We start from the raw sequence: 121,896 nt of genomic DNA on the forward strand, positions 1-121,896 counted from the left end.
GACCTCTCATGGCCTAATCATGAGACTATTAATACTATCTTATTGCAATGCTCAGTTTTGAGGGGAACACATTCAAACCACAGCAACCTGTACATTTCTCCTCCTCCAGCTAGCACCATGTTAACCTCTGCGGGTAGAGGGGGTTGGAAGGATGTTGCAAGGAGAGGGTTTCATTTCTCCTCTTTTATGGCACAGCTGCCAAGGGTGCTCTTAGGTACTATGGTGGTTAATTTTATGTGTCAATGAGACTGGCCATAGGTACCCACATATTCTGTCACACATTATTATGAATGTTTCTATGAGGACATTATTGGGATGAAGTTGACATTTGAACCATAGAATTGTATAAAGCAGATTGTCCTTCATAATGTCAGTGGATTATAGCCAATCAGTTGAACATCTGAATAGAATAAAGATCAGCTTTCTTCAGGCAAGAGAAAATTCTCCAGCAGACTGCCTTAGGTCTAAGATTGCACCCTCAGCTTTCCCGAGTCTCCAGCCTATTGGCCTCAGTAATCCTGTGAGCCAGTCCTTACAATAAATCTGTACACAGCATATTGTTTCTGCTTCTCTAAAGAGCCCTAAGAGAGAAACCCTCTAAGGCTTACCATCCAACAAGTTTCATTCATACATCAACAGGAGGCTTCTTGCTTACCAGTTCCTGTGTGCCAAGGCCTGATCCACCAGCTGCATGCAGCCCTGGTCCAGAGCAAACCTCCAATGTTTTCATCATTGTCTGGGCTGCAGCCTTACCATCTGATAGAACTGACTTCATCATAAGGAAGGAGAACCTTTTACAAGGAAGTTCTTTCTTTGAGTACTCATTCTCAGTCCTAGGGTACTGTCTTTCAGTGTAATAGAGTTCTCTGTTAACCTCTCTTGTTTAATTCCATTATCTCTCAAATTAATGATATGCTTGTGTCTCCTGACTAATATGAGACTTACTGTCATATTTCTATTTGAAGGTTTTTAAAAGAGTTATACCAAATTTTTGATCACCCAGTATATATTTTACATAAAAACAAATGTCTATTTTTCTTTGTCTACTTCTTGTACCGAGGAGTCCAAATTTATGACATCAGTCATGATTATATTGTATGTTTTACTAATACACTGAGGTATTTACAGTAATAATCTACAATCTTAAGAATATGCGTATTATTTCCAAATATGTTGACTAATTTTTCAAGAGAATACTAGTGAATACTTGCATAATGTGATTTGCTGTAGAATTTTCATAAGCTAATAAAATGCTTTAATAACAAATCAACCTAAACTGTTTTGGAAATAACTTCTACTAAAGAATCATCATCAGATAGTCCTTTGATGACTGTATAAATTCACACAGTATATAATCTCTTTGCATAAAATCTTCCAAGACTGCAGTGATTTGTTTATTCTGTGATTCTGTGGAAAATTACATTATTTTCTCTGACCTGCCTTAAGTTTCAACTTGAATCTTCCTAGGGTTCTTCCTTTTACCTATTTCTTCCTCCAGAAGCATGATGTACTGTTTTGCGTGTAACTTTCATAGCCATCTCTATTTTTTCTGTTACGATTCCTTGTTGACATCAAAAACAACACCTTTTAGAAAAGGAACTGTCCAGACAGCATTGTCCATGATATTTCCTTGCTGATCCCAGCTCCATTGACTCACTTAGTATCAGTTCTCATATTTTTAGGATTAATCACCAGATTAATTTCAGTAGGTCAGGGCAATATTGCTACTGTCATGGTGCTGTCTTTGGCACCCTGTACTCTGTGCAGCACTCTTTGAAATTTCATGTATTTATAGACTTCTGAACCTCCAGTGCTGGCGGTTGTAAGGGTTTCTGTTTCACTTGGAAAGTATTCTAGGATTTCAGAATGACATCTTTTCCATGCAGCATATTGATGATACATAACAAACATCTCTGAGGTAAAGAACATTTCCTCCTGACCCCCCAACTCCTCAGTTCCTCCAGGATCAAATCATTTTCATCTATTTCTTCTGAGGGAACCCAAAGTAAGATAATCTCATGTTTTATTCTTTTTGACATGTTATTTTCATTCTCTGCAAGTTTCTTTGAAATCTTCGTTCTCATCCTGCAGCAAGTGCTGGATCTCCCTCAGGTCCTGCTCCTTTTTGCTCAGGAGTTTGGTCACTGTCACAAACTCAGGCTCCCCAAATTGTAACTGGTCTTCTGACCCCGCCTGGTGCTACAGGGGCCCACTGGGTGGGGCCAACCACCTGGACAGCCCACAGAGGACAGGCAGTGCCCCAGAAGCAGGCATTGGTTGCTAGTTGTATAATTTTTATTAACCACCACCATCATTGGCTCTGAACTCTGTTTACCATTGAAGAATAAGATGGAGAAACTGGGGAAAGGACAGGTGTTGCTTGAGTTCAGCAATTTTAAATAATTTCTATTGAATTGTGTTTTATAGTGGTTTTAATTTTTCATTTAATTAGTCCAACAGTGTGTGTGTGTGTGTGTGTAGCAGGATACTGAAATTAAGCCCCAGGGCCCAGCATATGCTTGCCAAGGGCTCTACCACTGAGCTACACACCCAGCTCTTTTAATTTCATTTTAAATGAGTTTATTTCATTTTGAGAAGGGTTCCTCAGGCTGGCCTTGAATTTTCAATCTCATGCCTGAGTGGCTGCGAGGTTATCTTTTAATAGCGGAATTCAGTTTAGTTTAGCACTGATAAACATGATTTTCCCTTTTATCTTTTCTGTTTTTCCATTGTTTCATTTTCTCATTTTTACTGGTTTATCAAGATACTATTTGTGACAGACACTGCTGATGACCCACTTATTCATTCCCTCCTTTGTTCTCAGTATCAGCACCTAAGTTTTGTTGGGAGTAGTAAAGCACTCAATAGAAAAGTTGTAGTCCTGGGCTGAGAAGAATGCCCATGTGGCTGAGTTCTGTGTACTTGAGTGGAAGTTGCTAGAAGAGGCCTCTGAAAAACCTTAAAAAGAGGATAACTCTTTTTTAAAAAAAAAAAACAAAAAAAAAACATTTATTTTTTAGTTTTAGGTGGACACAATATCTTTATTTTATTTTATGAGAATCAAACCCAGTGCCTCACGCATGCTAGGTGAGCACACTACCACTTGAGCCACATCCCCAGCCCAAAAGAGGATAACTCTTGATGAGAGAAACTTCATAGTTCTCTCTCCTTTTCTCTGCTTGGCAGAAATAATGGCCAGATAGCACTCATAGGACAACATTAAAGATGGAAGTAGAATATTAATAGTAGAAGAAGAAGACAAAAAGAGACTGAATCCCTGTGGAATCACAGGCTGGGGTGGTCGACCTTGAGGCATATTTTATATGAGGGGAGAAGTTGTAGCATCTTCTAATCCTGTGGCATTATGGTTGGAGACTGTATATGCTCTTCAATTTTACTGTATCTCTGATTGTTGGATTCACATGACTATACAGTTCAGTACCAGGTCTTAACTGACAGTTTTTGTAGATCTTGCAGAGGACACTGGGCCTGGACCTTGTATGGAGGTGGCTGTAGTCTTGTCTCCCTCCTGTAAGCAGCAGTTTGACACAAACCACCTTCCAACAGAGACTAGAATTTGCTTTAAACACTACTTCAGAGGTGCAGCCCTATCTAAGTGGTCCCCTTGGAGTTCTAGTTTCTCACCAGATGAGAGCTGTGATAGATCATAGTCCCTGCCCATTCACCTGCCCCATCCCAGTTCAGGGAGGTCTTTTTCTAACAGAAAGGCACAATCCCTTCTCACTCATCACCGTAAAATGAGTTCATTCACTTTAGTGGATTAATTTATCACCAATTAAAAGATGACTCTCAAAGTTTATGTCTCCTACTTCAACCTCTTTTGTAAGTTCCAGACCATACATTGAATGACAACTTTTTGTAGTTTCTTTGTTATTATTTCCGTGATGCTGAGGATTGAATCCAGGACCTTGCACATTCTAGGCAAGTGTTCTGCCACTGAACTACACCCCCAGCCCTTTTAGCTCTTTTCTGTTTGTTTTTGTTGTTTATCCTTGTTCCTGGTGTTTATTTTTATTTTTATTGTTTATACTTGTTTGGAGTCTTGGAGATTGGTAGTGGAAATACATGAATGAACTCAAAGCACACTTGCATTAGAAATTCTCCATTTACTCTTAGTGTTTCTTTTTGTAATTTAATTTTAATTTTTTTATCAAAATAAGAGTTATTTCATCATAAAAATTCAATTGTTCTACAAAGTGTATAATGAAAACCAGAAATTCTTTGCTGCATTTCTCCATACCTCAGCTTATTCTCCCTAGAAAGCAATGAGTCTTGACTCCTATATCTTTATATTTCTAAATAGCAATGTTAGGCTAGCTATCTCTAACCCTTTTAGTTTTAGATATTATCTGTTAACTTCCTACCATAGAGGAAGATAATATACCTCTCTTACGAAGCACTCACTTCTACATGCTCATAAACTTTTCCAGCCTCATCCATCAGCACAATTATTTTGAATATTTTAGTTAAATCTGTACTCAAGTATTTATCTCATTATAATTATTCATAACTGTGCTACTGTATGGTTAAAATTCTTGTACCAATTTTTACTTTCCCTGAAGTTTAAAGTTACTTATTGTTATTGGTCTCTAAATTCCCCCAAAGAAGTAAAAATCTGTCCTGATATATTTAAACACCATATATTATTATTATTATTATTATTATTATTATTTTATTATTATTATTATTATTATTATTATTATTTCCCTGAAGCTCACAAGGCTCCTGATTCAATATGGATAGGTTGATCTGTATATCTTTAAGAATTTGCATATTTGAAAAGGTTGGTTTTGTTTTGTTTTTTTCCTCTCCTCATTGTTGACTGACAATTTTACTGAATATAGAAAAATTATTTTCTCTTAGAATTGGAAAGCATTTTTCTATTGTTTGTTAGATTCTATTTCTATTGAGAAATTCAAAGACATTCTTATTTCTAATCCTTTCCATATGATTTTATTTGCCTGAAAACTTAGGGATTGTATTTTTCTAGCTATGCTTTGAAATTTCTTAATGATTTTGGTGTGAGTCTTTATTGTGTGGAGTATTTGGTAGGCCTATTATTTCATATTATGTATTTGATAATTTTCTCTTTCCTGTTAATGGAAATCTATTATTATTATATTTTTATCTTTTTCTCTTTTTCCTATACTAATGTAAATTTATTAAATTTTATCTCTCTTCCAATTTTAAGAGTTATTGTTTTGGTCTTTTAGTATTTTTAAATAAAAACATTTTTTTCTTGCTTTGGGGTTGCAATATTATATCTTTAAGCCTCTAGAATTTTTAAGTGTTTTATTTTACTCTCTACATTTTTGTTTTTTTCTCAGTCCTTTTTCTGTTTCAGTCAGTATTTTTCATAATGGAGGCTTCCCTCCCATGCCAGGTAATAATTAAGTTTCCTGCTCATAAGGCACTTTCATGAAAACTTATTGTGAGCTTGGTTCCCAAGTGCTATTTATTAACCAATGAGTCTCTTTGTAGGGTGAGAAGCGGGACCTGTTTTCTCAGGGAATAATCTCTAGATTTGCTTTGTTTTCAATATATCTGTCTCCTTTGAAGAGACTACTCCAATTTTCTGTCTGTAGAATAATACGGTACATGTAAACAAACCCAGATTGAGCTGTGGAATTGAGCTTGAGCTCTGGATTTCAACATGTAGACTTTTGATCCCTACCCCTACCTTTTGAGTCTGGAGCCCTTTAATTCAACCTCTCTGCAAAGCAAATCTGCAGAATCTGGTTGAAGTGAGGGGTGGGAGGGGCATTGCAGCCTCTGCTGCTTCTCAAACCAACTTTAAAGGAAACCCCTTTTTCTCAGCCCTCCTATCCCTCTACCTTCAGAGAGACCTTGTACTTCCAATTCCTGACACTTTTGGAGTTCTTCAATATAAATTGGAATTGTGTGTGTGTGTGTGTGTGTGTGTGTGTGTGTGTGTGTGTGTGTGTGTGTGTTTGGCTTGTCTCTGATCTTTCAGTGTGCATACCTTTCATCTTTATCCAACATTCTAAGTGAATTTTCTAGGTCCATGTTTTTTTTCCAGTTCTCCTCAATTTTGTTGATTTCTCTGGTCTGTTGTTATCTCCTTTCTGCTTCAATTTCATGCTTATGATTTGTTTTGTTTGCTTGCTTATGTTTTGCTTTTTACTCCATGCACTATTGGTTAAGAGAAATACAAAGAAGGAACGGAGGTAAACTTATGCATTTAACCCCACTGCATCTAACTAGTATTTTATACTAGTATTTTATACTTAGTTATTTTATTTTCCACCCTTTGACATCCCTGTGATCTTAATTTAACATCTTCTGGCAAAGCTGAATGTTTTTATCATTCCCTTCCATTGCACTGAGCTCAATGCCTTGATTGCTGCCATGATTACATACTGATGTAGTACACATGCTTGGGCAGGCAACTTTCTCTTGTTTACCTGCACCCAGAATCCAGGGCTGTGCCAGTTACTGATTGATGTTCCTTAAACTTTGTTAAATAAGAAAGTGCCTTGAGAACTATAACGGGGGAAGCAATGCAAAGACCCGAGTATCCCTGTGCCAAACTGTGTTCAGAATCAGAATTTACAAGTTTCCAAGCTCTTCTCTTCAAACTGCTTTGATTTCCAAATGAGAAAACTGAAGCCTAAATAAGGAAACCAAAGCCTACTACATAATATATGACAGGGACTTTATGTTTTCAAAGCTCCTTGCCTTTAGATTTTCTATACTGTACTTCTTTATATTAGGTAATAAGATTCTAATAACCAGGTATTATCAAATTAATGGCTATATTGTATCAAAACATTTAGGTTTGATTAATCTACTTATATTTGTGAAAAGATAGCTATATACAAAACAAAATGAGGTTGGGGTTTTTTGTTTTGTTTTGTTTTGTTTTTGGCCAACCAGATAAAAGACTATTATTTAAAACTACATAGTGATGAAGATCTAAACCAAAGTAGCATATAGAAAAAAAGATACATTGATAGCATATATCAAAAAGCAGAAGAGCAACATGCATTAAAGAATAGACAGGATACGAAGGATGTTTGTATCGTATTAAAAAATGGGGAAGGAATTTTACATAATATTTTTGCAAAATAACAGGTTTTTTTTCCAATGCAGTACATAAATTGTGTGTTAATTTATTATCTGACATTAAATAATGGATAACTTACGTATTTCACTTGACTAAAATGTGTCTGTAAAAGAAATGACCATTTTAAAAGCTATAAATCCTGATGCTTCACTGTGGACTCTGATACCTTGCTTTATCCTCTTAACTGATAACTTGGTTTCTGTATGCTTTTCCATGTCAACAATAAAAGGGAGATATGCAGCCATCACATCTCCTGGGCATAATGCATTTTAGTATTGTGAGAGTCAGACTTTAGTAAAATGTTACCAGGTAACTCACTTTTAGAAGCTCCTGATCCCTCTGCCTTTGCATCTGGGTAGGAAATCCAGTGCATATATCCTTTATTTTTTCATTTCTTCCACAAATTTAAGAGCTTGCTAAAGAATTCTTCCTTTCTTGGTTTTCTTTGTATCTCATTTCTATCTTGCTTCTGAGGCTATTCCTATTCCGTCTTGCTCCAAATTCTCTTTTTCCCTGTAGATGTCAGGGTACCCAGATTTCTTTCCTCGCCTGTCTTTTTCTTTTGTTCTGTTGCTGCCTCAATGCTTCCCCACACACCTCTTAATGGTTCTCCTTTCCAGCTCTCACCTGTGGATTCCAAGTCTTTATTGACAATTCAGACTGATCTTAGCTCCAAACCTGTATTTTTTCCCCCTAGTATCATCTCTTCAATTCCCACAGTCACCCAGTGCTCAGCATATTTAAAATTGAATTCATAATTTCTCCCACAGATTTAATCTTACTGCTTTCCTCCTGAAAGGTAGGAATGTGAGTATGGCATCCTTATTCCTTCCTGTTGACTACCTGACACTTTCAACCTGCTAACAATTCATCCCTTCCCTTTTTTCCTCTAATCACTTCTTGCTTTCTCTCCTCATTGACTTGTAATTGTAATCATTAACTACAAATTTAGGGACAACTCTGTACCCAGTACTGTGCTAAGTACATTATCTTCTTTACTTTGGTTTATCCTCACAATGGCCTTACAAAATAAAATTATTATCCCCATTTACCCCAAAGATGTCAATAAATTGACAAAAGACATAAAGCTAGTAAGTTACAGGAGCCTCTATTTAAACTCATTAGTTTTATTTCTTAACTAAATTAGCTCCTCTGTATAACAGAAGAAAATGGTGTTTGCAAAGCAACTAATTATTAAATTAACCAACTGTTTTGTGTGACCCCAACCATAAAATAATCTAGAACAGGGCTGCTTGATAGAAATAAAATGCTATTATATAAGCCAACATGTAACTTAAAACTTACTAGTATGATGTTTAAAAAGTGAAAAGATAGGGTTGGGGTTGTGGCTCAGTGGTAGACGCTTGCCTAGCATTCGTGAGGCCCTGGGTTCGATCCCTGGTACCATATAAAAATAGAAACAAATAAAGCTATTAAAAGATAAGCAAAAAATGAGTGATACTTACTTTAATAATGTTTTATTTAATCTTATATGCCCCAAATATTAACATTTCAACAACTCATCGATATAAAAATTATTAAGGTGCTGTATTTTACATTCCTCTTTTGCACTAAATTTTTGAAATCTGGTGTGTATTTTACACTTATAGCACATCTCAATCAGTACTCTTAACTTTTCAGTTTATTTGATATATTTAGGTTTCACAAAATGTATAATTTAAAAATAGTTTTGCACGTCCAAGTTGTTCCAAACTTAAAAGTGTGCAATAGCTGAATAAATGATCAGAAATTATTTTCTTTGATTATATGCATCTAAGTTGATAAAACTTGTTTATCTTTAAATAATTTATTTAGCTTGAAGTAAAAGCATATCAGAAATGAAACTATGTCCATCCAAGTTAAGAAAATTCACTAACTTGTGTTAACTCATCAATGTGAAATTTTTGAGGGGATAATGCATAAAAATCAATAAATTTACCAATATCAACAAAGCAGTCTTCATATTTTTCTTGTAATTTTATAGCCAATTTCAGTAATGTTGTGAATCATAATTAAAAGCTTCTTTATATTAAATAACATAAGAAATTATCTTTATTGACTTGCATTATGCAAAGATTAATTTCAACATGAGTTCTTGTATCTATGTAACTAGGTCACAAACAAGCTTATTCTTGGTAGCTTCAAATTTAGCTCATTCATATATAGTATAACAGTAAGAAAACATGAATAAGATAGCCAATTTTCATTTCTGAATTGTGAATATCTTTTGCCAAGCATTCCTTTTCTTTGAAGGAAACATTGATTTCAAATGAACTGTATGGTAAATTTTTGTATAGGTCTTCCACAACTCAACTAACAAATATCAGCAAAAACATGCAGTTAAGTAGATTAGTTGTCTTCTAATTCTTTCAGCAATTTCAGAACAATTTCCATGATGCATAGCATTTGTGCATGATCCCTAAAGGATTTTAACTTCACTTGTGACAGTTTTTATAGTTGTTTTTTGTTTGTTTATTTATTTTTTTTTTAAGAAAACTGGGCATTCATGGTTTCGATATATATGAGAGAGAAACAAAGGAGAACCATAGGAGAACCATGTTTCATGCTTTAAAAATCAATAAATATGTCCTTTTAACAACCTCTGCTATTGAAACTAATATTTTTCAGGCATACAAAACTATCTATACCACAAGTCCCATTTTTTAGTCTATTTATTAGCTAAAGTTCTTTGTACATGTGGATTTCCTTTGAGAAAATATATACTCAAATGACAATTTGACTTATCTAAAGAAGCTCAAGAAAAGTACTAACAAGCCCTCAAAGTTTGAATTAATTGATCTGTGATCTAATAAAAAGGTCTTGCATATTATGGGTAATTGTTTGATGACTTGGTTAAAGATAGTTTACCAAAAGTGAAAGTCTCATAAGTTTCTAATAAAATTTCCACAATTGAGATAACGCATAATTTATTTTCCCATCTTTCCATCTAAAAATTATCTTTTTTTGGAAGACAAGACAGGCTATTTTATACTTGGCTAACCTTAAAAACTCAGATTGCTGGTAATTATTTAAAATATTTTTGTAGACATGATTTCAGCAGACAGATTTATTCATTTTCTTTTTACTTTTGAGAGAATCTTTTCACATTCTCTACATATTTGCTGAAAATGCCTTTAAATATTGTCTACTATAATTATCTTTAATTTTTTAACATAACAAACATTTTTGATTATGCTCTGCCACAGCAAAATGTAATTGCCATTCTTCACGAAATGTGTGCTATATTTTTTCCAGTATCCTTTATTCTTCACTTCTCCAGTTATTTTAGCTTTTGCATCTCCACTCTGCCCTATTATCAATATTGTTCCTTTATTATAAATGTAAGAGTTTGTACATTTTTTTTTTTTTGGTACCACAGATTGAACCCAGGGGTGCTTAACCATTGAGCAACAACCCAGTGCTTAAAAATTTTTTTAAATTTTGAGACATGGTCTCACTTAGTTGTTTAGGGCCTTGCTAAGTTCCTAAGGCTGGCCTTGAACTTCCGATTTTCCTGCCTTAGCCTTCTGAGCTGCTTGGATTTTAGGTGTGTGCCACCACACCAGACTGTACCTATTCTCTAAAAAACAAATTTTTTTCTAAAGATCTAAAAAAATGCAAAATAAAATAAATGAAAGTGGTTGTATCATTCTGTATTCCCACCAGTATGAATGAGAATTCCTATTTCTCCGTGTCTGATGTTTTTAGTGTTGTGGACCTTGACTAGTAGAAGTGTAGTAGGATTTCATTGTTGATTTTAATTTCCATTTCTTTTATGACATGACATTAAGCATCTTTTCATGTACTTGTTTTCCATCTCTGTATCTCCTTTGGTGAGGTGTCTGTTCATACGCATTTTTAAATTGGTAATAATTCTTTTTATACATCATTATTCATTTTTATACATTTTTGTATATATACATGTATACGTTGCCATACATTTTTGTTGAGGATTTTTATATCTATGTTCATGAAAAACACTGATCTGTAGTTTTCTTTACTTGTACTGTCTTTATCCTTTTTTTTAAACTATAGTGATTTTATTCACTTTATTTATTTATTTTTTTTCACATTTTCATGCATGTATTTTGTATAATGATGAGGTTCTGCTTTCACCATCCATGCTATTCCCCTTCTCCCTCTGTTTCCCTCCTACCCCTATTTCCTATCTAGAGGTAATCTTCCTCCCTTGTTCTCCCTCCCAACCCCATTTTGAGTCACCCCCTTATATAAGAGAAGACATTCTGCATTTGTTTTTTGGGGATTGGCTAACTTCACTTAGCATAATCTTCTCTAATGCCATCCATTTCCCTGCAAATGCCATGATCTTATTCTTTTTTATTGCTGAGTAATATTCCATTGTGTAAAAATGCCACTTTTTTTTTTATCCATTCATCCACTGAATGACATCTAGGTTGGCTCCATAGTTTAGCTATTGTGAATTGTGCTGCTATAAACATTGATGTGGCTGTGTCCCTGTAAAATGCTGTTTTTAAGTCCTTTGGGTATAGTCCAAGAAGAGGAATAGTTGGGTCAAATGGTGGTTCCATTCCCAGCTTTCCAAGGAATCTCCATACTGCTTTCCATATTGGCTGCACCAATTTGCAGTCCCACCAGCAGTGTGTGAGTGTACCTTTTCCCCCACATCTTTGCCAGCACTTGTTGTTGTTTGTCTTCATCATGGCTGCCATTCTTACTGGAGTGAGATGATGGTATCTTAGAGTAGTTTTAATTTGCATTTCTCTGATTGCTAGAGATGATGAGCATTTTTTCATATATTTGTTGATTGATTGTATATCCTCTTCTGAGAAGTGTCTGTTCAGGTCCTTGGTCCATTTGTTGATTGAATTATTTGTTTTTTTGGTGCTTATCTTGTTTAGCTCTTTATATACCCTAGAGATTAGAGCTCTATCTGATATGTGAGGGGTAAAAATTTGTTCCCAGAATGTAGGCTCTCTATTCACCTCACAGATTATTTATTTTACTGAGAAAAAAAAAATTAGTTTGAATCCGTTCCATGTGTTGATTCTTGGTTTTAATTCTTGTGCTATAGGCATCTTATTAAGGAAGTTTGACCTAGCTCCACGTGATAGAGATTAGGGCCTACTTTTTCTTCTATTAGCCGCAGAGTCTCTAGTTTAATCCCTAGATTCTTGATCCATTTTGAGTTAACTTTTGTGCATGGTGAGTGATAGGGATTCCATTTCATTTTGTTGCATAAGCATTTCCAGTTTTCCCAGCACCATTTGTTGAAGATGCTATCCTTTCTCCAGTGCATGGTTTTGGCACCTTTGTCTAATATAAGGTAGCTGTAATTTTCTGGGTTAGTCTCTGTGTCCTCTATTCTGTACCATTGGTCTACTAGCCTGTTTTGGTGCCAGTACTATGCTGTTTTTGTGACTATTGCTCTGTAGTATAGTTTAAGGTCTGGTATAGCGATACCACCTGTTTCACTCTTCCTGCTTAGAATTGCTTTAGCTATTCTGGCTCTCTTATTTTTCCAGATAAATTTCATGATTGCTTTTGCTATTTTTATGAGGAATGACATTGGGATTTTGATCGGAATTGCATTGAACCTTTATAGTGCTTTTGGTAGTATGGTCATTTTGATAATATTAATTCTGCCTATCCATGAGTAAGGTAGATCTTTCCATCTTCTAAGGTCTTCTTCTATTTCTCTCTTTAGGGTTCTATAGTTTTCATTGAAAAGATCTTTTACCTCTTTTGTTAGGTTGATTCCCAAGTAATTTTTTTTTTTTTGAGGATGTTGTGAATTGGGTAGTTTTCCTCATTTCCTTTTCAGAGGATTTCTCACTGATATACAGAAATGCCTTTGATTTATGGGTGTTGATTTTATATCCTGCCACTTTGCTGAATTCATTTACTAGTTCTAGAAGTTTCTTGGTAGAGTTTTTGGGGTCTTCTAGGTATAGAATCATATAATTAGCAAATAGTGCTAGTTTAAATTCTTCTTTTCCTATAGTTATTCCTTTAATTTATTTTGTCTCTCTAATTGCTCTGGCCAGTGTTTCAAGTACTATGTTGAATAGAGAGGGCATTCCTGTCTTGTTCCAGATTTTAGAGGGACTGTCTTTATCTTGATTTGATAGTAGAGTAATTTTGGCCTTAAAAAAATGAGAAGTATTCCCTCTATTTCTATTCTCTGAAAGAGATTATAGAGAGTTACTACAATTTCTTTCTTAAACATTTGATAGAATTCACCAATGAAGGGGCTGGGATATAGCTCAGTTGATAGAGTGCTTGACCTGCATGCACAAGGCCCTGGGTTCAATCCCCAGTGCCCCCACACACAAAAAAAAAGAGAATTCACCAATGAACCTCTTTTGGCCTAGTGCTTTCTGTTTGGAAGGTTGTGAATTATTGATTCAATTTTGTCAAGAGATACAGGCCTTTCAGATTATCTCTTTCTTGTGTGAGTTTTGGAAATTGTCTTTCAAAGCATTGGTCTATTTTATCTAAGTTATCAAACTGTGAGTATAGAGTTACTTATACTATTTCTTTATTATCACTTTGATGCCTATGAGATGTATACAATGTTTTCTCATTCATTTCTGCTATTATTAATTTGTTTCCTCTCTTTTTTTTCTTACAGTGTAACCTAAATTTTAAAGTCTTCTGGTCACTTGTAGTTCTCTTAGCTCAAAAGACTTTCCAATATACTTATATTTTCTATCCTATTTATAAGAAATTTGAATACTCTCAAGGGAGGTTAATTTGCAAAGTTTTGAAGCATCATGCATCAGTATGCAATAGTTTTCATTATTTATTTATTTTTCTTTTTGGAACCCTACATTTTAAAATCTTCATAATGAACACATTTTTTCTAATTCTGCCACACTGACTTCCTATACTTCTACTGAAAAAAAAAACTTATTTGAACAGAGATATGAGCTCAAGCTTCCATTTTTTTCCCCATACAAATTAAGCATCTTAAATACCTCTTACTATTCAACAGTTTCCAGAGTATCAGAATATGTTGTTCCTACACTATGACTATAGTGACCATGGTTATTCATTAATTGTATTGCTCTGTATAGGCCTTAATCGAACATTTTAAATTATAACTTATTTTTGTCATCTTTTATATACTCGGGTCCAGTTCTGTCAAAATCAAAGCCAGTTACCTAGGATAAAACTGAGAGTCCCTTAGAATTTCCTAAGAAGGCAGTAGATGGGTCTCCAGAAACTAACTTTGACAGTTCAAACATTAAGAAAGATTGCATCCTTGGTGGATGATAGATAAGAACCAAAGAGACTATGGAAATGGTGTTCATTATTAGCCATGGTCATGAAAAGCTCAGGGGAGCTGATTCTAGCTAGAGAACGCCTTGTACCCCAGAGGAAAGGAAAATCTCAAGAGAGAGATCTAGATTTTCTTCTTGAAATTAATGAAAACAAATAACTTAAACTTTCATGAGTCTTTACCAAAACATGAATTATAGAGTATAAATAGAAACATTTATTCAAGTTGTATTTTATATCAGTTTTTATATTTTCTTTCATTAATGTAGATAATAATTTTCTCTAAAATATTATTAAACCCTTTTATGTAAGAGACTATGCTAGTAGCCAAAGCCATAAAACTGAATAAAACATTGTGGGTTTTTTTTCTGAATTTTAGTCAATGACTGAAGTATAAAAAAATAAAGAAAATTAAAATGTAAGAACTGTCATAGTAGCATAGAGTAGAAAGATTTGGCAACAATTGCATTTGCTGATATCAGTTATTTTATTTTTTTAGGGGAGCTTGAAATGTGTGCTTGGCTTTAAAAATTAAACTTTTAAGGAATAAAAGAGAAATTAGTATGTATTTGGAATTCATAATCAAGAGTAAAAGTACAAAAAGTTCTTAATTACTTGACCATTTATTGGGTATTTCACAGCAAAGCTTTATAGATTTGCAAGTAAAGAAGAACTAATGATGAATAGAATTTTCTTTGTCAAAATATGTGACAGTTTAAGGACTTCAATAACTATTTTAGAAGAATGTTCTGAATTAAACAGTATTATTGATGGGTGGTCTAGAATATTATCAATGTGCCTGTTGAGTAAATTGAAAATAAACAGAATAATGCTTGAATTAGCAGAGGGGAAGCAATTATTAACATCAACAGCCAGCAAAGGTTCATAACTCCGGTGAAACTAATCCCCTGGGGCTTAACTCTGGCAAGAATGTAGTTTCTCTCAGATGTAAGACCATTTTTTTCTGTGGATCCTGGGGAAACAGAACCTTTCAACTGTGAAAGAAAGGAAGAGAAGTTATGTGGCTCTGACCACTAAGGAAGATGAAGAAACCTGATTATTCTCTGCGTGCATGTCAATGATTGCAGGCCAGCAAAGGTGCTGAAAGCCCTTCAGAACCAATTGTGAGGAGGCTACTTTTTCTCAGAGAGATGCTGGGGAAGGAAGTCTCTTTGGTCAGTGTGCTTTCTTTCTTTGTTTCTTTCTTTCTTTTTTTTTGTAGAAATATTTTCAGCTTATTTCTGTCTTCAAAGTTATTGATGTTTACCACAATGTTATCCAAGTGGTATAATTTGTATGTATTTTGTTCAGCTTTATATTTCAAGAGTTCTAGTCTGAGTTGCACTCAATTAGTGCTCAAATTTATACAAGAACATGGTACTTGAGTGTCCAAAATGTTCATTTTCACCCTTTCTTTCTTGAATCTCACATTGTTTGGACATCTTATAAAACAGTATGTTTGACTTTACCTTCAAAAATTTAAAAAAATTGTTCCATGTATATTAATGAAGTTCCCAAAAGAAATGAACTTCAGTTGAGAGTTTTGTCTCCTTGACCACTTCTCTACTGAAAGGTAAAATTAGAGAGCTAGAAGTGTCCCATACCCAGGGAGCTCAATGAGAATTTGCTGAGTCCAGTTAACTGCTTCACCTGTCATGCATGATATATATCAGAGCATGTTGGAGTTAAAATTGGGATTCAATATATGTACTCAAAGCAAATGAATATAAGAAAAAGGATGTACTGAACATCTAGAATAAATATATTGACCATGGTGTGAACTTCTTCCTTCCTATGCATTTACTGGCAGAGCATTTGGTTGAGTTATTATGGGAATCTAGAAAATTGAGATAAAATATATGAATAAAACTTGGTTCCACCAAATACTGCATGTTTAATAAATGCTCTTTGATGTGATTTGCAATGTCCTTCTTCAATTCAGTTCAAGAATAAAGAACATTCTTTGTGCCTGTATGTAAGTCACACTGCTCATCTCCTAAAAGTGCTTGATGGTCTTCTCCTTATTGCTTCACATGGCACATTTTGTCTTTCAACCCTGGTCCAGGTGATGTCAGTAAAAACTCCTGCATCCAGAGTTGGGAGATGATCTCAGTGGATGGTAGATTTGTTCTCCACAATATTTCAATCAACAAGAGAGCAGACTGTGGCCATGAAAATCTAAATGGAGCTGTAACTCTTATCAGAGACTTTCTAAGGGCACACTAAATCCCAAGTAAAAATTTCATATTTTAATAAAACATTTTTTTCCTTGTAAGATTTTGAAGACATTTCTATCCAAAATAATTAAAATGGACAATTTGTAGTAATTGCCGTCCTAATGTCCATCTCTTACCTTAGTTGTCTCAATATTTAATGCAAAATTATTTGTTACAAAATTCAAACTATTATGTGCCTTGCTTCCCCCTTCTTTGAGGACATGCATTGTGCTTTCAGTCAAGAAACAAAGGATGTCCTTAAAATCGATAGCTATTTCGGGTGCAACCAAGAAACACATAAGCTAATACTGTTCTAACATCAATAAAAATAACACTTATAAAAATAACACTTATCCCCCATAAGTAATAGGGGATCTAAAAGGGAAGTTTATTAGTGCTATAGATGAAATTTAAATAAATTTGACCAAAATACATGAAAAAAAAAGCAACTACAGTGTGGGTGATGATAGTAACTAGTGTCTGCGATTGTTAGGGCAATTATAATTTCATGCAATAGGGTCCAAGTTGTGCTCAGTGGAGTAACAGGGCTTTTAGATGACTATATTTCAGATGTACTAATTGTCATGAAATGACAGGGCATAGAAAAGAAGAGTCAGCAAATGCTAAATGACCCCAAACCAGGAATTGTCATTACATTTCCAGTTGGATCTGCCCTTGACTTCTGGGAGGAGCGAGGTTGAAATAGAAGTAGAGAGAGAGAGAAAGAGAGAAAGCATTAGTATGGGCTTAAGGAAATAAGAAAACTAATATCACATATATAATAGAAAAAGAAAAAATGTATCCAGGTAGAAAACCAAAAGTATTAGAGTTAAATAAGTGTTTACTATGTATGACAAGTAAATACAGAGAGGCTGGGATGTACCAAGAGAACAACATTGTTTCTGCAATCCTAGAATCAACATTTTATTCTCCATTTTATTGAAGAAATTGATAAAAGGGCAATGTGACTGGTAATAGAGAGCAAAGAAGGAAAACGGCACAAATGAAGTCAGAAGAACAAATAGGATCTGAATTTATATAATGGGAAAAAATTGGAAGCAACCTAAGTTTCTGATGATAGGGATTGATTAAAGGAACATTATTCAGTCACCAAGAATTATAAAACTGATACATGTATGTATATACAAATATACACATACATATATAGAAAACATAATTGCAAACAATATAATTTAATACTGCATTAATTTATAAAATTTAAATGAATATATGTATGTATATATATACGTATATATATATACGTATATATATATATACACATATATATACATTTTAATGTTTGTAATTTACTAAGTGAAAAAAAAAAACAGGTTTTGAAATACTCAGGATTCCAGGATTCCAGCACTGAGAATTGAATCCAGGGTTGCTCTATCACTGAGCCACATCCCCATCTCCTTTTATTTCTTATTTTAAGACAGGGTCTAAGTTTTGGAAGCTGATCTCAAACTTGCAATCCTCCTGCTTCAACCTCCCCATTTACTGGGATTATAAGTATGTGCCAGTGTGCCCAGCAAAGATTAATTTTTAAGATGGAAAATATATCCTTTCTGATATGAAGAAAAATATGGAGAAGTCATTTTTTAAGATGACATGTATGTGTCCATCATCAGTTTTTCCTGCCCTTGGAAAATAAGAGCTTGAATATTCTACAAATTCAGATGTGGAAATGACCACCAAGATCTTTCTGAGTGCTAACATTGCATTGAGTGAATGTATAGTGAGTGATTTCATGAGTGAAGAGGGAATTCTAGAAAACCAAAAACTTAGGTCGAAAAGGAAGAAAAGCAAAATTGTATCCTCCACCAAGAAGTTTCCCAGTGAATGCTGTTGAGCAATAACAAACTGCCTGCTTCTGAACTTACCAGTCTCTCTGATACAAAACCAGCAGCTTCCTGTATTTAAACAGTGGATTGGGGACTGAATCAGTCAGTAAGTAAAGAAAACCCAATTCAAAGTATCTTGAACAATAAGGAAATATCCACCTTTACATAATATAACAAGTAAGAGTATGGTGGGATCTTTACATTACAGAACAGTGAAATTAAAACCTTATCTCACACCAAATGCAAAAATCAAAATGGATTAAGGACACAAATGTAAAACCTAAAACTATAAAACCACTGGAAGAAAACACAGGAGGAAAGCACCCTTGTTTTGGGCAATGGCTTTTTGGATATGACCCCAAAACACAGGCAACAAAATCAGACAATTGGGATTACATCCAACTAAAAAAACTCTGCACAGCAAAGGAAACGATCAACAAGAGAAAACATAACCTCCAGAGTGAGAAAAAAATATTTGCAAACCACAAATCTGATAAGGGGTTAATAGCCAAAATAAATTGTATAAGTAACTGAAACAACTCAATAACAAGAAAACAAATAATCCTATTTTTTAAGTGGGCAAAGGACTTTAATAAACACGTCTCATAAGAAGACATATAATTGACCAACAGCTTCATAAAAGTGCTGGACATCGACGATAATCATCATGGAAATGCAAATTAAAGCCACAATGAAATTTCACATCACACCTGTTAGGATGGCTGTTAGGGAAGAGATGGAAAGTGTTTCCAAAAACGCAGAGAAAAGGGAACTCTTGCACACTCTCAGGAATATAGATGAGTAAAGCCGCTATGGAAAGCAGTATGAAGATTCCTCAAAAAGTTAAAAACAGAATAGCAGTCCCACTACTGGTCATATATCCAAAGGAAGCAAATCAGTATGTCAAAGATATCTGTATTCTTATATATACTGTAACATTGTCCACACTAGCCAAGATATGGGATTGACCTAAAAGTCCATCAGCAGACAAATGGATAAAGAAAATGCAGTCTACATGGAAATGTCACAGTGAACGTGTTAATTGGTACAGCTAAAACATATTAATAAAAAGAAAATAATGTAATCCACCATATCAGAAAAGGAAAGAAAGTGCAGTGTAAGTATACAACAGAATATTATTTGCTCCCCCCCCCACAAGAAGGAAACCCTATCATTTACAATAACATGGGTGAACGTGGAGGACATGATCCCAGTTACATGTAGAATCTAAAAAACTGAACTCAAAAGGATTAGCAGAGCGAGGGTGTTGTTGAGATGAGAAGTTGGTCAAAGATTTCAGTTCAGAGGAATGAGTTCAAGGGACCAATTGTTCATCACTGTGACTTGACTCAATCACAATGTATTACTTTCTTGAAAATCACTGAGAGTAGAGCTTAGGTGTTTTCATCACAAAAATAAATAAATAAATAAAACAAAATAATATGTATGTGAGATAATGCATGTTTGTCAGTTCTGTTTAGCCAATCCACAATAAATACATATTTCAAAGCATGTTTAAAAGAGTAACGTGATGCTTTGCTTGGATCAATAAACTGGGTGGCTCAGAGATTTCTCCCGCGCTGGCTTCATCTCAGGTTGGTGGCAAGCTGACATGCTGCAGTCAGACATTCCATCTAGAGAAAGTTACATCCAGAGGCAGAAAGAGATCGTCTCTTTCCTTAGAACTATTTTAACAGCAAAGAAACCTTTTCCAGAAGTCTCTAAAAGATCTCCCTTTATATCTCATGGAGCATAACTGTCACATGATCATGCCTACACTGACAATGACAAAGGGGATGGGGCCACCACAGCAGGTTCAGTCCATCAGGAGCCACCTTGGAGAGCTGGGGAGAGGCCAGGCCTTACTGAGCAGCTCCCCTTCAGGACTGGAAGATCCTTGAACAAACTGTGGGGCTGCCAGGAAAAAGGAGTGGTGGGCCTTACGGTTAGTATAGATATCTTTGGCAATAAAGAAATCAAATTTGAATGGCTGCTTTTAAAATTCTGGCAAACTTCCTCTTTCTTGTACATCCTCTGAGGTTTTTCCTGTTACTGCCTCCCCTGTAGCTTTCTCCTGCTGCCAACAGAAATCGAAAGAGTAGCTCAGGGAGGGCCTGCCCCCCCACACCTCATTCACTGATGGGCAAAAGCTGCTCAGAACACTCAGCTGTGGCAGTGGAAAGGGGAGCAGCTGTCTTCCTTGTTCCCCATCAAAGCTTGCCCAGCTGTGTCCCTTCCTCAGGGATCCTTAATTAATTAAACAATCTATTGGAATGAAAATTTTCTGCCTACTAATGGCTTACTCCTCCTAATTAAGAATTGCACAATGATATATATATCTAGGATCCCAGAAAATGTAATTTAACTCAAAGAAATACTTAAGGCCATGTTTTGGAAGAGTGGGCTTCCCATGTCCATCAAGTCACACCCCAGAGAAAGATGCCCATCTCAACCTGCGGTGTTTACATGGTCTGCTATTATTCTCAATATATATTATTATTACTGTCATTATTGTTAAGTATCACAACACATCAGTCAAGGCAAGGATAAGCCTCATTTAGTTTATGTTGGCACTGATCAAATTATAGTTAATGAAGCTTACAATACTGCAAGGAGATTTCTATTAGAGGTTAGCCAGTGAAAAATATCTAATATAGAATAAACTGCTACACAAGTAGGAAGTATCTTATTTTTCATTGTAACATGTCACATTTAATCAAAATAAGGTAAGAGAGGAGCTTCCATTGTAATAGTATCTCTTATATCATAATAAAAAATTATTGAATTTCCCACAGAATAATTTGCCATGACATCAAGACTTTTATTATTTATCTTAATTTGATACAAAATTCATCTTGTATGTCAAAATAATGTTCTGAGCCATATATAAACTAGAAAACAAAAATTCTAGAAAAATAAGAAGTTTGTTCCATTATTTATAGTTCATATTTTATAATTACTCCTCGACTATTGCAGAGAAGGCAGACAGATGAATATTTACACGTTTTCCTTATTACAGCCTCCCCACCTCTTTAACCCTCACACTTGAGGAATAGCTTTGCACTGAGCCATTAACATGTAAGGTTAAAAATTGCCCACCAGATCCTGCCACCTGGGGTCAAAAGTAGTTTATTTCTCCATTATTTGAATGCCATATGAAAATTGTCTGATTGCCATATGAAAATTGTCTGATTGCCCCATCTAATCAAGCTATGGGCAAAAGATCATGAAGGAAGACGAAGACAGAATTCAATGGTTGACTTCCACTTCTAAGAAACCAGAATAGAATGCTTTTGCCTATTCCTCCTTCAAAACTCCTGGACATTTTATAGAAAATGAACATAAGAAGAGTCTGAAAGGTGGAGAGAAAAAGGACAGATCTGAGGGGACTCAGAATCCAGAGAACAACAAGGTGGTGAGGTCCTTCTGTTTTCTTTTGCTTCCTACATCCCAGATTTGTAACTGAAAAGCGGACAATCTGGAAACACTCACCAGTGCAGACAAAACAAGCCCCCAACACAAACCTGCTCTCTTTAATAAAGAGGATCAGGAAGGACGGCTTAACAAGACAAACCTTGTAGACAATAACAGCTCTACTGCAGTTAAACATTGCAGAAAAACCAACCAAACAAACAAAAACTGTCAACCCTCCCACCCCCAGCACCAGCAAAGGCTGAGTGAGGAGCTATAAGGAGACACCCAAACCCACCATCCCATCCCAGGGTGGTATTAGAGAAGGCCACATAGGGAGCCAGAAATGTTATCTTCACTGATGTTATCGCCACCTCCTGCCAGGGTGTCAGTGGAGACCAGATGGGAACCTAAATTGCACCACTATGTGACAGTCATCAGGCTCCCCTACCGTTACCCCCTGGGGTGGGGACAAAGGAGCCCTTCTGGAGAATCAGGACTTTTGCAAAGCACCAATAGTGATGAAACTACAAGAACAGGTTCTCCCTTGGGATCAGAGATATAGTAACAGATACTCCAACTCCTCCCACCCCAGGAATTACTAGTGTCCTACTGGAATTTTACCCTTGCACAGAGGAAATGAGGAACTCCCATACTGGATTCAACAGAGACCAGGTGTCCAGACTAGACTTCAACCTCCAACTGGTCACAATGAGGCAGAGCCCCCGTCCTGTGCCTGCCAGAGTGGTGTCCTATGTTTATGTCTCCTATGTTTAAGGAGCCAAGTAAGCCTAAAACTGACAGAGGGAAAAAACCAATCAGAACAGAAATCAATAAAGTTGAAAACAAAAAGACAAAAATCAGTGTAAAAATTGTTTTCTGAAAAGATCAACAGAATTGACAAGCCTCCAGCAAAACTGATAAACAGAGAAGACACACAAGTTACCAATATCAAGAATAAAATAGGGGATAGCATTCCCTGTACACATTCAAAAATAATAAGGGACCAACTCTGTGCACACAAATTTGACAATTTAGATGAAAAGTAAGACTGCTTTCACCTGGAAGTTCTAGTCAGTGCAATAAGAAAAAAACATGCATAGATCAGAAAGATATTAAATTGTGCCTATTTACAAACAACAGGATTATATATACAGAAAATTTGAAAGAATCTATTTTTTTATCCTAAAACTAGTAACTGAGTTTAATAAGGTTACATAATTCACAATCAACACCTGAGAATCTATTGTATTTCTATATACCAGCAATATGTATGTATACACCAAAATTAAAATACAGTACCATTTATAGTTACTAAAAAAAGAGATGTTTAACAAAATATGTAGATTCTTTGTATGCTGAAAACCATAAGACTATGATTAAAAAATCAAATAAGATCTAAATAAATGGAGAGACATTCTATGTTCATGGGTTGAAAGATACAATATAGTAAAGAGATCAAATTTTTACCAAACTAATGTACAAGTTGGATGTAATTTCTAACAAATGTCAGTAAGATTTTTTTTGAAGGCACAGACAATATTATTCTAAAATTTATGTAGAACAACAAAGAAATTAGGATAGCTAAAGCAGCTTTGGAAAAGAAGTAGAAAAAAATAAACCTTCCTGATTTCAAGATTGATTTTTATAGATACAGTAATAAAACATTTGTTAAAGTCAGAAAGATAGATCTATCCGTTCCTACAACAGAACAAAGGACTCATAAATAAGCAGATTTTCAATGAAGATATAAAGAGAATGCAAGAGAGAAACGAAGTTTTCAATAGACGGTATTTGAGCCTTCAGAACCAAAATTAAATTAAATTTGTAAATTGTGAACCTTAATCCACGTCACTTCTTTTACAAGAATTAAATGTATCAATATCAATTGATGGTTATAATATTGTACTATGATTTTGCAAAATTTTACCGTTAGATAAACTGGGTAAAGATTTATTCGATTTCTCTGTTTTACTAATAACAGAAAAGTAGGAGCAATCAGTCTACTTATTTCAAGACTTATTATATAACTACAGTAATAAAAATCACTTGTTAAAGTCAGAATAGATGTTAATTTTCAGTAATCTATATTAATTCTCAATTATCTCCATGTTAGTTTTCAATTATCTTAAAATAAAAAGTCTAAGTAAGAACAAATTTTAACATGTTCCAACTGGTAGTTCCTTTAGGCACTGGCAGAAACCAATGCAAAATCTTCTCTGATTAATACACTTAAAATATAAGCCTCAAAAAAGTCACAGAGAGCCAGGCGTGGTGGCACACACCTGTAATCCCAGTTATTTGGGAGCCTGAGGCAGGAGAAAGTCAGGTGGAGGCCAGGCTGAGCAACTTAGTGAGACATGGTATCAAAATGAAATGGGGGAAAAAAGAGAAGACTTAAAAGGTAAAGAGAAAAGACAGAATGAATGTTCAACCCTTGGCAAATCTGGTATGTTCATGATGTCATATTAAATAAGCTGTCAAGCTGTTGGAAGGCATGGGACATAATCAATTGGCAGCTGGGTGTGGTGGCCATGCTTGTAATCCCAGCTGCTAAGGAGGCTGAGGCAGGAAGATTGAAAGTTCAAACTAGCTTCAGCAATGGAGAGGTGCTAAGCCATTCAAAGAGACCCTGTCTCTAAATAAAATACAAAATAGGGCTGGGAATGTGGCTCAGTGGTGGAGTGCCTTTGAGTTCAATCCCTGGTACAAAAAAATAAATAAATAAATAAATAAATAAATAAAAAGTAAAATCACATATCTATATGCTATTGTGTAGGAAATCAATTGAAAAAAGCTGAAAAGTAGGGAAACCAGTTAGAAGCCTCAGACAGCATCCCAGGCAAAAGCTGATGGCACAGACTAGAGAAGCAAAGAGTGGACCTTTATCTAGAAATGTGGCAGCAGAGCTGCCTCCCTGTTGGAGGTGGGAGTGAGGGAAAGAAAAAGAATGAAGGACAACTCCATATCCCCATCAACAGGGTGAGGCAAGGATTCCATTTCCTGGCTGGGGAAGGCTGAAAGCAAGGTCCAGGGGGAGGCTCCGGGACTTTGTTCCAGACCTGCGGGGCTTGGGACCTCCATTCCACATCCCAGGAGATGTGTCAAGAGACCCTGGAATCTGGATTTGAAGTTGAGAAAGGGATCAGGGCTCAGAAGGTCAACCTAAGTTCATTAACCATATAAAGATGAGACCCACCAGGAAGAAAGAACAGACAGCTACTGGCAAAAATCCAAGTAGTTTTTTTTTGTTGTTGTTGTTGTCATTGTTTTTTACTATTTTTATTTTTATTTTTATTTATTTTATTTATTTATTTTTTTAATGTGAACGAAAAATTTATTTGCTCATTTCTTGCATTTGAAGTACTCTTCGATGACATCCTTGGCCTGAGATTCTTTGCCATAATCCTTAACAACTACACAACTGCAATCAACCACTTTACGGGGCTTGCCCTCTCGGTCAATTTTACAGAGGCCTACCCATTCTCCTAGTTTCTTGTTGTCATCGACCTTAATTAGATTGATTTGGTGCTCAGCACAAAGGGCCTCCACCAATTTGACGTACATAGGCTCATTACAGTTGGATGCAAGTACACAGAGATGGGCCTGGCGCTTATCTAAGGCTTTGGCAGCTTCGCGAATTCCACGTGCAAGGCCATCGTGGATGAGGGCGGTCTTCAGCACCTCTTGTAAAGCAGTGTTGACGTCCATTACACCTCCAGCAACAATGCCTTCCTCGGCCATGGCGGTGGATTACGGATGAAGCTGAATCTTGAACAAACCCGAGCCACCGCCTCCGCGCGACTCGGCGGCGGCAGAGAAAGAAAAGAGAGAAGATAATTTTTTTTAATATTTATTTTTTAGTTCTCAGCGGACACAACATCTTTGTTGGTATGTGGTGCTGAGGATCGAACTCGGGCCGCACGCATTCCAGGTGAGCGCGCTACCGCTTGAGCCACATCCCCAGCCCTTTACTATTTTTATTTACATTTTAAAAATAAAAGCTAACTAAAGACGCCTTATGTGGTATATAAAAGCACCCTTATACATTTAGCACTCAAGTTTTTGCCGTTTTCTCTTCATCTACTTTGCTTTCTTCTATGTCATTCTTGTACAACAGTTTTATACATTTATGTCTCATATTTTCTTATTCCCTTTCTGTAAGCTCTTGCTTTGTTATCTATGTTGGTCTCCTAGGACCTGACTACAGGCCCTTCTAGCCAGCCCCAGCTCCAGACTCAGTGAAAAGACTGAATAGAAAGACCACTGATCCTAGAATATGGCAGAACTGACCAAATTTGTCTCTACTCCATCATTCATGTGATCTTAGACCCAAAGAGTTTCCTTCCTCCACAAAATGAGATAACAAAGCCTTCCAAAATACAATTTGGAAGATTAAAAAAAATATATCTAAGGAAAACAGTTTGAAGGATAAGTTTCCAGTAGGTGCTCAATAAATAGCTGTGGTTAATTCCTATGGCATTTGAACTTAGTTTCTCACTTTCACTTTGGTGTTTTGGGTTTTTTTTCATGATTTTCCAAGCTCTTATCAGGTTTCTAATAGGTGCTCATTAAATGGCAGATGTTAATTTTTATGGCATTTAAACTTTCTCTCACTTTCACTTCACTGGCCCTTTCATGATTTTTCAAGCTCTTACCTTCAAACCCAGTTGTTTCTATTTTAGTCTAGATATCTTGTTTGTCGGCTACCTCAAATGCAGACCATCATTAAGCAAACGCTTAGCAGAGGAGACAGAGTCGGCCTGATGAAATCGTACTCTCTGTCCTCCAACTGAGCCTCCACAATTGCATTCTCTCCTGCCTCAAACCTTCCCTCAGCTTCCACACTGGGTCCTCAGCTCCTTTCATCTTCTCCACAGTCTTCTTCAACAGGCTCTTTACCTGTGTGGATTGGAACTTTTTCTCTTTTCTCTGAATACCATTTCTAGGGACCTTTCCACTAGGGCACAGTGAATTGGAAATGTGTGTCTCCGTTGCTTGGATCTCTTCCTCTGTTTTTAAAGTTAAACTCAAAAGCACCAAACTCAACACTGTTGTGTTATTCCCAACCATCCTTCATCAAGAACACACATGACTTTTTTTTTCTCTTCTCTCCAGTTCTGTGGGGGTCTTGCAGAATGTCCTAGCAGCATCACATACTCTCTAGCCTGCAATCACACAGCAAAAATACTTGAGAAAACAAACACTGGAAACTTCATGACCTGACTGTCTCCATTTTCTTAAGATGAATACCAAATCTCTGGCATTACTGTCCTCACTCCTGCTAACTCTATGCTAATGTTTCCATCTGCCCTTGCAGTGTTGTAATTTTTTGTCAAGAATTCTCCTATTCATATCTTCACTATAATTGTATTTTCTTTCCTGTCAATTTTATAACTTTGATAACAGTTTTAGATAATGTTTTGTGGACTCTAAGCTTCCACTTCTTGGGCAAACAGCTTAATTTAAATACTCTCCTTTTATTTCACCAGGATGTTGTGGGTGCCAGTATAAATGGGCTCCATTTCTCTTACTATTTTCCATCTTTACTCACCAGGGTCAATCCATTATCATCAAGATGTATGAAAGTTTAGAGAGCTTATAAAGATGTTTGAGACCTGGAGGGAATATCTTAGCTCCATAATACAAAAAGATAACTGCAAAGTCAAATTGATATATCATTTCAATAGTGAAACTGTACAAATCTTGGCAGTTTTTAACAGAAGAATAATATGTGTGGAATGCAGATGTACATAATACAGTTTATTCCATGTCTTCCAGGAACTGGTTTTTGCAATCTTTATTTTTTATTTATTTTTTATTGGTTGTTCAAAACATTACAAAGCTCTTGACATATCATATTTCATACATTAGATTCAAGTGGGTTATGAACTCCCATTTTTACCCCAAATACAGATTGCAGAATCACATCGGTTACACATCCACATTTTTACATAATGCCATATTAGTGACTGTTGTATTCTGCTACCTTTCCTATCCCCTACTATCCCCCTCCCCTCCCCTCCCATCTTCTCTCTCTACCCGATCTACTGTAATTCATTTCTCTCCTTGTTTATTTTGGTTTTTGCAATCTTGAAGGATTAAAAAGACTTTTCTTGCCCTTGATCTTCTTATCACTTTAAATATGGTTTTATTCCATCAGATATTTGTTCATCCTTCCAATGATTTTGTGAACTTTTAAGCATTAGAGAAATTATCTTTCCTAATCACATCTATAACGTGAAAAGGACTATGTACCACACTGCATTTCAAAACTCTTTCTTCCAAATGTGTTCTGTTGGTTACTAAAACATCTTTAAGATAATAAAGAAGTATATTCACAAAGGTAGCTTAACCTTCTGTTCCTATGGTTGATTCCAAATACTTGTTTTAGAATAATTTTTACTGACATCTGGTTATATCAGCATTTCTTGAATAAAACTGAAATTTCTTCCCACTAGCATTCTTTTATAATATAAAAAAGAGGGTATATATTCAAACATATCAATTAAATTAGTTTCATTAAATACATTTTTTTTCTTTTTTTGGGGGGGGAGGGTACCAGGGATTGAACTCAGGGGCATTTGACCACAGAGCCATATCCATTGCCCTATTTTGTATTTTAGATACAGGGTCTCACTGAGTTGATTAACGTGTTGACATTGCTGAGGCTGGTTTTGAACTCCTAATCCTCCTGTCTCAGCCTCCCAAGCCACTGGGATTATAGGCATGCATCACTGCACCCATCTAAACATATTTTCAATTAAAATTAGAAAGGAAATGCACAATGTAGGACAAAAGAAGGGGTAATGGATGTTGCTTCCTAGAGAAGGGCATCAGAGAATAAAACAATGAACATTTGTTGAGTGCCTACTAGGTAATAGAAACTGAACAACACCATTTTATAATTTTATTAATCCACAATTCCATACATTGGAATCTGCAATGTTTGAAGCAACAGCAGTAATTTTTTTCTACGTGCTACCCCTGTGATCATTTCTAGAAGCCCTAGGGCATATCTTGAATGTTGTCCAAAAATACTACTTGTGCTGGATACTGCTTGAGCCCCCTAAGCATGTGAGTCTCCAGCAGGTGTCTTCCTAGGAAGGTGCCAGTTGTCAGTACACTGCTCTTGCCCAATGGGTACTGCAATGGCTCCTGCTCCTGGCACCTTAGGGTTTGGCCCTTAAGGTGCCAAGCCAGGCTGGGTGGCATTCTTAACCACAGTGGGGAAAAACATCCTGTCCTATATGTGACAGAGCCAACCTCTTAAACAACGGTATCTATGACTTTGTCAAGCTGTTCTTCCAGTTTTCTCTTGCAGGATTTTTTCTCCCTTGAACTAAGACATGTATCTATGGGTCGAACAAAAGACTGATTTGAATAATATGGCATCTAAACTCTTCAGTTCAGTGTTGAAGTTGATCTTGGGGAGAATTGCCTCCAAGATGGCTCTTTAAACTTGAGTAAGTGGACTTGGTCAAATCCCATCAATTACCTGGCATACTTATTCATATCCCAACTCCAACAGGGGTCATGGCTTAGACTTAACCTGAGAAATGTGTTAGGATAGAAATAAAATTCGTTATTTTTTTTATTTGTAATACTTTGTTATACACCACAGCAGAATGTATTTCAATTCATTGTTCAAAATAAAAGTTGTTTTTAAAATGAGAAAACTTAGGGTTGGCAAATTTAGGTCACCTTTTAAGTTCATATGCTTAGCAAACAGCCAAAATAGGTTCAAATTCAGCTTGAAGTTTAATGTTTGTTTGCTAAAGATATGAAACAGTCTCCTGGAACTCAAAGAAGCCCCTCCTTGTCTCACAACATACCATCTTTTAAATGCTTTACAGACTGTCACATTCCTTGTGACTAAAACACTCAGGGTCACTCCAGGGATGCAGTACCAAGAGACAGAGATACCTTTTTCTTTGGGGTCCTGTGACGGCTCCTCTGACCTTAAAGGGTTCACAGAAAGAGAGCAAGAGCACGTGTTGAAGCATTTTATTGAGGAGAAGCCATTCAAATGAGACAATGGGTCAGGTTTCAGGGTGTTGAGTCTAGCTTCATGATGTCTGCTGTCAGCAGGTTGACTGACATCTAGGAAGGCCACACCCAAAGACAGAGCAAGAGAAGGGGACACACAAAGGGAGTTTCCATGGAACTTTTTATCCCAAACAGGGCAAAGGGGTAATATTACAAAGGAATAGGTGAGTGTAATTCAACTCCATGGGTGACACACCTACATCTGATGACACGCCCTCAATTTCCTAGACCAGGACAACAGTCCAGGTCACTATGAAATGCAGTGACCAGTCAAAGCCTCTCGCTTCAGGATGGAAGGCATAAATCATTCAGAGTGGCTCCCCACAACAGACCTTTCCAACCATCTGCTAGGCATGAGCAATACAAAATCAGCACTTCGGGAAATAGACCACTGTCTTCTTCCCTCTTTCCCAAGCTATCATTTTAACCCACATGATTTTGAGAAGGAATCCTCCAGCCATTCCCGGGGACAAAAATAAGGGTGATACCTGGCTTTTGTGCAGAGATACATTATGAGGATTGAAATATCAGCCCAACTTACCACTCTCTGGCAGCTAGAGAGTAAGGTGCCTCTGTTTCCTTTCATTGTGTTAAATAAGGCAAGAGAAAACAGAGCCATTTCCAGGATCCAGAGAACTTTATTACAGCTGAGATACATCACTACATCTCCAACACAGACCTCCCAGAGGGTGTAAACACAGCCACCTAGACAGAAGAGCAAATCCAAGAGTCAACAGGAAATTAAAAAAAACTTTTCAGCTAGCTCTGACACAGCAGAATAAGAAATGGGCTTAGGAAGAAGGGAGGAAAGACATTGCTGGTGCATTAAATTAGAGTTGTTCTCAGGATGGGGGAGGAAGGGAATCCAGGAAGCAGGAACCCAAGGAGAAGAGACAAATCCATCCACCTAAGCACCCGAGGAACTGGTGCTAGATTTAGAGGCTCAGCACTCCTCTAGAACAGCCTTAGTTTGAATCCATCCTATTTATTTTTTCTTCATTTTATTTCTTGTGCTTTAAGAGTCTTGTTAAAGAAGTAGGGGCCTAGTCCGACATGATGAAGATTAGGGCCTACTTTTTCTTCTGTTAGGTACAGGATCTCTGGACTAATTCCTAGGTCCTTGATCCATTTTGAGTTGAGTTTTGTGCATGGTGAGAGATAAAGGTTTAATTTCATTTTGCTGCATATGGATTTTCAGTTTTCCCAGCGCCATTGGTTCAACAGGCTATCTTTTCTCCAATGTGTGTTTTTGGCACCTTTTCCAGTATGTGAATTTATGTGGGTTGGTCTCTGTGCCATTAGTCTATGTGTCTATTTTGGTGCCAATACCATGCTGTTGTGTTTTTTGTTGTTGTTTTTGTTTGTTTTGTTTTGTTTGTTTTTTACTGTTGCTTTGTAGGATAGTTTAAAGTCTGGTATTGTGAGGCTTCCTACTTTACTTTTCTTCCTTTGGCTATTCTGGGTCTTTTATTGTTCTAAATGAATTTCATGAATGCTTTTTCTAGTTCTATGAAGAATGTCATTGGGATTTTTAGAAATTATATTAGATCTGTATAGTGCTTTTGGTAGTATGCCATTTTTTTTTATTGTTGGTCGTTCAAAACATTACACAGTTCTTAATACATCATATTTCACAGTTTGATTCAAGTGGGTTATGAACTCCCAACTTTACCCCGTATACAGATTGCTGTATCACATCAGTTACCCTTCCATTGATTGACATATTGCCTTTCTAGTATCTGATGTATTCTGCTGTCTATCCTATTCTCTACTATCCCCCCTCCCCTCCCCTCCCCTCCCCTTTTCTCTCTCTACCCCTTCTACTGTAAATCATTTCTTCCATTTGTATTATCTTGTCTTACCCCTCCTTTCCTCTTATATATCATTTTGTATAACCCTGAGGATCGCCTTCCATTTCCATGCGATTTCCCTTCTCACTCCCTTTCCCTCCCACCTCTCATCCCTGTTTAATGTAAATCTTCTTCTCAAGCTCTTCGTCCCTACCCTGTCCTTGTTTACTCCCCTTATATCAAAGGGGTCATTTGGTATTTGTTTTTTAACGATTGACTAGCTTCACTTAGCATAATCTGCTCTAATGCCATCCATTTCCCTCCAAATTCTATGATTTTGTCATTTTTTAATGCAGAGTAATACTCCATTGTGTATAAACGCCACATTTTTTTTTATCCATTCATCTATTGAAAGGCATCTAGGCTGATTCCACCATCTTGCTATCGTGAATTGTGCTGCTATGAACATCGATGTAGCAGTGTCCCTGTAGCATGCTCTTATTAGGTCTTTAGGGAATAGACAGAGAAGGGGAATAGCTGGGTCAAATGGTGGTTCCATTCCCAGCTTTCCAAGAAATCTCCATACTGCTTTCCAAATTGGCTGCACCAATTTGCAGTCCCACCAGCAATGAACAAGAGTGCCCTTTTCCTGGCATCCTCTCCAGCACTTATTGTTGTTTGACTTCCTAATGGCTGCCAATCTTACTGGAGTGAGATGGTATCTTAGGGTAGTTTTGATTTGCATTTCTCTGACTGCTAGAGATGGTGAGCATTTTTTCATGTACTTGTTGATTGATTGTATGTCCTCCTCTGAGAAGTGATTGATTGTATGTCCTTCTCTGAGAAGTGGGTAGTATGCCATTTTGATAATACTAACTGCCTATCCTGGAGCAACTTTTCATTTGGTCAATATTTTGAATTGTTTCTTTTGTTTCAATTTCATTGATTTCAGCTCTGATTTTAATTATTTCTTGTCTTCTACTACTTTTGGTGTTGATTTCTTCTTTTTTCTAGGACTTTGAGTTGTAATGCCAGGTTGTTTATTTGTTGACTTTTTATTCTTTTAATGAAAATCAATGCAAAGAACTTTCCTCTTAGCACTGCCTTCATAGTGTCCCAGAGATTTTGATATGTTGTATCAGTGTTCTCTATTTACCTCTAAGAATTTTTTATCTCCTCCCTGATGTCTTCTGCTATCTGTTGCTCATTCAACATCATATTATTTAGTCTCCAGGTGTTGGAGTACCTTCTATTTTTTTTATTTTAACATTGACTTCTAGTTTCATTCCATTATGATCTAATAGAATACAGAGTAGTATCTCTATTTTTTGTAATTGCTGAGAGTTGCTTTGCGGCACAATATATGGTCTATTTTAGACAAAGATCCATATGCTGCTGAGAAGAAGGTGTATTTGCTTAATGATGGATGAAATACTCCACATATGTCTGTTAAGTCTAAATCATTGATTGTATTATTGAGTTCTATATTTTCTTTGTTTTGTTTTTGTTTGGAAGATCTATCCAGTGGTGAAAGAGGTGTGCTAAAGTCATCCAGTATTATTGTGTTGTGATCTTTTTGCTTCTTGGAATTGAGAATGGTTTGATATACGTAGATGCTCCATTGTTTGGGGCATAGATATAATGATTGTTATGTCTTGTTGATGTATGGTTCTCTTAAGCAGTATTAAATGTCCTTCTTTATCTCTTCTGACTAACTTGATTTGAAGTCCACTTTATCTGATATTAGGATGGAAATCCCTGCTTCTTTATATGGCCATGTGAGTGATATGTTTTTTCCCAACCTTTCACCTTCAACCTTTCACTTTTCCTATGAGATGAGTCTCTTGAAAAGCAGCATATTGTTGAATTTTTTTTTAATCCAGTCTGCCAGTCTATCTTTTAATTAATGAGTTTAGACCATTAACATTCAGGGTTATTATTAAGACATGGTTTATATTCCTGGTCATTTGGGTTTACTTTGATTTTTAACTTGACTTGCTTTCTCATTTGATTGGATTTTCCTTTAGTGTAGTTCCTCCCTTTGCTTCTTTTCATTGTTGTTTTCATTTCCTCATCATGGAAAATTTTCCGAAAATATTCTGTAGTGCAGGCTTTCTTGTATATTCTTTTAATTTTTGTTTACCATGGAAGGTTTTTATTTTGTCATCAAATCTGAAGCTTAATTTTGCTGGATATAAGATTCTTGGTTGGGTTGTAGCTCAGTGGTAGAACAATAGCTTAGCACATGTGAGGCCCTGGGTTCAATCCTCAGCACCACATAAAGATAAATAAAATAAAGGTGTTGTGTCCATCTACAATTAAGAAAATATATATATTTTAAAATATATATTGTTGGTTGGCATCCAGTTTTATTCAGAGCTTGGTATACGTTTTTCCGGGATTTCCTGGCTTGATGGCCTGGGTTGAGAAATCTGCTGAGATCTGAATTATTTTCCCCCATATGTAATCTGAAACCTTTCTCTGGCGGCTTTAAAAATTCTATCTTTATTCTGTATACTAGGCATTTTCATTATAATGTGCTTGGTGTGGATCTGTTGTAATTTTGTATATTTGATGTCCTGTAAGCCTCTTATATTTGATTTTCTAGTTCATTCTTCATGTTTGAGAAATTTTCTGATATTTTTTCATTGAAGAGATTGTGCATTCCTTTGGTTTGTATCCCTGTGTCTTCCTCTATCCTGATAATTCTTAGATTTGGTCTTTTCATATTATCCCATAATTCTTGGACGTTCTGTTCATGGTTTCTCACCATCTTCACTGTGTGAGCAACTTTATTTTCAAGATTATATGTTTTGTCTTCATTGCCTGAGGTTCTGTCTTCCAAGTGATCTAGTCTGTTGGTGATGCTTTCTATTGAATTTTTTATTTGATTTGTTGTTTCCTTCATTTCAAGGATTTCTGTATATTTATTTTTCAGAGTCTTTATCTCTTTCTTGCAGTAATCTTTTGCTATCTGTATTTCCTCTCGTATCTTTTTGAAGTGATCAATTGTTGCCTCTATTTGCTCTCTTAATTCATTCTTTGCTCCAGAGATCATTTTAATTATGTGCACTCTGAACTCTTTCTCTGACATTTCATCTACTGTGCTGTCAATGGAATCTGTTATTGTATCAGCTTGGTTTGTCTGGGGCACTTTCTTCCCTTGTTTCTTCATGTTGCCCATGGGTCTTCCTCTCTAGCAGTGTGGATTTAAGGTATTACAGTTTCTACCTTAAAATCTTACAGTGTCCCTGCAGGTTACCGATATCTTGCCTGCAAGAATCTGGATGATGATCTTGTAGGTCCTGGCTATTGTCACTATATGGAAGCCAGCAGGGAAACCCACCCCACGTGTTAGTAGATGGGGCTGCAGCATGGTTGCTCTCCCCCTACTGTGTGGGCCAGGGTCACTCTCCTCCTACCACATGGTGGGCCAGGATCATGGTCACCTGCTTTTCCTCCTTCCTTGTGGCAGATCAGGGTCACGGTCATCTCCAATCTCCATTTAAATCCAGAGCTCAGTAAACAGCTTGTCACCCAGTTGAGACTATCATGATTGCCCTTGTTCCTCTCTCTCTCCTTCATGACTTAATCTAGTCAAACATCAAGTTCCATTCCATTTTCTTTTTAGATATTTCTTCAACCCAACTCCACTGCCACAGCCCTCATTTAGAATTCATTTATGCTTTCTTTGTTCCAGTACCTGCTTCTCTCCAGGACATTCCTTCCATGTTGGCCTAAGTGGTCTTTTCAAAATTCACCTGATTCAGTTAATTTCTCAACTTTTATGATAGAGTCCCAAATCCTTAATAGCTTGTTGGAACCTCTACAGCCTGGTCTTCTAGCATTCTCTGCTGACTCTTCACTCCCAGCTGCCTGCACCCCAACCATGCTAGACCTCTTTCAGTTATTCAAACATTCCCTGCCCCCTCCTACCTCTATGTCTTTACATAAGCTATCCCCCTGCCTAGAATGCCCTTCTTATCTCTTCATTCTGCTAATACCTGTTCATCCATCAGTGCTCAACTTTAGAGGACACTGACCCAGAGAAGCTTCCTTGGTTTTCTAGAATAGGTGATGTTAACCTTCTGTGTGCTCCCATAGCACCCTGTACTTTTTTTCACTACTGAATTTAATTATTCATAGTTATTTGTTTAATGTTGTCTCCTTCATTAGAATGCATCTTCCATGAGAATGTTAATGTATCTACATCTCTTGTGACTGGATATTCAGCACCTTGCCAATGCCTGACACATAGTCAAGTCTCAATAAATAGCTTTTGACTAGATAACTGAATCACAGCTCTTCCTGGTTGAGTATTCCTGTTTGATGTACAGCAGAAGCCTAAGAACTAATTGTCCATTGTATCTATGCTTTCTGTAAGTCCTCTGACCTTTATTTTCCATTCCACAAGGATTATTATGTATAATATATGACACTCATCCTCTTCTTTCTCTTCTCAGTGTTGTGTCACAAGTTGATGTATTTTACTGGGTGAGGCCCAGGCAATTTCCCTGTTTATAGCTCTAACCTTTCTGTGTGCAAACATATAGTGAACTTTGGTTCATCTCCTACCATAATGCAGCTGCTAATTGCTGGTAGGCAGGCTGTGTCCCATGGCCCATGTGACCAGTGGGGCATGACCAGAAAGGAGTGTGGAGAGGAGTGGACACAGCAAGTCAGCTAGAGGCTATCCAGCCAGAGTTCCCACGTCCCTGGAAGCCAGAACAAAGCAAGTGAGTGTGGGGAGTACGGATTGGAAGTCATGAAGACACCACTGCTGGGTTTGGCTTTGTGTTCACTGTTGTTCCAGCCTTGGCTGATGTTGTGGGCCTCCCAGTTCAGTCAAAACTGCCATAATGACAGATATGAGATCAGCGTCCTGATGATGAACAACTCGGCCTTCCCAGAGCCCCTGGATAAGTTGAGAGAAGCTGTGAATGAGGGATTGGACATAGTGAGAATGCGTCTGCACGAAGCTGGTAAGAACAGGCTAATAGAATCCTCCTCTGCTACCACCTATGGCTAAGCATGGACCTTCTGTACTTTGCCTGATGGCTCAACCTTCCCCATCTCTAAACCCCTTTCTGTTTCCAGGCAGTAGATCTTCAATGGGGAGAATTTGAACCTGACCATGTTGTGCTCACTTACCATGCACCTTTTCTGGGGATAGCTTCAAGCCAGGAAAATGTAAAGTGTTCACAGCAGTAAAAAAAAAAAAAAACCTGTTAAAACTGGGTTTATTGCCCAGTTCAGGGAGGCATTGTGCTTTCTTCTATAGCAGCTCAAGAGCAGCTCAATCTCAAGTCCTGGGTAATATTTATCCCTTAGAATAAATATTATCCACAGGGTTACCAATCAAGAAGATGAAATAAGGGAGTAAAAGTCATTCAGGCACCAAATCTATCTCTATCCAGAGAATGATATTATTCTCTGGACTTGTGGATTCTTTACATCACCCCTGGCTGCAATTATCATATGTAGTAGGCAGAATAAACTTGTAATCAAATTCATTATTACAGTTCCTCACTGTATCTTTTAATTATAAAAATAAACTTTATTACATAAAATATGTAAAATATGAAATAAATTGTTCAGGAAAATTTCTGTTCACTGGACGTTTTCAGTCTATTTTCATATGCCTCTTTTAAGAATGTGGTTGGTGATCCATATGGCATAGAAACAATTCTGCATACTTCTGTGTCACTTCACATTATTCCATAAGTGACAATTTTCCTATTGCTGTGTGTTCTTCCTAGTTATCATGTGAACACATACACAATATCCCTTAGAATAAATATTACCCAAGTTTTCTGAAATTTTCCTATGGTAGAATATTTTATTCTATTTAATTTCTTGTGATTGTTTTTATAATACTACAATAAATGTTTTCTTGTATATAGTTTTTCTCTATTCCCTGAGACTAAGTTAACAGAAGTAGAATCAATGAGTTGATGAGAATTTGATACATATTAATAGTTATCCGTTTTAAGAACGATACATCTTGATCTTCTCTATTTAAAATCCTATGGGAAAAAATCTAATGGAAATTAGAGCAACAGTTCAGATATGTATAACTTACTTCTGTGTATTTACAATATTTCTCAATTCTTTCTGAAACTATATTCAGATGTAAACGAATGGATTTGATCTAGAGCTACACTGGAATTAAGAGGTTATTTAATAAAATCCCCTTTTTTACTGAGACAGTGTGAGATAGTGAAAAGAACACTGGATTTGAAGTCTGAGAATCTGAATTGAGGTCTCTGCCCACAACTCTTGTGTTTTTCTGTGACCCTGGGTGAGTGAGGTCCCTCAGGCTCTCTGAGCCCTGGTTTCCTTGTTCATTATGTACTGGCCATGTGTTACATAAGTTCTAAGTACTTTCATTACATAATTTCTTTAATTGCCACAGCTCTGTGGGGTTGTATAATTGACACTGGTTTCAGAGCAGAAGTCATAACTTTGTTAAGGCCCTACAGGTTGCCTGTTTCAAATGGATCCAGATCCATTTCTGTCTGGTTCTGATGAGTGTATCATATTGCCACTGTAAGATCTTTACGCAGGATGAACTAAGATCTTTATTAGAAGCGGAGACTTGGAATCTGACAGATCTTGGTTCATATTCTTGACCAACCACTTACAGCCAATATAACCTCAAGCAAATTACTTACATTTTCTGAACTTCAGTTTCCTTATCCCTAAAATCAGGATAAGTGGTAGTTACAGTTTATGGGTAGAGTGTGGACTCGCTGAGGAAATGCATGTAAGTCCCTTTATTGGGTAAGTACTCAATAAACGGCAGTTGTTGTTGCTGTTGCTGGGCCGTTATTTCTATTTGGAGAAAAACATGCCTGGCATATAAAATAAATAGTGCAGGGTACAGGTTAAAATCTTGATCTCCAAATTCAAACAGCCTGGATTTGAATTCCTGCTCCACCATTTACTACTTGAATCGGAGTGGATGAATTATTGTTTTGAAATTTCACTCATCTGATTGGTAATACAGAGTTACTAACGGTGAGGTTGTTGAATGGGTTAAGTAAGTGGAAAGTTCTATAGAACTCTCACTCAGATTGTTCCCCACCCCCCTTCAATAATGCATTTTGTTGGATAGATATTCATGAAAAGTAAACAAAAGAGAAGCAGGTTTTAGAGAAAAGATAGTTCATGTTCTACATATACTGAGCATTGCTATTTGGAAAAAAAATTTAAAACAATATATCTGAGACTTAAATAAAATTAAGAGTTTAAAGTTCATACTTGTTTGTTGTTGGAAAAATGTTCAGTCTTTTTTTTTTTTGAGAAATCATGTGGAGAGATAAAATAGGCAAAGGTAGCATATTATAGTATATTCCACTGGAGTGAATCTAAAATGTTAAAACATTCTGATCTTAAGACCTTTTATACTCTTAAAAAGAATCAAGGGAAAAATTGATGGTCTTGAAGAGTTTTGTTTATTGTGGTAACATGTATTGATATTTATTAGATTGGAAATTAAAGCTGAGAAATGTTTAAAACATTTGCTTATAAATTCACTAAAAATAACAAACATTTTATCTGTTAATGTTTCTAAGAAAAAAATCTCAAGCCAAAACAAAGCGGGTGAGAAGAGTGGTACTGATTCGCATATTGAGAATGTCTTTAATATTAAATTTAATGAAAAAGCTAAATTCTCATACTGGCTCTATATTCAATCTGTTACAATATAACATATATCATGTACCTCCAGAAAATTCCATGATATACTCATGAAAGAGAGTAGAAAAAACAAAGAATGTCAGTGCAATTATGAAAATAGCTTTGACTTCATGGACCTCCTGAAAGGGACTCAGGATAAATTCTAGAATCAGACTGCCCTAGGCTCACATCCCAGTTCCACTGCTTACTAGCTCTGTAATGTTAAGGAAATCAACTTTCTCTGTGACATCATTTTCTCATTTAAAAATTAGGGCAAATATTAGTTCTCTTGCAGTTTTCAGAAAAGAATTAAGTAAAATGATGCACGTAAAAATTCATATCCCAATGCCAGGCATATTGCGACAGAGATGCTTCAGTCTATTATAACAACACGTGGAAGAGGAACTGGGGCCCCTGTGGTGAAGTCACTTGTCCAAGGTCACATTCAACTCACAAGGGTTCCTTTTTCCCAAGCTCTGTTCAGGGTTTAACACTTGGGTTTTATTGTGCCACTCACGAACTACCTGGAGCCTACGATTTTTAAATGGGTCATTTTCAATGTACCTCATGGAGGTAGGAGAGCAGAACTCTCATAGAGACAGGAGAAGTCAAGGGAGGAGTTAGCTTTCACATTAATAGGGGTGAGTTCTGCCATCTTCCTGAAGCCCAGGTTCTATCAGGCGCCTGCACACTGCCTCCTGGTCAGCCTGATGACTCCTGCTGTTTCCCAAGACCTTCTCCTGCCCTCTTTTCTACCATTCCTTGCCTGCACCCTCCCAGCACTCCAGCCTCCTGTTCTCCTGGCTTCAACGCCCTATATTCTCCCTATTGTGAGAACTAGCTGGAATAAACATTATAAAATGCTTAGTCCTGTGGTTGGTTCATGGCCATACTCAAGTGTTAATTATTATTAAACCCATCACTCACCTCACCTCTTCCACCGATTTTCTCTGACAAGTCTAATCTTATTAACCTCTTCTCTTATCCTAGCAAAGTCCTAGCAAAGAACTGACCCCTCTTATTTGGACCTCTTACTGAACAAAGTACCAGTGTATGCATTCTTGAATTAACCAAAAATAAAAGAAAGTGCTCCCTCGTTGGTAGGATTGTCATCTCCCATAATCATATTTCTTAGGTGGCTGTAGGAATGTATGCAAAGATACTTCCATCACGAGGAATAACAGGTCTCTACTTTTAAAAGCATTATTTGGATATTCAGAAGAACTTCTATTATAGATATTCTTTACACTTTTAGAGGTATTATTTAAAAATTATCCCACTGGACAATTTAGGTACAGACCTCTCTTTACATATGAGGGTACCATGTCAGGGAAATTAAAATAGCCTCTAAAAAGAACTCATAGAAAGTCACTCACAATGGCAGACTAACGACTGGGTTTTCCAGTCTCTGGGTAGTCTTGGCAAATTAAGAATGTCTCTGGCTTAGCAATCAGACATTTGTCCAGATTATTTTTCTACTGAAAGGACACAATAGCATAAGAGACAGAGCTTGATATGTTCTGCTACCTCATTTTTATCTTTCAAAATGTGGTGCCTAGAATACCCAGGAATATTGTCATCCGTGTAAACAACAACAACAACAACAAAAAAAAAAAAACGGTGTTGGCACAATAATGAAGCACAAATAACCATGATGGGAGCAGACTTCATGGATCAGCTATGCCTTTTATTCAGCAAAAGATTTGGGCATCAGAGGGGCTCATTTTCTAGGTAGAAAATGACCCCTTGTTACAGAAGGGGTTTGGGTTTTTATAGGGGACACTGAGAGATGACTTAATCTCTTTAACAGAATGAGTCAGTGAAACTTGTTATTACTGGGTATTGTTTTTGCTAGACAAGGATGGAGGGTTCAGCATTGAGTGCTTATCTCTTTCCCTCCAGGGTCTATTGTACTGTCACTGGGAAAGGATTTATTGGGAAAGGATCAATCCTTGTCCTCTTTCCAGGGACTGCCATTTTAGGATTGATGGATATCTCTTTCCCAGGGATTGTCTTGTCACTGGGAAAGGATTTATTGGGAAAGAATCAATGCTTCATTTTCTTCCCAGGGATTATCATTTCCTTGTCTTGGGGGTTGTCATTTCCCATATCCTTCAATCAATGCCTCAGCCTTCACCTAAAGCTATTATCCAAAGATCTCAGGCCAGAATGAGAAATATTCACTGTGTCTTTGGGAGTGGACCACACAGGAAATGCCTAACATCGGGAGTGGTAACTCTTCAGTAAGACTAGATGCTCCTATGACCAAGCAGATAGTTCAAAGAGAAACTTGTTTTGAATTCTTATATTTCTAGAGAGAAATTTTTAATTACAGTAAAATCCAATCAAAACTCTTACACCATTTAGGATACTAATGGCGATATTAAACCTGGAGAAAATTATTCTCTCATGCATGAGTTTGGATCTGAGATATCAAAAATGCACAATGGGTTAGGGATGAGATAATCATGACGTCAGATCCCATCATCTATTACATGGGACAACCCCATTGAAAAAAAAAATTTTTTTTTTTTTGGTACCAGGAATTGAACCCAGGGGGGCTTAACCATTGAGCAACATCCCCAGCCCTTTTTAAAATATTTTATTTAGAGAAAAGGTCTTGCTGAGTTGCTTAGGGTCTCGCTAAATTGCTGAGGCTGGCTTTGAACTCAACAGTCCTCCTGTCTCAGCCTCCTGAGCCATTGGGATTACAGGTATGCGCCACAGCTCCTAGCCCAGTGAAACTTTTGTCTCAAGCTGTTTTCTAGAAAACTAAGACATCCCTTTTGTGCTAAAATTATAAATCTGAGAGACACAGGTGACAGTTTTTATCAGTAAGTATAACTGCTCTGATAATTATCCCTCACTGGTATATTCAACTGCTCACTTAAGCCTGTTGGGAAGTCCAATCTGCATCCCACATCTGACATGTCCACCTGAACTCTGATTCCTCCCTGGAATACACAAACTTGCTCTTCCCACATTCAGTAAGAAATACTTTGGTCAATAGCAATTCCCTTTACCCGGTGCTTAGGTCAAAAATATTGACGTTATCCTGAGTCCTCATTTTCTCATGCTTTTTATCCCATCTGTCAGCAATTTCTTGCCAGCCCTTCCTCCAAGATTCATTTGAGATGATCATGCTAAGTGAAATAAGCCAATCCCAACAAACCAAAGACTGAATAGTCTCTCTGATATACGGATGCTAACTCATAATAAGGGGGTAGAGGATCGGGGAAGAATAGAAGTACTTTGGATTAGACAAAGGGGAATGAAGGGAAGGGAGGGGGGTGGGAATAGGAAAGACAGTAGAATGAATCAAACATTACTTTCCTATGTTCATATATGAAGGCATGACCAATAATAAGAACAACATCAACAACAAAATTCAGCAATTTTCCTCTACTTTTGCTACTAGTACTTTAGTTCAAGCTAACCTAGGTTAATCATAGACACCTAACTAACCTCTCTGCTTTTTTTTTTTTTTTGGTCCTCTATAATCCATTCTCCATATAAGATTCCAGAGAAATATTTTTTAAATGATGGTCAGACAATATCATTTCTCTACTTAACCCTCCACCCCCACCCCAGACATCCCATCCCAGAATAAACTGAAAGTCTTTACTAAGGCCTACAAGGTCCTGAGTGATATGCCCTCCCTCCACCTTTTCTCTTGCCATTCTACTCCTTACTAGCTCTGCCATAACTGCAGGGGCTTCCTTACTGCTCTAAAACCATCCTACCCAAGACTTTTGCCCTTGCTCTATCTCCAACAGGAAACCTGTGTCTGTCTGCATGCCTCGATTTCTTGTGGCACTCAGATTCTGGCTCCCCCTAGGGGTTTCCACAACCACTCTATGAGAAATAGCACAATTCTGGGTGATTCCCCCAAAGAAAATGTAAGCTTCATGAAAGCAGGGACTTATTTTGATCAATGCTATCTCCTGAGCACAAAGAAGAGCGCCTGGCCCATAGCAGAAACTTAACAAGTATTTGTTGGCTAAATGAACAAAGACCGAAGACCAAGGAAGATTGTAACTGTGTATGCATTTAGCAGCAATCAGAACCAGGATCTTGGGAACACGAATGAGCAGGATATCATAGCATCTGTTTCTGCTTTCCTCACACTGTCCGACTCTGTGTAAGAAATTTGCTGAACCTGGAGTTGTGAAAAGATGACAAGAACATCAGACATACGAAAATGTCATTTTGTCCCATTGTCCCAGATGTGGAACACTTATAAAAACTTAAATATAGAGATGGGGATGTGGCTCAGTGGCTAAGCACCCCTGGGTTCAATCTTTGGTGCCAATAAAAAAAAACTTAAATATAGCATAAAATATATAATGCAATATATTATATTTTATGTAACCAAGAATATAATCATAATATAATCTTTGTAATATTAACTATATAATTATTATTAGCTCAAATTAATTGATATAATAATATATAAGTCCTAGACTATGTTTTCCAACCTGTTTTAATGCACCTGTGTCAGTTTCATTGAAATATTCACAGAATTGAAAACTTGGGACTTAATGAGCTGCACTGTGATGAGGGCTGCACAATTCCATTTATTTACTAAAAATTATGGCATTTTACTCTTATAATGGATGACTTTTATACTGTGGAGAGAGGGAAATGAACAGAAAGAAACATACAGAAAGATGGGGCAGGGGAGGGGGGAATGACTGAAGAATAGGATTAAAAACTCAGAATTCAAATATTTCCAGGCCTGGAAATGGATCTTCCTTTTTTTCCTCAGAATCAGTAAAAAGAGATAAATCTAGAGGTGGTATAAATTACAAAAACAAACAAACAAACAAACCTAGTTTTCTCTTTTCCTTCCCTTCTGGATAACAGGCTTAAATGTGACTGTGAATGCTACCTTTATATATTCCGATGGTCTGATTCACAAGTCAGGCGACTGCCGGAGCAGCACCTGCGAAGGCTTGGATCTCCTCAGGGAAATTACAGTAAGTGCTTTCTTCTGTAGATGTAGTTTCCACCCCACCCCCACCCCCACCCCACCCCCACCCCACCCCCTTGGCTTGGGATGTCACAGTGCGAAACCTGTGCACGTGTCCATGAAGCATCTCCCCATCCTTTGCAGCCAAGCAGTGGACTGCTTTGGAGGCAGGGTTTCTGGCCTATGTCCTATGGATTCTCCAAATGCCCTCCAGGAATCCAGGAATGTGGGGAGAAACATAGCTACGTACTATCTGCACACTTTCAGGAATATAGAGAGGAATTATTTTGTTTTCAACTGATGATAAACTTTTTAAAAAATGTACATGTTGATATGAACCTGGTTTGCCTTTGTTTCCCTCAAGAAATATCTGAGGAGCCATATCTAAAAACACATTATCGGACATAACTTTCCTATGTCCATATGTAAATACGCCACCAGTGAAACTCTACATCATGTTCCCACAGGATGGGATCCTAATTAGAATAAGTTACACTCCATGAATATATAATGTGTTAAAATACACAGATAATATGTCTATCTAAAAAGAACAATTTAAAAAAAAAAAACCACATTTCCCAGCCCCAGATGAGAAATCTGTTTCAAGCTCATTGCCACATATCAGGTCGCAGGCTGGTGGCTTGAGGGTTGAATCTGAAACCTGACTTCAAGTGGTAATGGTAATATCTAAGAACAGAAATGGGAAGGGGAAGGTTCTTGCCCAGTTCCTTCTCCCAATTCCAATCTCAACCCTAACGCGAACTTTAAGGAGCTTATGAATAGCACAAACTCTTTAGTGACACATAGGTGTTCAAGATGCCCGACTACTAGAAACTAGGGAAACGACATTTAAGAACGTGGGGAGTAGAGCCATGACTCTAGAACTTTAATCAGTCACCTCACATTGACCAGAGAGGTGGCACTCGAGTCAGGACGCTTGGCTGGGTCTGTCTTGGGAGGGCGCAAGGTGGCCCAGGGTAGTTTGGTAAACTCTCCTTCACAGTTGCAGAGAAGTATGCGATTCTTCCCTCTTCTCTGTGGAGGCATGGTTCTCCAAACCAGGAATGGGATGTTCCCAACCAGGTTCCCTTGGAGAAATAGTAGAAGATAAGTTCGATAATTGCTCAATTGATCACATGGCGTGTGATTCACAGGAGCCCTTCTTTGTAGTTCTCCCTGAAACCAAAACTTGTCCTCTCACTCCCAAATCTTCCGTATCCCCAATCTGTCCTGACAGCCCCTCCTTCATCTCTTCCCGTCCTCCCCTACTCCACCCCAAGAGATCCACCTCACCTTGATGGAATAGCATTCCCCTCTACCCACAGCATCTCCTCTCCCTCATACCTCCCTACCCTTAAGTTGTCCCTGGCCTGGCCCAAGCACAATATGCAACTCCTTTCTGCTGTGCATTCAAACTCTTGACAAACTCTTGTATTTCGTTTGAGTCATTAGTGGTATTGTTGTCTCCTACAGAGGAAAGGTCAGCTGGGCTGTGCTCTCATGGGACCCTCATGCACATACTCCACCTTCCAGATGTAGTAAGTAGTTTGGTTTGCTGTTGCTTTTTTGTTTTTGTTTTTATCATTGTGAACTGAAGTCAGAACATGGTATCGCAAGTTAAATGATTTAATAACCAATAGTGTAGTCAAGGCAGTACAGCGAAGGGCTTTGGGACCCTAATATTTTGTCACTTCTCTATAATTGCTATTTCCTTCCCCAGGTAGCTCTACTTTTGCTCAGTGGGGTGACCACAGTTGCTGTTCAGTTTGAGTCACTAACGTAGGAGCATAAGAGGCAACACATGATGAGTAGAAAATCAGGGACCTAGCAAAAAAACAGGGACATCAGACCTTGGAGAGCCTGAGGAGTTTAATAAAGATAATATCCACAAAAGCATGGGCGGGGGGGAAATAAAAAGGGCAGTGCTACACCCACGGGTATTAGTGGGGCTCTGTTTTATATGCAGGTTTATAAAAGTGTATAAATAGCAAGATACTTATTTTATAGACTTATTTGAAAATGAAAAAATAGCATACTTAAGTGTTTTCATACTACACGTATCGTCTTAGAAAAAAAGCCTATAATATATTCCAGAATGAAAAAATTTATCTGGCTTTAGGAAAATTGCCCCCATCCCTTTCATTAATTTTGTTCAGTGTAATTCACATCACCACAAAATGCTTTTGTTCTGTCCGATCACACCTTCTCCAATCAAAATCCTTCACATGTACATTTCTCTCTTTCTTTCTTCCTTCCTTCCTTCCTTCCTTTCTTTCTTTCTTCTTTTGGTACTGGGGATTGAACCCAAGGGTACTCAACCACTGAGCCATATCCCCACCCCCTTTTTAATATTTTATTAGAGACAGGGTCTCACTGAGTTGCCAAGTGCCTTGCTAAATTGCTGAGGCTGGCTTTGAACTTCCAATGCTCCTGCCTCAGCCTCCTGAGCTGCTGGGATTACAGGCATGCAGCACTGCACCCGGCTCTCCTGTGCACTTCTTTCACCTGTTCAGTGTTCTCCTGAATCAAGGACCACCCTTTGTCTGTACAAAGAAAACTGTGCTAAGGGACACCGTGCAATAGTTTTGGAGGGTAAGCATTAGACTTCCAAAATTTCTATTGGTAAGTCTGCTTGTGATACCTGCGCCCAGCAGTAAAACAGACCCAGATCCAGGCCACCACACACCATAGATACACCACGAGAGCACTTTCTGATTCCATCCTCCATACCAAAATTCAGATATTTTCACACTCTTCCTACTCCTTGCACTCATTCCCACTATTTGTCTTATCTGATCTCTTATTATGTTGCTACTGAGAAGGAAAGAGGGACCAGAAAAATTGATTTTCCACTTGTGAGAACCTTCTGTATGCAATGGAGAATTTTATTTTTGTTAGTGAAGAGAAAATTAAGTAAAACACACCCCTTTTACAGCCAAGTAGAGAAGGTGACAGGGACACTGGTGACTAATACAAGTGAGACAGTTTCCATCAGAGAAGAGCAAACAAGAAGGTGCAGAATACATGGAAGAAAATGGTCACCTCTGGTTCAGGAGGTTAAGCTTCAAAAAGGAGAAGACCTCGTGAAGGAAATGGAATCTGAGTTTTGTGTTGAAGAACGGTACCGATTTTTAATGGACAAAGATCAGGGAGTAATCTTCCCATCCAGGCAGATGTAAAAGCAAGTAAAGAGGGCAGTGATGAAAATCTGTGAAAATGTTTATTAATTGGAGTTCAGGAACTGTATGGAAGAATAACAAAGACTGAAACATTAGAAGTTAGAAGTCTGTGTGAGGGCAGTCCAGGTGACAGAAGTTGTATCTGTTGAGATTTGCATAGAAATCTCCAGAGTTTTGAGCATGGGAGAGCCATGAACAGAACCTCAACTCTGAAAGGAATAATTGATGACCGCATATAGGTAAGACAGGGCAGAGACTGGTGACAGGAAAGTCCACAGGGAGAAGAAGGGCCTGGGTTAGCAAAAGCCAGCAGGCAAGAAACAGAGGACAGCTTTAAAGATAGCTGAAGGAGAATCTATCCTACTCCATAATTGACTGGATATTGAAGTGGGGCATGGAATAGACTTTGAGATCTCAAAACACTAAAAGAAATGGGGGAAAAAAATCAAGGTAAGGTATTTTGGAGGAGTTAAAATAAAAGATAAATTGGACCATGAACATGGTGAGTTTAAGGTGCAAGCAGGACACCCAATTTAATCCTTTCAACCAGCACAGAGGATGGAAAGGGATGTTGCTTTCCTTCCATCATTAAATACGTACCGAGCACTGACCTGTGAGCCCAGCAGACTGAGGTGAGCTGCTGCCTTCAGGGAACTGGTGATCCAGCGGGGATGACAAATAGTCAACATATGCCCTCAGAAATCATTACCTGTCCTTAGCTATCAGTGAAAGTTTTCCTCTTAAAGAGATATCTTAATTAGGTCCCCAGGGTGAATAAAAGTTCTCCAGGAAAAGAGGCAGGGAACATTGTCCTGGCATCTGTCTTGATGGAGAATGGAGTTTGATATGTTTAAAGAATTACAAGAAGGGATCCTTGTGCTAAGCAAGGAAGGAAAAGTCATTTGCTACCATCCATTTCAAAAGTGGTCCCTAGTAGAGCTGGAAAGAAGGGAATATATAGAGGGAAATGTGAAAAAGCATCTTTCTGGCTTTAAAATAATTATGATGAACTTGTTAGCCCAAATCTCTATTTCTCAGTCCTATTCCCTTCCCAGCTCAGAAAGCATGATAACTCATTTAGGAATAAATCAAAGTAACCAATCTTCATAATGCTGAAACCATCCACAGTGTGCTGGGAACATAGCACATGGCCAATACATGTTTTTAAATTCACCTGTGCTGGAGGGATATCTATATACATGAGAACCTTGCTCCAATGACCCTAGTTGATTTGTGCTATTTATATGCACATGCTAGAAAAGATGAAAGAGGGATCTTATCTGTGCTACTTAAGTTAACCTAACATTGGTTTCTTTCTCACCTCTTGGCATAGCCTTGACACCCAGTTGAACTACCCCATGATTTCAGCTGGAAGTTTTGGATTGTCGTGTGACTATAAAGAAACCTTAACCAGGCTGATGTCTCCAGCTAGGAAGCTGATGTACTTCTTGGTTGACTTTTGGAAGATCAATGATCTGCCATTCAAACCTTTTTCCTGGAACACTTCATATGTTTATAAGGATGGCAATGAGACTGAGGACTGTTTCTGGTAAGGAGGATCATTAACATTGTGGGGCACTTACCATAAAGTAAGCCATAAACTCATAGCAGATATCTGGTTATTATCAGATGTGCCTTTCATCTATAGAGCAGTGTAATGGAGAGAGAGAGAGAGAGAGAGAGAGAGAGAGAGAGAGAGAGAGAGAGAGAGAGAGAGAGAGATAAAAGCAAAGGTGTCAAAGCAAATAAAATATCATAAAAATAATCAGCATAAATCATTCATGACATACTTTCTAGTTTTGAAAGTATGTTCACATTAGTTTTATTGATTCTCCACAGTAAGTTCTCTGAAGAAAAAAAAATAACTGGTACTATAAGACCAGAGAAAGTGCGTCCTGCCCATGCTACATGTACTTATCAACTGTAGCAAAAGTGGCAGAGAGATTCTTTTGGTTGGGTTACCGGTGGTGCTTCCAGAATGCTGCATAGTTCTGCAGTCTCTGTCTTCCTAGGTTTGCAGAAGTATAAGATTGGATACCACAGGGATGCACCTCTGGGAAAATATAGGAATCAGCTCTAAGACCTCACCCTAGAAACTTTGGGGTGAATGGAGAGCACCAAAAAAAAAAAACCCATTTCACATAGGAGCAGAAATTATTTTTATCAACTCTGAGTTTTTGGACTATACATTCAATGGCTTCTGGTTCATAGAGCAGAGTAGACCCTCCCTTCTATAAGTAGCAGGAAGCAAGTAGAAGGGACCCATCAAATGCCTATTATTTCTATATATGCATGAAGATCCCCTAAAACTTCCTCTATACATTCACTAAGTTAGCTGTCCACAATTTAAATCAGTGGTATAATGGTGTGTACTACCTATTGAGTTAATAGCAGAAATTAATTTTAAATAAAGTCCCAGGACAGATTTGCAAATGACAAGTGAAAGTCATGGGAAGGCCATGAGGAAACAAAATTGTCTTCTTACTTTCTCCTTTTCCTGTTCAGGTACCTTAATGCTCTAGAGGCTGGAGTTTCCTATTTTTCTCAGGTACTCAGCTTCAAGGATACCTTGAGACGAGATGACCAGTTTCGGGATATCATAGTGAATCATAACAGGAAAAGCAATGGTAAAAATATAGGGAAACAATCGTTTTGCAAGACCTTTCCTCATGACTACCACCTCCTTCAGAGTCATTCTGACAAACTTACCACTGAATAGTTATTGTCATTACCTGTATATATTCTGTATATTTAGGAGATCTATTGATCTATAATTGCTTGCAACTTTATTATTTTGTTTCCTCCATTGATTAGTTAATTAGTTACTTCATTGTTTCACTTTTACTGTATCTTTTATCCTCTGAAAGAAAAACACAAAAGTAGGATTGAATAAATATATTCACATAATGAATACAGATAATTATGCTAACATCCAGCTTTTAGAAACTAAAATGATATCAAAAGCTATCATTGGTAAACTGCTAAGTGCACTTTAATCCAACATATTATTAGATTTGTGACTAATCCTCACAGGTTCTGAACCCTGATCCTCCTGCTAACCAAGAAGATAAGTTTATTGATATACAAGCTCAGGAAAAATTACAAGGCAGCAAAGATCATCTCACTTTCCTAATCTATATCTCACCTGCCCCATGAGTTAGAAGCCAAGTGTGAAAAACTAATGGAATAAAATCAACCTCATAAATCATTAGGTGATTTATTGCACTTTCCATAAAATTCTTTTTATAAACCAGAACATATCAGGAACAAAGGAATCAATTGTGAGAATTTCCTTGAAGAAAACATGCTTTCTTGGCAGATTGTCTGAAATCACTCAAATAAACTGTTGTGATTAATAATTTGCTATATTAAAACCTACCAGTTGCAAAACATTAACCAAGATCTGAGGATAAAAGAAGTATAACATTATTCGTGCCCTTAAATTCTTTACAATTCGACTGGACAAAAATGGCAAATAAAAAATGTTTAATGAAGCTCCCCAACTCCTCTTTCTCACAAAACCATGCATTTAGGAAATAGTTAGCTATGGTTTTTGGTAGAGCTTCCGATTGGATTCTGTCACTCAAATTTCTAAGACTGAGTTCCAAGTTAAAAAGCTACAGGCAAAGCCCAAGGAAAGTTGCTTAGAAGGACTTTATAAATTCTTTTCACATTCACTTTTACTGTATCTTTTCAATCATTTTCGAAATGGTAGGGTGCACTTCACTTCTCTGCAAATGGCTTCTATAATAACTCCACCTCAGTGTAATGGAATAAGCATTCACAACTTGAGTTCTGCTCAGAGCTGTCTCAGTCGTCTCCGTCATCTACCTATCAAAGGACCCCTTTGGCTTTTGGCGTCAGTCTCCCTAAATCTATGAAATTAAGGGAACAGACCAAAAGATTTTTTTTTAAAGAGAGAGATAGAATTTTTTTTAATACTTATTTTTAGTTTTCGATGGACACATCATCTTTATTTTTATATGGTGCTGAGGATCGAACCCAGCGCCTCGTGCATGCCAGGCGAGCGCGTTACCGCTTGAGCCACATCCCCAGCCCAAGACCAAAAGATTGTTAAAGATTCCATGCAGTCCTATTCTGACTTCATAACCATAAATGAAAAAGGGAATGAGATTTAGGGATTTGGTATTAATTTAAAAAATATAATATGGACATATTGTATTCAAATCCAGAAAACTGGTTTTTCCTCCCAATCTTATGTAGACAACCGTTGATTTCTCTCCTTGTCTTGCTTTCTCTCCTCTAGTAATTGTTATGTGTGGTACACCAGAAACTTTCAACAGCCTGAAGGGTGACCAGGAAGTGGCTGAAGACACAGTCATTATCTTAGTGGATCTGTTCAAGTAGGTATAATACCTGGAGGGACTGCCTTTCAGAAGGGGAGTACTCCAGGGGCTTCCAACAGATACATGGTCTTTGCACAGCCTCTTAAAGGGTTCAGTTTGACAGTAGTGTTTGAATTAAAGTTTCTTTCTCACCCTCATTCTCATATAATCAATTGTGAGCTTTACAGGGATAGAGTCCTTTGACACCTTCATCATTGCTGAATGCAAAATTTTATTAAAGGTCCATTAAATCCACGTTCATTCATCCATGAGACCTACTCATCAACCTAGGATCCTGATTCCCACGCTGATTTTAAGGTCTTTGTCTAGGAAAAGATAAATCAATTAACCGTTCAATAATATTATTCCTGTGAATATGGGCCTCATTTTGTTTTTCTTCAGTTGCTAATGGCATTTGACCCTCTTTTACTTTTCTCTCTGGCCTCTTTGTTGAGAGTAAAGCTTTAGCTATGTAGGTTTGATTTGTAAAGTTATTCCTTGCTTTCTAAGACCTAATCACTTGGTGGTAACATTTTCTTTGCACTTCTTTGGGACTATAGTATCTCAATAAGACATTATATTCCATTATATCAAGTTGACTGTTGTCCATATTAACCCAGAGGAGTCCTAGTTTATTCCTGTTGTCCTAGTATCCTATATGGTTGGAGCATTTGTCTGAGGAAAAGGGCTTCCACTTGGACACTAAATCATAGTCTCCTTATTATAATGCAGAACACATTGGACTTAGTCATTGTACCTTAATGTGATTAAATTTGTTGGATGCTTTCTATTCTCAGTCCCAGAGATGTGCAGAAGAAAAGATTGCCACCAAGTGACTTCTCTGCACTTTATCTGCACTATGAATTCTGCAGAGTAGAAACCATCTTTTATCACAGCCTGTACATATTTTTAGCACTCATCTGTTAATATGTCTGGAAACTCACTAACAAGTGCCAAAGTAAGATGAGTTATTCTAAGCATAAAGGAGGTGTTGCTGGTGTGCCGTGCCTGTGCCCCTTGTCCCATGAGTTGAATCATGTGACTTTACTTATCTGACTGGGCCATTAATCATTACCTGTCTACATTCAGACCTCAGGTGATTGTTGCTCTCCATCTCCCCGATATTAGCCTGGTCTTTACTCCCACACTAAGAGTACTTTTCCTAGTGGGAAGGGAAATGAATGCAGGCCTGTTTCACAGCTAGATGTTCATGAAGACTAACAATCAACCTCACCTTTTAGCTTTAGAAGTGTAGGAAGTTATTAACATTTCACTCCCACCAATACATTAATTCTAGTGACTGCTTTGTCTTCAATGTAGCCAAGTTGGTATAATTTCACTTTCAGCAAACTCTCCATCAACTGCTAAAATGCTAGTTTTCCTTGGTGAGTAGTCCCCAAGGACTCATGGCTAAGTTTCAAGAACATTATGAGATTCAAAAATAGACCAATTTGTGTTCAAATTCTAATTCCGACACTTCTGGTCCTTTTGACTCTTGAGTCTTAGCATATTGGGACGAAATCTCGTTTGTAAAATGAGAATTAAAATGTCCATTTTGTGCGTGTCCATTTAGATGTGATAATATGAGCAAGAGTCAGCATAGTTCTTAGCACACAGATGTGTTTAAACATTAAATGATGATCACTCTAGTGATAGCAGTTTGATCATGTTAGATTCTTTGCATTTTGAAACATCCAAATGATTAGGAAGCATGGAAACCCTATAATTTTCAGAGCAATCTCAGACAGTATCAAGAGTCTGCAACATGTCAAGTGTCATCGAGGAGCTTATGAAATGAGGGTCAATGAGCTACTGTCCCACGTGTCAAGAAGCTTACAGTGCTAGAGAAAACGTTTACTTTTTATGCTTATGCTTTACCACCTGGAAAGTAAGTTTAATGATAATATTTCTCTGTACCATATCCCAATATCTCTAAGTTGTTAAGAGCACCCAGGGTCATTAAGCCTTTGGAGCAAGTATTGGTTCACATGTCCAGAGCCCAAAAACTTCCCTCAAAGATGTACCTGTATTCTGATTTTCTTTTCCATTTTCCTATGTTAATCACAACAGCCTAAGTTCTCTCGTGCATCTTAGCAAATGCAGAGGGAGACACTTCTATCTGCGGGAGGTAGAAAATTTTGTAGATTACTAAACAAAAAAGTTTTAAAGTCTTTTCCAGGCCCATGTTATATTTTCTATGAATTGTGGAAGATGCACCTCAGTTTTGGGAGGAACTTAATTTTATGAGGAACATATGTTTTTGATTATAGTGACTACTACTTTGAGGACAATGCCATAGCTCCTGATTATATGAAAAATGTCCTTGTTCTGACTCTGCCTCCTGGAAATTCCATGATAAATACCTCTTTCTCCAGGAGTATTTTACCGGTAAGCTGTGTGTGTGTATGTGTGTGTATGTGTGTGTGTGTGTGTGTGTATGTGTGTGTGTGCGTGCACGCTACTGGGGATTGAACCCAGGGCCTTGTGCATGTGAGGCAGGCACTCACACTGAGCTGTATCCCCAGCCCAGGTGCATTGCTTCCTATCTCTGGCAAACGTGATTCTTCACAGACAGGCAGACCAAAATGCATTAGGTAAAAGAACCACTTGATCTCACTGGGGCAAGAGTGTTAATTCATTGCCCAGTTCTGTGAGGATCACCACGCAACAGCCACAGAGACAGAGGAGTTCTGATCTGCCCATTATTCTCCCCAGGTCAGACATTTGAGGCCCGAAGTCATACCCAGTCCTCAAAGTAGGCTTGGTAGTATTCTGTCACCAAAACTGTTCATGTCACATTCAGGATTCTTAAAGACAAGGTTTTTTGTGCGTGTGTGTGCCCGTGTGCATGCATGTGTGTTCTTCTTTTTTGCTTTAATAAAACATTAAACTATGAGCAAGTATTTCTGCATAAAATCTTATAAGAATCATGGAAATGCTTTATGTTGACTTTCTTGGCTGCAGTTATTTCTTTTGTCACCTTGGGAAAGAAGTAAAGCTGCCTGGAGATACTTCCCTAAAAGAGTATTCTTATTTTATTGATCCCAAGAAAAAGCAGAATTGTGCCACTGGATAACAAAGAACACTGACCCAGGGAAGGGTCAAATATTCCTTTACCTTGCCAATGACCTGCTGATCCCAAGAACATTTTGCTGCAGTCTCAAGACCAGAATCTCTTTTGGGGAGGGGGACCCTTTTTAAGATTTTCCTTTCTTATTCAGGAAAAAAATGACTTTGCTCTTGCTTACTTGGATGGAACCTTGCTCTTTGGGCACATGCTGAAGATATTTCTTGAGAATGGAGAAGCGATTGCCACTTCCAAATTTGCGCATGCTTTCAGGAACCTCACATTTCAAGGTACTGGTCTCCTATAAGCAAGCAGCCCAGCTGAAGAGATGTGGGCTTTGGGAAATGGGGCATGGTATAGGGGTGGTGGCAATTGATGGTTCAAGATCTAAGACCTTTGAACTCAACTGGGGGCAAACATCATTGCATCAGTTTTGGGAATGGCACTATGGATAACTGGGCAGTAGTTTATACGTCAGACTTTCAGAACCTTTGGGTATCATAGAGTAAGCATGTGGCTCAGAAAACATGAGCTCTCACAAGGCAGTTAGACAAGCGGCATCCTGGATATGCTCAGAGACTAGCAAGAAGAGAAATATTTGTAGTTTGATTTTGGTTCTTTATACTTCCCTTTCTATCCTTCAAGGATCCAGGACTCCGTTAAACCTATAACTGCCCAAACCCCTCATAACCATACCATCCCAAACAACACATATCCCTCCAAACTGCTGGGTTGACTTCGCCTTTATTCACAAGTCTCTATCCACATTCTCACCTTTCACTTCCCAGATCTTATACAGAGATGATAAAGAAATTTTCCTGTTAGACATTTTTTTTTCCCTCTAACTTGCCTTTAAAGTCTTACTCTGGAAAACCTTTGTCCAACTGCACAGAGAGTCTTCTGTCCGCTTCAGTGGGCAGAAGCTGCCTGGCACTAGATCTGGGGGCTGTACCAGGAGCTGTGGTTTATGACAATGATAAGAAGAGATCGTGTCAGTCCCCTGAAGAAGCAGGGAGGGAGAGAGAATCATTGACCCTTCCATGTGTCCCAAGTTCTCCCAGGCACTTCAGTGCATTCTTAATCTTCTTACCTCCATGATCATGGTCAAGCATCCTAATAGCCCCTGGCCCAGGCTCAGACAGGAGACATCTATTTCAGTCTTAGTTTAACAACCTATCAGCTTTACAATCCTGAGCAGATTACTTAGTATTTCTGAATGTAATTATGAATTATTTCTTATGAATAACATAGAAATAATAATAGTTTCCATATCATGGTAGTCTAGGGAGAATGAAATGATAACTTCATAGAAAATACTTAGCACAGAGATGATTTGTAGTAAAATGTGAGATAATTGTTAGATTATCCTGTTGAACCATGTGAAATTGCTGATTTGATCATTTTTAAATCCAAACAGCCATTTAATAGGTTCATCTTACACTGCTATTATTTCATAGATAAATGATAGTGAAGAGATTTTGTTCTTTTTATGGTCTAAGTTAGACTTATGCACTATGGGACTAGGTTAGTAAATATTTTCAGCAAAAGTTTGTCACTAATAATTGAGGAATTTATTAACTGATTACATTTAGTGTCATCCTAAATGCAATGAAAAATATTTTTACCTCAAACAACATCTCCCACAAAAACATCCTTCAGAAATCTCAGGGTCAAGAGCCAATTCAAGTGTCCTCTGACAAGAACATTAAGCTTAACAACTTTTCAGCAGATTTGAAATAGAGCTATTTGAAACCTTTCTGTTGTGGTTTCAGGCAAGAAGTCAATAGTGGCCTATAAAACTCTCTGATTTTGCCCTAGGCTATACAGGTCCTGTGACTTTGGATGACTGTGGGGATATTGACAATACTATGGTGCTTCTGTATGCCTCCATGGACAACCAGAAGGTATGTCTGATGGCTTAACAGGAAACATAGGGGTGATACACCTGGGTGAGGAGGATAACCTGAAGTAACCTGATGAGGGTCGATAGTGAAGCAATTGGAAAAGTTATGCTTAGAATCTGAAGGCAGTTCATTTCCGTTTTATAAATATACCCTACTTGGGGTAGTATTCCTTAAGCATTTTAGACCAAAGAACTTATTACCCAGATTATCAGTTATATTTACTCTCCATACATATGTGTGTGGGAAAACACACACACACACACACACACACACACACACACACACACACATATATATAAACATCCAAAATAGATTAATATAAGGATCAGAATATTTATTCATGGAATATCAATCAGAAGATAACAAGTCTCTCCTCAGAATTGCTTATTCATTTTCGCTACTCAAGATTTCTATGAGATAGTCTCTGTTCTCTCCATCAGAACTCCTGGGGAGATGGGCTGGGGTTGTGGCTCAGCGGTAGAACTCTTGCCTAGCATGTGCGAGGCCCTGGGTTCGATCCTCAGCATCACATAGAAATAAATAAAGGTATTGTGTCCAACTACAACTAATATGTATATATATATATAAAACTCCCAAGAAAATCATGACCTGTGCAATCCTTCAGACACACAGTCAGACCCATAACATTTTTGCCTTTATCTACAATGTATATCTTTTTTCCTTACCTATATAGAAATTCCTGTAAAGAAAGGGAGTGGGTTAAACTCATCTCTCCATGTCTCCCGTGTTTTGCTTTTTATTCAGCACCTAGGTGACAGCTGATCAACATTTAATTTAAAAAGAAAACACCCCACTTTGTCATCCAAAGTTGTGTTCATCCAAACTATGAAAGCCACTGTTCCAGCCAACCAAATGGTCAATAAAATGCTTTTTCCTTCAACAAATCAGATTCTGATATATCTGGGGAATCTAAGAGAAAAAGTCATGCATTTTTTTCATTTTCCAGAGTGAATGCTATCACCTGCTTTATATTGAGTGTATGTATATATTGACCTAGCTTTGCGAAAGACATCTACAATGACAAATGTGAAAAACTAGAGAAAAGATGTGCAGTTTGGGAAAGGTACACTGGAAATTTGGGGGCAACATTTCAGAGAAGTAATCTATAGTTTTTAGTTACTATAATGAACCTTTAATATAATGCTATTTTTGGAATAAAATCCATGGGAATACCTTAAAATTGGATCTTCTCAATGTTTCAGCCACTAATAGGAACTAGAAATATACCTACACCCTCCTCCAAGTATTTGCTTCTGGGATGATGCCCATGGAGAGAGGCAGACATGTATGATATCTTATCTCAGCCTCAGACAACTCCTCAAAGTGAAAAACTTTGCTCTCTGCATTTATCCGCTCTAAAAGCAAATTTGGTTGAATTTTTCAATAATCTAATGCTATCAATTGTATTATGTATGTTTGGGAAAACCAGAGATTACTTCTCAAGACAGCTACAGAGATGATAGTCCATATCCAAGGTAGTTTTCAGTAGAGATTCAATATGCCATGTCCTAATACATAAGATATTTCCTATCTTCAATGTATGCAATTATATATTCTGTTCTTAAGTGTAAAATTTTGAAAATGTTAACTATCTGTCCAGAGTATATTGAGGAAATGGTGGTAAATTTAGAAGGATGGTTATTTTTCCAATATCTCTTAGAAAATGTCTCAATATTTGCAATAATAATTTAAGAATATACCTTTTATGTTTCCTTTAGCAGATTACTTGAAAAATAAATCTTTTATTGTAGTAACTAATTAGTGTCATGTGTAGGGACCTAATGGGATAGAAGAGATTAGAAAATTATGAAATTGATAGAATTTAAGGAATGTAGAATTATCTCAGGATCCCTTGGCATGTATTAAAAAATGTTATAATGGGTTTTACCTGTGATATCTTTACTCATGATGGTTTACAAAAGCAGCTTAATATTGTGGAAAACACTGATGACCATGTATGGTGAGAATTGGAGTTGGCCATTAAATTTTTCTTGGACTCTGTTTTAACATTGGTAAAAATGAACGACGTGGACTTGTTCTCTAAAGAATCAAAGTAACTGTGTTGGGCAGAGACTAATGGTATTGTACGTGGCCATAAAAATATATAAAACTAATTGGCCCACATGGAAATTAAATCCATGTTCGTACACCACAGAACGCACTATCCAAAGCCCATTGATTTTAATATGTGTTTTGGTTTGTAAACAAATTATAGTAATTTCTTGCACATTTTTGGAAATTAATTGTTTAAGAGTTTATGTATCTGCTCCTAGATACAGTTTGTATATAAAAATTTTGTTCACAAGAAAAAAATAAATCCATGTTCATGCCATGAACCAATAAACAGATCCTAACTAGTTCCAAGCTTTTTTACAATTACCTTGTTCCAGTGAGAAGTGTTATTTAAATGCAAATATCATTGGGCAAGACAGGAGAACTCACCTGTTCATCCGTTTCTTTTTTGTGCCCTGACACAGTACAAGATTCTTTTGACTTATGACACCCACACAAATAGTACCACTGCAGAGGACACGCGCCCCTCATTCGTCTGGAGGAACCATAAACTTCCTAATGATATCCCAGGCCGGGGTAAGATATTCTGAGTGAATTTCCTTTCCCTAAAATTGTTTTTCTGGTAAGAAGAGTAAACTATATGGTTTATGAAGTTAGTTTATGATTATTGTTGTTTGGTTTGGTCCTCCAACTAAATTTTCCAGGTTTGTAAATGTGGACTTTATTTCCCTGAACCATGAATTACATTAGAGTTCTGATTAAACACGGAAAATACCCCTATTCTAATTTTGCCAGACCCATCTTTAAAAATGTGTTGTACCCTTGGACATAAATTATCCCATAGAAGTCTAAAGTTTGGCAATTGGCAAAAATGAGAGGGAGACATGTACTTTTTCTCCATTTATATTTTACTGGGAAAAGTTCAAAGGACACCTATTTCAGCAATGAATACATGCTTTATCAAGCTGAGGTGTGGCTGGTGATTATGTTCCCTATCATGTCCCCTATTCCTTCCTGGGACATATATTTCAGTTACAGTGAAGGTTTCCCACCCAAATCAGATGGGAGTCTCTCCATCATAAAAAGCCCTAACATGGCTAGGTGGTCACCCAAGCAAGATGCGAGGCAACTCTGTGACATTGATCATCAGCAGGTTGGGCAGGACAAGTATCTCCTTAGACATAAAGTGTGGAATATTCCGTCCATGACTGGCTTTGGCCAGGACTTGAAATGATGATCAGTAATTCCATATTGTTAAACCGTCTTTAGGGAAAAAATTTTACATTTGGACAAATACACCCAAAGATGCAAAAAAAAAAAAAAATGTAAATACCATTAATACATTTTTGAAGAAAATGATGAGACATTCTTAAGTGTCATCATGCAACCCATTAAAATAATTATTTGCAGAGAATTTTAAATGATAGGAAACTTAACGATGCTGGGATCCTAACTTTGTTAAACATTGTGCAGAAATAAGATTGTAAACTGGGTGTGGTGGCTCACACCTGTGATCCCAGTGACTTGGAAGTCTGAGGCAGGAGGATCTCAAGTTCAAAGCCAGCCTCAGCAATTTAGCAAGGCTTTAAGCAACTTAGTGAGACCCTGTCTCAAAATAAAACATGAAGGGCCTGGGATTGTGGCTCAGCGGTGGAGTGCTCGTCTAGGCATTGTGTTGTGTCTATCTGCACCTAAAAAAAAAAAAAAATGCAAAAAAAAAAATTAAATTAAATTAAAAAAAAAAAAAAGGCCTGGGGATGTGGCTCATTGGTTAACTACCCCTGCTTTCAATCCCAGGTACAAAGAAAGAAAGAAGGAAGATTCTAAAGAAACAGGCTAAAATTTTAACAGTGGTAGCTACTGAGTGAATAATTCTGGAAGATATACATTTTTCTTTTTTAGTATATTTCAGAATTTTCAATATTTTCTACTGATTATATTTGTTTATCACTTTTAAAAAGCATTTTAAAATTATAAGCTAAAAATATCTCTAACTCTGCTCTGCAGCCAGAAATTCTGGAATTTTGATGTGCCTTAGGGGGCACATTTCTGCTTCGGTGGGCTTGCTTGTGCCAAAGCTGTAATGTCCTGGTTCTCTTTCACTGCATCAGTCACTTTTGGTTCAAAATTATTCCCGTGCTTTTATTCAAAAGACATTAGCAGTTGACTAAAGCACAAAAGGATGTGGGGGTGGGGATCACAGTCTTTTAAACAACAAGCGATTTGGAACTGTTGGCATTCCTTTTGGAAGTTGGTTTTTCTTTAATCAGCTTTCTTTATTATCCCTAGAATGATCTTCAAGCTTCCTAGTTCTAAACCAAACCTGACTTTCTAAATAGCTCTTTCTTTTACCGTGGGCTTCTAAAACTCTCTACTTCTTCTTTTTGTAACTTCTCGAATTAAAATATTATTTTCTTTCTCCTAATTACAGTTCTTAGTGACAATGTTGTTTATAATTTTAGTATGGTTTTTATCAGTGTTTAAGTGTTTAGTTATTTAATAGAAGGCTGTGATTTTTAAAGTGCTAAACTTCTCGAAAAATAAATTTTGAGCACTCTCATTATTTACTTAAAAGATATCACATGAAATATTTATATTTTGTAGCACAGAGGCATTATATTACCCTGGGCAACTTCACCTCACTTTCAGTTAACCAGAAAACTGAGCCAGAACTTTCCATTACTTCCCTGTTACTATAGTTAGTTTTATACTTTACAAGTAAAATATACAAATAATCTAATAGTATACAAATAAGGAATGCATGCTTGGCCTTTTTTCTGTGTACACACTTGCTAACTAATCAGAATATTTCATCTGGCTATCACACCCTCACTGTCTATTCATTCATTTAAGGAAGAGTTAGTTAGTGCCCCAAGATGTGCTAAGCATCTGGGATACAACAATGTGGATAATGAAGATCTGGTTGTATCCTCCTCAGAGCCCTCCTCATCTGCTTCCTGGATTATAGCAACATCCAGCTGCCTTCCTGCTCCAGTGCTCCCACCTCCAAGGCAACCTCTCACATCACCACACTGTTGCCAACACTTCTACCTGCAGAACAAAGTCCAAATGACTGAATAGAGTACAATATGCCCACGAACTTCCTATTTTTCCAGCCATATCTTTTCTCTTAAAAAATCCCTTCCCCACTCTCAACTTCCTCCTACCTCCTTAAAGAAAGGTCATATAAATGTGTGCCCCTGTGTCCTTGTTCATGCTACTCCCTCTGTCCAGAATGTATTACCCTCCTCCATTCAACTGGCAAACGTACACTCATTTCAAGATTTAACTTTATTTCATTTGTCCTAACTTATTTTAGCAACCCAGGAGGTTATTAATCTTATTTATCTTGCTCTTACCCTACCTGACTCCTAGCATTTATATTTGTTTACATGTCTTTTTATATTTTTTAAAGGTACAGTCCATTATTTATTCCTATCCTCTCCACCCCTCAACATATGCCTTGAAATCAATGAATGATGACATGCGATAACTGTATTTCTACACTGAACTCCAGCACTAATTTACACTGTGTTAATTTTAGTCATTTTTCTTCTCTAAGTGTGAGTTTCTTCCTCTGCTACAACAGGAGACTTAGGGTTCCTTTTAATCATAGTGTCATATGACCTTGCAGTTATAAGGTCATTCCGCATTCCTTGGGAAGAGATAAATAGGATGTAATAATCACAGTGACCACCAGGAGGCAGCCAAAGCTTAGCCTTAGAACTACCGTGACCCAGACAACCTAACAAGCAAAACTAGAAAGCATGTTGAATTTAAAACTATATTAAATTGTACATGGCATATTTAAATACTATGTGTAAATGTCATAATTACGTCTAGCACAGTGAGATGTTGATACTGCAAGAGGCTGATGGGGCTTGAGATGGGCTGAGACCACCACATTCTCTCTAATTCTTGTGCTAGTCCAGGAAATGTGCAATTTTAGTAGGCCGCTGAGTGCAATCATCTGCACTGTGGAAACTGCATTTCTTGTTCTCACTCTTGTTATTTGTCTGGTGTGACAGAAGTGGGAGTAGTAATAGTAATGATGGAAGTGGTGATTGTAGTGACATACGGCCATCACCAAAGACAAACATGCCCACAATGTTACCTCATCTCCAAGGTATGAATTTATTTCTGTCCAGATGAGATAAATCCACAACTCACATTTTCACTATTGAAAATTTCCTTTTAGCACAAAACAGGTAGTTAGAGGCAGCTGTATGGTTGCAAAGCTTAAACTTTCAAATGTACCCCCTTAAAAGAGTGCTGCAACATTGAACCCCACAAAAAGCACCCCACTTCAGAAAAAAAAAAGGATTAGTTCATTAGGATATGATGTGATGACACAAAAATTATTTTAAAATGAATGTAATGTGTAACCTAAGTCTAATGGCATACCAGTTTTTGACATGAATTTATGTGTCTTAATATTTGGATTCCTTTCCCTAGCCTCTTTCAGATAGTAAGATGAGCAAGGCCAAACTTTTATTCAATTATTTTTTCATTCAGTCATTTTCTTTTTTTTTTTTTCATTCAGTCATTTTCAATTGATATTTTACCAGGTCTCAGGCCTGATATGTGCTAAAGGTATAGGAACAAACAAGTAGATCATGGACCATAGTCTCAGGGATTCTGTGTCATGGTGCCATGACAGGGAAGATAGGAAGGGAGGGCGCTACTTTAATAGAGAGATCTTGGTGTTTTCTCTTCAGGGCACCTTCATTAATTATATTTTTAGCAAAGAAAAATTCTTGTATGTGATTTTTCAGTCCAGTAGTAGAGATGTTCACAATGGAAGGTGAGCATGTCTGGTCCCACCTCTGTGTGTCCCCAGACTCTCAATCTCTTCAGCATATTTCTAAGTAATGTTTCTTGATTTAAAAGCTTTAGATGTTATCTATCTTTTGTATTGTGAATTAAGATTTAGTTCTTCACTAGTCCTCCTTACTTCTCAATATCACCTTTTTTGTCAATATATTTATTAGGTATTTAATTAATATACATGAGCTTCTAGTGTTGTTCAATCAACTGTTTATAAAAATGTCTTGCTCCCCCACTTTGTGAGATGAAGCTAAAAGTTCCCCAATCGTTCCTTCTACCCTCTTTCCATCTCCCATACTCTCCTTTATCTTTCTTTAATTTATCAAGGTTGTTAATGTTTATTTGGCAATCATATCATAGTTCTTTGGTCTTTACCTATAAGTTGATTCTATAAATTGAAGTAAGCAAACATTTTCATCATTATCATGATGTAAATATTTACACAAAGCTAAATATTATGCTGTGATAACATTTCTTTATATATGATTCCAAAGCTTCTCTTTTATACCACACAAAAGATAAAGGATTGTCTCTCCTTTTTAAAATACACAAAATCAGGCCTCATTTTACTTTGTTTCATTTTTGGACTATGCCTTTCTTGAACATTTTTCCCTGACAGTTTCTCTTTGGGACACCCCTTCTCTCCCTCCTTTCTTTCCTTCCTCCCTTTCTTTCTCTCTCTCTTTATATGAAAAGAATTGTGTCTTCACCATATTTCTATTATTTTTTAGCTTCTTACACATTCTATTTCTTGGAATCCATTCCATTTTGAACCCACTGATTTCCTTTCCCACCAGGGATGCCATGTGGGCCGTGTGAGCCATGATTTCTCTGTATGGTTTTTTGATGGTGGGCTTCTCCTCCCAGGCATAGGCCTTCACATTCTCAGACTCTGCTTCAAAGCTTCCTGGGGGTGGATCCACATTTTCCTGAATTCCACTAACTTTTCTGAGAGTCTCTCAACTTACTCCATCTACTTAACTCCACCCATACACTAGTGTTCTAATAACGAAAATCACATTCCTCCCTGACCACCTCAATAACCCAGAGAGCTTGGAAAGAACCAGCCTGCAACGCCGTCATCTAACAGTCTACACTGACTCTTCTTCCAACATGTGTTCTGCATTTAAAAAACTAACTGTCTGTTTCTTCTCTGTGAAACCTCCTGGGGTATATTGGTTTCAAGGACAGCAGGTAGGCTTCGACTCCCACAATTATTTGTGTGCTGGAAACCACTTTATGTTCTTATAACCATTGGGTGATTCCTGTTAGAGATAAAAGAGAAATATAGGCTTCAAGGAGAGCTGAAATGAAACTGCTTTCCCTGGGCACATGCCAGGCTGATTTTTTTTCAGGACTGGAACACAGGACATAAATTACCAAGAAACAATTAATAATAATAATAAAAATGTTTTTCAAAAGGGCTTTCTCTGTCCCTTCCCCAACTAGAATCTGTGAAATGTTTTCATTCTCTTCTCAAACAGCCTGCTAATGCATTTTCTACTCTTTCCTGCCACAGGCCCTCAGATCCTGATGATTGCTGTTTTCACGCTCACAGGGACAGTGGTGCTGGTCCTGATCATTGCTCTCCTGGTGCTGAGGTACCTCCCCTCCTTGCCACAGAATGCTCCTCATTCGAAGGAGGAAGGAGGCAGAGATCTGACTCTGCTGCTCACACGTGCTCACAAGGAGATCTCTAGACAGACCTAAGATCATGAAGGCATTCTGCATCAAAGACTACAGAAGGACAGAATATGACCTGGGGGGCAGATTAGAGCTCTGAGTCAAACGCCTGAACTCTGACCCAGTTCTGTGCTTACCAGTTTTGAGGTCTCAAGCACAAGCTACTCGACAACTTAAACAAGTTATTTTGCTTCAGTTTCTTCCTCTGAGCTGCCATGAGAATATGAAATGGGTCATGTACACAGAGTGCAATATAATAAGCATTATGTAAATGAAAACTAGCTGTTCTCACTGTTTTATTGGCATATTGTGGGAGATTTTAAAATCATGGTACTACGTGATATTTAGGTTGCGAGAGGATTTAGAGATCATCTATTCCAATTTTCCTATTTTAGCAGGAAGGAAGTGGGCTGTTTTCTTCAATCCAAAGGCAGAGCTGGGATCCTGTAACTGTATTGCTTAGAAATATACACAATAGACAGGGTGACCATTTAGTCAAGAATGAGCAGAAGCCAAAATTTCCTTCAGAAGTCAAGTCCAAATGAGAGTCAGCTTAAGAGAGGAGCAAATTGCAAGACAAAAGTGACACGTATTTCCTGTTGTTTCTAAACATGGGAGGCAGAAAGAGGACTTCCTCATGGCCAGAGTCTCCTCTAGGGGACCTGGCAAATAGTTGTCATTCATGTATTCTTCCAATATAACAAGAAAAGTAGTAAATGGTCTATAGAATCCCTAATTCAATATGAATGACAGTTGGTTCTGTTGAGTTCCAAGAGTCTCCATGGGTGCCTGGCTGCCTTCAATGTCTCAAGAGTCATTCTCCATGCTCCCAGTCTTACTGTAAAAATAACCAGTTAATACTATGCTATTTATGTGTATTTAATAGAGCTGGATGGAAGCATAGGAGGAAAATAATGATTTCTTCTTAGGAAAGTATGAGAAAGGCATTATAAATGAACTTGAAAAAGTGAGATGCAGTTTGTCAAATGACTTAAAAACAAAAAGGTATTCAGGTACAAATAGGTCAATGGAAAAGACGATTGATTACAGAATCAGACTCAAGCAAGTATAGGGACTTGCTTATATTACAGAGATAATATTACAAGTCAGTTAGGATGTGATATTGGGACAGTTTAAGCTTCCCACAAGTAAAAAATGAAATTAAAACTACATGAAATTGGCTGGGTGTGGTAGCTTGGGAGGCTGACACAGGAGGATCATGAGTTCAGAGCCAGCCTCAGCAACTTAGCAAGGCCCTAAGCTCAGTGTTTCAGCGCCCCTGTGTTCAATCCCTGGTAGCAAAAACTAAAAGAAAAAAAGATCTGCATGTGAAAAACCAACTTCAGAATATAGAAGAAATTTAGGAAATGACTTAATGAAGTCAGATTAGGAAAGTGTGATTCAGTCATTGATTAAAAAAATGTCAGAGAAGAAAACTCTATAAATATGTAAAATCAAAATTAGTAAAAATCAAAATTTTCCATAAAGCAAAGTTAAAAGAATAAACTGTGAGAAGGTATTTTTAACACAAAAGGACTTGTTTTTCAGAAGACATAAAGAACTCACAAAAGCTAATAAGAAAAAGAAAAGAAAAAATTGCATAATAAAAAATATTAGAGAAATTATAAGTAAATGATTCTATGATTCTATATATTCTATAAAATATGTAGCAAATATTTCAAAAGACCATCTCTGTAGTCATCAAGGAAATGCAAATTAAAGCAAAACTGACACACCATTAACATGCATCATAAAGATAAGGGAAAAAATTAACAATAGTAAATATTTTTAAGAACATAGGAAGGTAAATTGGTGCTACCACTGTGGGAAGTAATTTGGCAATATCTGTAAAAGCTCAAAGTGAGCTTTCCCAAAAACTCAAGAATTCTTCCTCATGTGCACGATAGACAAGATTCTAACATTTTATAAATTGGGACACATGTTGTTGCATTGTCTCTGTGCTTTTTCATTTTCTCTAAACATAAGGCACAGATGTGTAAAAAGAACTGGCTTACTTAGAATCTGGTGTGTTTCGTTGGTGGTTTAAAAATGAACATTTCTGCCATGTAAGGCTATCAGTTTTGATTTTTTTTCTGTTTTGTTCCCTCATGTTTCCATGTCATCGGTTCAGACCCTTTATTATAGTGAAGGATCAAGGAAAGTAAAATGAAACAAACACAAAAGAACAGAGAAGTCCACGAAACCTCCTATGGGTCCACTAATGGCCAGCACTGGCCAGTTTGGGGCATGGAGAGTCTCACCACTGAGCTAGTCTTCCTCAACACATGTCTGTCTGAGAACACCAGAGTCCTGAATTTCTCCTGGTGTTCAGAAATTGAACAGCCCGGACACTAATAAAACCTATCAACCAATTCTGTTCCTTCCACAGAAAATATAAAAGAGATAATCAACTTCGTCAGAAAAAATGGTCCCACATTCCTCCTGAAAATATCTTTCCTCTGGAAAACAATGAGACCAACCAAATCAGCCTGAAGGTAAGGCCTGCCTTTCCTGTTGGACAATGGTGCAGTTTGCTAGGTGTTTGACAAGACTTTGGCAGCATGGTAGGAAATGGTCCAATCTTAGTTTGTGCTAGAATCCAAAAGTTAGAGGCTTTCTACTTTTCCACCTCCTATTTCTCTTGATTCTTCATTGATCTAATGCCAGCTCTTCAATCCAGTGAACACTTCACTGGAGGCTGAGTTATAGAGTGTTACTGGGTTTTTGCATCTGACCCACGAGAAGCAAGACATGCACTTGCTGGGAATTTGTCATGGAAAGGATATAGGAATGGGAAAGGCATTTGAATTCCCCCAAACCTGGGGTACTAATCTACTTCTACTAAGGACCTATCACTTACCTTGCTCATTGTTGAAGAAAGAGACTTCTGTTGATGTTTGTTCAAATCCGTCCCCAACCAGGAAGTACAATCAGTAGCCATTATTAACAACTCACCCCATTTACTGCAGTTGATGCTAGCCCTGTGTTTCTCATCTTCTCCTCACAAGGAACCAGTGAGTTGAGCTTTATAATCATAACTTTGCTGATAAGGAAGTTGAAGACCAAAGCATTAAGAAACAGTGCAGGGTCACCTACAGTGAGTGAGTAAGATTACTGCAAATAATGACAGCTAACACTTAACGGAACACTATTACATTGCAGAAACTTTAACCCATTGCATCTTCCCTGAGCCCTTGAGGTAACAGATGGAATTTCAGAAACAATTACAGTTTGAACCCAGTGTGTCTGGTCTAAGATCCTAACACCTATATACTGCAATTACAAGGGTCTTTATATCAAAGTATACTAAGAAGGAATGGAGACCCAGGACCTTCACATAGGGCATTTGTAGACTTTCTCATAGTAGGACCAACCGGATAAGGTAGTGCTATTTGAGATGCCTCCCTGCCCAAAATCAGCAGAGGAGAACTTGAAGCAGCAAGTTCAGCCAGGTTTATCTTTGACCCCTTTCTACCAGCCCCTGACACCCTACCCCAATGACTGCACTTGGCCTTCTAAGAGCTCATATCCCCTCACAGCTGAACATGGATGAGGTCTTCCTTCCTTCAGAAATGCTCCTTGCTCCAAAGTGACCCTTCTGCTGCATTCTGAACCTCGCTCCTAAACACTGTGTTCACAAGGACCGAGTATCTCATACAAGTGTCATGGAGGAATCAAGCTTGCAGTAATTCACAGTAAGGTGCAAAGAACCACAAGACTAATTGACTTCCAAAGAGAGAATTTGCTGACAGAAATGACTGACTGGAAGTACCTGCTGGTAGAAGAAACATTTTAGACAGATTCAATTTTGCAGATTATTATTTGAGCAAAAAAAAAAATGATTCATCAATTGGGAAACACTGAAAACCAAAAGAAAGTCAGAGAGCACGCTGCAGTGTGGGCAGTGAGCTTTCACAGGTTATACAAAGAGATAAGTTCATTGGTTATTGCTAGAAGCTTGCCTGATCTGAGCATGGTCTGATCAGTTGGCTGCCTGTGATTGGCTGAAACTCAGCTACTTGTTACCAAAACGTTTTCTTAAATAAGGTTTCTGTTTATTTATGTATGATGATGTCAGTTAGACTGTGGTTTGTTACATAGGAACTCAAAATACTCAGGCAGCCTCAGGTCAATTACCTCCTGCTTACTTTGTTTAACACTAGGAGTAGCTGAGGAGATTTTTAAGTGAGTGCTCCTGTTTCTGAGATGACACCTGGATAGGCTCCCAAATGTTCCACCTCTGCAAAACCCTACCTAGGAAACAATCTCTACTGCCTCAAAACCCCACTTTGATACTTTGGTTTAACCTTTAAACACTGTATCTTTGTGTGTTTTCTTAAAATCTAAACATTTCCAGCAGTAGAAGGCATCGTCCGTTGCCAGTTTCTTGCAGAATTTTAGAGTACAGAATATTTAATAGTTAATTTATCAGATTAGTCACTCCCAGGGCTACCCAATAAAATTTTGGGACAGTAAATTCAAAGGAGGGAAGTCAGAAATGGTTCCTAACATGGAGGTATCATTCTTGCCCTGAGTTTAGATAGCCTAGGGAGCAGGAAGACTGGGAGAGGGCTATATAGAGAGTTCATCAGATGCTGTGAATCAGACAGAACAGGGAGAAAACTCAAGGTCAGCATGAGAGGAAAATAGAACCAGACAGGTAATAGTTCAAGTTTGGGATACTCTCTGAAGACAGAAAAAAAGGAAGTCAGTCTAAAGGATGAGATACTATTCAAATATCCCAGTACTAACATAGAAAGCCAGACCAGAGAATCAGACAAAGAGAAGTCAGGAAAAACAGAAAAAGAATGATTTAAAAAAAAAATAAACAGAAAAGAAAATGACAAAGATGATGATATCTCATTTTAGAATAAAAAGAGAAATCCTTACTGGGCATAGAGGCACATGCCCATAACCTGTAATCCCAGTGGTTTGGGAGGCTGAGGCAGGAAGATCACAAGTTCAAAGCCAGCCTCATCAACTTAGTGAACCCCTCTCTCAAAATAAAAAGAGGCTGGGGGTGGCTCAGTGGTTAAGTGCCCCTGGGTTCAATCCCCAGTGAAAGGGGAGTTGGGATCCTCTAGCTTGCAAGAAAAATTTCACCAACGGTGTCTAATTTGATCACCAAGTACCCTTCTGAATAAGGATTGCAGAGTTAGGAAATGAGGTTCAAGTAGCTTAAATGACCTCATTGAGGTCAGAAACAGTAAAAAGAACACTAGACAAGAAGACAAGCAGCCTAGCCTCTGCTGGTCTTCTAATGTAGCATTTAATGTCATTTAACCCTTCTATGCCTCATTTGTAAAATAAAAAATAACAATAACTGATGTTGGCACCTAGCACAGGCTGGCTGCCCGATATGCAAAGAAGCCAAATAAGAAGGCGCTGGGTATATGCAAAAGTAAAAGGCTTTATTCTGCTGCAGACTGACAGGGCAACCAGGAGACATCAGCTCAGATCTGCCTCCCAGATCTTTGAGTAACAGGGCAATTTTTAAGAAGAAAGAGGAGAGAGCTGCTGAGAAGAGAGAGTCTTGGCAGCTATAAACAAAACAGTCAACCTGCCTCTTCACAGGCCATGTATTTCTTTGGGGTGGGGTGGGGTGATTATCACATTCTGTGGGGGATTTTGAGGTCGTTGACCTGATGAGCTGGCTACTTCTGCACTAGTGCATTCTTGAAAAGCTGGTTTCAGACTGTCCTTCAGTGGATTCCAGAGACTGCCTAAAAGACAACTAAGAACTTTGTTATTTTAAAAGTTTGTGCTGGGGTGTAGCTCAGTGGGAAAGTGTTTGCCTAGCATGCCTGAAGCCCTGGGTTCAATCTCTAGTCTGGGCTTGTCTGGGCCTTAGCAGATTCAACATTTATTCATCTGCATGGTGTCAGGAATCATGATTGGACCTTGAAATATTTCACTCGAGTTTCAAGATGTCCTTGTAAGGTAAATTTTAACAAAGATAAACATACACACCAGATTTAAGACCCAAACTAAAATATACACTCATTCCCAGCCTTTCCTCAGTCTTGAGACTAGAAATCTTTAACTGGCAAACCAACAGCCCTATCTAGCCCACAGGTATCAATGTTTGGGTGTGTGTTGTTCAGTATTTAACATTTTAAAAATCAATTGCCAGCATATAAATATCATGGTGTAGCATGTGAAAATCTACATTTATCAACCAGCTTCTTTTGACAAATCAGATGATCTGACAATTCTGAGCAGAACCCAGAATTGTTGGACTGCTACTTGGACTTTCAAGCATTAATTTGCAACTAAAATAAATGCATAGCATCTTCCTTTATCACCATTCCCTAAGAGCATTTGTCTATACTATGGGCAATAATTCACCGTAGGAGGGGGTTAAGGGAAGAAGGAAGAAAGAAAATCCATGGCTGAGGAGAGAAAGCGAGGAGAACCCAGTGTTAAGGAGGATATAGTTAATTCTGGGAAGAAGAGGTTGGAGTGAGTAGTGGGAGGGAAAGACAAGTCAGTTACCCCAGTGTTTCTGGGATGTTGAGCAGACAGCAGATATAGCCCAGCGGGAAGAGCCTCTCAGCCTTTGACAGGCAGTGAATGGGACAAACCAGAAGTTCTGGAATAATTAGCTTTTTCTTGTGCCAGATTGATGACGACAAGAGACGAGACACAATCCAGAGACTTCGACAATGCAAGTATGACAAAAAGGTGACTCCAGTCTCCCCCACTTCTCTGAACTCTAACTGGGAGTAGGTTCTGAGTCATCACGGTCCCAGCCCTGACTTTGCTAGGGGGATAGTGGGTGAGGGGTTTGGGGGGGGGATGTTTCCCAGGTTGCTTCAAAGGGCCGTTTGTAGAGCTTCATAGGATAGGCAGGGCTCTGCTTGAAGGTTACAAAACTCACCATCCTGGGGGAACCAAAGGATAAGTTAACTATTTGGAGGGAAACAGAAATATTATCATAATACCCATTTATCTGAGGAATTACATTGCAATAGTAACTCCTTAATTCAATTGATCTTTGCAGCGAGTGATCCTCAAAGATCTCAAGCACAGTGATGGCAATTTCAATGAGAAACAGAAGATAGAACTGAACAAGGTATGTGTCCTATACTTCAACCCCTTGAGAATTAACCTCATTCCATTTTCCCTGAACACAGAGGTCCCCTGTGGAGAACTGTCTTATGAGAAAGAAATGAATGACTTAGATACTTTTTGAAAACTCTGTCTAGAGATGTTGGAGGGTGAGATTTTACAGTGTAAAAATTCTGGAAATATGCTGGTATGTTCTAAAATACATTCTTAATATTAAAAAAAAAGTAGTGAAATTTGTATTCAAGTCACCTTGCTAGCAAAGGAAAGACTGCTGAATAAGATGTAACACAATATGTAGTAACAAACAGGTACTGACATTCAATTTATTAAGAGCAATGCATCTTCCCAAATGAAACACATTTTGCTAACATATGAATATTTTCTCTGGTTCCGGTTTCTGGTTGATGTGCTTTGTAAACACACATGTTCTCCTAGCTGCTTCAGACTGACTATTACAACCTGACCAAGTTCTATGGCACAGTGAAGCTTGACTCCAGGATCTTTGGGGTGATCGAATACTGTGAGAGAGGATCCCTCCGGGTAAGAAACCAGCATCATTTTCAATTTCCTAAGAAGTCAACCATATTAAAAAAAAAAATCAGCAGATCTTTAAAAACTATTTTCCCAGGGGGATAATACTATAGAGTTATCAGGAAAAGTTGGTAGACCCACATACTTTTCAAACTAGATTCCTCAGATTTTATCAATCAGTCCTATAATCTCTTTACAAAGAAGTCAAAAGATATTCGGAAAAGGAATGTAGATGGGAGGAAAAGGAACAGAGAACAGAAGTAGGAAAGTGAGTGGTTACTTCAAAATACACTTTGTGGTGTGTATTGGGCAGGTTGGGCAGTTAGTGGGGATTGAACCCAGAAGTGTTCTATCACTGAGCTATATCTCCAGCCCTTTTAAGTTTTAGTTTGAGACAGGGTCTTGCTAAGTTGCTGAGGCTGGTCTTGAACTTTTGATCCTCCTGCCTTAGCCTCCTGAGTAGCTGGGATTATAGGCGTGTGCTCTCACACCTGGATCAAACGCATTATATTTTATTTGAATTTTACTCAAATATATTATATTTTACACTTGTTTTTATATTGAAAGATCAATGGATAGTTGTTATCAGAGCACCAAATAAGCACAAGAGGACTTGTTCATAAGTCCTGGTCTACTCTGGTCTAAATTCCTACCTGCTCTTCCTTGTGAGAGGACTGAAGATAACCAGGAGTTGCCTTGGTCAGGTATTCTGGCTGAGCAGGTCCAAAGCAAAAAAAAGAATACGACAGGACTGAGTAAAGTTCATAGGAAGAACCAAGCACTAAGCAAAGAGTGTCAGATCATCACATAGTTCTGAAGGGCAAGCACAGTTGATTTGCAAAACACAAGAGTCAGGTGTCAAACCGAAACAGGGATTGAAAAGGGCAAGAGCAGGAAGGACTGTAGGACAATGACTTCAAGGGACACTGATACACCTGAACCAGACTGAATGGTCTGTGGGCATGTGCCATGAGGGCCCAAAGGTAGGGTGACCCAGTGATTTATCAGGATACTTTGACAGTGACGGGGGTGTTATAATAATGATCCTGGAATAACCGACACAAAGTGTAACTGGACCAAGAAAATCAAGATGTGTGGGTAGCCCTGCCTTTGGATTATATTCAGTACCTCTTAGGAACCTCATAATAAAGCCAAATTCCTAAGCCAAATTCCTAAGAAGCTTTGGTAACTTCAAAGAGGTTCAGATATTCATAACTCAATGAAATTAAAAAATAATTTTTTGTCAAAACTAATAATTTGGAAATTATGAATTTTTTAATGGGCTTCAATTAAACAAAACAAGACAAAAAACAAAACAAAAAATCAAAAACAGTAGCTTTCCAAATATGTGGCATAAACCAAAATCTATCCTCAAAGAAAAAAACTGTAACTCTAAATGTGACTCTTTCTGAAACAATAGTAAATAATGTAGTTATTCAAAACTTAGAATAATAACTACGGCCTAAAGGGAAGAAGATGTTCAATATCAATCATTATAAAACAAAATAAAATTCAAAATGCACTGAGTTTAAAAAAAAAACTATTAAAACACACAAGCCTCTTCTAATTGTGGTTTTAAAAATAAACATACAAATACTTAAAAGTAGGAATAATAAAAGCAGTGAAAACATGTAGCAATGAAACAATTATAATTGTGGAAAACACTTCATTGCTACTAAATTATAGTATCTTTGAAAAGAAAAAACTTCAGAAGTAATAAAATCATGAAGATCTGACTCAAAAAGTAAAATTTTAAGTAGGCCAATTCTGAACCAGTTTCACTAATACTTCTGACATAAGATATATGAGGTTTTTTCATCCTAAAAGACTTAGTTCTTCTACTCTTTGGATACTAACTAGGTGTTCAGTTCAATTTTTTCAATGAACTCCTGGAGTTAGCATCAAACTCTACAGGTTAAGGGCTCAGTCCCACAACTGTCCCTATCTCAGACCCCAGTTGCAAATCCCAGGCCTCTTGTACTTTGACCAACCCAGCTGAAAATCAGGCATTCCTATGACTCCCTTCTTGAGTTTGATAATTTGCTAGAATGACTCAGAACTCAGAGAAAAGTTATTTGCTACTACTGGTTTATTATAAAGTCTATTATAAAGACCACAGACAAGCAGCCAGATGAACTGTAATGCCAGATTCATGGGACCCCAATAGACCTCCAGGAGCCGAATCCGATGCAATCACACAAGAGTCTTTATTGCAAGCTCGAGCCTGGACTCACAACCGTTCCCGACTCAGCGGTCCCCGGGAGTGAGTCCTGGTCCTTTGTTCAGTGAGATTTTATAGGTTTTGGGGGGATACTCTGTGCATCACAACATCACACAGCAAATCATTCCACACTGAGAGAAACTCCAACAACAACGTTTAACATTGATTAGCACATTCACTGGCAGGAACAAGTTGGGTAGGGGTGATTGGTTAGTACAAGAGGGGGATTCCTTTGAACTGATTGGTTTAGGCCATGAAGGGTGTACGTGCTAAACTACATGGTTTCCCCACATGTTATCAACCACCATAAACTACTGGGGGATCATCTGGCATCCCAGGTATTTTCTCTATCTCATGCTGATTGGTGGCTGCTAGGGGGTTGCTATGGGTCCCCACCTAGCCTAACTGAGTCAGGGACACCTGGCACAGCAGATCTCTCCTTTTATTTGCAGACAAACAACTCAGCAGGGTGGGTATGTGCCTAGGAGTGCTCTGTGGGTTTTTCCAAGGACAAGGGTCATGCCACCTTCCTTGGACAGGCTTTGCTCTGAGGTAGAGGCTGGTTTCTCAAAAATGGAGTCACGGCAATTTCTCATAAGAAATACCTAGGGAAACTTCCCAAAGATCCCAAGCACAGGCACTTCTGTCCCTAGAGACTTGGGTTGTGCCACCCTCCTGGCCTGTAGATGTGTTGACCTACTTGGAAGCTTTCAAACCCTTTCACTTAGGGGACTTGGGGGAAGTTCCATCACTGAGCCACCATTGATTAAACCATCCACCATTGACGGTTAACTCTATTTCCAGCCCTTTCTCCTCCCTGTTAGTGAAAGGGGAGGGACAAGGCCAAAATATCCACCCTATAATCATGTAGCTGATTCTTTCCAGCAATTAGTCCCTGTCTTGAGTGGTGTAGAGGCTCACCGTGTTAGCTTTTCATCCCTGAGACAAAATATCTGAGAAAATCAGTTTAAGGAGGGAAGATTTATTTTGATTCAGGATCTCAGAGGTTGCAGTCCACGGTCGCTGGCTCCATTGCTTTCGGCCTGTGGTAAGGGCAGATATCATGGTGGAATCACTGGTGTGGCAGCCAGGAAGCAAAATGAAAGCAAGGAATGGGGTAGGGGCAAGAAATACCCTTCTAGAGCATGCCCCCCCTGTAATCTACTTCTTCCATCATGCCCCCCCACTCCAGTTTCCACCAACTCCAAGTAATCCACTAATGAGGATTAATCCATTGATAAGTTCAGAGGCCCCAAGATCCCATCGCTTCTCAAAAGACTCACCTCTGAACATGGCTGCTTTGGTGTTAGATATACATGGAAGATAAATAAATTTACAAAGCAAGCTGGTTCTATGCCCAAGATATCTCATTATGTATATACAAATGTTCTAAAATTGGGGGGAAAAATCCACAATATGAAACACACCGAGTCCCAAGCATTTCACATAAGAGATATTCAACATGTGCTAGCTCAAAGCTGATTGTTAAATATTTAGGAATTTGTTAACTAGTCAGTGTAGAATTCTTGGTGGCTGAAATATTTCAGATGGGAGCATTTCACCGTAGAGTCTGCAAGTACTTAAATCAGGGCTATTTTCATAGAGCCAGTTTATTCGCCTACCACAGATTGTAATTTATATGGAAATATATAAATTCTAAAAACAAAGAATTTCCAATCAAAGGCAGACTTTCTTTCCCCCCCCTTTTTTTTTTTGGTTAACAAAGATCATCAGGAAAAAATATAAAAGAGCAATAATAAACAAAACATTTTAACAAAGAAGAATAATGAGAGGCTACTTGCCAGAAAGTTATAATAAAAGCAGTCTAGTAATAGTTCATGAATAAAGACATGATTTATGGAAGAAAAATACATGGTCCAAGAATAGCATTAGTATATTGTCAAGTTTGGTGAAAGGGTAATTTAGTAAATGGGGCTGAGATAATAGGACCCTCAGACTTTTCATCTCACAAGAGGGACTTTGCCGGAGCAGTTCTCTCTCCATAGAACTTGCTTCCCTACTGTGTCCAGATCTCAGCTTTACTCACACTTTCTGAAGGAAACATCTTTGACTTACATAACAAATTCCCAGAGTGTAAGGGTCAATCCTCAGATCTGTAGTCCCTTTTTATAGTACTTATCATATTTATAATTTCATATTTATTACAGTTATTTTACGAGTGTCAGTTTCCCCCACCAGATCATGAATGCCCTAAGAGGGCCCACTGTAATCCTAGCACCAAACTCAGGGCCTGCTGTATATTCTCTCAACTATCTCTAAGGAAATAAATAGATCACCTACTAAAATTGATCAGAAAACAGCACACAAACCTACATATAGGGCTGGGGGTGTTGCTCAAGCGGTAGTGCACGCGCCTGGCATGCGTGCGGCCCAGGTTCGATCCTCAGCACCACATACCAACAAAGATGTTGTGTCTGCCGAAAACTAAAAAATAATTAATATAAAAAAACTTACATATATATTATGGTCCCAATTTTGTAAGACATAGTACATATACCTTAGGTAAATGAACATTGAAGAGGAATAGAAGGAAATACCAGAATGAGAACAAGTTAGATGATGCAACTAGCTGTGATTTTTATTTTCTCCTTTTTTATATTTTGTAAATTTTGTTCATATTTTCTGTACTATGTATATATTCCCTTCATAGTCAAACAGAATAATACACTTTTTACAATTTGTCCGATGAGAGCAAGATAGGATGGGTAAAGGGTGAGATAAAGGTAAAGAATGGATAGAAAGAGAAATAATTACTGTAGAGAGTCTGTGTGCTCATAACTCTCCTTCCTTAACTCCCTAGTACCCACAGTCCAGCCAGTCTCATCTGAAACGGTCAATGACTTCAGACACTTTTTTAGAAATTAGGGCTACAGGGCCTAAATTAAAACTGAAGGTCAAATTGAGCTTTTTCCTTAAATAAGGATTGTTAGGATATCATTTAGGATTACTTATTGACTTTATTAAAAAGATGTGTCTTGCTAGATGCAGGGGTGCACACTTGTAATCCCAGCAGCTTAAGAGGCTGAGGCAGGAGGATTGTGGGTTCAAAGCCAGCCTCAGAAACTTAGCAAGACCCTAAGCAACTTAGTGAGACTTTGTCTCAAAATAAAATATAAAAAGGGCTGGGGATGTGACTCAGTTGTTAAGTGCCCCTGGGTTCAACTCCTGGTACAAGCGGGCACGTACACACACACACACACACACACACACACACACAAAGATGTGTCTTGATAGAGCCTCCTTTGTGTAATTTGGGTCAAAAGTCTAGCTCTTAGAATTCACACAAAAATCCAAGAACCCTCTTTTTGATAGAGGGCTTAGCAAACCTAAGAAAAACTTAGCATGATTAAGCTTTCGAGAAAAGCACTGATCCAACTTTTGAAAGATGGGGCATGCAGGGCAACCACGTTTTAATCAAGCTCCCAGCTCTCCTTCCAGGTGGGGTGTGCTCATTTCTTGGCCCCTGTCTGATGGTGAAAGCCACTCCATGCTTCTCAGTGAAGGAAAGAAATAGTCATGTACTAATAACACATGGCTCAGCCATGCATTGGCCCCAGATCTGACAGCCGTACCGTAACAGAGCTGAAAAACTTCTATCACCCAGTGGCATTGTAGCCACTGTAAGATCACAGCACAGTGTACCCCTCATGGGTTTGTAGTGATGCTGGTGTCACCAAACCTACTGTGCTGCCGGTCAGAGGGCACACAGAATTATATACATGATACATAATATTTGAAGATGATAATAAATGATCATGTGACTGATTTAGGTATCACCACAGTATGTTTTTTAATCACTGTTTTAGAGTGTACTCCTCCTTATAAAAGAAGTCGTACTGTAAACAATGTGTGGTGCTGTGCAGGCAGCTGCCCCATAAACGTCGTGTCTCCCGCGCTCTTCATGACATCATTCCATCTTGTGCTGTATTTACTGTTGTTGTTTTGATCATTGTTACAGGGCAGAGACCCACCGTATAGCTGAGGCACCCCCTGCATCCCAATTCTTGCAATCATGCCAGAAAGATTTCAGATGTTACTCAGAGTAACAGGCATGAGCTTATTAAAAGGGACAGGAAATGGGAAAAGACGACACTCTCCAGGGACACAATGGGTCCTCTCAGAAAGGAGAGGGTACAGGGTGTCTTCTCTCCTTCCTCTAGTTTTAGTGGGGGGGTCTCAGGGAAGTTTCCAGAGAGTCCCACCCAGGTTTACCTCTTAACTTTTGACCGACAGCATGATAACATCAGACTTCCAAGTTCCCACTGTGCATGACAGCGCTAGGTCACTTTGGCCCATGCTGGCCAGTTCTCATTGGAACCTGTTCTTACGGGTTTTATGGTTAAGGGGAATTATCTTTATCTCATTGAGTTCTGGAATCTGGTCTATGTGAGGATTACAAAAGTTCCCGACCCCGACTTCAGGGTAAGTTCTATCAGCATTTGGGGCCTGCATTTCACTTTAGTTTGCTGAGGAATGTCATACATCCTGTTGGCTTCAGCCAGGTAGGGCTGCAGGTAAATTGTTTTTTAAAAGAAGAAAGCAAGTTGGAGTCAGCACAGTGGGCCCAGTTTATAGAATTATTATTCCCTTAACCTCATATTTCCACACCTCACATCTGTCTGTTCCCTATTAATCATCATGGCCCTAGGAGCAATAGGCTGTACCATGTAAAATACATACCGCATTGCCTATGTGGGTAGTAAGCTAAACCCTCTATGTTTGGGTGAGTACCCTCACACAATCATGATCCCAAGCTCTCATGATTAGGAGATTATTGTTTGGCTCATAATAGTCTCTCCAAACCATTCTTCCATACAACAGCTCACCTTCTTTCTTTTCTTTTCTCCTATTCAGGAAGTTTTGAATGACACAATTTCCTACCCTGATGGCACATTCATGGATTGGGAGTTTAAAATCTCTGTCTTGTATGACATTGCTAAGGTAAGAGACCTATGAAAATAAGAAACTTTTATGAAAATTAAATATAAAACAGATCTGGCTATATTCAACCTCAGCGTGCATTGATTTCTTCACTTGTAGAATGATAACGGTAGCTATGTCATCTATGAAATATAAAATATGAAATCATGCACATGCTTACCACAAGGCCCAGTACAAATCAATATTCCATATACATTGGTGACATTATTTTTGTTGTCGTATTTTTTTTTTTGTATTCTGGGTGTGGGGCATACATTTTCATAGATTTGTCAGAAATCAAAATCATATTAAACTTCATGGAAGACCACTGAAGTCTTTCAACTTTCTAAGAAAAAAACACGAAGTACAAGCAGCTGTCTTACATGAAGCAATAATAAATTTGGACATGACTATTTCCAGACATGACATGAAAAAGGAAGCGGACACAGTAACCATGGCCTTATCCGAGAATGAAGAAAAGTTTTCCCAAGAGTAAATCGTTTTGTATGGTTCCAAAAAATGTCACGATGACCTTTTTGCTTGTACAATTTCACTCCTACAAAGGTTGAAAAACAGTTCTGGCTATGACACCTCTGGCCACCAGAGGGTGGTACAAGAGCTAAAATTGGATTTCCCCTTTCAAACAGAAGCAATGAAACGCTCCTGTTTCAAAACAGAATGAAACCAATTGGATTTTAAGAAATAATCCAGGCCAGCCCCTCCCTTCAAAAAACAAGGACTTATAATTCATATTTGAAAAATTGAGGTAGCCAAGAACCAGAGACATACACAGGGTCACAAACCAAATCACTGGCAAGTAAAACACTTAAATTATATATAAACACACATTTATATTTGTCTCAACCATGTGCCTCATACAAAATTACTTAACCAGAGTTTTTACACAATGGTCTTTTACTCTGTTATCTACTCTGTAGCCTAAATAAGACTTCAAAATGATATAGAATATGTAGAAAAATATTAAGGCTTTAATAAAATGTATAAACCAAAAGTAATGGTACTAAATTTAAAATCTGACAGTGTGGCTATCTTTTATGCTGAAATAATGTCAAAATGTCACTTCTTCCTTTGAAATAATCAAGCAGCTGAAGTGTGTCTCATCTCTTTTGTTTTCCTGTCATCCGAAAAATTGCAGGGGATGTCATATCTGCACTCCAGTAAAATAGAGGTCCATGGCCGTCTGAAATCCACCAACTGCGTAGTGGACAGTCGAATGGTGGTGAAGATCACCGATTTTGGCTGCAATTCCATTTTACTTCCAAAGAAAGGTTTGTAATGAATGAAATTTTTTCACTAGCTTCCCATTTGGCATTTCTTTTTCTTTCTTCTTACTTTAAAAAATTTTTTTTCTCTCAAGCCGAGATAAAGTGGTTAGAAAAACAGTGATATTGATCAGAAAACAAAAACTTGGAGCGACAAGAGGCTCATTCTCCATCGGAGTTAAACAAATATTCTTTATGGACCTTATCCTCAATGCTCAGCTGAGTGTCCCCTGATATCAGTGAGAGATCATGAAGAATTTATTGATTTGTGAAACAAAATAGGATGAAAAAATATAGAAGTATAGTGCAGGCAGGAACCTTAGAAATTATCTGGTTTAATCCTCTTCTTTAAAAAAAAAATCAGAATTGAGACTCAGAGAAGTTACAAGATTTCCCTAGAAGAAAAAAATATAAAGCATTTTCAAAGCTACACATCTTTCATTCTTCAATGGTAATAAAGCATAAGAAAAAAAAACCTCTTCTCAATGAAATATATTCTCATCATTTTCAGAATGTGGTGGGTCAAAAAAGGTAACTTGGTTTGTAGAGTGTGAAGGGTTTTTCATGTTAAATATTTATCCTTTCTTTACTATAACTCATAGTTAAGCAGCCTTAGAAATCTAGCATTCATGTTGCCTAAAATTACTACTAAATCCAAAAATTAACTCTGTGTCTAATTCTAATTTCACAATCCTTTAGTTTTTCCTTAGTAAAAATCACAGTTCTGTCCTGACTTCCACAGTCTTGTTGAGTATAATATGATATTGGATTCAATCCAGTAAATTCTTTCGAAGCCCTACTGTGTGCCAAACATGGCTCATGATGTAATGGAGCAAATCTCCTTCATCAGATGACTGCAGTATTAGTAGATTACATACCTTTTCAACAACCTCAAACCTTTAGGATCCACTGTGAGTAAATCACAAGTCACAAATATTTATAAGACTGGAATTCGAAAAGGTGATGTAACTTTGGTTGGAGAACCAAATGAGGAAAATGTGCTTCATCATAAATACATCACTGTGCCCAGCAACATGAATCTATCTATGTATTGTTTTATTAAAACTACTGAATATCAAAATCTCAAAGCATTTATAAGAAGTGGGGTGATTCCAAAATCTTTCCAGAGAGTGCTGAAGAAAAATGAATTAATTCTATGCTCCTGTCATTGCTAAATCAGATACATAATGGGTGTCCAGAATATAGGTGTCTCTAGGTACCAAGACACAGGCATTTCATTCATGTGAAATGGGCTCTATGTAAATCATTACAGTGGTGTGAACATAATAAAATGTGATTAAATTACATACATCATATTTCTTAAGAATACTGTGGGAACACTAAAGAAACTGCCTCTGTGGGCATGAACTGGCTTGGAGGCCACCAGTATATTATGCTTGGAAAATATTTTTATCTTCTTTCAGTAACTACATATTTAAATATATATATAATATAAAGCCAGGCGCCATGGCGCACGCCTGTAATCCCAGCAGCTCAGGAAGCTGAGGCAGGAGAATCGCAAGTTCAAAGCAAGCCTCAGCAATTTAGCAAGACACTAAAAAACTCAGTGAGAGCCTGCCTCAAATAAAATATTAAAAGGGCTGGGATGTGGCTCAGTGGTTAAATGCCCCTGGGTTCAATCCTCAGTACCAGAAAAATGTATGTGTGTGTGTGTGTGTGTGTGTGTGTATACATATATATATATATATATATATATATATATATATATATAATATATATAGAGAGAGAGAGAAAATAAATTCTAATAATTTAAATAATAAAATTTGTTTAAATATATAAATTTTTATTTATTTGTTTATAAAAGCTTTCAAAAATTCATTCCATATGTACCATAAGTTATTAAATCCCTCAGCCTCTCATATTCTATTGCATTCATTCAACATATTTATTGAGCACTTACTACACACCAGGTCCTGTTCTGGGTAGACCTCAAGAACTATTATCAGAACTATTATCCTAGCTGTTTTAGAGAACACATATGATCTCACCCAAATTCTGACTTTTCAAAGTCAGCTTTAAAGCTAAGTGTGTTATTCTACCTTCTATCACTGGTATGAACCTACAGTCCTTAAAAGTTTGGGACCACACCATTCCAAAACCAACCGTTTTCTGGGTGGATGGCATAGAACTTAAAAAGCAAAAGCAGGTTGGAGACCCAGAGGCCGCTCCCCCCAACTTTGCACTCTCCATATCTGAACGCACAGACCTGTGGACCGCTCCAGAGCACCTCCGCCAAGCCAACATCTCTCAGAAGGGAGATGTGTACAGCTTTGGAATCATCGCCCAGGAGATCATCCTGCGGAGAGAAACCTTCTACACCTTGAGCTGCCGGGACCAGAAAGGTAAGTCTGAACCCCCTCCGCTGCCCCAGCTGGGAGCCAGCCAACCTGCATTCTGGGCTCAGTGAGGCCCTAATCTCCTTGTAACCATATCTCATCTGCAAAAGCAGTGACTGCGCATCTGCACTACACATTTTACATGGTTATTGGAAGGATTAAGAGTTAGAGTCCCCGAAAAGCACAAGATAATGTGCCCTGCCAGGCGTCATGGCTGTCAGTGTTGTGGTCAAAGAATCTTCCCTTACAATTTCCGCCTTTCCTTCTGATTCTGAAAGAGCTGGTCACTCTAGCAAGACGACACAAATATTTCAGTTTTTACTATGAGAAGAGCTACAGTTTTTTTTTTGTCATATCCTCTCAGAGGAAAATATTTCATTCCATTCTCCAATTTATTTTTACATACACAAATCATTTTTAATCAAAAGGTGAAGCACTGTCACTGTAGTGAGTATAATTCCATGAGTCAGAATAGCATGCGATTTTTTATTTTTCTAAACATCCATTCAGACTTTACTGGGCATTTATTATGTGCCAACTCTGAACACCATGGGAAGTAAGATGACTAAGGGATTTAGGGAGGGTGGGGCCCGAGTATTGGACACAAGAAGCCTTCTGAAGGTGATGATGCTAACTTGACTATTCTCACCAATCAGAGAAGATTTTCAGAGTGGAAAATTCCAATGGCATGAAACCCTTCCGCCCAGATCTCTTCCTGGAAACAGCAGACGAAAAAGAGCTGGAAGTGAGTACATCTTCCCCTGTATTCATTTCTTTGGCCGGCTCTAAAAATTCACCACAAATGTGGTGGTGAAAACAACAAAGACTTATTCAGTTACAGTTCTAAAATCAAGTTGTTGACAAGGCTGCACTCCTTCCATAAGCTCTAAGGGGATGATTCATTCCTTGCCTTTTCCGGAAGCTTCTGATAGCTGTTGACATTCCTTGGCTTGTGGGCCCACATTCCAAGCTCTGTCTCTTGGTCACATTCTCTCCTCCTTTTCTGTCTGTTTTCCCTCAATCTTCTTCCTATTAGGATACATGTCACTGCATTTGGACCCACCCAATTCCAGCATAATTGCCCCACCTCAAGATTTTTAACTTAACTACATCTGCAAAGACTCTTTCTCCAAATATAATGGTTCCCTTATCTGCAGTTTTGCTTTTTGTGGTTTCAGTTATCCATGGGCAATTGTAGTCTGAAACTACTATATTTATTATTCCATAAATAAACAATTCATAAGGTATAAATTACATATTATTCTGAGTAGTGTGACACATTGAGTTCTGGTGGTGTTGTGTATCAGAGATGGTGTGACATCCTGACAGTGTGTATCCTAAGTGGTGTGACAAGATCTTACTCTGTTCCACTTGAGATATCAATCATTCCTTTGCTCACATATCCATGTTGTATATACTACCCTCCCATTGTTCATTCAGTAGCCATCTAGGTTATCAGATTGACTGTTGAGGGATAAAAGTGCTTTTATTTAAGTAATTCTTATTTTGCTTAATAATGGCCTCCAAATGCAATGGTAATGAAGCTGGAAATTTTATTCCAGTATATTATTGTAAGTGTTTTATCATAGTTATTGTTGTTATTCTCTTACTATGCCTAATTTATAAATTAAACTTTATCATGGGTATGTACAGGGTTCAGTGCTCCTCACAGTTATTCACTGGGAGTCTTAAAATTATCCCCTGCAGATAAAAGTAATACTCACACATTCTAGGGATGAGATATTCCACATGCCCTCCTCTGCTGCCAAATCAGAAAACAGCTGGCTCCTAAAACACACATCACATTCTCAGTTTTTATCAACTAAAAGAACAAGATGTCAATGTGATATCCTTGTTAGTCTTGTAAAAATATATACTCTATAGAGTATTATCTAATGATTTAAAAAGAAATATTCCAATATCTAGAAAAACTTAAGTGTACGTTTACTCTTCCCCAGGAAGAAATGGAGTTTTTCTCTCCATATTTGCTTATTTATTTATTAATTTTTCTAACAATCCTTCAGAAAAAGCTTTACTGCTGGGGATAAAAAATTCTACTTTTTTTTTTTTTTTTTTTTTTTTAGAATTTTACCTGAACCTTAATACAAGAGATAGTCAAGTATTTTAAAAATCTTTCTGGTGCTTTACACACACATATACCTTTTGTTCCTTGTGGGATAAAAGCAGAAATGTTGTCCTTCTGTGTATAAGTCCATGCCAGATGAGTTTTCTAGCCAGAATCCACCCAGGAAAAATAGGCCACTCTTCCCTCTCCTCTTCGTCTGCTCCTTTTCAATAGCACAGGCACGTTGTAGCCCAGGGTTCTGAGGTACAATTGCTCCTATTCCTGCCTTCTCCTTGTTCCTTCTTTTCATCTGCTTCTCTATACCTCCCCACATATCATCCATCCATTCTCAAACTCTCTAACCTGAGCATAGTTGTCCTCAGGATCTGCAGGAAATTGGTTCCTTGTCTGCTCAATAAAATGGCATAGCATTTGCATATAGTCTATACCCATCTTCCCATGTATTTTAAGTCATTCTCCACGTTATTTATGATATCTAAATATAGTGTAAATGCTATGTAAATACTTCTTATACTGTATTGCTTAGGGAATATAGATGAGGGAAAAAACCTATATGTGTTCAGTACAGACCTGATTTTTTTTTTTTTTAAACCTGCTATTGATTGAATCCATGGATGCAGAAGCAGAATCCACCGATAGGGATACAGAGGGCCAAGAGTATATTCAGATTAAAACCTTTTTCACCAAAGCATTTTCATCCTCAATTCATTTGTGCATAGTTGGATGGTTCTGGAATTGAAAATAAGGAATGAGATTTCATATCTAGTAGCTGGTTCCAATGGAAGACAAGTCTGATCACTGAGCGATGCCAAAAGCTACTCAGGATTTTCCTTTGTGGTGCTGTTCCAGAACATTTCTAGTGGTTTCTATCCAATCTCCTATAAGGTAGTCAGCAGGCCATTTATCAAGCAAGGACATCACCTCATGGTGAGTTATAGACAGCCAGAGGCTACACCAGGGCTCCAGTCCCTTCCCAAGCAAAGTACAAGAACAGGGATTTAATATTGCCTGTTTTTAGAGTGAAAAACCTCTCTTTTTCATAAAATAAAGATTCCATGGGCTCCTTCTGCCTCCCTCTTTCTCCTCACCTCTCCTTTCTCTATGTTGCTGTTCTAGTGCAACTGTGTATTAGGATTACATGGGGAACTTTAAAAAAATATAAAACTGTCCTTTCCTCATGCAAAATTGGGGACACACTTATTCTAGTGAATTAGTCATTGTTTATCTTACAGTTACACCCAAAGCTCTTGAGGTGGGGCCTGGCTATAAGAAACATACATGCTCCCCAGGCAATTCTTTTAGCTCAATGGAAAACCACTGACTGCTGTCCAGCTCTTATTCTCATTTAGAGCCACTTACTCATCAAGCCCCATTAATTTTTGCCCTCGCCAGCACAAACACTGCAAACTACTGCAAAGCATTTAGTCTCTTGCATCAACCCGGTCTCATCCAAACTGGTATCATGTTTTTCATTAATTTCACCCACAGAAACTACTGGGTAAGGTAGTGTAGGTGGTAATACCCGAGATGGAAAATGCAGAACTAGCTTTATTCTCAATGTCAGAGGTGAGGTTTGGCTTTTTGGGGGACGGTGAGGGAGAAATATGTCTTCTTAATTACTCCCATCAAAGAAGAGAAGAGGAGGCGACCTTGTCTGAATTTACCATCCTCTGAACTAATTCACCCTACTTCCTTCTTCCAGGTGTATTTACTTGTAAAAAGCTGCTGGGAGGAAGATCCAGAAAAGAGACCAGATTTCAAGAAAATCGAAAACACACTGGCCAAGATATTTGGGTACTGATGAAATGTTTACTTTTCACAAATTTTGGGTTTTTCAGTGACAGCTGACATTCAGTGGTATCCAAGAATGAGTCTGCCTATTCCAGTGAAAGATCCCAGACTGCAAACACCTGTCCCATAAAAATTAAAATGATATGAAGACTAACAGGCCATTTTCTCAGGGACACATTTGCTTGAAAATTTTAAAATGTCAGACAAATTGTCTGGTTGAAAACAAGTTCTAACTGATCATAGCATTTCTGTTAAAAATATAATACCAGATCCTTGTGCAGGTAATTAAGATAATAGGTCTTGAGAATCTGTAAAGCCTCTTGATAATTCTTAAGATCAGCAAGTTTTTTTTAATGTTAAAATGACCAGTTCTGGCCCTAGGTACTTAAGATTTGTCTTATGAATCAGGTACAATTGAGCATCAAAGAAAAAGCAGCAGTACACAATTATCCAGTGAGGTTGAGTTCTGGATGTCTCATGTTTTCAGCTAATCCATTGCAGATGAGAAAAAAAAAAATGAATGAATAGTTAGGAGATCCAGTTTCCACGCTAGGATCTGATAGTACTTGCTATGGGATGTAGGGCCAAATTCTCTCCCTCACAGGGTGTCAGTTGTCTTGTTAGTAAAATTGGATTGGACAAGATGATTTCTTCAATTCCTCCCAGCTCTGCAGTTCTCATGAGGTCAAAAGATTCAGATAATTAAGGAGACTAAAAGCCCAGGGCTGGAGATGAGGTGCAGTGAAGTGAATGTGTGGTCCTTGATTGGTAGAACGAAGCTGTCAGCTGTTGGAATGGCACTGAAAGTAATAAGGGATTTAATTCTTGCCACCTTTTCACTCTTTCATAGGCCTGTTACTGAGAGCAATTGAGATGGTACAAGGACAGATGACATGTAGACTTGTGAAGATGGTAGCCTTCAGTGGTGGTTCTCCAAGTTGGCTGCACATTGGAGTCACCTGAGCCAGTTTCAGAACTGCTGATACCTTGGGTCCTGCCCCAGAGGGTCTAACGTAATTGGTCTGGGGTGCGGGCTGGCATCAGAAGTGTTAATAGCTCCCCAGGTGATTAAGATATGCAGTCAAGGCTGGGAAAACTATTTTAATTGCATTAATTAATGGTGGAGTAAAACAATCCATCTTTGTCCCTTACACCTGCTCCCTCACCCATTCTACCCAGCTGGTCTCTAAGCGGGGCAAGTAAGAGCCCTTGAGAGCTTGTTAAAAAAAATTCTGCTGCAAGCCTAGCAGTTTTACTGACAGAGGTCTGGGGTAGGACTCAGAAATATATTGACTTTTTAACAAACATCCCTCCTCACCCCAGGGGATCATGATGTAGGCCATCGCCTCCTGAGAGCAGAAGTGGTGGCCTGTGCTTGTCATAGTTGTCGTGACCAAGTGGCCGTGGTTCATTCAGCACCATCCACGGTGCTTTCCTGTGTTAGGAGCGTGATCTCTGATACATGACACCACAAGAACTCAGTGTGTCTCTTCCCTGAGTTCTGCACCGGGTATCATGTGTCCCAATGTCACAGAAAGTTGGCCTCTCGTCTTGTGCCTTCTTGGTCTAACAACATAATCCAGAATTAGAATATTATCCCGAGGAGATGCTCTGTGGCTTGGCGTGGACTTTCTTGGTCTTTCTCTTATGCTTCCATTGATCACTTCTAGGCCATTTTAAAAATGATTCTCCTTTATTATAAATCATGTATTATTAAAATTTTAGGAAAGAGGAATAAGCCAGCAAGAAAGTAAAAGCACCCGTTTTCCAGTAAAATTGAGATTGTAGTGTTTACTGTTTTATAAACTGACTTTTTCCACTTAGTGATAAAGGGTGCTTCTTTATGTTGTCTTTAATTATTCTCATTTCTACTTTATGGTACATTAATATTCCATTACACATAATATTTAGACTATGTTTTTGGTATATATTTAGATTATTTTCCAGTTTTTGCTATTATAAATAATTCTGTGGCTTTCTTTGTAGATGATTTTAAACATTCATGATCTTATTTTTCCTTTCTTTGGTTTCTCTTCAGGTTAAATTTTGTTGTTGTTGTTGGCCCTTTTTATTTTTCTTTAATTTCCTATTCCAGGGCTGGGGATGTGGCTCAAGAGGTAGCGCGCTTGCCTGGCATGCGTGCGGCCCGGGTTCGATCCTCAGCATCACATACAAAGATGTTGTGTCTGCCGAGAACTAAAAAATAAAAATATTAAAAAAAAATTCTATCCTCTCTCACTCTCTCTTTAAAAAAAATAATAATTTCCTATTCCGTGTGGTTTTCTATTGTTTTACTGAGTGTTTTCTTAATTAAGAAGATCTCTTTATCTACTATTACCTACAGCCTTTTTCATGATCAAAAAAATGAAACTTATATGGACACCTTGATTCGACGCCTGCAGCTCTATTCTCGGAACTTGGAACATCTGGTAGAGGAAAGGACGCAGCTGTACAAAGCAGAGAGGGACAGGGCGGACAGACTGAACTTCATGCTGCTCCCCAGGTGAGGCAGCCCTCCTGCTGACATAGTTCCCTGATTGCACAGCCAGACTTCCCGGCCTGTGGCTGAAACCTTTGGCAGATCTGACTAGCATTGCTGTTGCTTTTCTTTTGTTTTCTCAGATCTATACAGGATTGTTTCCTTTTGCATATTCTTCAACAGATTATAGGGCTTAAAAATGCATGTACCATACATTCTCTAAATACCTAAAAGAGAGAGATTACTTTCCAACATATGCATGGTGACACAGGAGTAGCATGCACTGTGCAGACACCTGGGTGTCAGCACCTCTTTGCCACTTTTATTAAGTCTACCACTTAAGACAAATTGCCTAATCTCTCAATTGCAAAATGGAAATTAAAATTTGCCTGCAGAATATAGAAACTATAGGGTGCTTCCAGGCACTCTTAGTTTTTTCTTTGATTTCTTCTGACTGCAAGTAGAATCCAACTTACAAGAACTAGGAGCCATCCCTGGTAGAGAGGGCAGGGGAAATGCATTGGGTGTATCAGAGGCTCTGTCTTGTGAAGCAACATGACAGCCATGACAGAAGAAATTCCCAAACACCTGAAAGTTTCCTAAGTGTTGACAGTCAGGTAGGATTTTAAGCAGGGAATTGAAATGTGAAGAGTGAGGAAATAGGTTTTGGCCCACCACTGTGCTTCAGTGAGACATAGCATTCTTCAGGTGTAACCAACTGTTCCATCAGATGAAGGATGAATGAGCCAGTCCAGTTTTAGGTAAAATCATGGAATCTGAGGTCAGCTGGGCCTGATTTCAACACATGGTTCCATCAACCACTGCTGATGAGCAATCTTGGGCAGGTGTTCAAATGCTTCAAGCCCCAGTCTCCCATCCACATTCCAGCGTGGCTCTGAGTTCCTTGAGATGGTGCGCAGGATAGAAATAATTAGCATAATGCCTGGGACAGCCATGATGATTATTATCCTATGGCGACTATGACTTTTTCTATATTACTCAGATTATTTAATTCAAACACTTGCTTCATTTAGAATATCAGTTCTACACAGGTAAAGGAAAGATTTCAAGATCAAATTAGCTGTTTTTTTCAATTAAAAAATAGCATCTCTTCTACAAGCCTGAGTGCTATAAGAAGAGGTAGGGGTCACACGCATGCTCCGTCTGGTCTCTAGGCCTGAAGAGAGTTTAATACAGAACCTACCCGCCCTCACAGCGCGGAGGAGAAGGCTAGGAATAGTACCCTCCACGCTTGTCTCAGGGATGGCGGTTTCTGTTGGAGTTCTATAAAATTTAATTCTATAATGCATAGTTCCTTGCCTGGCCTTTAATGCCTAGTTGACAAAACAATATCCTGATTATATGGCTACCTTTTTAGGTTTTATTATTGGTGATTTTAACCAAGAATGTCAACCAAATGGTTTGGAACAGCTGGCTGACCACCTCAGCCTTTTTCCTAGCCCTGGCTCAGTAAACCACTTTGACCACTAGGTGGTAGATGTTTTCATCAGATTGCCAAAGTCATGAAACACATCTGTTCGGATATGTTGAAGCTACAGTACACCATGACTGCAGCAAAAATCCTTCATATTTGAAAAGTAAAATTAAATCATGCATGAATGATTGCTAGAAGAATTAAGAAGAAATATTTATATAAAAAGGGTAAATACATTTAAGACTGTATGTAGGAACCAAATATCACTTAAACACTTCTTTGAATATTACCCCTTGGGGTTTTGAAACCGAATAGATGTTTTTCTTCTTGTAGGAAGCCTTTCTAAGACATCTAGTCTGCATACTAATTGCATCAATAACACCCTGTTATCAAAGCTAAGTTACATTCCTTCCTTTATTTTTCTACCAACAGAGTAGTTTCTTTTTCTGAATAACACACTGTTTTCCAAGCTCAAATGACTTTTTATAAGCAGTAGAAAGAAGGGCAACAATGGCAGAAATTTTTATGTAATCATTATATCTATGTAACCTCCAAAATGCTCTGCCCTTTATATCTGGCATGCCCAGAGTAACCAGCCCAAGAGTACCTCTGAGAGCCTGCCCAGCCACACAACGGGGTATTTTTCAAAGGTCCCAAGTTGTGTCACTGCACCAGTTAAAAAGACTTCCCTCAGTGCATTGAATTTTCTCCAAATGAGTACTGCAAATGCTTATGGTTGATTTGTTTTCTGGGAGAGACATGGGCATCCTTCCTTCGATACATAATCAGCACACCTCCCAATCTTCCCCATCTCCCCAAATATCCAAGGACTGAATGGTGGAAGAATCATGGCACATTAATAAGACTGAATGACAAAATGTTGCCAAGTCCTCATACCAGCTCTGTCCTTAATGGACTCTGGGATTGTAGGAAATTTATACTTCCTTTTCAGGTCTTCACTTTCTCATCTATAAACATAAGGGGTTTATTTTCAATGGCTTCTGTGGTACCTCCCAGCTTCCAGATTCTAATTCTGGTAGTTCTATACTTGGATCCACTCCAAAGTGATCCCAAGGTCAGACAGAGAGCATTTACCATGTCAGCCCCCATCCCTTCTTTTCAGTGGAAAGCCACTGGGTCCATGAAGAAAATATGGAGTCCATTCTTGTACTTCTTCTCTTTCAATTCTTGGTCTGAAATGCAGCTGGTTATGTTTCTTCAAAGCTATTCTATGTGGTTTCTTTTTGACTTCTGCTAATCTACCATAGTTTTAACTTGTTTACATGGTGATTGACTCAAATCCAGTTCAAACTATATCAAATGAACTCTGGTTTAGAATATATCAAAATTAATGTTAAATGCATTATTCCTTCATGATGATATTAAACAACATCATGTTAAATATGGCAGGGAAGTAAAACAATCAACTTTGATGAGAGAGTCAGATGATAACTATGGTGAGTCAAGCTCTTAGATCTATATAACATTTGCCATCTCTGCTTCTGGATAAAGAACTAGGTCTGTAAGAAATTGATTATCAGTACAGAAGTAAAAAGTGGGCAAGGACTTATATGCTATTAAGGTTAAATAGCTATTAAGGTTATGTATGTATGTGTTTTAGGGTTAATAATCAAATACTAAGTTGCCACAGTCTGGCTGCAGCAAACTAACTGGGGGGTGACGGGGAACTTGTGAAGATTGATGCAGTGGGAGCCGTTTATTGTAGGACAGTCGGGGTATATATACTTAACTGAATACACAGCTTAACTTAATTAACATAAACTAGGGCAAGTCAACCAATAAGGAATCATCATCTTAATGATTACACACAGCTTAACTTAATTGACATAATCTAGACACAGCAGTCAGTCATTAAGGAATCTATCATCTTGATGGCTCGCTGGCGTTACTTCTCAAACCACTGCCTCTGGCAAAATGCCAGGTGCCATCTTGACTTGTTTACGGACCCTAACACTAAGTGAATATTTAACCTGCATAGATTCATCTGGGTTCTAATACACACATTATGTGTGTGTGTGTGTGTGTGTGTGTGTGTGTGTGTGTGTGATGTGTTTATATATACAATGGATACAACCTAACTTTGCTTCCTAGATAATCATTCACCAGAAATCTAGAATTCTTAAGTTATTGGTAAACAATTACTACTATCTTAAATGTTGATTTTAGACAAGAAAAATTTACTGAAGTTGAAGGCATTATTTTCCCTTCATCATCTAGGCTAGTGGTAAAGTCTCTGAAGGAGAAAGGCATTGTGGAGCCAGAACTATTTGAGGAAGTTACAATCTACTTCAGCGACATTGTAGGTTTCACTACTATCTGCAAATACAGCACCCCCATGGAAGTGGTGGACATGCTTAATGACATCTATAAGAGTTTTGACCAAATCGTGGATCACCATGATGTCTACAAGGTAACTGCTTCCCTCATGGTTGAACAGACCAAAGGCATCAAAGCCTGACATGGCTCTTCCCGTTATTTCTCTTGTCCTCTGTAATTTAACCTTTAATGAATTGATGGTTGAAACTGCGCTAAAAGGGAAGAGAAGTGGAAGAATTGGAAGGGTGACATGAATTACCATTTAACTTTTAAGAAATAGCACAAAAGAAGAAAAATTCCACAGGAATGAATTTTGGAAACTAAATTTAGAGAAAATGTCATCCCTCTCAAATTACCTTCAAAAAATGGATGATATTTAGATTGAGTGCAAATGAAGCAGAGAATACACTAGAGTTTAAATAAATAGAATATATCTTATAACTTAGAGGAAACTACAATTATTTTTGCTCAAATTGCATGTAGAAAATGACAAAGACAACTATAGATTACTTTTCTGGAAATTAAGAGTATTCCTAAAATGACTTAAACCCAATCAGATTATTTAAACATTTTAAGAATTGTCACCACATCTGTACAATTTATGTAATTATGAAACACTTTTAGATAAAACACTTTGTTTTATCATTCATTTAACTAGACTATAAGAACTCTGAAGAAGCTGGGTGCAGTGGTGCTCACCTGTAATCCCAGTGGCTGGGGAGAATCACGAGTTTAAAGCCACCTCAGCAATGGCAAGGTGCTAAGCAACTCCGTGAAATCCTGTCTCTAAATAAAATACAAAATAGGACTGGGGATGTGGTTCAGTGGTTGAGTGCCCCTGAGTTCAATCCCTGGTACCAAAAAAAAAAAAAAAAAAAAAAAAAAACTCTGAAGAAATTAGCATAAAACTGGTATTGAACTGGCCCAGAAAAAGTGTATTAGGACTGTGCCTGAGTTCCCAAAAACACCTTTTGTGTTTGTTTTGTGATTAACTACTTCTGTTTAAAATCTGTGCCTTTTGAAGGAGCAGAGCCTCTGATGAGAAAGTATTTCCACAGGTAGAAACCATTGGTGACGCCTACGTGGTGGCTAGTGGTTTGCCTAAGAGAAATGGCAATCGGCATGCAGTAGATATTTCCAAGATGGCCCTAGATATCCTCAGCTTCATAGGGACCTTTGAACTGGAGCATCTTCCCGGCCTCCCAGTATGGATACGCATTGGAGTTCACTCTGGTATGGAGATAAGCTTCTTAAGACCATTTGTACCTCTGTTAACCAACTATATCAGAAAAAATAGAGCCACCTCAAACATGATTGATTTTCACAAGAGATTTACTGTTGAATTCTGTGGATCAAATAGACCATTACACATCCTGACATATTTAGACCCAGTCTATAGAGAGTGATTGGAACAACACATTTGACAGCAGTTTTCACTCTTGGATGGATAACACCAACCACATATGAAAACAAGAAGGACTTCCCATTTAATTCACTGTATCTACTATTGCACTTATCTCCTCCTCATCCCTTCCTTCTTCTCAATCTCAACTTCTGTACATTTTCCCATTAAAATATAATAGTACCTAAGTGGATTTGATTATCTACAGGGGAAAAAAATAACTGGTCAAATTCCTGTAACAGGTATACCCCACTCCCCTGCAGTCGTACAGAAATTACATAGGTCACTTAAAAGACCATGAAAAACTTCATAGCTTTGTTGAAAAGAAACACTTCAGGCAAATTCAACAGAACTTAATTGAGAAAGAACAATTGACAAACCGTGACCATCAGAACCAGTGGGTAATACGGGCTGGCAGTCTATACAGACAGAAAATAGAAGTAAGGTACAGAAACCACTTGGTTTTACAGCTCCATGTTTGCCATTTATAGGCCTGATATGATCAGTTAGCAGCCTCTGATTGGCTGGCTCTCAGCTGCTGTGATTACCTGAGATTTAGCCATTTATTCCAAAAGTATCTTTCTAAATTAGGCTTTCAATTTCCATAGGCATGCCAGGTAGGAGGCAGCCTCAGGCTAAATTTAGTTTATTTAACAGTCTTGAACATAATGATTTGAGAAGATGAGTTATGGATACAGAAAAACATAGTTGGAAAGGAACTCAAAAGTCATCTGGATTAATCCTTTGCAAGGTACCATTGTCCTTATAGGTCCCAAGATAAATAGTAGTATGGCACATTTAGAATAACCCCAAGACTCCTTGAAAACTCATAGTTTTCCAACTCAGTCCACTGTTGAAATGGTTAATTATTAAGACAGTTTTTCCTCATGTTAAATCACATCTCTATAAATTTCCTGGCATTGCTCCTAGTCCAAGGCTTACAGGAGACCCAGAGTACAGAAAACTTAAAAGATAGCCCCTAGGCTTTGTGGCAAGGACCAAACAACTGCATTTCCTGAAGTCCTCTTATATCTACAGAGCCTGACAGTAAATATTTGTTGATATGAATGAATGATTTTCCCAAAGTGACAGTAAATAGAACTTAAAAACTGCTGCCAAATCTTTGACAGCCAGGAATATAGTTGTGGTTTCCCCAATCATGTCCAGAGCCAACTGTCATGTTTCCATATTTATATGAGGGAACTCCTGGCATCTGCCAGACCACCCAGGCAGTGAGTGAACTATCTCCTTTCTGTCCCATCACAAATCGTCAAACCTGGAGGAGGGGTTAGCAGCAGGCTTGATTTATTGACATCAAGGAGGGTGGAGGCCTTACCTGTGACCTGCTCAATGTCTGAGCTAACCACGAGGGTACTGCCATACTGGGCTGGCATGAGAGCAGCTATTAGGCACATATGCCTGGAAGGGTTTAGGCTCAGGAAATTGAACAGTTGCAAAGTTAAGTATTAATAACTGAGAACAAGAAACAGTATCAGCAGGAATTTTGCTATTTTAGGCCTTCCACGGCCTTATCAGTCTGTTGTTGAAGTAAGAAGTCACTTGCAAACAGACCTACCAGTCCTAGTGCACAGCCTGGTACGGCTGGGGAACTCAGAGATCTGATCAAAAACTGCTTCTGCTAAACCTTTCTTGTTACACATTTTTCGTTATTTTTTTTTAATCGGTTTTTCTTTTGTTTTACATCAAACCTGACAGTGAAAGGCTAAGGATCCTGGGGAAGATCTGGTATTTTGAAAATTTTTCTTTCTTTCTTTCTTTCTTTCTTTCTTTCTTTCTTTCTTTCTTTCTTTCTTTCTTTCTATGTGTGTTCATAAACACAGGGGTAAAATAAATCTATCAGGAAACTCAAATAGATCAAAAACTACTGTCAACTAGAAAATTAATGATTACCTCTACCAAAAACCCAGCTTTGCAGTTTTCAAGTTAATCTTTAGCTTCTAAAATCTTTAACTCCTTGCTTTCAGGTAGCCCACACAAATACATGATTAATATGCCTCAATGCTGTCTTGCCTTGGCTTTTGTTCTGCTTGTTAAGTGTCCTTCTGCCACAGCCTTCCCCTATCCAGTGGTATAGGGGAATACCTATATATTCCCTATCAGGAATATATATATACCTATATATTCCCTATCAGGAATATAGCTGTGGTTTCCCCATCATGACCAGAGCCAAATATCATGTTTCCATATTTATATGAGGGAACTCCTGGGCCTCAGCCAGATCACAGATCTTTCCTGCTGTACATTTTCCGTTATTGTTTTGTTTTTTTTAATCAGTTTTTGTTTTGTTTTGCATCAAACCTGAATTGCTTAGGGAAAATTATTCCCAATCCCTGTCTTCTGGTCTTCCATCACTATACCTCCAATCCCAGAAATACCACCCCCTAAAATAAAAATAAAACGAACTTGGGCCATTGAACCACCAGTGCCCTCCAGCAGTCCAGGGTGCAGGACTGAGTGGTTTGGGACAGTCAGCAAGCCATGGGATCACCTTCACCCTTCTATTTAAAATATTAAGAAAGACTTGCCGCTTTTGTGACCTGGATCTCTGGGTGCCTTCTTGTTCTGAGTCAATGCAACAGTGCTTCACACAGCAAAATATTTTCTGAAAGCATATCCTTCCTGGGTGTATTCATTTAAAGCAAAAAATCACTAAGCACATCACACGCTCTGCCATTTCCCCACGACATGATGTGTTTGACATTGTGACCCTGAGAAGAGGCTCCTTCATCTCCACTCCACTCTGCACTTTCCATTGCCTCCACCTCTAGCTTCCTGTTCTTCCTTTCAGGTCCTTGTGCTGCTGGAGTTGTGGGAATCAAGATGCCTCGTTATTGCCTGTTTGGGGACACCGTCAACACAGCCTCTAGGATGGAATCCACTGGCCTTCGTAAGAATGGAGATTGTTTTTTTTAGAGGACAAAGATGCTTTCTTGCAGAGGAAGGCAATTGTGGGATTGCATGCACAATAAGCAGACACAAAGTACTGGGGAAATGCAGGATGATCCTGCACAGCAACAGAATGTGAGCCTGTGTCAATCTGGTCCTTTCTGTATTTGCTTTTGTTGTTACCATTTACTGATAATTATCTTATTCTTCTATTACTGCTCAGTTTTTAATTTTCTATATTTTTTATCCACCTTCAATTAATTCAACCATGCTCTACCTGGAATAGTCATGAAATTTAGCATAGATCTATGGAAGTTAAAAAAAAAACTCCTATGGGCTATATATGGACTATACACACTGCTTTGAATTCCCATTTCTCTTTTATCTGGTTTTTCTAGGAATTCATTTTAGTAAAGGAAAGAGTCTTGGTGTTTGTTATATGCTAAGATATATATTATATTTGCCCTACCAAAATAAAGGCACAGGGTGCTGCATGCAGTAGTTGCTCAATAATATTGGAGATAATGATAATAATGGAAATATATAGTAGAAGAAAAAAGCACTGGTAGATAAGAGCTGACAAAAACACAGGAGGCAGGATAGTAGTTTGGTAGTCAGCTGACAATCTGATACTAGCATATGCTGGAAAAATCAGAGTATAAAGAAAAGAATAAGAGTCATACAGACTTAGGTTAAAATCATAACTATGCTAATTACTATCAGCGTAAGTTGGAGGGAAATGTACCCGATCTTTCTAGGACTCTGAAAGATGAAGATGTAAATTGAGGATAATACCCTAACCTTGCTGGGAGAACTCGGAATGATGTATTTTAAGCATTTAGTAATGCTCTGGCCTGTGGTAGGTGTACACCTGGGCTTTCCATCATTCTTCCTACTGATACTGTTTGTGGTGTGGCTGTTAGGCACCATAGTGAGAAAGACAGTAGTCAATAATGGAGCAGGGAGTGCCTCACTGCTTGTTTTTCAGAGGATCACTGTTGTCCAGAAGAAGAAAATTTGAGAAAATCAAGACCCTGGATTTTCATCTTGCCACCAGCACTTTAGCTGTGCACTAGAATTTTTTCACAGGAACCCAAAGCAAATTCTAACTCCTAAGCTTGGCACTAAAAGTCTGATCCAGAACCTGGTCCTGGAGGCTACCACCCTGAGCCAGAGTGAGAATCAGAGGACAAAACCCAAGGAGTGCCATCACTCTGGATCCTGAAAACCATTAGCCTTTTTTCCTTATCATGTGTGATAATATTTCTTATCTCACTGATGTTATTTATTTATTTATTGGTACCAGGGATGGAACCCAGGGTGCTTAAGCCACACCCCGATCCCTTTTTTACATTTTATTTTGAGACAGTGTCTTGCTGGTTGCCTTAGGGCCTCACTAAATTGCTAACCTGGCTTGAACATGTGAACCTCCTGAGCTCATGCTCCTGAGCTGCTGGGATTATAAGTGCCCAGCTCACTGGCGTTATTTTTAAGGGTACTTTCATTTAAAAAGCTATCTTTGTTTCTCCTCAATTTAGGATATTTGCTTCAGGTGTTTGTGATAGCATAAATCAAGGGGAAACAAATGTGGCATATCATAGCTGTCAAAACCCATGAGCTTTCATTTGTCTCTTTTGCATTTCCAGCCTATAGGATTCATATGAGTAGCTCCACTATAGCCACCTTGAAGAGAACCGATTGCCAGTTCCTGTATGAAGTGAGAGGAGAGACCTACTTAAAGGTAAGGAATCCACAGAGACAATTTGTCGCACACATCTGGGCCATCTTCTGCGAGACTTGGCCAAGAAGGTCAAGAAGCACAGGGATGAAGACTCCTTTTCTATATGCCTCACAAAGATATGCCACCATCCCTGTAGGAGAAACCTACATGTGAGCATCAGAACTTTCCTCTGTTCAGAAAGGCCCTTAGGTCTATGACCAATATGTTGTACAACACTGCTATTTCCTCTACATATGTACAAGGTTTGTCCTCAGTTATTCCTCCAAACCCAAGAGCTTCTTCTGTTCAGGACTTGTTTAAGTCAAAAGCCCCAATTTCCTACTCTAATGGCAAGATGCTATGTCTCAGGTCACCTCTCTTGTCAGTTTCTTTTATTATTCTGAAACTCTGGACCAACAGATTGCAAAGTATGGCCCATTACTCCTGACTTGTACACCCACCAGGCCTACTGAGACTCCATGGTATAGATCAGAAATCTTACAAGTATTGCAAATGTTTGTGATCACACTGAAGTTTGACAATTACAGCTTTAAATTCCCCATGCTGTTCCTCACATCAAAAACAGCTACCCTTGCCAGGGCGGTGGTGCACCCCAGTAATCCCAGAGGCTGGGGATCGGGGAGGGGATGAGGATGGAGGATCACGGGTTCAAAGCCAGCCTCAGCAAAAGCCAGACGCTAAGCATCTCAGTGAGACCCTGTCTCTAAATAAAATACAAAATAGGGCTAGAGATGTAGCTCTGCAGCGGAGTGCCCCTAAAACAAAACAAAAAAACAAAACAGCTGCCCTCCAAAGCCACCAACTGTCTCCAACTGGCTCTCAGTCTGCTCTTTGAAAATTACAATCTTTTCACAACTGGTCTAAAGCCAGCTATCAACAGTTTTCTGTCTCCAGTAGCCACAATGCCCTGATCTCCAGGCTTCACTTACAAAAGCCTCCTTGTATGTAAAGGTGTCCTAACATCACACTCAGTTTTTGAGTCCTCCATAAACACATTTTACAGGTTTTTTTGTTTGTTTGTTTGTTTGTTTGTTTTTTGGGTGTGGAGAATTGAACCCATGGCCTTGCAAATGCTTGGCATTTGCTACTTGGCTACATTTTCAGCCCATAAATGGACAATATATTTTCTACATAAGAGCATTCCTCTGAAAATAGAAGTGACTTATAGATTATAGATTACTGCAGTCTAAACACAGTCAACCGGCCACTATTTTTAAAAGTGAACACACACACACACACACACACACACACACACACTCACAGCCATCTATTCTCCTTTTTGAGTATAAGCTTTAGCAAAAACAGTTTCTAATAAGGTTATGTTTATTTCATAGTCCCCAGATGAGCCAAACAAATGTCACTCAAGGAGTGCTTATTATGGTGAATATGTGTTTATAATTTACACATTTAATTTAGGTAAAGTAACAAAAGTCTTGTGACAAAACTTTATTGCAAAAGGTGCTAAAATAAAAATGTAAGACAGCTGGGCATGGTGGCATATGTTTGTAATCCCAGCTACTTGGGAGGCTCAGGCATGAGATTTTAAGTTTGAGGCTAGCCTCAGTAACTTAGTGAGACCCTATCTCAAAATAAAAAGGGCTGAAACTCAGAGGTAGAACACCACTGGGTTCAATCTCCAGCACGCCCCCGCCCCCCCCCCCAAAAAAAAAGGAAAAGAAAGAAAATGTAGGCAATGAAAACTGGTTGGGTTTGTTGGTGCAGCAGAATCACAGATGAATTTTTTTTTAAATTAGAGTTATTGAAATGTAGCTATAGTGATATTTTCAAATATCTTATGGGAAAAAAACCTATTTAGTCAGAGATTTATTTTTTAAAGGAATTTGGAAATAAAAATTTATCTAGAGATAACACAAATCATAAAGGCATGTGCTATGCGCTTAAATATAAGCATTGATGAGAAATGTGGACGTAAGATGCCTCTTGGAAACAGTAGAACAGCGGGCTAGAGCGGAACTGTCTTATTGGCATCCATTGGACTCACCTCTTCTGTCTCCCTAGGGAAAAGGAACAGAGATCACCTACTGGCTGACTGGGATGAAGGACCATAAATACAACCTGCCAACCCCACCAACTGTGTAAGTTTCTGGGTGTGACCGGGAGGGATAGGGGAGTTGGAGGTTTGAGCCTTGTAAGCTGTGCTCCTTACAGCCATTCAAGTCAGTTGGGGCAAGTGCCTTGCAAGTGGCAATGATGCGTTGAGTATGAGGCAGGGGGCTAAACACATGAGAACCCTCCCTTCTCCAGCTGCTAGAACTGAGTGTCCTGAGACCTGCATTTTCCTGAGACTTCAACAACACTGAAAAATACTTAGCCTGGGTGCCCTGGCTGGAGCATAGGCTTTCTTCCATGAATCAGATGTGTGCTCTCAGTGAAATCACTGCATTTTACTCTGGACTTATCCCAACAGTTGTTCCAGGGAGTGTCCACCTGGAAAAGAGGAGGAAGGGATATACTGTCTAAAACTTGAGATTTTGTTTACTGGCTCTTTTTTCCTTCTGTACAAATGAGAGGTTTTTTGGGTTTTTTTTTTTTAACTGTCCCAGTTGTATTTTAAATACCTGTCCCCATTAAAGTATACTTAGCTCATAATATTTGCAGAAAACATGCCATATATTAGGTAAGAATAAAAAATAGAAGTTTCTTTAGTATGGGTATGTGTTTCTACCTATTACATCATTTTCCTGAAATGTGCCAGCCATCATTTCATGCTTGCTGAAAAATTGACTAAATGTCCCTGCCATGAGGTATGGCAAAGCCAGTGCTGTGTTCCAGACTTGCTTGAAAGAACAAAAAGCAGTTTGGAGCTCACTTCATGCATGTCTGGCTCTTACAAGAGTAGAACATGCTGGAGACAAGAAGCTCTCAGCATTCCTCCTCCTCCTGTCTCATCTTTCTGCTAGTCATCTGATGAAAACAGGACCCTCCTCTGCCCCACAACCATGGTTCTGCATCTTCACATGGAGTCTGTGTTCACCCTGAGATGAGAAGGCCAAAGGTCTAAATAGCAGGTTTCAGTTCTCTAAAAGGTGATTCAAGTTCAGTCGCATATTGGTAGACATTGCAGCAATCCGTCGTAGGGTTATTGCTGTGGCTTTTGCTAGAGCAGAGAATAATCCCTGTCTTGCAGACGCCTAGATGCCATCAGAGAGAGGGCACATGGCTAGAGATGCCAAGATAACCCAGATCTTCCCCAGAACTTAGGAAACCTGGTTCCTTACTAGCAGCGCCCCAGGTCCATTCTTGAAGCCCTCTACCATCCTGAGCTCTCCCCAAACAATACCCATATCCACAGGTATATGTGGGACCAATGTATTGTGAGGGTTGGATGGCCTCCTTGGCCTCCTTTCCCCTTCCTCTGTAGCATACAGTGGTATATGGAAACCTAGATCTTCTGACTATTCTTCCAAATTCTAGCAGCATGTTGATTCATTTTGAAATTGCAGTAGAACGCCCTGCCTGCTGTAGAATATATTCTGCTTATTCTATAAGCATTGCAGGGATGGCAGTCCTTCAAGCTCATCAAAGGTCAGGATCATTCTGCATTCTTGGAGCTTTCTACATCTGGCACAGAATAGACATTCACGGAGTAACTGGGGAACTGAACTGATGATTCTGGAGCTGGGGAATATGCTCTGTGAATTGCTAAGATGTTTCATTTTTCTCTCCCCACCCTCTTTCCAGGGAGAATCAACAGCGTTTGCAAGAAGAATTTTCAGACATGATCCTCAACTCTTTACAGAAAAGACAGGCTGCAGGAATAAAAAGCCGAAAACCAACACGGGTGGCCAGCTATAAGAAAGGCACTCTGGAATACCTGCAACTGAACACGGACCAGGAGAACACCTATTTTTAGACTAATGAAAGTTTAAGGACTTACACGCACCAAATCCAGCTGCACTTAGGCAGCAGCCTCAAGTGTCCTGAGGCTTGCATTTTCCTGAGACCTCAGTGACACTGAAAATACTTAGCCTGGCTGCCCTGCTGGAGCACAGACTTTCTTCCATGAATCAGATGTGTGCTCTCGGTGAAATCACTGCATTTTGCTCTGGACTTATCCCAACAGTTGTTCCAAGGAGCATCCATCTGGAAAAGAGGAAGACATGTACTATCTAAAACTTGAGATTTTTGTTCTTATTTTATGTATTTCATGTTTGTTTTATTGTTTTATTTGTGGATTTTTAAAACTGGTCCCAACTGCATTTGAGCTATCTCATCTCCATTTAGATATCTTATCTCCATTTAAACCCCTTATCTCAAAATTTTTGCAGAAAATATGCTAGATGTTAGGTAAGAATAAAAGTTTTGAAGTTCCTGAGTCTAGGTCTGGGTTTCTACCTGTTTTCCTGGAACGTGCCAACTATTATCTTCTGCTTGCTGAAAACTGACTAAATGCTCCCTCAATGAAGCATGACAAAGCTAGCTGTTGCTCAAGGGTGAAAACCTGCCAGGGAAGTTTCACCTGCTGCATGCAAGGGGATTTTAACCTTTAAACAGAGACCTTGCCTTGGGTTGTCCCATTTAGCAATATGGACATGTAATACAAGTAATGCCAGTGACCTAAGAATGGCACCCAGGCAGGGGTCCAATGCCTACTCTGCTTTTTTCTAAAAAAAAAAAAAAAAAAAAGTAATAATCTCTAAAGCACCTGATGTTTTTCAAAATGTAATCCCTTCATTAATTGAGGCATGATGAGTGTGTGTGTGTATGTGTGTGTGTTATAAGATATGTAACGTAGATCAGGATGTTTCAGTGTTGAATACCTTGAGTTCTAGGAGGGAAAGCAGAGATTATAAACAGAAGGAATGGACAAATTATAGGGGGAAAAATGCTCAGAAGTGAAAAGAATACACCACCTAGAGGTGGATTTAAAAACAAAACAGACATAAGTACTTATGGAGAAACTATAGAAGAGCCTAAGGGTTTCTAGACAAAGAAAAATATTTCAAAGCAATAAGAATTAGATCAACACTAGATGTTTCAGCAAGAATACTAGATGTTAAAAGAAAATTAATCAATAGCTTCATATTTCTGAAGAAACATAGTTATTAATCCAGAATTCTCTTCACATATGCAAGAGCTCAGAAAGTTTACCACACATAAACTCTACCTGAAAGAAGAATAAGGGCTGGGGTTATAGCTCAGTGGTAAGAGCACTTACCTAGCATGTGTGAGACCCAGGGTTTGATTTTCTGCACTGCATAAAAATAAATAAATGTATAAAAAAGGCTTCCCATCTTTTAAAAATATATTTTTTAAAAATTGCAAAAAAAAAAAAGAAAGAAGAATAAAAGAAGTACTCTGTGAATACAAGAAATAAATTCAAGAGGAAGGCATGGATACTACAATCAATCTTCATATATTTGGTTATATATGCTATTCTTAAAAACATGCAAGGTCTGACTTTAAAATATTAAAGTAATAATGATACTAAATCAATTAGACATGTGTTTCATTTGTTTAATGCCAGATATCCAGTATCAAAAAAGTAAATAAAGAGTGTATATTGAGGCAGGAGTATAGGGTTAAAGTTTAAGTTAGTGACTGCTAAAAAAAAAAAAAAAGAATGGCATGCTCTGTGCTTGAGATTAGTGGCAGGAAGACCTTCCCCAACTACAGCTATTGTTTAGGACAAAAGAAGAGAAAGCACGGAAACTGCCTAAGCAGGTTTTTAAAAAAATATTTATTTTCTAGTTGTAATTGGACACAATATATTTATTTTATTCATTTATTTTTATGTGGGGCCGAGGATGGAACCCAGAGCATCACACGTGCGTGGCGAGTGCTCTACCTCTGAGCCACAACCCCAGTCCCTGACTAAGCAGATCTAACAACAATCACAGCCATTTACCCCAAAGCAACCGATGCTCATTGAAACGCATTTAAATGCTAAAAGACATGCTGTGTATTTTCAAAATGCAATATTTAGCTTTAAATGTAAAATGACTTGGGATGTTAGAAAGGCAGCTGGAGGGGAGAACAGAATGAAAAGTTACAAGCAGTTAACACAGGGTGTAAAAATTCACAGCCCCTTGACTGTGAAGGAAGAGCACCAATCTGACCAACAGAAATAAATTGTATATGTGCCCAAAGGCACTCAATCCAAAAGCAATTGATTCCAGGGGGCTCCCCCGCCCCAAGAGAACAAAGGGAGTTGGGGACAACTTTAACCAGATAGGAGACAGTATAACTTAGGAGACATTTATTCAGGAAGACTGTACACCTCATAGTACTCAGTCAATGAGGATACAGGGGAAGGATCTCATGCTCTAGAGGATAGCATGCTGGTTGTACCCCGTATGAGGGTGCCTGCTCCCCTAGACACATGCTCTTACAAGACTGTCATTAAAGTAAAAATCCTTGCTTTTTCCACACCTCTTAGCCCATTCTTTGGGTTTGGACAGGTAAGCATGTTTCTCACAATGACCAGCAGGAAGACTTTACACAATTTTAGACACATTTTTTGTGTGCACATTAGTACAGGCACAATGACAAAATGCAACATAGTTTATGAATATATTATTTTCTAACCCCCAAACATTTATATGCTCTTTACCCCTTATCTCCTTGGTTCTCTGACTATGGGATCGCTATATTAATCAGTGCAGCAAATAATTCTCATCAACCCTCTCTTTGTTAACCATGTTTGATTTCTGTCCTGCAAGAGCTAAAAAGAACCACTAACCTGGAAACAAAATGAGAAAAATAAGTTTTGTCCTATTTTCCTTCCTTGTAATACTTTGAAAATCAATGGAAATAATTTGTAAAAGAGAAAACTCCAAAGGAACAACCACCAAAAAATGCTCAGAAATTTCAACTATAAAATCTAATGCATACCTGTTCAAAAACTGACCTTTGGAATAAAACAAGAGAGGAACCTCAAATCCGCATTACTTCCTCAGACCTCAGAGCAAAAAAAAAAAAAAAAAAAAAAAAAAAAAAAAATCCTTCAAAAGTTAATTATTCTGAAAGGTTTGTCTGTTAATCTCTGAACTGAGGTGACCAGATCTAGGCCATGCGGAAGAAAAACTATGATGACATATCATTTTTAGGTCTACAACATAACATTCTACTGGAAGGAGATGCCAGTATAAAGCAAAGAAAGGAAGGGTGAGAAGGCCCTGGTCACCATAGCAACAGAGATACTGCAATTTAAAGGGCTCAGCTATGAGTTACATTAACCATTCAGTGGAGCCATTCAGTGTAGTCCACTGGAAAAATAATGGGAACCATTTCTTATCTTTTAATTCTGAAAGGCTAATACATTTATAGAAAGATGAAAAGTTTTTGGTCCAGATGAGATGATGTACATTAATTTCTCCCTTCTCTTCCCCTCTAACTACAACTAGAGACCCGTGATGAAATATAGAAATAATCAAGGTAGAATTCAAAAGGTGGAAAGAGGAAGGCAGATTGGTTACGGACTCCAGACTGGGACAACATTACAACAGAGGGTTTCACTTTGTTCCACCCAGCAAAAGAAGGGAAAACCTGTGTGATGTCCAACAAATCCACAGAATGAATCATTTTTGGAGCTTTATCAAAATCAGTTGGCCCTACAACAGTGATGATACTTTTTATGCCATTGACTTACGTGTCTATGTCTTCTCTAATGCCACATAATTTTAATTACTTGTTGCTCTATAATAAATGTTAAAATTAGGTGGAGTGCTTTTTCCCATATTATTGTTTCTTTTCCCAAAATTTTTAGCTAGTAGAGTTTCTTTTTCTTTCTATGTAAATTTTTAGAATAAGCTTGTCTATGGCTATAATAAATTGCTAGGAGATTGATATCATTTGTATCAAACCAATGTATCAGTGTGGAGAGATCTGGCATCTCTATGCTGAGTCATCCAGTCCATGAGCATGATATGTCTCATCATTTGTTTAGGTTTTCTTACACATGTGTGATTCAAATGTTAACTCTCGTACTTTTAAAAAGTCAAAATAAATAGGTAAATTATTCTAATAGTGTATTTCATTAAACCAGTGTATTTAAAACATTGTCATCTCAGTATAGAATTATTTAGATACCTTTATTCTTTTTATGGTGTCTTTAAAAGCAGTGTATATTTTACACTTAATTCAAACTAGCTACATTAAAAGTGCTTGAGGTCACTTATCACTAGTCATGACTAATTATTGGACAGCTCTGCTCCAGAGCTCTGCCCTCAAATTGGGAAACACTCCTTTTTCAGGGAAGGACAAGAAAACTATGGATTGACTGAGAAAGTAAGAGGATCTATTTACACACTTTAAAAAAAAAATATATATATATATATAGTACATGGACACAATGCCTTTATTTTATTTATTTATTTATTTTTATGTGGTGCTAAGGATCGAACCCAGTGCCTCACACAGGCTAGGCAAACCCTCTACCACTGAGCTACAACTCCAGAGCCCCTATTTACACTCTCAAACCAGTCACAGATAAAACATGAATATCAAAATTATCTGATAGCAAATTTTAGATAACTATTGTCAAAAGCTGTAAAGGAAAAAGTAAACATTGTACAAGTTAAAATGGGCAATTTTAGCATAGAATTGAAAACAACAGGAAAAAAAAAACAAATGAAATTCCTACAAATAAAAACATACTAACCAGAGATGAAGGATAACTTTAATAGGCTTATCAGCAGACTTCACACAGTTAATGAAAGGATCAATGCACATGAAGATAAGACTAAAGAAATTATGCAAGCTAACAAGAGATAAAAAAAGTGAATAAAGCCAAGCAAGGCTGCTGAGGGCTGTGGGACAATATCAAAAGGTGTCACATCTATGTAGTCAGAATCCCAGAAGACAGAACAATGCAGAAAAAAATATTTGAAGGAATAATGGCTGATAATTTGCCTAATGTAATGATGCCAAACCACAGACCCAAGAACCTCAGAGAACTCCAGGCAGGATAAGTACACAAAACCACTGTCAAGCACATTATATTCAAACTGCTGGGGGAATAAAACAAAGAAAAAGTTATGAAAGCAGTCAGAGGTTGATGAAAAGACACATTGTACATGAAGAACAAATATTAAGAATCCCTGGGTATGGCAGTGCAGACCTGTGATCCCAGCTATGCTGGAGCTGAGGCAGGAGGACTTGAAGTTTGAGGCCAGTCTGGGCAACTTAGTAAGACCCTGTTTCCACCCCCCCAAAAAATGTATATATGTGTGTGTGTGTGTGTGTGTGTGTGTAAAAGACAATGGAATAACATCTTCATATACTAATGGAAAAAAATGGAATTCTATGTCCAGCAAAACATATATTTCAAAATGAAGAGAAAAAAAAAGAAGTGAGAATTTATTGCTAGTGGATCTACTGTACAATAAATGATAAATGATGATCTTTAGGCAGAAGGAATTTAATACTAGATAGAAACCTGGATCTATACAAAGAAATGAGAATGTGTAAAGGTAAAACAAACATCTGCTCTAAAATTACTTCTGGGTTTACCCTCCTTGATTTGGATTATCTATTGAATATTACAGACTTAGAAACCATAGATTTTTATTTTTGTTTTTTGATGCTTCACCAAAGGAGATACATAAATGCAAACCGGCTTAGGTAAAAACATTCAACACATCAGTCAGTAGTAAGATGTTATTAAAGAAAGTCACAATGAGATAACAATGCACATTTCTTAAAAGAGCCACGATACAAAATTAACAGTATCAAGTGCTGATAAGGATACAGAGCATAGATTGTTGACAGGCATTTAAAATGCTACAAAAACTTTGGAAACTAGTTTGGCAGGATTAAAAAATAGTAAGTTAAACATACAGTTGCCACAGGACCCAATAAGATCACTCCTATCTAATTATCAAGTAAGTTGGAAACTATGGTTATACAAATATAATTCATATTCTTGAATGTTTATATCATCTTCATTCATAAGAACCAAAACTGTAAACAACTGAGATTTTTGTTTAACAGGTGAATGTGTTTCAAAGCTGGGGCCTTCTGAAAAGCCCTTGCCCCTTCAAACCCCAGTTCTTGCAATCAAGTCTGAAAGATTTTAGAGACATGTCAGGAATGAGTTTATTGAAGGGATAGGAAAAGGAAAGGGGACAATATATCAAGGGAGAGAGTGGGTCCCCTCAGAGGAGAGAGGAACAATGTGTCTCTCCTGCACTCCTATTATTTTTCTTTTTTTGGTGTGTGTGTGTGTGTGTGTGTGTGTGTGTGTGTGTGTGTGTGTGTGCGCGCCCAGTGCTGGAGATTGAACCCCAGGCCTTGTGCATGTGAGGCAAGCACCCTACCAACTGAGCTATATCTCCAGCCCCACCTTCAATTTTATTGGGGACCCCAGAGAAGTTTCCGGAGAGTCCCTCCCAGGTCCACCTCTTGACTTTTGACTGACAGAAAGGTGATATTATATTTTCAAGTCCTCACGACATGACAACTCTATGTTGGCCCATGGTGGCCAGTTCTAACTGGATTCTTAATCATTTTTCAGGTTTTATGGTTAGGAGAAATTATCCTTATCTTCTAGAATCTGATCTGGGAAAGGGTCACAAAAGTCTCTCCCTTCAAAGTATATACCACAAAGGAAGACTTTTACCGTAATCACAAAACAACCAAATGTGGATGGAACATAAGATGGAATGCAGACTGTGGTGAAAGAATGTAGCTTTATTATATGAAGAAAGTGATGGAAAAAGGAGCTAACTTTGGAAAATAATGTTTTCCAAATAATATTATTCCAAAATAATATTTGGGTATTATAAGGTTTTATTTAAAAAAAAAAAAACATGTACAAGCGTGGCATGGTGGTATACACCTGTAATCTCAGAGCAACTCAGGAGGCTGAGGCAGAAGAATCACAAGCTTGATACCAGCCTTAGCAATTTATGAGACTCTTTTCTCAAAAACTAAAAAGGCTGGTGGTAGAACACCATTGGATTCAATCCCCAGTACCAAAAAAGAAAAATAAAAAAGCACGGTACAAGCTCTAATCTAATGTTCCACAGAAAAGCATGAGTTTAAAATTCTGAAATTACAAGTTGATAAATATATTTTAGATATAAGCAACAGATTTATTATTATAGAGAAAAAGTTATAAATAAGCAAAGAGGGAATGCTGGAATTAACTATAAAACTGGATGAGATCAGAAATATCACTACGAATCATGTTGATTTAAAAAAAAAATCATGTTGATTTTTGAGAAAGAGAGAAAAACCTTTTTGTGTGCACACACCACTTGCTGAGAAGATAGGATTAAGAAATGAAATGTGTTTGAAGTTATGGAAATGACCAAAGGAAGGACTGATACCATTGATAACGGAAGAGGAAAGAGAATAAAATGGGATGTATTGATACCAGCCTTAGCAACTTAGTGAGACTCTGTTTCAAAAACTAAAAAGGCTGGTCATAGAGTGCCAATGGGTTCAATCCCCAGTACCAAAAAAAGAAAAAAGAAAAAAGAAAGACAGAAAGAAAAGAGAACCACTTTTTATTTACAAGTATACTCATTCTTCATTGAATAGCAGGGATACCATGCATAATGGAAGAGGAGAGATAATAAGATGTAATGTATTGCAAGTGAGCTTACTCTTCATCCAATAGCAGGAAATAGGTCAGATAATTTCTATGCCGATACAACAAGAAAAAATAATAGAAGCATATTGTTTCAATTCATGGCAAAGCACTCAAAGCATGAATAAAAGAAAGGGACAACCCCAGAGGAATGGGAAAGAGAAGCGATTAGGTCAGGTGACTTGCTTCTCATTGTAAATGCTAACTGTATATTTTTTTTTACCAGATGCATTTATTACTCAGCTTATTATTACAGAAAAAATAAAATATATTTTCCATGAAGTTAGGGATGATTGTATTTTGTAAAATGTCCAAATAAAAAAATTATTTAAATATTAAATATTTCCTATGTGTACAAAATAATTATAGAAATAAAAATTAAATCATATAAATTATTTTTCATAACTTTACTTATTGCACAAATGAAGTATTCCTGTCTTCCTGGCAGCATCTTTTCAATGATCATACAGGTTTTATTTTGTGACTAAAAAAAGAACAACAATGACAAAAGTGATGTGGGAGTTGTTCTTTTTGTGCCTCAGTCCCATGAATTTTTATTCGACCAGAACATGGCAGGCCTACTTTTGAATGATGTGTTCTGAAAACGTCCTTGTTCTCATAGTGGTGATGAATTAAGCAGTATAGAAATAGAATATTTTCCAGTCGAGAATTCTCTTTGAGAATGGTTTTGTATTTGTTTGTAGCAATAGCATTAATGTTTTCATGTTTGCTAAAAATGCTGTTATCTTTTTTCTGTTCTTTTATAAAATATGCAGGTTCTTACATATACACAGATACCACACAATCTAACTCCAGTTTTTAAAACATCTTATCTTTCACCTTTAAACAATAGCAGTTGGCCACTGTGTAGATTATTCCAATGTCAGGTCATGTAACAGATTAACCCAACTCTAGGGTAGATGGAGTTCATGATGAAGAAATCCGTGTCCTGACTCAGATGTGTTTAATGTTTAGACACACTGGTGACTTGCTGTTTCCTTTTGCTACAAAAACCATGAGCTATCCCTTTCAGTTCTTCATTTCTCTATTAATAAATAATATCTTGTGGCTTACAGAAGTACAGACATAAAAGTGGAATTGCACCAGAGCCTCTTGCAGCTTCTCCAGAGAACCCAGACGACCCCATCATTTACACAGCTCAGGAGCAGAGAATGTGACACCACTTAGGACACTCTTACAGTGATTCAAGCCGGAGCCATTGTGATTTAGCCCAGTGTCCGCCCATTGTTGTGATAACAGTGGTCAGATTCTGGGTGTTTTGAAGGCAGAATGAATAGATCTGACAGTTAAGATGTGGAGATGAAAGATGCCAACAATAAAAAAAAAAAAAGAAAGAAAAAAGAAAGATGCCAAGACTACCCTCAGGTATTTGGCTCAGACAGCTGGGCCAACGGAGCTACCATTTACTATGAGGAAGACTGAAGAAGGAGCAGGTTGGAAACTGGGACAGAATGAATAGAGGTGCATAGTGGCGCTTGATAATGAAAGGGAAAGCTGAGGTCAAATTTGGGGAGGTCTTCAATTCCAGATTTATGGATTTGGTCTGTTTATTATGAAGTCACGATAGGTCATAATCCAAGTCACACACTGAAGTCTTGTCGTTTAGGAAGATAACCTGAAAACAGCATTCCAATAGAATGGTTAGAGAATAAAAGTTTCTTCTCATTTTAACACCAATTAGAAGGAAGCCAGGTATGAGAAGCTTCAAACGTATTATGGCAGCAATGTATATTTGAAAATCCAAATAGGAAATAGAATTTAGTGACTGACTATCACTAGGGTATAAGGAAACGGGTAAAGTCAAATAAAACTCAAAGGTTTTGCATTTACATAAGTGAAAGAATGTGATACACCTAGTGGAACAGAGAAGTCACGAGGTGGAACTACCTCTGCAGAGATGACATTGAACATGACTATGAGCTTTTGGAAGAAGCTTTTTGGTATCATGTAGGACCCTGATCACATGGTAGGAAACCAAAGTGTTTGTTAAATATTTTTTGAAGGATGAATAAATGAATTAGCAATGGTTGAATACACACACCAAAGTGTTCAACAGATAGAAATGATATCAAGAGTGTCGATGTAGATTTAGAACTAAAACATGCACGTAAGGCCGCGTCTCTCAAGCACATGCCCCATCAGCCCAGAATTTGGGCTTCTCACATAGCTCTGCCTGATCACATGGTCACCTACTTTACAGAGATAAGGATCCCTTTGGGCTGAGCTCAGATATGGAACGCAGAAGGGTCTGCGCAGGGAGTGTCTCACAACTTTTTAAAACTTGGGTGCCTCATCTAAACCACAGAATGCAGCAAATTATTTTAGCGACTATTTTCTCAAACTCCCCATCTAACCCGTTTTTGATGAATGAAAGAGAACTCATTACATAGAAAGGATGCTTTGAGGCTTTGGAGTGTAATCTTCTTAAGAAACTGAGGGAGACCAACCTTACATGTGACTGAGTCACACTCCCCAGCTGGGTGCTGAGGCGCTCAGGCACAGAAATATGGCAGAGCTTTCCCCACCCTTCTTGGGTTCGAGGGTCGGTGTCTCCTGCATGGGTGTGTCTTGCTACAGCCCCATGGGTGAAGCTATGCTCACCTGTTCCTTTGTAATATAACCCCTTGCCCTGTTTAGGATAGAATCTTCCATGGAAGTGCCTTGTGTGTGTCCCCTTCTCTTACTGTGCCCTTGGGTGTGGCCTACCCAGGTGTCAGTCAACCTGCTGACAGTGGACATCATGAAGATAGACTCAGCCCCCTGAAACCTGACCCCTTGCCTCATTTGAATAGCTTCTCCTCAATAAAAGGGGTCAGCGCGTGCTCTCGCTCTCTCTCTTCCTGTGGACCCTTAAGGTCAGAGGAGCCGTCACAGTGACCCCAAAGAAAAAGGTATTTGTGTCTCTTTTGTGTGGTTATTTTGCACAGCCCAGTCAGCCCAGTTCAACTGGATTAACCCCTGAGCCTTTTAGTCGCAAACAGAAACCCAGCAAGAAACCTAGTTAAGAAAGACTGGAATATATCCAGGACACAAGCCTTACTCCTACTAGATAGATTTCTGTCTTAGTCCATCTTATGCTGCTATAACAGAATACCAGAAACTGAGTTAGTTATTTATTTATTTTTGTACTGGGGGTTGAACCTAGAGGCACTTAACCATCGAGCCACATCCCCAGCCCTTTTTGCATTTATTTAGAGACAGGGTCTCACTGAGTTGCTTATGATCCTGCTAAGATACTGAAGCTGAGGCTTGCTTTGAACTCATGATCCTCCTGCCTCAGCCTCCCTAGGCACTGGGATCACCGTGCCTGGCTGAAACTGAGTAATAATTATAAAGAACAGAAATTTATTTATCATAGTCCTGGAGGCTGAAAAAAAAAAAACAAGATCAAGGTATTGGCAGGTTTTGGTGTTTGATAATGGACAGATCTCTGCTTCCAATATGGCCTAAATGCTGCATCTTCCAGAGTGGAGAAATACTGTTCTTCCTCCTTACATGGCAGAAAAATAGAAGAAAGAGAATTCACTCCCTGACAGTGGAATAAATCCCACAAGCCCCTTTTATAGTGGCATTAATTCATTTAAGGAGTTGAAGACTTAAAAAACCCCACCTCCCAACACTTCCAATACTTGTGAACTTAAGGGATTAAGTTCACAAGTATTGGAAGGGACAAAAATATTTGAACCATAGCAACTTTTAAACTCATTAAAAGTGAGTCCTGGCCTGGCGTGGTGGTGCATGCCTGTAATCCCAGAGGCTGAGGCAGGAGGATCAGGAGTTCAAAGCCAGCCTCAGCAAAAGCAAGATGCTAAGCAATTCAAGTTAGACCCTGTCTCTAAATAAAATACAAATTAGGGCTGGGAAGAATGTGGTTCACTGGTCGAGTGCCCCTGAGTTTAACCTCCGGTTACCCCCTACACCCACCAAAAAAAAAGTGAGTCCTAAGACAGGATTCATTTATCCCATTCTGAGATCCAATGAAAACCTAATAGTCACACAATTGTAATAGAACTTCCACAGAAATTCAAAACTATCATTCTTTAATTAGCCAATGCAACTTCATTTTTCATTTAACAGAATTATAATAGTGTATACTATTATATATTTCTATAAATAATGTAGAAAATACAAATGATAAGGTCTAAATAAAATATGTGGCACACCTTGGCAGGTCCTCTCTACAACTTCCCTGAGGGAAACTTATGTATAGATAATGAATGGCCGTATTCCGCAAGTTACGAGAAGCAGTATTTTCAGTATCACTGAGTTCCAAGTATGTTAAATTTGCTTTTGATTTCTTCTATCATCTATGAATTTTTTAGATGTGCAGACTTTTTATTTTAAAATGTTTTGGGGAGGAATTAGTTACATTTTTGCTATTTATTCTGATTTAATCGCATTATGATCTACATGTAGTCAATCTCTGGAGGTAGTAGATATCATTTATAACCTAGAACATGCTCAATTTTCATAAAGATTTTTCGGGTATAAATATTTTCAAGGCTGGCAATAGCAACGGGAGGGGCATTTGAACTATTAAAAATAGCTTCTTCCTATTTTAAGTACAAACTGAAAATAAATTTTTCTGTAAAGTATCTTTGCTCTTCCTATACTCCTCTAAAGTGTCCCTTCTTCTGCTCTGCCCCAGAGTATTTTCTATCAATCTTAACTTTTCATGTCCAACAATCATTCAGACTAAATTGCTAATAGTTATTCTAGTGTATGTGGGTGGCATTTAGTCTTTTTTCCTCTGATGTTAATTTTCCCTAACTTTATCTTAATTATATAACTGGCACATTCTTAATTACATGAAAATTTGAAGTCACAGATGGAGCAAAAAGAAAATCAGGCCAGGTGCAGTGGCTCACTCCTGTAATCCCAGCAGCTCGGCAGCTGAGGCAGGAGAATTGAGAGTTCAAAGCCAGCCTCAGCAATTTAGCAAGGCCCTAAGCAATTTAGCAAAACCCTGTCTCTAAGTAAAATGTAAAAAGGGCTGGGGATGTAGCTCAGTGGTGGGGATGTAGCTCAGTGGTTAAGCACTGCTGGGATTCAATCCCTAGTTAAGAGAGAGAGAGAGAGAGAGAGAGAGAGAGAGAGAGAGAGAGAGAGAGAGAGAGAGAGAGAGAGAGAAAAGAAAAAAAAAATCAGAAACACCTGTGCTGTCCTTAAGAGGAAAAACCACTGGATATTTTGTATACAATTTCATAGCTTTTCCTATGTATATACATGGGACTATTTTACACAAATGAATAACGTACATAATCCTCTTAATTTATCTTAATGAAACTAGCTCTCAAACCTCCAGAGTTATCCTGCCTCCACAGCATGTGCTGCGTTAGCATTTTGGCAGTTGCATATTCTCACGCTAATTTCTTTCCCCAGATGACTTAACACGGTCTTAGCTGCCTCAGCAAGTATTACTTGTATCTATTCCAGAATGTATTCTCATTAGATGCTTATTAGACTAAGACCTACCCTTGATTTCAGTTCTCATCTTTCAGTTAACCACAATAATGAGAATTCTGAAGCTTCTAAAATCACATAGATTGAGATTTTGAAGAATCACAGCAGGAAATTGAGCCTCAGTTGCTCAGATCCTTGTCTGAACCAGAAAGCTGCTAACTCCTTTTGTTCTGGTTTCAGGATCCCAAGGCTCTATTAAACACACCTATGTGTAGCTAATATACCAATTAGGATGTAACAGTGGTCTACTTTATGCTTTGGGTATAGCCCTCGATGCTATGCCATTACAACTTATTTTTAAAATGAACATGTTTCTCTCTCTCTCTTCCTCCCATATCTCTTCCCCTGCCTAATCTCGGGGAGAAACAGGACTACCTTTCTTCCCCATCCTAGGCATAATTATCTGTCCTTGAGCATACCACCACAGGATCAAAGTAATTCAGACTTGGGGATGGCACCAGAAGATCTCAGAAATTATTATCTCCCATATTAATGAGCGAATTACAATTTCAACAGAGAACATGTGGAATGTAGCCTTTGAATCACCTCTTTAAAAGCCTGCTGATGGACAGAGTCACAGCCTCTGGGCCAGGAGTTCCCTGTGTTTTTCCTTTCGCTAGCAAAGCAATAAGCCTTTTTCCTTTTTCTCAAAACTGTGCCCTGGTTATCGGATTGGCATCGGTGACAAGGACCTTGCATAAATTTTATAGTTATTATAAGTGAATGCACTGAAACTTATATAAACTCATTTCTTGCTTTTGATTGGTTGGTTGGTTGGTTGGTTTTGTGGTGCTGGGAATTGAACTCACACCTGGGCCTCACACATGTTAGGCAAGCACTCTGCCAGCGTGCTACATCTCTAAAGCTCATCTCCTATTTTTAAACTGATCAGTCCTCAAAATATTAGCCATCACAGAAGCGGGGCTGGGAGGAAGAGAGAGAGAGAGAGAGAGAGAGAGAGAGAGAGAGATTAGCCATTTCTTACTACCTATCAACTTCCTGTACCATTCAAAGCCAAGGAGCAAAATCCTGGATCATGGTGACATTATAGGGAATTTCATCATTGGTACTAGTCCTACCTGGGCTCCCAGCCACCAGGTATCTTAAAATATATTGTGTCACTCTGCCTACAGCAATTCCTGCTAGGTTCCACTCCTAGTGAAGAAATATTTGCTTTATTCTTGTATCATCATGTAGTACCTTGTTCTTTACATATTCAAATAGGCCAATGGGCTTCAAGTATCTTTTTAGGACAATAATTTTTTTTTAGATAAATAAAGCAGGTACTTTCAGTGCCTTTAAGTTAAACTATGTGGAGAGAGAAACTGCAGTTTTCACTGTGGGCCTCCTCTCTGTTAATACCTACCCTCCTTAATAATCAGCTCCAGCTTCACCTGAACCAGGAAGACATCTTCAATATACTTCACACCAAACCACATGCTTCCTTCTTCGAACTCCCTAAATACTCTCTGCTTGTCAATCAGTGCCCCTATCACACAGCACTATAATTGCATGCTTAAGCCTTGACAGTCTTAAGACTGTGAGATCAGTCCTCAAAATATTAGCCATCACAGAATTTCATTTTCTTCTTTGTATCCTCAATGCCTACCAAAGTTTCTGATACACTTTTTCTGAGTGAAAAAGTGAATGAGTGAATGCTCTGTCTAAAGCACTAGTCAAAGTTATAGATCAAAGAAAATTTTGAATACGTATGTTTCTATAGTTGGTGGAGCAAGCCTGCCCATATGACAAAATAATTGTGATTAGAAATATAAGACATAATATTAGACATATATCATGATATAATGATTTTATATCTATCAATTTTTTATCCTCAAAACAACATTGTAAGGTAACTTTAGTTATTTCATATTTCCAAATAAAGGAAGATCCTTGCCAAGACCACATTGTTTATATTACACAGTTCACCAAGTCTAGGCAAGCATATCTTGTGCTTCAGCTGTGGCACCCAACCCCTTGGGTTAAACCTGGCCCCAAAGCCCAGGTACACTGTGGTGGTCTGCAGCTATCCCATGTTTTCTTCAAGCTTGTTTATTTCTCTGTGTGCACTTATGCATCCATATTAATTATCTCTATTTTTCCTCACAAAATCCCAGACTTATGACTTGAGAAATTAGATTGAAGGAGAGGAAAGAAATGTAGCCATTGCCAGAAAGTAAAAAGAATTTTGCTTTTAATGTTACAACTCAATATGTATATAGGTTTTGAAAAGGAGAAGAGTAAAAAGAAAGGCCAACGATAGAAAACAAAAAAATAGACACTCGAAGGCATAAAGCTGAATTAAGAGTAAAAAAGTTAAAAAAGAATTGAGGACCAGAAGTAAGCTAAGGGATGAACCTGGACCATGACAATAATAATATATCTCCTTCACCATAACAGACTGGAATGAAGAGATCGTAAGTTCAAGTTCTTGAAGTCCTTGCACAAAGTTGACAGGGGGAAGTTGAGGGAGTCCCCACACTATGACTTCTGCTTTCTTTCTGTCGTGGAGGTGGGACATCTGCTCAGAACAAGAGCAATGATAAGGGAAGTTTGAAGACAGTGAAAAGAATTTGAAGAAGTCTTTATGGAAGTGAAAATGTGGCTGACCAAAGAAATATAAAAGCAGGCCAAGGGGAAGTTGAGGGTCTGTTTGAGATTGAGTCTTGAGAATATTTAATGGCACCAGACTTTTCTGCTTATTAGTTTCCTCCATCAGAGCTCCGGTAATGAGTGAGGCACAGACAAAGCACTTACGTAAATTCATCTAAGCATTTTGTTGGCTGGGTTAAACTGATCATTGCGATGCCATTATGAATGGCCTAGGTAGGTCCCACAGTAGTTCCAATGTTGTTGAAGCTCCAGAAACTCACAAAGATATTGGTTCTGTCCTATTTCAAAACAAGGCTTTTCAATGTAAAGATGTTTATTTAGGAAAGTATGAACATAAAAATGGAACCATAGTGAGCCTTCACTGAATTAAACATCACAGACAAAAAGACTTAGTTAACTTTGACATGTGTATTTTAACTTTAATTGAGACACATATGTGCTTTTATTTATCTGTAATTTATATAAAAATCTGAAACTGTCATGCTCACCAATATATCTCTATAGTTGTCAGCATAGTAACTGACATGTTAAGTGTTTTAGTATTTTATAAATGGATGTTATAATAATCCATGCTTTTGCAATAATGAAAGTGTTCTTGGGAACTGTGTTCTTGTATAAAATGACTCAGCATCATAAAAATATTAACTTCCCTAAATTAACATAGCATAATCTCAATAAAAGATCAACCAAAGTTTTATGGAATCAAACCAGATTTTATTAAAATTTACAGAGAAAAAGAAATATGCAAGAATATGTAGGAAAATCCTAAAACAAATAAAAACAAAGAGAAATAGACTTGCCAAATATTAAAATATATTATAAAGCTGCAATAATTAAAACACCATGATAGGATAGTGGAATAAAACAGATAAGAAATAGATCCAAGTACCTATGAAAATCTGGATATGATAAGGTTGGCATTTCAAGTCATTTGGGGAAAAGATGAACTTTTATAATAAATATGCCAGGACAACTAGTTAGCAATTTGGAAAAAAATTATATACCAGACTCATTCTATACAGTAAATTCAAGTGTATTTGGAATCTAAATGTAAAAAAGGGAGCTATGCAAGTATTTGTAAAGTTTCCCCAAAAGCCAAAGACAACTATAAACTTGTTTTTTTTTAAAAAAAGATTTGCAACACAGATAAAGATAAAATACTCCTAATGTATAACAAAATGACTAAAAATGTAATAGAAAATGGGGGGAAGATATGAGTGGATAATAATTCAAACTCAGGGAAATATAAATTCAAGCAATTCTGAGATACCAATTTTCACCAATTAGATTGGCATACATTCTATTGGTAAGACATTGAGGAAGCAAGTTATTTCACACATGATAGTACACATACAAGCTGGTGCAATGCTTTGGGAAAGAAATTTTGCAAACAAGTTAGTACAACCAAACTGTATATATACTTGCCTTTTGTATTAGTTGGTTTTTCTTCACTGTGACCAAAATACCCCACAAGAACAACTTAGAGGATGAAAAGTTTATTTTGGAGGTTCACAGTTTCAGAGGTTCAGCCTACAATCAACTGGCTCCAAGGCAGAAACATCATGGTGGAAGAGCATAGTGGAGGAAGGCTGTTCTCGGCTCATGAAAGCTGGGAAAGAAGAGAGAGAGAGAGAGAGAGGAAAGGAGGGAGGAAGAAGCCAGGAGATATAATTTAAGATCATTACTCTAGTGACCTACTTCCTGCAGCATGGCCTCCTGTCTAATCTTAACACCCAGTAATACATGCAAATTATTAATCCATCAAATGGATTGATGCACTGATGAGTTTAAACTCATAACGTAACCACTTCACCTCTCAATATTCCAGCATTGCCAAATATATGCGCTTTTTGGAAAAGACCTCAAATCCAACCCACAACACCTTTTTACCCAGAAATCCTAGGAATTTACCTGAAGATATACTTTTAACAACATATAAAACCACACACACACGTTGCAGTTTTGTTTGTAATTGTAAAACACTGGAAACAATGCTCATACCTTGAAGAATGTTTTAAAAAATTATAAAAATCCACAAAATGCTGTAAGAAATAATGTTCTCTATGAATTTCTGTGGATATATTTTAAGAGGAAAAATGTAGTATGAGGCCTTTTTATTTAGTAAGAAAGAGTGACAAACTGAAAAAGAAACAGGAAGGGAAAGAGGGCATGGGGGAAATATTGGTGGAAGGGTAGCTAATTACATTAAGGAAAATAAGGCAACATGGTAACTATAATTAATGATGATGTAGTCTTGAAAAAAGAAATAGGGAAGATAAATTCAAAC

General features: G+C 37.9%; 1 protein-coding gene and 2 pseudogenes across 1 annotated transcript; 1 reads left to right on the top strand and 2 right to left on the bottom strand.

The window, feature by feature from the left end:
- Nucleotides 1-1,271: 1,271 nt before the first annotated feature.
- LOC110598807 (peptide chain release factor 1-like, mitochondrial pseudogene) lies at nucleotides 1,272-1,929 on the bottom strand (annotated as a pseudogene).
- A 23,238-nt stretch (nucleotides 1,930-25,167) lies between these two features.
- Nucleotides 25,168-25,669, bottom strand: LOC144364921 (small ribosomal subunit protein eS12 pseudogene; annotated as a pseudogene).
- A 10,521-nt stretch (nucleotides 25,670-36,190) lies between these two features.
- On the top strand, nucleotides 36,191-104,291 carry Gucy2c (guanylate cyclase 2C). The gene is made up of 27 exons (XM_078015199.1): nucleotides 36,191-36,663; nucleotides 44,228-44,340; nucleotides 45,807-45,871; nucleotides 48,846-49,061; nucleotides 50,018-50,139; nucleotides 51,780-51,876; nucleotides 54,129-54,246; nucleotides 55,080-55,215; nucleotides 56,744-56,829; nucleotides 59,328-59,439; nucleotides 65,210-65,291; nucleotides 67,763-67,868; nucleotides 71,995-72,057; nucleotides 72,377-72,448; nucleotides 72,880-72,984; nucleotides 80,072-80,158; nucleotides 81,294-81,426; nucleotides 83,646-83,783; nucleotides 84,434-84,522; nucleotides 87,566-87,657; nucleotides 89,999-90,157; nucleotides 93,807-93,999; nucleotides 94,964-95,138; nucleotides 98,117-98,215; nucleotides 99,861-99,955; nucleotides 101,975-102,051; nucleotides 103,658-104,291. Exons 1-27 carry the CDS (start codon nucleotides 36,447-36,449, stop codon nucleotides 103,827-103,829), a joined length of 3,219 nt encoding a protein of 1,072 aa, XP_077871325.1. The 5' UTR covers nucleotides 36,191-36,446; the 3' UTR covers nucleotides 103,830-104,291.
- The last annotated feature ends 17,605 nt before the right edge of the window (nucleotides 104,292-121,896 follow it).

Source organism: Ictidomys tridecemlineatus, chromosome 6 (genome assembly GCF_052094955.1).
Source record: "Ictidomys tridecemlineatus isolate mIctTri1 chromosome 6, mIctTri1.hap1, whole genome shotgun sequence".
NCBI classification, from domain to species: Eukaryota; Metazoa; Chordata; class Mammalia; order Rodentia; family Sciuridae; genus Ictidomys; species Ictidomys tridecemlineatus.

Excerpts from the sequence above, each read along its gene's own strand:
- Gucy2c (XM_078015199.1), top strand. The coding sequence starts at position 36,447 with ATGAAGACACCACTGCTGGGTTTGGCTTTGTGTTCACTGTTGTTCCAG. Across the intron at positions 55,216-56,743 it reads CAGGAACCTCACATTTCAAG|GCTATACAGGTCCTGTGACT; the intron begins GTACTGGTCTCC and ends ATTTTGCCCTAG. Across the intron at positions 56,830-59,327 it reads CCTCCATGGACAACCAGAAG|TACAAGATTCTTTTGACTTA; the intron begins GTATGTCTGATG and ends GCCCTGACACAG.